The sequence below is a fragment of the Quercus robur genome, chromosome 10 (assembly GCF_932294415.1).
Source record: "Quercus robur chromosome 10, dhQueRobu3.1, whole genome shotgun sequence".
In the NCBI taxonomy this organism is placed as follows: Eukaryota; Viridiplantae; Streptophyta; class Magnoliopsida; order Fagales; family Fagaceae; genus Quercus; species Quercus robur.
This window is the reverse complement of record NC_065543.1, coordinates 13,012,364-13,156,542: the sequence shown is the minus strand read 5'-3', so window position 1 is coordinate 13,156,542 and position 144,179 is coordinate 13,012,364. Positions and strand designations below refer to the sequence as shown.

The 144,179-nt window shown below is 37.1% G+C and overlaps 3 protein-coding genes across 9 annotated transcripts; all 3 read right to left on the bottom strand.

Moving 5' to 3' along the window:
* Window positions 1–49,053: 49,053 nt before the first annotated feature.
* Window positions 49,054–106,636, bottom strand: LOC126703009 (2-isopropylmalate synthase 2, chloroplastic-like). Of its 6 annotated transcripts, XM_050401895.1 has the most exons (14): window positions 106,469–106,636; window positions 97,830–97,900; window positions 70,945–71,455; window positions 69,543–69,756; window positions 69,382–69,462; window positions 65,899–65,991; window positions 65,729–65,815; window positions 64,195–64,295; window positions 63,581–63,614; window positions 63,408–63,482; window positions 51,109–51,192; window positions 50,886–51,020; window positions 50,026–50,171; window positions 49,054–49,509 (listed from the first exon to the last, which is right to left on the bottom strand). In XM_050401895.1, the coding sequence occupies exons 1-14, from the start codon at window positions 106,597–106,599 to the stop codon at window positions 49,377–49,379; spliced, it is 1,896 nt and encodes a 631-aa protein (XP_050257852.1). In that variant the 5' UTR covers window positions 106,600–106,636; the 3' UTR covers window positions 49,054–49,376. The 6 variants fall into 6 exon arrangements, with proteins under 6 accessions (XP_050257852.1, XP_050257851.1, XP_050257850.1 ...); XM_050401894.1 differs by lacking the exon at window positions 106,469–106,636 and having other exon boundaries at window positions 97,830–98,224; XM_050401893.1 differs by lacking the exons at window positions 97,830–97,900; window positions 106,469–106,636 and adding an exon at window positions 74,129–74,314 and having other exon boundaries at window positions 70,945–71,520.
* Window positions 105,859–106,458, bottom strand: LOC126702697 (2-isopropylmalate synthase 2, chloroplastic-like; the record flags this gene model as incomplete). The annotated part of the gene is made up of 1 exon (XM_050401518.1): window positions 105,859–106,458. A coding segment is annotated over one exon (600 nt), but the record flags the coding sequence as incomplete, so codon positions are not given.
* A 2,051-nt stretch (window positions 106,637–108,687) lies between the features above and the next one.
* Window positions 108,688–112,363, bottom strand: LOC126703010 (tRNA-dihydrouridine(16/17) synthase [NAD(P)(+)]-like). Of its 2 annotated transcripts, XR_007647912.1 has the most exons (5): window positions 112,311–112,363; window positions 109,816–110,687; window positions 109,600–109,706; window positions 108,860–109,018; window positions 108,688–108,740 (listed from the first exon to the last, which is right to left on the bottom strand). XR_007647912.1 is itself a non-coding variant. In XM_050401899.1 (4 exons), the coding sequence occupies exons 2-4, from the start codon at window positions 109,978–109,980 to the stop codon at window positions 108,931–108,933; spliced, it is 360 nt and encodes a 119-aa protein (XP_050257856.1). In that variant the 5' UTR covers window positions 109,981–110,687; window positions 112,311–112,363; the 3' UTR covers window positions 108,807–108,930. The 2 variants fall into 2 exon arrangements, 1 of the variants encoding a protein (XP_050257856.1); XM_050401899.1 differs by lacking the exon at window positions 108,688–108,740 and having other exon boundaries at window positions 108,807–109,018.
* Window positions 112,364–144,179: the final 31,816 nt, after the last annotated feature.

Below are 144,179 nucleotides of genomic sequence, written 5' to 3'. Positions count from 1 at the left end.
CTTATCTGTATTGCGGATGTTATTACTGCTTCGACAGTTCATTTTTTGTATAGGCCTGCTTAAGCCCTTCCTTGTACGTTGTAATAATTTTTTATATTAATAAAAGTTACTGTTATTCTATTTCGCATGTTCTGTTTATATGTTTTAATAAATTTGCAAGCTCTGCTCGGCACAGTAGTATAGCATTGGAATCAATAACAACTAAGGCCAAAATACTCGCTAATAAAAAGACGCCATAATAACTTTAACCAAATTATTATTCGACATAACAATCCGACCAGTTAAGAACGAGACTTACCTTAAAATTAGTCAAGGTGGGGACTAAATGTTCGATAAGGTGTAAGAAGTAGTTATCCGAGGACATGTCACCTTCCCAATGAATAATTTCCTTAGGCTAACGATCATCAGTTTGTTTCGCCGTCTTCTTAACACACTGGCCTTAATTTTTTCCCGTATTTGAGCCGAGAAACTTCTCCATCCGAACAGTTGATTTCCCAAAAGGCCTGAGTCCGAGGACTTCGCAAAGCCTGGGTTTCATTTAAAACTTACGTTTTTTCTTTTATGTACTTGGCTTCCCCATAGACTTGAGTCCGAGGACCATGCAAGCCCTAGGTTCTGTCCAAAACTTTTATGTCCTTGGTTTCCCCATAGGCTTGAGTCCGAGGACCATGCAAGCCCTAGGTTCTGTCCAAGACTTTTATGTCCTTGGTTTCCCCATAGGCTTGAGTCCGAGGACCATACAAGTCCTATGTTCTGTCCAAGACTTTTATGTCCTTGGTTTCCCCATAGGCTTGAGTCCGAGGATCATACAAGTCCTATGTTCTGTCCAAGACTCTTCGAGTTCAGATTCTCCCTTTCATCAGGCATTTCGTAAGGCGCCGAGCAGGGGTTGTCCTTGGCAACGGCTATTTCTCGGCGTGGGCCGCAGTCCCTGGGCCCTCGCGCAGAGCGGGCCTGGGCCGCGAATCCCCTTAGCCCATGAATTAAGAGATATTTCTGCAACCTCTGGCCACGCGGTATTCTCTGATGTCACAATGATCGAGGTGCGCCTTTACGAGGCTTCTTTAATCTTGTGGTTGCAGTTGATGTTGGAAGTTGAGCCAGAACTGTTTTGCCTGTAGCGTACCTTGGGATGCTGCGTGAGTTGACTGCCACCACCTTACCTTTTCAAATAAACAGGAGGGAGAGAAAGTTGCCTTATATACGCACAAATCCTTCAGTTTTCTCCCATATCATAACTCCCACATCCGGAGCTCTCCTCCCTTAGCACAACATGTTTAAGGCAGGGGTTGGGAAGAAAGAACTCTCTCCGCCGCAGAAGCACCGTGTCCTCATGAGACTCAGAGTAGTAAGGTATGGGCACAGGAAGCATAAGTTCAGGAGAACACTCCATTTCGACCGAGGGGGAAGGGGATCTCTCCCTCTTTTAGTCAAAATCCGAAGCAGGTTCTGTTCATGCCAGAATTTTGGTATGTCAGAAGAAAGATTTTCCGCCATCAGCGCCTCTGCTTTGCGGCAGGCGAATATTTAGAGAAAGCCCCTCAACTTCCAACTCCCTGCACCTTTCCTTCAGCGGTGTCAGGCTCAAGTTGGGTCTCTTTTGCTGTTTGAGCTGTGGGCACGTGAAAGCATTGAGGAAGAACAAGGTCTTGGAGCTGTAGCCAACCTCTCCTCTGATCTACTTCCTCAGCTTTATTTTATTCTCTTGTATCTCCCTTTCTTTTTGGTTATGTAGTGGGCTTTGACACAAACTGATTCCAGCTTTTCATTGTATGCTGTACTATTTCTTTGTTTTAGTGAAAATAGAAATTTCTTTACTTGTTTTGGATACTGTTCCTTTGACAACATTACTTAGTGAATGGGTGTGCCCTATGTGTGTGTTTCTTCAGGAATATTTAGAGCAAAGTAGCTTGAAACATAATCTAACTAACTCCAATTTATCAATACTACCAGGCATTATATCGATAATTCATAGTAAATCAAACTTAGGAAACTAACCGGGATAACAGTTGGATATTCTGTGATACGCGCGTGAACACCGTCCAAGGCTGATAATCTCTAAATAATCCATCCGAGCAATCGACTGGGAGATAGGGAACTCCGATGATGCTTTTGTGTACTTGGTTTCCCCATAGGCTTGGGTCCGAGGACCATACAAGGCCTTGGTTCTGTCCAAAACTTGTAAGAGTTCTTTTTTGTATTTGGTTTCCCCATAGGCTTGGGTCCGAGGACCATACAAGGCCTTGGTTCTGTCCAAAACTGGTAAGATTTCTTGTTTGTACTTGGTTTCTCCATAGGCTTGGGTCCGAGGACCATACAAGGCCTTGGTTCTGTCCAAAACTTGTAAGAGTTCTTTTTTGTACTTGGTTTCCCCATAGGCTTGGGTCCGAGGACCATACAAGGCCTTGGTTCTGTCCAAAACTTGTAAGAGTTCTTTTTTGTACTTGGTTTCCCCATAGGCTTGGGTCCGAGGACCATACAAGGCCTTGGTTCTGTTCAAAACTTGTAAGATTTCTTGTTTGTACTTGGTTTCCCCATAGGCTTGGGTCCGAGGACCATACAAGGCCTTGGTTCTGTCCAAAACTTGTAAGAGTTCTTTTTTGTACTTGGTTTCCCCATAGGCTTGGGTCCGAGGACCATACAAGGCCTTGGTTTTGTCCAAAACTTGTAAGAGTTCTTTTTTGTACTTGGTTTCCCCATAGGCTTAGGTCCGAGGACCATACAAGGCCTTGGTTCTGTCCAAAACTTGTAAGAGTTCTTTTATGTCCTTGGTTTCCCCATAGGCTTGAGTCCGAGGACCATGCAAGCCCTAGGTTCTGTCCAAGACTTTTATGTCCTTGGTTTCCCCATAGGCTTGAGTCCGAGGACCATACAAGTCCTATGTTCTGTCCAAGACTTTTATGTCCTTGGTTTCCCCATAGGCTTGAGTCCGAGGATCATACAAGTCCTATGTTCTGTCCAAGACTCTTCGAGTTCAGATTCTCCCTTTCATCAGGCATTTCGTAAGGCGCCGAGCAGGGGTTGTCCTTGGCAACGGCTATTTCTCGGCGTGGGCCGCAGTCCCTGGGCCCTCGCGCAGAGCGGGCCTGGGCCGCGAATCCCCTTAGCCCATGAATTAAGAGATATTTCTGCAACCTCTGGCCACGCGGTATTCTCTGATGTCACAATGATCGAGGTGCGCCTTTACGAGGCTTCTTTAATCTTGTGGTTGCAGTTGATGTTGGAAGTTGAGCCAGAACTGTTTTGCCTGTAGCGTACCTTGGGATGCTGCGTGAGTTGACTGCCACCACCTTACCTTTTCAAATAAACAGGAGGGAGAGAAAGTTGCCTTATATACGCACAAATCCTTCAGTTTTCTCCCATATCATAACTCCCACATCCGGAGCTCTCCTCCCTTAGCACAACATGTTTAAGGCAGGGGTTGGGAAGAAAGAACTCTCTCCGCCGCAGAAGCACCGTGTCCTCATGAGACTCAGAGTAGTAAGGTATGGGCACAGGAAGCATAAGTTCAGGAGAACACTCCATTTCGACCGAGGGGGAAGGGGATCTCTCCCTCTTTTAGTCAAAATCCGAAGCAGGTTCTGTTCATGCCAGAATTTTGGTATGTCAGAAGAAAGATTTTCCGCCATCAGCGCCTCTGCTTTGCGGCAGGCGAATATTTAGAGAAAGCCCCTCAACTTCCAACTCCCTGCACCTTTCCTTCAGCGGTGTCAGGCTCAAGTTGGGTCTCTTTTGCTGTTTGAGTTGTGGGCACGTGAAAGCATTGAGGAAGAACAAGGTCTTGGAGCTGTAGCCAACCTCTCCTCTGATCTACTTCCTCAGCTTTATTTTATTCTCTTGTATCTCCCTTTCTTTTTGGTTATGTAGTGGGCTTTGACACAAACTGATTCCAGCTTTTCATTGTATGCTGTACTATTTCTTTGTTTTAGTGAAAATAGAAATTTCTTTACTTGTTTTGGATACTGTTCCTTTGACAACATTACTTAGTGAATGGGTGTGCCCTATGTGTGTGTTTCTTCAGGAATATTTAGAGCAAAGTAGCTTGAAACATAATCTAACTAACTCCAATTTATCAATACTACCAGGCATTATATCGATAATTCATAGTAAATCAAACTTAGGAAACTAACCGGGATAACAGTTGGATATTCTGTGATACGCGCGTGAACACCGTCCAAGGCTGATAATCTCTAAATAATCCATCCGAGCAATCGACTGGGAGATAGGGAACTCCGATGATGCTTTTGTGTACTTGGTTTCCCCATAGGCTTGGGTCCGAGGACCATACAAGGCCTTGGTTCTGTCCAAAACTTGTAAGAGTTCTTTTTTGTATTTGGTTTCCCCATAGGCTTGGGTCCGAGGACCATACAAGGCCTTGGTTCTGTCCAAAACTGGTAAGATTTCTTGTTTGTACTTGGTTTCTCCATAGGCTTGGGTCCGAGGACCATACAAGGCCTTGGTTCTGTCCAAAACTTGTAAGAGTTCTTTTTTGTACTTGGTTTCCCCATAGGCTTGGGTCCGAGGACCATACAAGGCCTTGGTTCTGTCCAAAACTTGTAAGAGTTCTTTTTTGTACTTGGTTTCCCCATAGGCTTGGGTCCGAGGACCATACAAGGCCTTGGTTCTGTTCAAAACTTGTAAGATTTCTTGTTTGTACTTGGTTTCCCCATAGGCTTGGGTCCGAGGACCATACAAGGCCTTGGTTCTGTCCAAAACTTGTAAGAGTTCTTTTTTGTACTTGGTTTCCCCATAGGCTTGGGTCCGAGGACCATACAAGGCCTTGGTTTTGTCCAAAACTTGTAAGAGTTCTTTTTTGTACTTGGTTTCCCCATAGGCTTAGGTCCGAGGACCATACAAGGCCTTGGTTCTGTCCAAAACTTGTAAGAGTTCTTTTATGTCCTTGGTTTCCCCATAGGCTTGAGTCCGAGGACCATGCAAGCCCTAGGTTCTGTCCAAGACTTTTATGTCCTTGGTTTCCCCATAGGCTTGAGTCCGAGGACCATACAAGTCCTATGTTCTGTCCAAGACTTTTATGTCCTTGGTTTCCCCATAGGCTTGAGTCCGAGGATCATACAAGTCCTATGTTCTGTCCAAGACTCTTCGAGTTCAGATTCTCCCTTTCATCAGGCATTTCGTAAGGCGCCGAGCAGGGGTTGTCCTTGGCAACGGCTATTTCTCGGCGTGGGCCGCAGTCCCTGGGCCCTCGCGCAGAGCGGGCCTGGGCCGCGAATCCCCTTAGCCCATGAATTAAGAGATATTTCTGCAACCTCTGGCCACGCGGTATTCTCTGATGTCACAATGATCGAGGTGCGCCTTTACGAGGCTTCTTTAATCTTGTGGTTGCAGTTGATGTTGGAAGTTGAGCCAGAACTGTTTTGCCTGTAGCGTACCTTGGGATGCTGCGTGAGTTGACTGCCACCACCTTACCTTTTCAAATAAACAGGAGGGAGAGAAAGTTGCCTTATATACGCACAAATCCTTCAGTTTTCTCCCATATCATAACTCCCACATCCGGAGCTCTCCTCCCTTAGCACAACATGTTTAAGGCAGGGGTTGGGAAGAAAGAACTCTCTCCGCCGCAGAAGCACCGTGTCCTCATGAGACTCAGAGTAGTAAGGTATGGGCACAGGAAGCATAAGTTCAGGAGAACACTCCATTTCGACCGAGGGGGAAGGGGATCTCTCCCTCTTTTAGTCAAAATCCGAAGCAGGTTCTGTTCATGCCAGAATTTTGGTATGTCAGAAGAAAGATTTTCCGCCATCAGCGCCTCTGCTTTGCGGCAGGCGAATATTTAGAGAAAGCCCCTCAACTTCCAACTCCCTGCACCTTTCCTTCAGCGGTGTCAGGCTCAAGTTGGGTCTCTTTTGCTGTTTGAGCTGTGGGCACGTGAAAGCATTGAGGAAGAACAAGGTCTTGGAGCTGTAGCCAACCTCTCCTCTGATCTACTTCCTCAGCTTTATTTTATTCTCTTGTATCTCCCTTTCTTTTTGGTTATGTAGTGGGCTTTGACACAAACTGATTCCAGCTTTTCATTGTATGCTGTACTATTTCTTTGTTTTAGTGAAAATAGAAATTTCTTTACTTGTTTTGGATACTGTTCCTTTGACAACATTACTTAGTGAATGGGTGTGCCCTATGTGTGTGTTTCTTCAGGAATATTTAGAGCAAAGTAGCTTGAAACATAATCTAACTAACTCCAATTTATCAATACTACCAGGCATTATATCGATAATTCATAGTAAATCAAACTTAGGAAACTAACCGGGATAACAGTTGGATATTCTGTGATACGCGCGTGAACACCGTCCAAGGCTGATAATCTCTAAATAATCCATCCGAGCAATCGACTGGGAGATAGGGAACTCCGATGATGCTTTTGTGTACTTGGTTTCCCCATAGGCTTGGGTCCGAGGACCATACAAGGCCTTGGTTCTGTCCAAAACTTGTAAGAGTTCTTTTTTGTATTTGGTTTCCCCATAGGCTTGGGTCCGAGGACCATACAAGGCCTTGGTTCTGTCCAAAACTGGTAAGATTTCTTGTTTGTACTTGGTTTCTCCATAGGCTTGGGTCCGAGGACCATACAAGGCCTTGGTTCTGTCCAAAACTTGTAAGAGTTCTTTTTTGTACTTGGTTTCCCCATAGGCTTGGGTCCGAGGACCATACAAGGCCTTGGTTCTGTCCAAAACTTGTAAGAGTTCTTTTTTGTACTTGGTTTCCCCATAGGCTTGGGTCCGAGGACCATACAAGGCCTTGGTTCTGTTCAAAACTTGTAAGATTTCTTGTTTGTACTTGGTTTCCCCATAGGCTTGGGTCCGAGGACCATACAAGGCCTTGGTTCTGTCCAAAACTTGTAAGAGTTCTTTTTTGTACTTGGTTTCCCCATAGGCTTGGGTCCGAGGACCATACAAGGCCTTGGTTCTGTCCAAAACTTGTAAGAGTTCTTTTTTGTACTTGGTTTCCCCATAGGCTTAGGTCCGAGGACCATACAAGGCCTTGGTTCTGTCCAAAACTTGTAAGAGTTCTTTTATGTCCTTGGTTTCCCCATAGGCTTGAGTCCGAGGACCATGCAAGCCCTAGGTTCTGTCCAAGACTTTTATGTCCTTGGTTTCCCCATAGGCTTGAGTCCGAGGACCATACAAGTCCTATGTTCTGTCCAAGACTTTTATGTCCTTGGTTTCCCCATAGGCTTGAGTCCGAGGATCATACAAGTCCTATGTTCTGTCCAAGACTCTTCGAGTTCAGATTCTCCCTTTCATCAGGCATTTCGTAAGGCGCCGAGCAGGGGTTGTCCTTGGCAACGGCTATTTCTCGGCGTGGGCCGCAGTCCCTGGGCCCTCGCGCAGAGCGGGCCTGGGCCGCGAATCCCCTTAGCCCATGAATTAAGAGATATTTCTGCAACCTCTGGCCACGCGGTATTCTCTGATGTCACAATGATCGAGGTGCGCCTTTACGAGGCTTCTTTAATCTTGTGGTTGCAGTTGATGTTGGAAGTTGAGCCAGAACTGTTTTGCCTGTAGCGTACCTTGGGATGCTGCGTGAGTTGACTGCCACCACCTTACCTTTTCAAATAAACAGGAGGGAGAGAAAGTTGCCTTATATACGCACAAATCCTTCAGTTTTCTCCCATATCATAACTCCCACATCCGGAGCTCTCCTCCCTTAGCACAACATGTTTAAGGCAGGGGTTGGGAAGAAAGAACTCTCTCCGCCGCAGAAGCACCGTGTCCTCATGAGACTCAGAGTAGTAAGGTATGGGCACAGGAAGCATAAGTTCAGGAGAACACTCCATTTCGACCGAGGGGGAAGGGGATCTCTCCCTCTTTTAGTCAAAATCCGAAGCAGGTTCTGTTCATGCCAGAATTTTGGTATGTCAGAAGAAAGATTTTCCGCCATCAGCGCCTCTGCTTTGCGGCAGGCGAATATTTAGAGAAAGCCCCTCAACTTCCAACTCCCTGCACCTTTCCTTCAGCGGTGTCAGGCTCAAGTTGGGTCTCTTTTGCTGTTTGAGCTGTGGGCACGTGAAAGCATTGAGGAAGAACAAGGTCTTGGAGCTGTAGCCAACCTCTCCTCTGATCTACTTCCTCAGCTTTATTTTATTCTCTTGTATCTCCCTTTCTTTTTGGTTATGTAGTGGGCTTTGACACAAACTGATTCCAGCTTTTCATTGTATGCTGTACTATTTCTTTGTTTTAGTGAAAATAGAAATTTCTTTACTTGTTTTGGATACTGTTCCTTTGACAACATTACTTAGTGAATGGGTGTGCCCTATGTGTGTGTTTCTTCAGGAATATTTAGAGCAAAGTAGCTTGAAACATAATCTAACTAACTCCAATTTATCAATACTACCAGGCATTATATCGATAATTCATAGTAAATCAAACTTAGGAAACTAACCGGGATAACAGTTGGATATTCTGTGATACGCGCGTGAACACCGTCCAAGGCTGATAATCTCTAAATAATCCATCCGAGCAATCGACTGGGAGATAGGGAACTCCGATGATGCTTTTGTGTACTTGGTTTCCCCATAGGCTTGGGTCCGAGGACCATACAAGGCCTTGGTTCTGTCCAAAACTTGTAAGAGTTCTTTTTTGTATTTGGTTTCCCCATAGGCTTGGGTCCGAGGACCATACAAGGCCTTGGTTCTGTCCAAAACTGGTAAGATTTCTTTTTTGTACTTGGTTTCTCCATAGGCTTGGGTCCGAGGACCATACAAGGCCTTGGTTCTGTCCAAAACTTGTAAGAGTTCTTTTTTGTACTTGGTTTCCCCATAGGCTTGGGTCCGAGGACCATACAAGGCCTTGGTTCTGTCCAAAACTTGTAAGAGTTCTTTTTTGTACTTGGTTTCCCCATAGGCTTGGGTCCGAGGACCATACAAGGCCTTGGTTCTGTTCAAAACTTGTAAGATTTCTTGTTTGTACTTGGTTTCCCCATAGGCTTGGGTCCGAGGACCATACAAGGCCTTGGTTCTGTCCAAAACTTGTAAGAGTTCTTTTTTGTACTTGGTTTCCCCATAGGCTTGGGTCCGAGGACCATACAAGGCCTTGGTTTTGTCCAAAACTTGTAAGAGTTCTTTTTTGTACTTGGTTTCCCCATAGGCTTAGGTCCGAGGACCATACAAGGCCTTGGTTCTGTCCAAAACTTGTAAGAGTTCTTTTATGTCCTTGGTTTCCCCATAGGCTTGAGTCCGAGGACCATGCAAGCCCTAGGTTCTGTCCAAGACTTTTATGTCCTTGGTTTCCCCATAGGCTTGAGTCCGAGGACCATACAAGTCCTATGTTCTGTCCAAGACTTTTATGTCCTTGGTTTCCCCATAGGCTTGAGTCCGAGGATCATACAAGTCCTATGTTCTGTCCAAGACTCTTCGAGTTCAGATTCTCCCTTTCATCAGGCATTTCGTAAGGCGCCGAGCAGGGGTTGTCCTTGGCAACGGGTATTTCTCGGCGTGGGCCGCAGTCCCTGGGCCCTCGCGCAGAGCGGGCCTGGGCCGCGAATCCCCTTAGCCCATGAATTAAGAGATATTTCTGCAACCTCTGGCCACGCGGTATTCTCTGATGTCACAATGATCGAGGTGCGCCTTTACGAGGCTTCTTTAATCTTGTGGTTGCAGTTGATGTTGGAAGTTGAGCTAGAACTGTTTTGCCTGTAGCGTACCTTGGGATGCTGCGTGAGTTGACTGCCACCACCTTACCTTTTCAAATAAACAGGAGGGAGAGAAAGTTGCCTTATATACGCACAAATCCTTCAGTTTTCTCCCATATCATAACTCCCACATCCGGAGCTCTCCTCCCTTAGCACAACATGTTTAAGGCAGGGGTTGGGAAGAAAGAACTCTCTCCGCCGCAGAAGCACCGTGTCCTCATGAGACTCAGAGTAGTAAGGTATGGGCACAGGAAGCATAAGTTCAGGAGAACACTCCATTTCGACCGAGGGGGAAGGGGATCTCTCCCTCTTTTAGTCAAAATCCGAAGCAGGTTCTGTTCATGCCAGAATTTTGGTATGTCAGAAGAAAGATTTTCCGCCATCAGCGCCTCTGCTTTGCGGCAGGCGAATATTTAGAGAAAGCCCCTCAACTTCCAACTCCCTGCACCTTTCCTTCAGCGGTGTCAGGCTCAAGTTGGGTCTCTTTTGCTGTTTGAGCTGTGGGCACGTGAAAGCATTGAGGAAGAACAAGGTCTTGGAGCTGTAGCCAACCTCTCCTCTGATCTACTTCCTCAGCTTTATTTTATTCTCTTGTATCTCCCTTTCTTTTTGGTTATGTAGTGGGCTTTGACACAAACTGATTCCAGCTTTTCATTGTATGCTGTACTATTTCTTTGTTTTAGTGAAAATAGAAATTTCTTTACTTGTTTTGGATACTGTTCCTTTGACAACATTACTTAGTGAATGGGTGTGCCCTATGTGTGTGTTTCTTCAGGAATATTTAGAGCAAAGTAGCTTGAAACATAATCTAACTAACTCCAATTTATCAATACTACCAGGCATTATATCGATAATTCATAGTAAATCAAACTTAGGAAACTAACCGGGATAACAGTTGGATATTCTGTGATACGCGCGTGAACACCGTCCAAGGCTGATAATCTCTAAATAATCCATCCGAGCAATCGACTGGGAGATAGGGAACTCCGATGATGCTTTTGTGTACTTGGTTTCCCCATAGGCTTGGGTCCGAGGACCATACAAGGCCTTGGTTCTGTCCAAAACTTGTAAGAGTTCTTTTTTGTATTTGGTTTCCCCATAGGCTTGGGTCCGAGGACCATACAAGGCCTTGGTTCTGTCCAAAACTGGTAAGATTTCTTGTTTGTACTTGGTTTCTCCATAGGCTTGGGTCCGAGGACCATACAAGGCCTTGGTTCTGTCCAAAACTTGTAAGAGTTCTTTTTTGTACTTGGTTTCCCCATAGGCTTGGGTCCGAGGACCATACAAGGCCTTGGTTCTGTCCAAAACTTGTAAGAGTTCTTTTTTGTACTTGGTTTCCCCATAGGCTTGGGTCCGAGGACCATACAAGGCCTTGGTTCTGTTCAAAACTTGTAAGATTTCTTGTTTGTACTTGGTTTCCCCATAGGCTTGGGTCCGAGGACCATACAAGGCCTTGGTTCTGTCCAAAACTTGTAAGAGTTCTTTTTTGTACTTGGTTTCCCCATAGGCTTGGGTCCGAGGACCATACAAGGCCTTGGTTTTGTCCAAAACTTGTAAGAGTTCTTTTTTGTACTTGGTTTCCCCATAGGCTTAGGTCCGAGGACCATACAAGGCCTTGGTTCTGTCCAAAACTTGTAAGAGTTCTTTTTTGTACTTGGTTTCCCCATAGGCTTGGGTCCGAGGACCATACAAGGCCTTGGTTCTATCCAAAATTGGTAAGATTTCTTGTTTGTACTTGGTTTCCCCATAGGCTTGGGTCCGAGGACCATACAAGGCCTTGGTTCTGTCCAAAACTGGTAAGATTTCTTGTTTGTACTTGGTTTCCCCATAGGCTTGAGTCCGAGGACCATACAAGGCCTTGGTTCTGTCCAAAACTTGTAAGAGTTCTTTTTTGTACTTGGTTTCCCCATAGGCTTGGGTCCGAGGACCATACAAGGCCTTGGTTCTGTCCAAAACTAGTAAGATTTCTTTTTTGTACTTTTTTCTCTATACTTATTTATTTTTCGAAGGTCAGCTTCTAGGCCAGGGAGGGGAGAGTTGGCTCGAGGGCGGAAGCCCCTAGAGCTGCCCGCGCCGTTAGTAGTGCAAGGCGTAGCCCCTAGCAGAAGCTTATGGTGGAGCAACGACTGCACGTCGCCGGAGATGGGAAAGACTCGTGAATCTCTGCTTGCTAGAGAGCTGACTCATGCGCCACCCGTGCCAACGCGTAAGCCTTCCCACAGATGGCGCCAATTGTAGGGACACGATTCTCAAACGGCCCAACAATGACGTTGAGCTCGCGCGTGATGGATCCCTCACAATAAAATTTGTAGAGAGTGGGCTTGAAAGGCTAGCGTTGGGTCACGGGGCGTTAGTATAGGCCGGACCTTAGATAAACCTAGACTAGAAAAGGCTTTAATCCGGATATCCAAGCCCAGTAACTTTATAAATTGAGGGATTGGACTCCTCGGATCATGTCCGAGGAGCACTAGTGTTTTTCTCCGGTTACCCGTCGATGGGTTTTCCATGGTAGAGCGCGTATATTATCCGGGCATTCTCATTCCTGGAGTTTTTCCCCAGGAAGTGAGATGCGGGGGCTTCTCTTTGTTACCTTACGTTTTCTTTTATACTAGCCCACGTTCGTTATCCTTCGTCCACGTGTAGGGTCGACTTTTTCCAGGACAGATATTTGTCCCGTCAGTCCCATCCCAGCATTGTTGGGCATGGTTAATAAAGCCTAAGAATCCGGTTCTGTTAGGTGCAATGTCATATCAATGAGGGGTATTAAGGACAATTTCCCCGAGATATTTTCTGATCTTTTAAGTTTGCTTGTATGCCACTTTGGGTCTGCCGAGGACTAAGCTGTCCTCGGCCATATCTTCGGGCCCCTTTGGGCTTAATATTTTTGGGCTTGGGCCCTGGCCTCCTTCAGCTTGGGGTCTGTGGACTCCCCATAAGCGAGCGGGCCGAACCCACAAACTATTGGGCCCCACAAATATAATTGCACTCTTGGCCTTATTAATAAATTATATCCCAAAACTCTAATGATATCATTTGACCCCTCCATGAAATATCCATAGTGAACAAAGTCATAATAAACTGTTACTTTGTGAACAACTATTTTATCCTTGAGTACCTAGTTTAATCTTTTAGTTATTCACATTTATTGAAATCCAATTTCAATAAATATAAGTTTTAGTAACTCCTTACTAAAATGGACGCCTTGAATAACCGGTTCCCATTAAACTTATCTCAAGGCGATATTTCGTGTCTCTATACAAAGGGATTATATCAAAGTAACCTACATTTTATGATCGGGTTCACTACCCTCTCAGGATTGAGAGTCTATGAAATTAAAAGTTGTAAGATTAATTATTCAGGTGACAGTTGTTGATTGAATAATTAATCTCACAGCAGTCCAGTTCAATATATTATAACTCTTAAGACACATCAACACATCAACTTAAAGTCTCCACTTCCATGATCAAGGCAAACCATCTTAGTTGATGTGTTATAGTCTTCACAGATGAAACACTCAATTTCATCACCGACTACGAACTATATTTTGAGTTTACAAGGAACTTTTGATTTATATCTTCTGTGACTAAATCACATAATTCACACACAATGCATCTCAAGGACTATGATAATGTCTCATTAGTTCATTTATAAATAGTTTCATATAATTAAACAAGGCATAAATGCACTTTTAGTCCCTATATTTTGCATCTTTTTCAGTTTGGTCCCTATATTTTCATTTCACCACTTTTAGTCCATAAATCAATTAACATGTTCCATTTTGGTTCTTACCGTTACTCACTTAACAAAAATTGCTGATGTGGCAGACGGAGTCCACTGTTGACACATTAAATGCTGACGTGGCCAATAAAATAATATTAAAAAATTATTTAGTATTTAAAATATGCCACGTCAGCATTTTAATTTAAAATTTTAAAAACAATAAATTTTAATTTTGCAATTCTAAATTAAATTTAAAAAAAAATGAAGAATCTTTTTTTTTTTTTTTTTAGTTTTAAAGATTAAGGAAAAAAAAAAAAAAAAACACCTTAGTAGTAACTATCTTAATTTTTATTAAATTTTCTTGTCAACCAAACACTACATCATCAATAAACACAATACTCAAACTCATTTTCATTTTCCTATCTCTCTCTCTCTCTCTCTATTGGGTCAAACACTTAAACTTTGCTCTCTCCCTCTTTGCTTTCTCTCATTTCTTTTTCTCTTTAAGTTCAGGTTGTAGTTTTTGGGATATGGTTTTGATTTGGGTTTAGAGAAAGAGAGGCTGAGATGTGGTGGTTTGGATTTGCTAGTGAGAGAGGGGTTGAGGTCAGCGGTGGTTTGGATTTGGGTTTAAAGTGCATTTACCTCCAATCTCTCACAGATCAATGGGTCTCTATTAGATCAGTGGGTCTCTCTCTTTCATCTCTCAATCTCTCAGCTCGGTGGTAGAGATTGCGCTGGAGATAGGTGGTAGAATCGAGCTCAGTGGTGCGATGGAGATAGGTGGAAGATTTGTGGCGGAAATTGCGGTGGAGATTTGTGGGTTTGTTTCTAGGTTTCTCGAATTTTTCTGGGTTTGAAATTTATTGGTTTGTTTCTTGGTTTCTTTAATTTCTGGGTTAGTTTCTCGAATTTTTCTGGGTTTAAAATTTCTGGGTTTGTTTACGGGTTTCTCGAATTTGTGGGTTAGTTTCTCGAATTTTTCTAGGTTTGGAATTTCTGGGTTTGTTTATGGGTTTCTCGAATTTGTGGGTTAGTTTCTCGAATTTTTCTGGGTTTGTTTCTGGGTTTGATGTTTGTATGGAGGGTTTGATTTTTCATGTGATGTTTTGGGTTTGCTAGAGATTGAGGGTTGGGTTTGTGTTCTTTGTGTTTTGAATCTTTGAAGGTCTTTGTATTTTGTAGATCTGTGCCCTTTGATTCTATGTGTTCCATGTTGGCATGTTCTCGATTTTTTTTAATTTCCTCGGCAACCAAACATATTATTTGAGGAAGAACATGAACATGTTCTTCTTGATGATTGGGAAGAACATAATGTAAAGAATTTTTTTTAATTTAATTTATTTTTTAAACAAACTGTTTTTAATTTTTTTATTCAGTTAAAATTAATAAATAATTTTTTTTTAATTTATAAGCTAACGTGGCATTTTTAATAGTAAAATAAAATTTTCTATTATTATTTTAATAGTTTCGTCTGCCACCTAGGATTTTACCTTTAGGGCACTGACGGAAAGGACTAAAATAGATGGCGTTTTTCTAAATAGGGACTAAATGTGGTAAAAATAAAAAGTAGGGACCAAAATAGAAATTGGGTCAAAATATAGGGACTAAAAGTGCATTTACGCCATTAAACAATTATTTATTTATGGCATGCCAATAAATTGGATTTTAGGGTATAAACCCCAATAGGGAGATTTTCAGCTTGGTGGAAACAACTCCAAGTTCAAAGAGTTAGGAGGGGTAAAAGAAAGATCCAAGATTGGTGCAAGATGAAGCAGAAAATGAGAAACCAGTTTCTGCCTTTCAATTATATGCAGTCCTTGTACAAACAACTGCATAATATGAGGCAACATGGCAGTGTGGATGAGTATATAGAGGCATTTTATCAACTGGTAGCTCGAGTAGACCTAAATAAGAGTGAAGAGCAGATGGTTGCAAGGTTCTTGTGTGGTCTTAAACCACCAATTCAAGATGCCTTATCTTTGCACCAACTATGGTCTGTTTCTGAAGCTTACAATAGGGACTTGATGTTTGAGAAGTAACTTGCAAGAAAATCTTTTGTGCAGTTCCAAGCTTATGGTGGTAGTAGAAGTACCCAAGTCAGCACTCAAGGAAGGCCAACTACTAATAGTGCACAACCTTTCAAGATTGAGAGTGTAGGTCTACCTTCAAATTTTGGTGCAGCCAAACTAGTCCCTAAAGCAGCACAAAGTTTTACATTTAAGTGCTACAAGTGTGGAGAAGCTGGGCACAAGGCCACAGATTGCAAGAAAATGGGAGTTAGTGTTTAAGGCAAGGATAAAGCTTTGATGATTAAAGGTTGTGAAGACCAGGAAGATGAAGAATTTCCAATGTATGAAAAAGAAATTGTTATAGGTGACTTAGATGAGAAAGAAGGCTTGGCTTTGGTAATGAAGAAGACCTTGTTAGCACCAAAACAAGAGGAGCAGGAGGATTGGTTGAGGAGCAACATTTTTCACACCACTTGCAATATTGGTGGTATGATTTGCAACTTAGTTATTGATGGGGGAAGCTGTGAAAATGTGGTTTCTGAAGAAGTTGTTGATAAACTTGGTTTCAAGACTGAAGATCATCCTCACCCCTACAAACTAACATGGCTTAAGACAGGTAATGATATAAGAGTTTCCAAGAGATGCATGGTCTCCTTTACAATTAGGAAGAAGTTCCAAGATTCAGTTTTTTGTGATGTAGTGAAGATGGATGCATGCCATTTGCTGTTGGGAAGGCCTGGTTGTATGATAGGCATAGCAACCATGATGGAAGGAAGAACACCTACAACCTATACAAGGATGGATAGCATTACACCCTAATGCTCATGAAAGAAAAGGTGATTCTTAAAACTCTTGCTACTGTACAACCTAATTCTTTGCTTATTGTCAAGAAATTTGCACAAGAAACTCTAGCAACTGGCGTGGTTTAACCTAGTTAATTAGCGAAATGATTACTTAGTCAAATTATCAGATCTAGGTTAACATAAAATATATCATATCATTGTAAAGTGCGGAAAATAAAAAACACAACGATATGATAACCCAGGAAAACCAAACTGGTGAAAAACCTGGGAAGGATTTAACCGAGCTATCCTCAAGGTAAAACTAAATCCACTATGAAAGAATTGAAATCTACACAATAGCGACTTAGACCACTAACATCCTATTGCTACCTCGAGTAGGAAACTTACTACCACGACCACGTGACAGCTCCGAGTCCACAGATTACTTCTTTCTTGAATTCCAAGCAAGCACAAGCACACCCGCTTGTGTATCTTTAAGCTCTTGAATGTAGCAACTGAATCGATCACCAAGTTCTTGACATAATCTTGAAACTTGGAAACCCTAAGTATGTGTGAAGGCAACTACCTCTTGATCTCACAAAATATTCACGCACAGCATAAGGAGCAACCTAAAATGTGGCTAGGGTTTTCCCTTTTATACTTAAGACAAAACATAAAAACCTACACGTCAAACGGACTTGGGCTGAGTTGGAAAATTCTGCAGAAAACGATCTGCATGAGCTTCGATCGATCGAGTCAGGCAGATTTACACAGTAAATATTGTAGAACACTCGATTCCAACTTTACATATAAACACACTTTGAGCAAGTCTAAAACAAAGACTAAAACATTTTGATCATGGTTTGCCAATATTACAAATTGAAGTTCTAATACATTTAAACCTAAAGTCTTAGAACCCAACAATTGCATTAGAGTTAGATGCTATGATAGTGCCTCAATCTATAAAGGAGTTGATCAAGTCATTTGAGGACGTTTTCCCTAATGAATTACCTACTAAATTGCCTCCTATGAAAGACATACAGCATGCCATTGACTTCATTCCAGGTTCTGCATTACCTAATAGGGCTGCTTATAGGATGACATCAATGGAAAAGGATGAACTTAATAGGCAAGTGCAAGAACTATTGGACAAGGGATATATTAGGCCAAGTATTAGTCCATGTGCTGTACCAACCCTCTTCACCCCTAAGAAGGATGGTAGTTGGAGAATGTGTGTTGACAGTAGAGCCATTAACAAAATCACAATCAAATATCATTTTTCGATACCTAGGCTAGATGATATGCTTGACTGTCTAGCTGGTTCTAAAATTTTTTCCAAGATAGATCTTAGAAGTGGCTATCATCAAATTCGAATTAAGCTAGGGGATGAGTGGAAGACTGCCTTTAAGACTCATAGTGGGGCTATATGAGTGGTTTGTCATGCCTTTTGGTCTTACTAATGCACCCGCTACTTTCATGAGGGTAATGACTCAAATGTTGCAGCCTTTGCTTGGTGTATGTGCTATAGTTTACTTTGATGATATATTGGTATATAGCAAGACTTTAAATGATCATGTGAATCATTTGCAATCTGTGTTTGAGTTACTAAGAAGGGATAAGTTCTATGCAAATACCAAGAAATGTACCTTTGTAGTAAGTAAGGTAGGTTTTCTTGGGTATGTGGTGACTGATAAGGGAATTGCAATGGATGAGGGGAAGGTTAAGACCATTCTAGATTCGCCTGTTCCAAGATCTGTGACTAAAGTAAGAAGCTTCCATGGGTGAGCTACATTTTACAAGAGATTCATCAAAAGGTTTAGTACAATTGCAGCACCACTCACTAACTGTCTCAAGCTGTCTACTTTTGCGTGGGATGAGGGTAAGCAGCAAAGTTTTGAGTCCTTGAAAGCTGCCCTTACTGCAACACCAGTATTGCAAGCTCTTGACTTTGAAAAAATCTTTGAATTGGGTTGTGATGCTTTTGGAGTGGCATAGGGGATGTTCTCAGTCAAGAGGGCAAGCCAGTGCCCTATTTTACTGAAAAACTCAATTTAGCCAAGCTCAACTACAGCACCTATGATGTGGAATTCTATGCCATAGTACAGGCAATAAAACATTGGGAGTACTATTTGGCTTGCAAAGAATTTATACTCCATACTGACCATGAAGCTCTTAAACACCTCAGCAACCAAGCAACCCTCAACAAACGGCATGCCAAATGGGCTGTTTACCTACAACAGTTCAACTTTAGCTTAAGGCACAAAGTTGGAGTCCTTAATAGAGTGGCAGATGATCTTAGTAGGAGATCTTCCTTACAAGTGCTGATGCACAACATAGTTGAGGGCTTTGAGGCATTTAGGGAGCAGTTTAAGGAAGATTCCAAGTTGTTTTAGATTATGCAGAATTTGCAACAACACAACAGAGTTGCCTATCCTGGATTTAACCTGTAAGATGGCTACTTGTTCAAAAGCTTGCTCCTTTGTATTCCAAAATGTTCTCTCAAGCACAAAATTTTGCTTAAAGTGCATAACCAAGGCCATTTTGGGAGAGAGAAGACACTACAGCCCCTACAACAAAAATTCTATTGGCCAGACATGCTTAAGGATGTGGGAAGACTAGTTCAAAGATGCATGATATGTTAGCAAAGCAAAGGGATAGCCACCAATGCTGGATTGTATCTACCCCTTCTAGTGCCTAACAAACCTTGGACCAGCATTAGCATGGACTTTGTGCTTAGATTACCCCCTACTAGTAGAAGATCATACTCTATTCTAGTGGTAGTTGACAGATTCTCCAAGATGGCCCATTTTGTGGCTTGAAAAAAGACTAATGATGCCTCAAATATTTCTGATTGATTTTTCAGGGAGATCTATAAGTTAAATGTAGTTCCAACTAGCATTGTGTCTTATAGGGACACCAAGTTTCTTGCCCATTTCTGGAGGACTTTGTGGAGGAAAATTGGTACTGACTTGCAGTACAGCACTAGCTTCCATCCTCAAACGGATGGACAGACTGAGGTGGTCAATAGGAGTTTGGGCAACCTCCTAAGGTGTTTTGTAAAGGACAAACCTAAGGAATGGGACAATGTTTTACCTATAGCAGAGTTTGCCTACAACTCATCTACTAATAGAACAACTCAACACTCTCCCTTTGAGATTGTTTATGGGATGCAACTAGCCAGTGTTCTTTACTTGTCAAGCTTACCATTACCCAAGAAGGAGCATTTGAAAGCCATTGAGTTAGCTGACTTCATACAACAGCTACATGCCAATATTAAAAAGAAAATAGAGACCAGCAATGCTAAGTACAAGGCACAAGCTGACAAGAAGAAAAGGCAAGTGATTTTCAAGGAAGGTGACCTAGTACGGGTGATCCTGACCAAGGGGAGGAACCCTGCTGGACCTAATACAAAGTTGAAGTAAAAGAAGATTGGTCATTGTCCTATACTACATAAGATCAATGACAATGCCTACCAAGTCAAGCTACCTGATCATCTACGTATTTCTAACAGTTTCAATGTACATCACTTGCTGCCCTATCATGAACCAAATCAGCTTATAACAAGCCACACTTGGGAACAAGTGTGTTCCAAAGAGGAACAATCCTAATGTAGTTCATTTTTAAATCTATCTGTTACTAGCTTTTGTTGTATAATATGTTCACATGTGATTTGAAAAGAGAAACCATTACTTCTATGTGTGTTCTTTCAGAGTGTTGATAACTTAAGAGAGGTTTTGGAGTAGAGGCTCTAATCTAGATTATTCTTGGTCTATGCATGTTTGGAAAAGCCAATTTGATTGGATGGGCTATGCACACACACACTCCAAAAGTGAAGCTAGTGAAAGCTCTTTAATATGATGAATAGTATCCCAACTCAAAATTGAAAGTTCATTTGTATGATATAATGATAAAGCAGACTAACATTTGCTACAGGAATTTTCAGGAAACCTTTGACTTTTGTGGGTAGAGTCACTGCAAACCCTCACGAGAGTAAACTCGTCCACTAGGGTGACCTAGGGGTTTAAAGACTTGTTGCACATGGGAAGTGCAGTCGTGTAGCCTACGAAAGTGGCTTGTATTTTAGTTTTAATTTTTCACTTTTAGTAGACATGGTGCTTTGTGGATTGCTAGGGACTAGCAAGATTTAAGTTGGGGGGTGTGATAACGTCTTAAAATGTATATGTAAGAACCAAGTACAAGAACTCTGGGCCTTTGATCCCTTGGGCTCACAATTTATTTGTAGTGGGTTTAAGGATTTCCTACAATGGGTCGTTCTCGGCAGAGAGGCTCAAAGCAACACTCAGTTGAAATGCTCTCTCCTTGACTATTTTCTCTCAATTTTTCTGAACCTCTTCTTCTCCCAACTTTCCTCTATTTATAGCCAAGGTTAGTGGGGAGACCATGATTATATTCATCGTTAGTGCTATTGAAGGTCCAGTATTATCTGGTTAAAGTGGTTGTTTTAGGTGAAAGGGCGGTGCAGCATTTATGATCTTGGAACTTGGCTCCATTTCCACCGATAGTGTTCGGCAACTCACTTTCCCGTGCATATCATGACCTTCCCGGGTACTGACTCATGCGCTCTACCGGGAAATGTTAACCGGTCAACCCCGGGAGCTTAATAACCAAAACTCGTTTTTGGCCCTAAGGCAGTTTTAAGAAGGGCATAAGGTAACTGGAACTATCTGCTGGGCCTGCGCCCAAGGCTGGTATGGGCTTGGGCCCGAGGCCTAGATAGGTCTGGGCCCAAGGCCTGTATGGGCTTTGGGAGCTCGGTGCCGTACAATAGCCCCCCCTTGATTCATACTCGGTCGCCGAGGAGAATCAAGGAGCTGCCTGGGCTCCTTGACCTCGGGAATCTTTTAGTCTGGGACTTCTGGCTGTCATTTCTCATTAATAGCCATCTCAAAAGATGCGCCGTTTCGCGGCGCCAGGCGCAGTCGTCATTATTGCCTGACGGTTCGTGAACCGAAGCGGTGCGCAAATCGGTTACGCTTGGCATTTGCTAGGTCGCTCGTTCGCTGCGCCCATTTATTGTTTGATCAAGCGTTTCTTCTTTCCCCATTTCTTCTGGCTCTATAAATAGTTCTTCTCCAAACGTCACTCCATTTTTCCTTTGCCTCTGATCTTTAGTGCCTACTCTCTGCCGACCACATTTCTGTGTGCTTGCTTGCTCAGCGTTCTTTTCCTCCTTAGAACCCAACGTAAGTCTCTCTTTCCCTTCCTGTTCCTTCAGTTTTGTTTCTTTGATTTTATTCTTGTAGTTTTAGGCTTTATAGATGGGTTATTCTTACCTTCTAGATACCCCGGCTGCTTTGGCCACCTTTAGGAGTAAATTTAGTATCCCCAGTGACGTGGACGTGGCTTACTGCCATGAGAGTGATATGGAACTCCACCGAGGGCATGGTACGGCCTTCTTTCCTTTGATGTCCATCTTAGAAGGTGGGGTTAGGTTCCCGGTAGATCCCCTCCTGATAAGCACACTCACCTACTATGGGCTGTGCCCCGACCAGCTTCCCCCCAATTTTTACCGGGTAGTTAGTTGTGTCGGCCAGTTGAACCATACCTTTAACTTACAACTAGATCACCATGATATTAACCAAATGTACAGCCTCTGTGGGAGCAAATCCACAAATTACTACTTAAAGACAAGGGATGCTCGGGTACGGCTGATATCGTGCCTACCCGATTCGAACAGGAACTCCGCCGGGGAGTTTGTCAGGGTGCGCGGCAATTGGTTTGCCGGGGAGATCCCTTACCCCCTCACACGGCGTGAAGTGGGTTCGTACCTTCCCCTTCTTACAGTTGTTTGAGTAAAAGAAAATCTTTTATTGTTAAAAGCTAACGTGTTATTTGTTCTTTTGCAGACGGCAAAGTGTTTACCCAGGACCTCAGAGCCGTCCACGTCAGGGACCTAAACTTCGTCCTTCGTTCCGAGATCTACGTGCACTGGGACGGGCAACTCCGGGCCTCACACCTGATCCTCGGCGTGGAACCGGTTTACTCTACTTGGCAATCATTCAAGCAGGCGTTGATAGTTGACAGCCCCCTGCTCTCGTACATAGACGTCCGGTACGTGAACTTCTTGCCGCCGAAGCTTACAACCGGGGAAGCGAGGGAATTTGGTAGGCGGTTCACTGCCGCGGACGAACTAGTTCCCCTTCGAGACGATTCCGCGGAGCAAGTATCCCGGCGCCTTAGAGAGAGAGCTCACGAAGCTATACAACAAGGGGACCAAGCCCAAGAGCCGACCAATCCCGAGGATCCACCCGCCGAGCATCAACAGCAAGTGACAGACGCGGCTAACCTGCTAGCTGAAGCGATCCAGCCCGGTGCAAGCATGGTGGCAAGGCGAGTAATGACCCTAGACAGGTTCGTGCCTGGTGCCTGGCCGACCAACCAGCCCCCGCCTACCCAGGGTCGGGGTCCAGTTTCTCAACCTCCTCCAACCTCGCAGTCCGGACGTGCCCGGAAAAAACAGAAAGTAGCCGAGCCACATTCCACGGCCCCGGTGGACGCCGCTGTCCGGACTCCTCCCCGACCAACAGGGGGGATTGTCATCCGCGAGTCGCAGACCGAAGCCGGCACGGGGGGCGCCTCCTCCTCCCAAGTGGCTCCAGCGTGGGAGCCAAAGTTCCTTCTGGATGGCAAACCATTGCCATCAACGGCCTCTGTTCGGATATGGGATAAGGGCGAGGGCGGCCGCATTGCCCAAACCTTGGCCGGAGCTCTCCAACTTCCCGAGGACGTGCACGCCTTTGAGGATGGGTCCGAGGAGTCCGTGGGGCGCCGGTTAGAGTGGCACGCCATTGCGGTAATTCTTTTGTCTATTTGCTCCATGTAGATTTCCTTTTGCCACTTTGCTAACCTTCGCGCTTGCTAGGCCGCTCAACTAGCTCACATCGTGGCTGCCCGGGCACGGGAGCTTGACGAGGAAAATGAGCGCGAGAAGATGGCGCGGGAGGCAGCAGTAAAAACGGCTAAGGAAAAGGCCAAGATTGCTGAGTCTGCCGAGAATAAGGCTGCTGCCGCGGAGAAGTTCCGAGCATCTGCCGAACAGAGGTGTACAGACCTCCTGGCCAGGCAAAATGAGACGGAACTTAAACTGGCCCAAGCCCTCAGCCTCAACACTTCTCATGCCGAGGAGATAGCTGATCTCAGGGGGGGCTTGGCGGCCGCGGAGCAGAAGTGGTACGACGTGGGCTTCGCCGACGCCGAGAACTCCGCAGAGCCGGTGGTGGCTCGGGCTCGGCATATGGGGTTCGAGGCCGGGTGCTTTGCTGCTCTTCAAGCAATGGGAGTTCCTGAAGACTCGCCGCTGAGAGACCCCGGCCAGATTCCATTTCCGAGTCCTGTACCTGCCGTCCAGAACGCCCCGGCTGCTCTAGACGAGGAGGAGACGGCTAGTATGAGGGAGTTGGTTGAGCAAATCGACTCTCATGCCAAGCCCGAGGAACTGGAGGCTACGAGCACACCGACCGTGCAGGAACTTCTTGACGAGGCCCAGCCTTTCTCCCCGATCGTCCAACAGGAAGTGCCACCACCGACTCAACCCCCTAGTTGATTTTATCTTAGCTTATTTTTATTTCGTTTTTATTTGCCTATGTCACCGGGATGTGGTGATTGAACCGTTGTTTTAATTTATTGGTTTTATTTGCCCATGTCACCGGGCTGTGGTGACCGAACAATTGCTTTTACCCGTTTAATTGGAAGTCCGTTTTCTTTTCCTGTTTCAATTTTGTTGAATGAAATTATATCCGTTTGTGCTCTGCTTGAATCACACCAATGCTATGGCCGCTTAATAGAATGTACCCCGAGAACCTGTTGTGCGGAGCCGTGAGTAGTTTTGAGAGCGCTATTTGGAAAGTTTAACCGAGAATTGAGTTTAACTGAGAATTGAGTTTCCGTCCCCTCGAGCATTTGTTTGAAAAGTTTCCGTTCGTCCGGATGTTTGATTCTAACCGAGAATCAAGTTTTTGCCCTCATAGATTTAATTGCAGGGTTTCTGCCCTTAGGGTTTTTGTTTGTAAGGTTTTCACCTGCTCGGCGATATTGATCGAGCCGAGGGTCAGGTTTCTGTCCTTAGGATTTTGTTTGTAAGGTTTTCACCTGCTCGGCGATATTGATCGAGCCGAGGGTCAGGTTTCTGTCCTTAGGATTTTGTTTGTAAGGTTTTCACCTGCTCGGCGATATTGATCGAGCCGAGGGTCAGGTTTCTGCCCTTAGGATTTTGTAAGGTTTTCACCTGCTCGGCGATATTGATCGAGCCGAGGGTCAGGTTTCTGTCCTTAGGATTTTGTTTGTAAGGTTTTCACCTGCTCGGCGATATTGATCGAGCCGAGGGTCAGGTTTCTGCCCTTAGGATTTTGTAAGGTTTTCACCTGCTCGGCGATATTGATCGAGTCGAGGGTCAGGTTTCTGTCCTTAGGATTTTGTTTGTAAGGTTTTCACCTGCTCGGCGATATTGATCGAGCCGAGGGTCAGGTTTCTGTCCTTAGGATTTGCTTGTAAGGTTTTCACCTGCTCGGCGATATTGATCGAGCCGAGGGTCAGGTTTCTGTCCTTAGGTTCTGCTGGCGATTCTCTTGGTGTACGGCTGCAGGGTCAAAAACAGCAAAGACAAAAAAGTTCATCATACTCTTAATCTTCATAAAATACAAGTTTCAGCTTACATCAGTGGTTACGCGTAGAATTTCTTCAGGTTGTTGGCGTTCCATGGTCGGGGGAGCGGCCTCTCGTCCAGGTCCTCCAAGTAGTAAGCCCCTGCCCCTGCGACGGCTGTGACTCTGTATGGTCCCTCCCAACTCTGAGCAAGCTTCCCTGCAGCCACGTCCCGCATGTTCCCCACTACCCTTCTTAACACCAATTCCCCGGCACTGAATTCCCTGGTCCTTACATTTCGGTTGTACCTTTGCGCCAGCTTCTGTTGATACTCGGCAAGACGTACGGTCGCGGCTTCCCTACATTCTTCTAGCCAATCCAACTGCTCCATCATAAGGTCGGCGTTCTGCACGGGATCAAACCCGACGACCCGCGCACTGCATAAGCTCACCTCGGTTGGTATCACTGCTTCTGCTCCGTATGCCAGAGAAAATGGGGTTTCCCCCGTGGATCTCCTGGGGGTCGTGCGGTAGGCCCACAAGACACTGGGTAGTTCTTCTGCCCACCTTCCTTTCGCTCCATCCAACCTTCTCTTGAGCCCGTTCAAAATAGTCTTGTTTACTGCTTCAGCTTGGCCGTTGCTCTGGGGGTATGCCGGGGTCGAATACTTGTTCTTGATGCCGAGCTCGCTGCAAAAGGTCCGAAAAGCGTTGCTGTCGAACTGTAGCCCGTTGTCTGTCACTAGTGAATTCGGCACCCCAAACCTTGTAACTATGTTTTTCCACACAAACTTTTTCACGTCGGTATCCCGGATATTGGCCAAGGCTTCAACTTCAGCCCACTTTGTGAAGTAATCCACGGCGACCAGTACAAAACGGCGGTTCCCCGTTGCTCGGGGGAATGGCCCGAGGATGTCGAGCCCCCATTGTGCAAATGGCCACGGGCTGCTGACAGGGTTTAGATGTCCGGCCGGCTGATGGATCATTGGGGCGTGCCTTTGACATTGTTCGCAACTTCGAACGTATTCGGCGGCGTCCTTCTGCATCTGTGGCCACCAAAACCCCTGCGTCATTGCTCTGTGTGCTAAAGATCATCCCCCGGCATGCCCGCCGCATACTCCTTCATGCAGCTCGGTTAGAAGCTCCTTAACTTTTTCAGGATGCAGGCACAAGAGGTAAGGGCCAGCGAAGGACCTTCTGTACAACTTTCGGTCCGAAGACAACCAGTACCTGGGAGCCATTCGTCGAATCTTATTGGCCTCGGCCTCGTCCTCTGGAACTTTATCTTCGGAAAGAAAGTCTATGATCGGGTTCATCCAGCATGGTCTGGGCACCGCCACCTGCGCAACCTCTACTCCAGCCCGGTCGAGGGCAGTCTTCACACAGATGCTTGGTTCCCTTACAAGTTCAATCGTGATAAGCCTTGGTGTATCCTCGGTAGCCGATGAGGCTAACGTGGCAAGAGAGTCAGCATGCTTGTTTTGCGACCGGGCTACCTGGGATATTTTTACCGTCCCAAACTGACCGATAATCTGCTTTGCCGTACTCAGATAAGCTTTCATTCGGGGATCCCGAGCCTCGAAGTCCCCAGTGATCTGATAAACAACCAGCCGAGAGTCTGAGTAGATTTCCACGTCCCTGGCGCCCAGATGCAATACTGCCCTTAGTCCGGCCAACAGGGCCTCGTATTCAGCTTCGTTGTTCGAGGCTTTGAACCCCAATCTGAGGGAATGTTCCAGTCGCATACCCTCAGGGGTGATTATGACAATACCAGCCCCGGCCCCCATAGCGTTTGATGCGCCGTCCACAAATAACCTCCACGGGCGAATCTCCGCACTACAGATTACCTGGCCTTCATTCTTAGGCGTAAATTCCGCGATGAAATCAGCGAGAATCTGCCCTTTCACCGAGCTTCTAGGTCGGTATCTTATGTCGAACGATCCCAACCGAGTCCCCCATTTAGCAATCCGTCCTGTGAAATCGGATCTCTTCAACAGTGATTGTAATGGATACTTGGTGAGGACGAACACTGTGTGTGCCTGGAAGTAGTGTGGTAACTTCCTCGTGGCGTGTACCAAGGCCAAAACCAACTTTTCAAGAGGCAGGTACCTTGTCTCGGCATCGACCAAGGTCTTGCTGACGTAATACACCGGTATTTGCACTCCCCGATCCCTTAGTAATACAGCACTTACGGCATGATTGGTGACTGCAAGGTACATAAACAGATCCTCCCCAGGCTCCGGGGCCGTCAACCTCGGCGCCTTTGCCAAATACTCCTTTAGTTCTCGAAAAGCTTCATCGCAGCTCTCGTCCCACTGAAACCCCTTCCACTTCTTCAGAAGTTGATAGAATGGTCGGCAGCGATCGGCAAACTTGGAGATGAACCGGTTCAGGGCGGCCAACATCCCGGTGAGCACCTGCACCTCCTTAGGGTTGCTCGGGGGTTTTAGGCGATTGAGTGCCTCTATTTGGTCGGGGTTAGCCTCTATTCCCCGAGTGGAGATCAGATAACCCAGGAACTTGCTAGCCCCTACTCCGAAAGTGCACTTTTCGGCATTGAGGCGCAGCCTGTGTCGTCGCAGTATCTCGAATACTCCCCGAAGGTCTTCAGTATGCAGCGACTCTTTTCTGCTCTTTACTACCATGTCGTCGATATAAACCTCAACCGTGCAATCAATTTTTTCCCGGAACATCCTTGTCATCATACGCTGGTAGGTGGCCCCGGCATTCTTCAATCCAAACGGCATGACCTCGTAGTGATAGTTCGCGTTCGGGGATATAAATGCTGTCTTCTCACGGTCCTCGGGTGCTAAGGCAATCTGGTGGTAGCCTTGAAAGGCGTCAAGGAAACTCATCCTCGGGTGCCCGTACGTGGCATCCACCAACTGATCAATCTTGGGCATCGGGAACGAATCCTTGGGACACGCTCTGTTTAAATCGGTGAAGTCCACGCAAACTCTCCATTTACCGCTCTTCTTCTTTACTACGACAGTGTTTGCTAGCCATCTCGGGAAGAATATTTCTTTTATGACCCCGGCTTCCTTCAGTCGCTGGACCTCCAGGTTTACTGCATCGACGTGCTCCTTTGATGCTCTTCTCGGCTTCTGCTTTTTCGGAGGAAATGATGGGTCCACATTGAGTTTGTGAACAATGAACTCGGGGTCTACGCCGGGCACTTCATACGGGTTCCACGCGAAGACATCTATGTTCTGCAACAGGAACAACAACATCTCTACCCTTTCCCGGTCATCCATGCTTGTACCTATCTGGAAGTATTTGTCACTATCTGGGAGAATTCTTACCTTCAGCACCTCCTCGGCAACGTCCGCCCCCTTTTCCTAGGGTATCTGTAATTGCTATGCAGTCTCTTTCTCGGCGTGCTCAGCTTGGCCGAGCTGTTCCTTTTCCCACTGGACCGCGGCTACGAGGCATTGCTTCGCCACCTGCTGACTCCCCCTTACCTCTGCAACCCCGTACTCAGTAGGAAATTTTACTTTTACGTGAAGGGTGGACGGAACAGCCCCCATGGCGTGAATCCACGGCCTCCCCAGGATTGCGGTGTAGGGTGCGAACGATTGGACTACTATGAACGTAACTACAACTTCCTTGCCCTCCATGTCCACTGGGAGTGAGATTTGCCCCTCGGGAATCACAATTCTCCCGTCAAACGAGACCAATGGCGTGTTATACTTCGCCAAATCCTGGGTTTTTAACCCGAGCCCTTCGAAGAGGTCCGGGTACATGACGTCAGCCCCGCTACCCTGATCAATCATCACCCTCTTCACCAGGAATCCGCCTATCCGGGCTGTCACCACCAAAGCGTCGTCGTGAGGTTGGATGGTTCCTTCGAAATCATCTTCTCCGAACGAGATGTCCAGCCGTCCAACTCTCTTTTGCTTCTTGGATGATTCTCCCTCCGCGCAAGCCACTGTCATCACCATCTTTGCCGCTGCTATCCCTCTCGGTGCGGCATGAATGACGTTGATTACTCCCCGGGGTGGTGGAAGGGGATTCCTTCTCTGTGGGGCGCCCTGCTCGGTCTCCCGGTCATTGAAATCTGCTACAAACTCTTTCAGGTGCCCTGCCTTCACTAACTGCCCGAGATGATCTTTCAATACCCTACACTGCTCGGTGGTGTGCCCCTTGTCTCTGTGATAAGTGCAGTATAGGCTTTGGTTCCTCCGAGATGGGTCGCCCCCCATTTTGTTCGGCCACCTGAAGAATGGCTCGTTCCTTATCCGTTCCAGTATCTTGTGCACGGGCTCTTTAAACAACACATTAACCCCTTCGATCTGCACCTCTGGTTCCTGCATTCTGAAGTCCCTTTTCGGCTTTGGCGGCAAGATGCTTTGCCGAACTCTCCCCGTAAAAGGGGCTTTCCCCCTGCTTTGCAGCCGGTCATCCTCCAGGCGTTTGTACTCCTCTATGCGTCTCATCAGTTGCCTCATGTCCTCCGGGGGTCTTCTTGTCAGCGACTCCCGTAGTTCAGAATCCTCGGGGAGCCCCATCCTGAAGGTGCTAGTTGCAATTTTCTCGTTTCCCCCACCTATCTCATTGTAGAGTTCCCAGTATCGGCTGGCATAACTCCGAAGGGTTTCCCCGACCCTCATTTTCATGGAAAGCAACGCGTCGACCGGTTGTTGCACTCGGCTGCATGTTACGAACCTGCTGCCGAACTCCTGAATCAGCTCGGCGAAGCTGTGTATAGAACCTTTCCGTAACCCATTGAACCATCTCAGTGCGGTAGAGCCGAGACTAGAGGGGAACACTTTACACATCAATGCATCGTTGTGCGCATGCAACGACATCATGTGGATGTAATGACTGACATGCTCCACGGGGTCTGTCCTCCCCTCATAGGAATTGAATGGTGGACGCGTGAATCTGCTCGGCATGGGTGCCCGTTCAATCTCATCGGAGAATGGAGACCGGGCCGCCATCCGCAAGGCCCTGCTCATGGCATCCATCGTGGCGTTGTGGTGCTGCCGCTCCTCTGGCGACTCTGACCCTTGGTTATCATATCCATGTGACCGGGAACGGTCCCGTCTACGACGAATATCCCGGGAGTGACGACGTGACTCTTGAGAATGGGATCGGTCTCGGTGTTGTTGCGTAACAGATCGGCTGGAACCTTCCTCGCCACGGTTCCTTCTGGGTTGGGGGTTGTGGTTCCTTTCGTGGCGCCGACCCCTTGCCTCCAGCTCCAAGTCCATTACCAATCTGCGCAACCGCTCCAGCTCCCGGTCTCTATCATCAGGTTGCCGATGTGCTGAGACGTTTGAAATCGTCCGGTGCGTTTGGTCCGATCCTTCTCCCAATCCGGACACTTCCTCTCCTCTTGAATGCTCCCTATCCTCCAGCCGCTTCTGCCTTCTCTCCCTCCACGTCGATCCCCGGGAAGATCCTGCGGAATTGCTCGGAATGTGCCCTCTTGAACGCTCCTCAGACATCTTCTTTGCTTGAGTCTCCCTCGAACCACAGCTTCGTAGGATGGCCCCACGGTGGGCGCCAATTGTAAGAACCAAGTACAAGAACTCTGGGCCTTTGATCCCTTGGGCTCACAATTTATTTGTAGTGGGTTTAAGGATTTCCTACAATGGGTCGTTCTCGGCAGAGAGGCTCAAAGCAACACTCAGTTGAAATGCTCTCTCCTTGACTACTTTCTCTCAATTTTTCTGAACCTCTTCTTCTCCCAACTTTCCTCTATTTATAGCCAAGGTTAGTGGGGAGACCATGATTATATTCATCGTTAGTGCTATTGAAGGTCCAGTATTATCTGGTTAAAGTGGTTGTTTTAGGTGAAAGGGCGGTGCAGCATTTATGATCTTGGAACTTGGCTCCATTTCCACCGATAGTGTTCGGCAACTCACTTTCCCGTGCATATCATGACCTTCCCGGGTACTGACTCATGTGCTCTACCGGGAAATGTTAACCGGTCAACCCCGGGAGCTTAATAACCAAAACTCGTTTTTGGCCCTAAGGCAGTTTTAAGAAGGGCATAAGGTAACTGGAACTATCTGCTGGGCCTGCGCCCAAGGCTGGTATGGGCTTGGGCCCGAGGCCTAGATGGGTCTGGGCCCAAGGCCTGTATGGGCTTTGGGAGCTCGGTGCCGTACAGTATACATGTTATATATTTATGTGGGTGTTATCTCCTTACTACTATGCTTAATTTGTATAATTAAGCCATGATTTGCATTAGTCTCTATTATTTATCTTTACATAATTTCTTGAATAAGATGCCATTCATTGTGTGTAATTTTCTACTTTCAGGAAATCATGTGAGAAAGATGAGTTTACAAGAATTTGTGAGAGAATGGAGGCCAAACTAGAATTAAAGTGGAGCTAAAGGACCATGCTTAAATGTCTAAGGAGGTGCAGCTCGAGTGCCTGGATCGTCTACCATGATTGGAAGCTTCAAATAAGGAAAGAAATCAAAGAGGCAGAATCTGAAAAGGAAAAATCTGATTTGAGCACTGATCAGTATTTTGGATGTATCTCTCTCATAATAAATCTAATTTATACAAGGCTAGATGGGTTGGAACCGTGACTTAAATATCTACAACTTTCCAGTTTTGAGTTTTCTGAAATTCTCAATTTTTAAAGGCCAAAATTAACTCACAAGTTACTGCTGTAAACCTGGGCGGAAATTAAAATAGAAAAAGTTTTATTTTCTTTGGACACTTAGACATTAGGGTTTTGAGGGGAGGTTGTGTAGAACGAATTCAGGAGAGAAAACCTTGTATTTTTCTTTCTCTAATGGCAGCCTAAACTCTTACTAGGGCTAGGGGTTATGTTTCTTCTATATGGTATGAATATTCAATGTGATTCTTTCTAGGATTTTATCTACAACATATTTGATTGTTCAATTAGATTTCTTTTGATGTATTAGTTTTTCCATGCTTCAATAAGTTCAATCATGTTTTTCTTATTGTTTAGATGAATTTCTAATAGTTTCAAATAGAAATCAGGTTTTAAAGTGAATGGGTTTTTCTGAAAACTTTTCTAACTGTATTATCAATCGAGGTTATCATGCGTTCTTGAATTGTCTCAGTTCAACCGAATCATAAGTGTTTAATTATATAAGAACAATCAATTATGAAATATATATTTTCTTAAATCACAAATAATTTTATATCGATATAGGGAAACACCCCGATGCCCTAGTATTTACATTATTGATTTGAATTAATTTTTATTATTATTCTTGTTAACAATCACCAAGCAAAAATATTTTTCTTCTTCACCCAAATTGTTATTTAATTATATTATCTTTGAATTTACCCTGCTCCTTGTGGTTTGACCTCGGTACTCCGAGAATTATATTGCTACGATCTCCTACACTTAGGAGTGAGCAAGCACTTCATGCCTTGGGAGCCGTTTCTTCCACCCTGCATTTAAAGATGAAATATTCGTTCGAGCCTTGGGACCAAATTGTAGAGCTAGTTGGGAGCCAGTCCGTGGCTAGGCAGTGCTTGATGGCTGCAATTATGCATCAACTTGGAGTTGAGTCCTCGGCCTCTGTAGAGGGGAGTTCATAGCAATCAAGGATCTCGACGCTATCTATGGATGCTAAGTCAGAAGGGGTAAAGTGTGAGAAGCTAGAGGAAATTGTTATAGATGGTGATCCAGAGAAGTTTTTTCAGGTTGGAGCTTAGCTGCCTCCTCGGGAGAAGGAAGAGCTGATCATGTTTCTTAGGAGGAATATTGATGTGTTCACATGGAATGCTTATGAAGCTCCTGGGGTTGATCCAGACTTCATTTGCCATTATCTAAACGTCAACCTGGCTATCCTCCCTAGGAAGCAACCACCTCGGCACTCATCTAAAGAACATTTTAATGCTGTTAATGAGGAGGTGAACAAGCTTAAACAGGCTGAGGCTATTAAGGAAGTGTTCTACCCTGACTGGCGAGCCAATACTGTGGTTGTGAAGAAGAAGAATGGAAAGTGGCGGGTATGTGTGGATTTCACAGATTTGAACAAGGCCTGCCCAAAAGATCATATCCCCATGCCTCGGATAGACCAGCTAGTAGATGCAACTGTAGGCCATTTTCGGATGAGATTTTTAGACGCTTTTTGAAGGGTACCACCAGATATCTTTGGCTTTGGATGATCAAGAGAAGACAATTTTTATTACTCCTATTGGGAATTACCACTACAAGGTAATGCCCTTTGGCCTAAAGAATGCGGGATCTACCCATCAGAGAATGATGACAAGAATGTTTGAGTCATAGCTAGGAAAAAACATTGAGATTTATATAGATGATATGGTGGTCAAGAGTAAGTTAGAGTCCGAGCATGTTAACGACCTCAGAAATATCTTTGAGATATTGAGGAAACACAATCTGCGCCTTAATGCTTCTAAGTGTTCTGTTGGTGTTGGTTCAGGAAAGTTTTTGGGATACATGGTCACTCACCGCGGAATTGAAGTCAATCCTAATTAAATTAGAGCAATTAACAGTTTGCAGCCACCTTGGAATCCAAAAGAGGTCCAGAAATTGACAGGGATGACTGTTGCTCTAACCGATTCATTTCTCGGTCAGTAGACAAGTGTAGGCCTTTCTTCCAGTTGTTGAACAAGTGGAAGGGATTTAAATGGACTGAGGAGTGTGTCCTGGCCTTTAAGCAGTTGAAGGAATACCTTTCTCGGCCACCCATTATGTCCAGGCCCAAGGTAGATGAGGTTTTGTTTGCTTAGATTGTCGTGGCCTCCCATGCGGTGAGCCTGGTGCTGGTGCGGGTTGATAGTGGTGTGCAAAGGCCAGTTTGTTATGTGAGCAAGTCATTGCATAAGGCCGAGGTGCGTTACTTACCACTGGAAAAGGCCATTCTGGCAGTGGTGCATGCTACGCTTAAACTCCCCCACTATTTCCAATCCCACACAATTGTTGTTTTAATCCAACTTCTACTTAAGTCATTTCTTCAAAATGCTAATTACACTGGAAGGATTTCCAAGTGTGGTACAATCCTAGGGGCTTTTGATATGAAGTACATGCCTCGCACCTCTATCAATGGTCAAGTTCTTGTAGATTTGGTGGTCGAATTTGCTGAATCCCCATTGGACGAAAAAGCTGAGAAGCAAAACATGGATGAAAAATCAGTTGGCATGGTTTCCTTGTAGGAACCTTTATCCTGGAGAGTGTACATTGATGGTGCAGCAAACCAAAGAGGATTTGGAGTGGGGCTATTTATAACTGCTCCTGAGAAGATCATTATTGAAAAATCCTTGAGGTTGGGTTTCTCGGCCACAAGTAATGAAACTAAGTATTAAGCCTTATTGGTAGGGATGACTATGGTTCAGAAAATGGGAGGAAGAGCAGTAGAGATGTTTTCGGATTCGAGATTGGTGCTAGGCCAGGTAGAGGGAGAGTTGGAAGCCAGAGATCCGAGAATGCAAGAATACTTTAATCAAGTTAGACACTTACGGTCAGGTTTTTGGTCTTTCACTTTATTGCAGATTCCTAGAAGCGGAAATACACATGCTGACTCTCTTGCCATGCTCGCTACTCCTCAGTACAAGATTTACCTCAGGTTATCCTTGTGGAAGACTTGTGTAAATCCATTGAAATGAGGAAAGTGATGGTTCCTATTCATCAAGTCAGAGTGAGACCTAGTTGGATGGATTCTATTGTACTATTCCTTAAAGAGGATATCTTGCCTAAGGGGAAGTCCAAGGCTGATAAAGTACGGAGAAAGGCTCCTCGGTTTTGGTTGTCCGAAGACCAAAAGTTGTACAAGCGCTTCTTTTCTGGACCATATTTGCTATGCATACACCCTAAGGCAATGGAATTACTCCTAGAAGAGTTACATGAAGGGATTTGTGGAAGCCACACGAGGGGGTAGATCCTTGTCCCACAGGGCCCTCACTCAGGGATATTGGTGGCTAAACATGTAGAAGGAAGCACAAGAATATGTGAAGAAATGTGATCAATACCAAAGATTTGCCCCAAACATTCATCAACCAAAAGGTGTCCTTAATCCTCTGTCCAACCCTTGTCCTTTTGCTTAATGGGGCTTGGATATTGTAGGGCATTTCCCTAAGGCAGTAGGGAATAAGAGGTGGCTGTTGGTCGGTATGAATTACTTCACCGAATGGGTTGAAACTGAACCACTGGCGAATATCATATGATATGCACTAAGGTGTTCATGATTGGATAGTAAACAGTGATGAGATGGTTATTTATTTCTTTCTCAATAAGTTCAAGTCTGACAATCAAAGGCATGTGACTTCAAGATCAAGATAAAGTGATCAAAAACTATAAATATCTTCCCACACAACATGTACTACAAGGCTTCAACTAGTAAAATGCAATAAATAAGCTCATCCAAGCTAAACAAAGTACATAAACAAGTTATGTAAAAATAATGTGGCCAACCTTGATTATAAATCCAAGAAAAATAATGCAAAACACATAAAAATATTTTTGGTTAAAAAAAATTTTATGACCAAAAAACACACATTGTGCTAAATGAACAATGCAAAGCTATGCATGATAGTGCTTAACTAAGCTATAGAGGGTACACAAACAAGAAATATCAATTTCTTAATTAACCCATGAGTACATGTACAAACTAGTACATACACAAAATTAGAAATAGCTTAGTACTTATATAACACATACTATTCAAGTTTTTCCACAATGTCATGCATGTTCTAAATCAAGAGAGAGATATCATAATTCGTGTAATCCTCAAGAAAAATAAAACTAGACACAAAATAAAATATTTTTGTCTTTTTGAAAATTTTCAATGTTTTTGGATTTTTTTTTAAAAAAAAAAAACTAAAAAAACAAAAACAAAAACAAAACATGTCCACAAACAATTGAAAGAATTAAATCAGGGACAAGTAAACAACACTCACCTTAGAGAATCTTTTCTCACCCATATAGCACGAGTCTTTGGCTTTATAGGTGAAAATCCATGAGAGGCAGAGTGTATTTGAGGGATTACACCAATCTTCTAAGAGAGACTAAAATCCTGCAAATTCCTTTCACAAGCCAACAAGCTCAAATTTTTCAAAAGCATATGAAACAATTTATATGGACTTATGGCAAGAGAAATATCATCACATATCCTAGACTGAAACACAGAATGCTTAAATTTCAATTTATGACAATTAGGACGAATGTGACCAGAGACTCCACAAAAGTGACAAATAGGAACAAATTTAGGAATATCAGTATTCCTAATAACAAATCTAGTCTCAGATTTTGGTTTTTGCCTCAACAAAGAACAATATGGTCTAATATGACCAACAGCACCACAAAGGTGACAAGTAGGCACAAAAACAGATTTATTATGCTCTCTAACAGTAGGTTTAGACATAGGTTTAGAAACTTCAGCGTCTACATCAGAACTTTTACCTTTGTCTAACCTAAGAAAATAAGCCTTTTCTTTTATTATTCCTCTTGAAATGAGGGATATAAACTTTCTCAGTTTTAGGCTTAAGAGAAATAGAAACACTTCTGTTATCAACAGCAGGCTTGGTACTATTCAAATTTTCAATTTTAGCTTTAAATTCAACTAACTCTTGTTCCAAGCTTTTCATCTTCTCATCTTGAGAGGAAATTTGATTTCTCAAAAATTCATTCTTTTTATTAGATTCATCTAATCTAACAACTAATTCCTCTTTTTCAAGATTAGCCAATTTTAACTCTTCCTTGAATTTCGTAGCAATTTTCATAGATTTCAATAATTCCTTACCGAGAGTTTCACAAGCATCAGTAAGATCAACAGAAACATGATCAGAAAGACACTTCAAATTATCCATGACAACAAGGGTCAAGGATCACCTCTTAGATCAAAAGATCTAAAACAAAAGAGCTACCCGCTCTGATACCACTTTTTTGTTTTTAGACCCCTTAAAACACAATTGGATTAACCTAGTTAATTAGCCAAGTGATTACTTAGTCCAAATTTCAGATCTAGGTTAACACAATCATATAATCATATCAATGTAAAGTGCGGAATATAAAAAACACAAAGATATGATGACCCAAGAAACCACACCGATAAAAACCTGGGGAGGATTTAACCTAGTTATCCTCAAGGTAAAAAGCAAATCCACTATGAAAGAATTGAAGTTTGTACAATAGAACTTAGACCACTAACATTCTATTGCTACCTCAAGTAGAAAACTTACTACCACGACCCCATGATAGCTCCGAGTCCACGGTTTACTTCTTTCTTTGGCCTTTGCAAAACACAAACACACACGTTTGTGACTTTGAGATCCCACTCAAAGGTTTAGTAACACAAACTCTCCTATTTGTGACTCCAGGACCACCCTTGAAGGTTTAGATCATCAACATCTTTGATGACTAGAGAAGGCAGCAACTTCTACAACATCGGATCTTGAGATTCTTCAAGTAATAACACCGGTAGAAGATATGAGAGAGCTTTTTAGGAACAAAACCCTAAATACAAAAGAGGCACCATCTTCTCTCTCTAAAAAACCTCATAAAAACGTGCTTAGGGTTTCCTTTATATACTGGGAGAAATAATCGAAAACCCTAATCCTTAATGGGCTTGAACTGCTGTTTGGGCTTAATTAAAATTCTGTAGATACGACTTTCAATCAGTCAAGTCTGTCTTTCGATCGATTGAACCAGGCAAATTATGAAATCTTCTTCTTGCAGCTTGTATGTTATTGAATCTTGACTTGAATCACTTTAAGCATTGTCTAATAATACCTATAGACTCTAAGATCTATATCTAGACAAGTTTGTGTTCATGATTTGCCAATTGTTCTAAACATTTAGAACCTAACAATTTCAATGGTAGATTTTCTAAGGTTTTGTCCATGGATGCAAGCAAATTGCCAAACCGACTTGACCCAACACACACACACACACACACATAATCTACTTTTAACAATAAATATTATAATATGTTATGGTCTTATAGTGTTATAGGACTTTTTAAATAAAATATGAATTAAGAAAATCAAGTTTCAAAGTATTCAACAAAATTGTGGACAAACATAGATATATTACAACAAAATAAGTATTACATGTAGGTCATAATATACATAAAAATAATTTCAAATAAAATTGTAAAGTAGTGCAGGACATCATCTAGTTAAGTATAAATGTATTACTTATCATTCCCATGTGTTCTAGAAAATGTACTTTTGTGCTTTGTAAAATGAGGAATAAATAATACATTTTCTCATTATGTATGTTGCTTCGGCTTCTTTGAAGAGAATATTTGTTTACAGTTTTGGCTCTTCCCTTTACTGGTCTTTATTTATTCTACTATTTAAAAAAACAAAAAATACTTTGAAAATTAGAGTATGAAGGATCAGAACTCTAGACGCCTTCGTTAAAAATTCCCAAAAATAGTAGTTAAGCTATGAGGCTCTTAGCATTATTACCCTTTCTATAAATCTGATGATGTACAAAAACCGCCAGTGAGTTGATCATCCACACATGCACCAATTAGGATACCTAAAGAATAAGAGAACAAAGAACCAACAGAGAGCACCAGTGGGATGTGGGCCAAAGACTCTCCGAAGGTTAAGTTAGTGATAGAAGAATCTCCAAGAACTTTGTAGTGCGAGAGCTAAGGATTTTCACATACCTTAAGGGAGAGGAGGCTTGGTGCTTATATAGTGGAGTAGAGCTGATCAAAATCCCTTGAATGTAAGATCTTTCCTTGTAGAGAAGATTTGAAGTTAAGGCCCCGAGATCTTAGGGTTTTTATTCTCATACTGGAAAGATACGAACATGTAGTAGGATCTTTGGACGTGGTGTGCAAGTTCTTTCCATATAGGGATACATGAGCAGCGAAGAGCACGTAAAAGTTTGTAGGACCCAGTGCATTTAACCATCGGTATGCAAATCATCCATCGGGCTTAAATGCATGCTACTCGACGGGTCTAAGGGAGGCTGATGGGACTCAAGGAGAGTGTAGTGCTTGTACTGTTGGGTTTTAAGGAGATATCTTGTCCTGACAGGTCTTCGGGTCTCATGGAGGTTAAGTGAGTCATCTTCCCCGATGGGTCTTCGGTGAAGTGTTTTGTCCTGAATGGTCAAAGAGTTAAGAAATTTGCTTAGCCAAAAATACCCCTATCAATATCACGATTGCATTCATTTCATCATGAAAAGCTGCATAAATAAAAATCACAAGGTTGTGCATTATACAGAATGTGCTATATTTGCGAAATTGGTTTCGATGTAATACATGTTTCAAATGATACTAAGCATAAATGATAATAAGCATGAATTAAACTGTCTACATTTAGTAATAAAATAACTTAGTTATGAGTTTCCCACGTGACATATAGAACTAGCCTAATCATCTTTTGCCCATGGCATTGCAATTACCATCACTGATTTACCATATTAGTGTACTCCCCAGAAACATCTACACTATAGAGTCCCCTACGTACAGGGTTAGCGCCATGGTGTCATATGTTTCACCCATTCACTTTGCTTCATCGCCATCTTCTTCACAACCACCACCAGCAAACCCAGAACCATATGCTTCTGAAATTACCTCAACCAAACCTGAGTGATACGATAACACATGCATACTCAACCAGTTTCCCACATGACCTTTGTGTAATCCGAAGTATATTCTTCTGAGATAACTTCACCAGGAGTTCTTAAAAATGTGAGGCTAGCCCCATGACTCTGTATGCTGTACCTAGCCACCATCCTCGCCTCTTCCCTATCTTCTACTCCCTATGATCACCACCAACAATCCAAAATACTCTTCTGAAATTACCTCAACTTAACCTCTACTGAAATGATTCAATCTTGCAAGTACATCCAACTTCTTGCAAATAACTTTCAGCCTCACCAACCCACTCCAAGTACCATGGAACACTCTTTAGAAATTATCTCATCCTGCTAAAAGCTCCACCACCTTCAACTACTTCACTTGAAGAGTCAAGTGTAAAAATCCATTTTTGAAACTCATTCCCACACCACACTCCAAAACTGTGTGTGTGAACGAGTCTCGAGGGGGCATTTGTAGAGAGGGAAAATTCTCAACCTATCACAAGTTGACACGTCATACTACCAAATCCACAAAATACAGCCAATTACAAAGTGCCACGTATTGCTGCTAGGTTTTGCTATCACTACTCATAAACCAACAGAAATTTGCCAAGTGTCATGCAAAAACCAATCACACATCAATGCGTGTAAGTGATGATATAAGCGGACCAATCAGGCGATGACATGTGTCACCAATCAAACTCTGCCACGTGTCGCTCACCCACCCCCAAACTCCTATAAATAGAAGCCTTCCTAAAGCATTTAAGAGGAGACCAAGCCATCTAGAGCATAAGCAGCATCAGAGAAGATTCAAAAGCACTCAAAAGTACAGAAGCTCTGCTGGAATCAAGCCTCAAAGCCTTCAAGAACTTCGAGAACTTCAACCTCAAAATCGAAGAACATTCAAAGCAGAATCATCCAAACTATCTACCTAGATCCTAAAGTTTGCTGGAATCAAGCTCAAAAGCCTTCAGAAACCTTAACAAACCACAAATCAAAGAAACTCTACGGATTCAAGCCTCTAAAGCACCGAAGAACTTCCACCACAAACCTTCAAAGAAGAAGAACGCACGAAGAACACGAAGAACGTGAAGAACAAAGAATTTCTAACAAGCTCATAGCCAGAGATTCATTGTAATTCCTTTTCAAAGATCTTCGATCCATTCCTTAGCCAAATTGAAGGATATTTTGTGTTCAAGTCAAAATCACATTACCACAATTCCAATCAATAAGTCTTGCAAGGAGATCGAATCAGAGGATCACTCTTTTGTAATTTCAGAGAACTGTACCACACAATCATCAATACAAATTCGCATTTGTGAAACTATTTTACTTGTTTAATTTATTTCAAACTAGAAATTTAGTCGACTACATACTTCATTGGTGTCATATCAATTTGTAGGACCTATGTAATAAAACTTGTAATATACTAACATAACTCTAATATTTTAGGTCTTCTTAAGATTGAAATAAAATATAAACCTAACTCATGTATGCTTTTTCTTTAATTAAAAAAAAAAAAAATAAAACACCTTACCGCCCCATATTTGGGGGCCTTTTTATGGCAGGGGACGTAGGCCATGGCCTAGGCCTAGGGCCGCCCTGGTTTGCTATATTAGCCACATAGATGGAGACTCTTTTTGTTACTTGATTTATGTGTTTGGGGAAATACTCTTTTAAGACCAAACCTTGTGCGAAAGCTGCTGTGCAAACTGCTTTCATGGCATATACATCGACTTGTTCTTTTTTGGACCTTTTGGTATTTTCTATAATAGGCCTAAAGTAATCTACTCTTTAGAATAACTTACTATCCTTACCTAATCTATCTATGCTATTGCAGATCCAAAGCCTACAAAGGAGATTGGCATACTGCTAGAGAAGATAAGACCAACAATATAGCATCTTATGTTAGGTCATAATTTTGGGGAAATGTTAATAAGCACCGTGCGGTGCTTGTTAAGATTTCCCTTAATGGGTTGTATTAATAAAAAGAACACCACCGCACACCCTTGGTGTGATGGTCACTCCACAAGTATAAGTGCTTGTGAAGTGTGGGAGGCAAGAGCCGGGGTTCAAGTCTCCAGGAGGGAGCTTCACACACATATACACTTAGATTAGGCTAGAGTAGAATTCTATCTTGTATAAAAAAAAAATAAAAAATAAAAAGAACAAAAAATTATTAAAAGGGTTGCCAAAAAAGATTAAAAAATTACTAAAAAAATATCAAAAAGAATAAAAAGCTGCAAAAAATAAAAAAGATGCTGTAAAAAGTTGTTGTTAACAGGCACCTTACGGTGCCCGTAAACATAACCCATAAATTTGTTCTTTTTTTTTTTTTTCCCTTGATTTATGTGTTTGTGGAAATACACTGTTAAGACCGGACCTTGTGCAAAACCTGCTGTGCAAAATGCTTTCATGGCACATAAATCGACCTGGTCTGTTTTGGTATTTGCTATTTTAGGCCTAAAGTAACCTACTCTTCAAAATAACTTACTCTCCTTACCTATTATCTCTATTATATTGCTGATCCAAAGCCTACAAGAAAGCAGGTCGGCAAACTTTTAGAGAAGATGAGGTCAAGATTGTAGCTACTTATGTTAGATAATTTCTCGACATCTTGTCACTTTAGCTCATAATATATAGTAATTTAATTCCTATATAGGACTAAGGGTAAACGGAAGAATAAATCCAGTGAAGTCATTGAACAGAGTATTTCCACCATTCATGTCAAATAATAATTGTCATATTGAGAAATGGACCTGCAAAGAATTTCACTCTTGAGGCGTACACTAGTATTCTTGTAAGAGTTGTTTGTTAGGTTTTGGCCAAATTAAAGGTAGCCTTTGTAACTAACTCATTAGCCAATCCGCAACTTGCTTATGTAACTATAAACAAATAAGGTGGCCCAAGTCTAATTAGCTTTTGTCAACGATAAAATAGCCACAATCTGAGAGGTATTATTTCCAAGAGTGTCTTTTGAAGAGCTAGCCCAACCTTACTTTAAGCAACTTAGCCCTTCTAAATTGATCACCATTCACCAAATATCACTCCATTAGATTTTGTTATCAGAGCTTGAGATCCTTAGGAGATCAAGCCTTGCGTTCCACAGATTCATTTATGTGCCTCACATTCTAATGGTCTCAATCCATAAGATTTCTCTAGTGTCTGTCATTGCCTCTCTACCTTATTGACACTCTCTCTCTTGATTTCTCGCAGTGTTTTATAAATTATGTGTGAAGCGATACATCTCATGTCTTTTGTAAATCATGCATGAAACAGTGCTGATTGGGATTGTTTCTGGTGGTAGTATGATGGAAACAAGGCACAAACAGTTAATTGTGTTATAAGTAGTGTTTTCGTAATAAGAGTAATGGTTTTTTGTTTTTTATTTTTATTTTTATTTTTTTTGGCTGACAGACACAATAGTTTTTTTAGTCGGTGTCTTTGGGACTAACAAATTAGGTTGGTTTGGAATTAGGGCCGACACAACCATAAAAGCAATGGCCTAAGACCCCCCAATGCAAATTAATTATGGTTCCTTCACCTAGGGTAAAAAATTTAAGGCACCACTAATAGAAATAAATTGATATGAAGAGCGGAAATTAAGGCCCTTGAAGACAGATAATTAGGCCCCTTTGTAACCAATGGTTTATCCAAAAAATAATAATAATAAAGCCCCCTTTCCCAAAACATAGAAATTGAAGAGATAATGTTCCTATTTAAAATTTGAATTAATGGCTTTATAAATAGGGTCATGCTAACGAGTGTCCTTATGGAACTTATTAATAATCCATTTTAGGAAAATTTTGATACCACTTTTATGAGAAATGAAAAAAGTTGTCAAAATATTAATTAATTTTTTTTTCATTTCCCATAAAAATTTTCTTTAAATTAATTATTAACGAATGTCCTTAGCATTTCCCTTATAAATAACTTCATTGATAAAAACTAACATTTATTACTTGAATTTAACAGAAAAAACATTTTCTCTCCTTCTTAAATCTCAAGAAATCACCATCGCACACCCTTGGTACGATGGTCACTCCACAAATATAAGTGTTTGTGGGGTGTGGAGGGCAAGGGTCAGGATTCAAGTCTCTAGGAGAAAGTTTCACATATATATACACTTAGATTATGTTAGAATAAAATTCTATCTTATAAAAAAAAAAAATCTCAAGAAATCAAATATAGTATCGATTAGAATTTTTTTTTCCTGCTCACCTTGCTTCTCTCTAGTCTGCATCTTGATTCTATTTTTTTAGCATTCTTCGTTGTTGGCTAGCTACTCTTCTTTTATCTTCATTCAGGTTTGCTTCTATTTGCTCTTCCTTTCTTTTTATTCTTCTTGCTGCTGAGTTTTTTTTTTTTTTTTTTACTTGTTGCCAAGTTTCACTGATCTGGGTTTCTTTTTTTTTTTTCTTAAGGAATTAGAACTAAACACTCTTTAGTCATAGTCACCACCACAGGTTTTTTACCAGACTTTTAAAACTTTTAATATTTTTCTCCAAAGTACAAGTTGTACACATTTATGGCTAGAAGCATTCCACTTCTTTCTATGCTATGAGTTACATGTCAATCTGCAGGAGTTATCAGAACTCATGTGAATTGCAGACTACAGTTACACGTTTCTTACAATTAAGCAATTTTTGAAAATTAATTTTTATATATTTTTTGTTTTCATTCGAGTTTCAATACAGATTTGGCCGTTCACCTATTTTTATTTTAGTGCTTTTATGAATAGTTTTAAAAACCGGTACGGTCAAAGAACCGGAATAGAGAGTGATTCTCGGTTTTATGGTCGGACCGGGGTCGGACTGATGGTCGAACCGATGATGTCATAAATAATTAATTAATAATTATAAAATATAAATAAATAAATAAATAATTTTATAACTAATATTTTAACTAAAAAATTAAATTAAATAACAGTAAAACATTAAACCTTAACTTTAATTTATAAGAAATGATATATTCACAATAATTTAACAATATTTCTACAACAAATTCTAAGTGGTTAGTTGTTACTAATTGTTATTGTTAGGAAAAAAAAAAGTAATTTTAGTATTAAGTTCAAATTTGAACCAATAACAACTAACCACTTATAATTTGTTGTAAAAATATTGTAAATATAACATCTCTTTTTATTTATATATTAGACAACCAAACTCAAGCCTACTATAAAAATTATTTTAGTTATTCTTTCATTTTTCAAATATCAAAAAGTCACCTGAGAGTGACAATATCATTGCCCATTACTTTTCCACCACATATCCCACCTTTAGTCCTTTACACGTTGATAATCCACCTACCACATATTTTGAAATCTTACATCCACACCTTACACCTTGGTTAGTTAAAAGCTTTGTACTGGTTTCTTCTTTTACTTTTCTCTCATTTCTCATCTCTTTGCCTTCAGTGCTCTCTCTCGGTCAATATATGTGCATTAGCACCTGTGCAAGTCTCCAAGAGCAGCAGCAAGATTTTTCTCATTCTTTTTATTCAGCCAAAAAAAAAAATACAAGAGCAGCAAGAAAAGCACTTAAACTGAAGCGGACATTGTACCTGCGTGGCTGCATCTCTTTGGTTTGAGTTTCCTCAATTCTTTTCAACTGTGTCAAGTCATAAATAGTAAATCTGATATTTTTGGTGTCAATGTGGGCATCTTAGGCTTCACATCTTTAGACTTAACAACATTTTCAAAGTCAAAATCTCTCTTCTTCTTAAATCTGAAACAAAATCTCTTATTTATTTATTTATTTTTTGGTCAGAAACACAGTGGCTGAAGGGTTAAAGAACAAGCTAAAAACCGGTTTAACCGTACCGGTTTCCGATTTTTCGGTTAAACCGACAGTTTTTCTGTTTTTTCCTTCATTTTCAGTTTTTAATAATAACCGGACCGGATTAAGGTCCGGTTCCCGGTTGAACCGGTTGAACCGGCCGGTCCGGTCCGGTTTTTAAAACTATGTTTTATCCTCAACCTACATCCAGGCTATCTAGTGATTATTATTATTTTTTTGTTTTTTTTTCATCCATTTAGAAAGTCATTAATTTGTTATATGTACGAGTGTTATCTTAATTTAATAAAATTATAAGTTTAGGATAATATATTTTGTATTAAAATTAATTTGTTAAGTTATGTGATAAATAATTTTTTTATTCGTGCAAGTTTAGAGTGTAAAGTGATCATATTATTTTCTAAAGTTGCAATTGTGTCTTGAAAAATAAGGTTCTATTTTTCTATACTTTAATTTTTGTTTTATTCCAAATAATTCATAATTTTTCTATTATAGATCATGTTTTATTTTAATTATAAATGTTTACTAAAAGATTAAGTGATATTAAAAGAAGACGTTAATGAAACTTAAATGTAAAAATTTAATTAGTAATTTTGTATCTCAAAGAGAATAATAAATTGATTATAAATATATAAAAAAATCAAAAATTAAATAAATATTATTTAATTCATATTTAAATATTTAATAAAAAGTCCTGTCTCAAGTTTTCGCCTAAGGCCCCTAAATTTGTTGAGCCGGCCCTGTTTGGAATTATACCAATACATCTCTTGGGATATTTTTAACATGTTAGATATGCCACTTGTCATGATGAAGAAAAATGATAAAGTTTAGATACAAAATTAGTTATAGCCTAAGGTTACAACCTTACTCAATAACATTCACATTACTACATATTTTATAAATCTAACCATTAAATTGCATATTCTTTATATTCTTAATACACATATCATATTTTGTGTCAATTAGATATTATTTATTGTATGAACTATAAGCTTACATTTTATGCATAATTTTAAACTATAAAAACTTGCAATTTAAATAATTTATTGATAACATAGTTATTGATCTTTAATTTTATAGAAATTTTGCAAGCATGGAGGATATAAGAAGAAAATGTAATTCAATAGTAGATTTGTCAAAATTCACTTCCAATAAAAAGATACTCCCTCTGTCCCAATTTGTTTGTTCTGTTTGAAAAGTCAAACTTTTTAAAGGATCATCATTTATTATCTTGTTTGCCTTATAAGAGCATTGGCATCCAAGGGTGTAAAACACCCTCAGTTGCTATTTTAGCCACTGAGAACATAAAAACATGCTCCATCCTGGTATGCAAATTCTAAAAATTTTACAACTTGTAAACAGTAGGTACTCATATTTAGAACCTACTGTTCATGAGTTTGTAAACCGAAATATATTAATTTACTCTTTTTTTTTCTCTCTCACTTTTTTCTGAACCTCTCAACTCCCTTCTCTCTGAAACTCTCCTCTCTCAACTCTTTGCTTGCTCAGTGCTTGAGGGTTTTGTGTGGATTTTCCTTTGAATTTTTTTGTGTGTGTGTGTGTGTGTGTGTGTGTGTGTGTGTGTGTGTGTGTGTGTGTGTGTGTGTGTGTGTGTGTGTGTGGGTTTCTGTTCATATGGTGTTGCCGTGGTGGTGGGGTGTTGCTGTGGTGGTGAGGTGGAGGGCGTGGGTTTGTGGATCAGTGTGGTGGAAGTATGGGTTTGTGGATCGGCGTGGTGGAGGGTGTGGGTCGGCGTGGTGGGGACTGGGGTTGTTGGGTTTTTTTTTTTTTTTTTTGTGGTGGTTGCAGGGGGTGTGCGTGGTGGTGGGTGGGTGTTAGAGGTGGTGGTGGTATGTGTATCGATGGTGGGGACTGGGGGGTTGTTGGGTTTTTTTTTGGTGGTTGTTGTAGGGTGTGTGTGGTGGTGGGGTGGTGTACTGGTGGGTGCCTGAGCACTAGTGGTTATTGGAGAGAGGAATTATATTATTTTATTAAGTTGTATGTAAAAATAAAAACTGGGATGTAGGGTGAGTTGTAAAATAGGATGGTAAAATAGATAAAATAGGTTTTTAGTGTGTAAAATAGAACTTTTTTGGCCACTTAGATGCTAATGCTCTAAAAATATATAAATTTACAAAACTACCCTTAAATAAATTTATCAGTTTTTTTTAAAAGAGTATTCTTAATGAGGCAACTAAAAAGGTGCCCCAATTAGATTGATTTTTTTAAATATTTTTTAGTTTTCTTTTTAAATAGTTTTGAAAATAAGGTAGGGGTATAATAGGAACATTAGTAAATTAATGTCTTTTATTTTTAAAAACATGACGATATTTTGGGATATCTCAAAACGGAATAGAGAACAAACAAACTAGGACAGAGGGAGTACTAAGTAAGGTGGTAGCCTTAGGCTACAACCAATTTTGTAGCAAAACTTTGTCCTTTAATAAAAATTAGTCTCTCAATTTCTGTTTTTGTATATTGTATTAAATTAAATAGATACTAGATACATTGATTTGTTAGCCAATTATCAATCACGCAAATGAAGATCCAATGGGAAAAGTTTTTGATAGAGAATGTCTTTATATACTTCATCGGAAAATCCTAAGACAACAATTTCAGGAAATCTTAGCAAAACATGTCTATCCCTAAAAATAGCAATTATATTATTTAATGCTTGAAAAATAAGAACATTAAAAGCTAGTCTAGTTTTCATCTATTTGCCTTATCTTGAATCCTCTTTCAAGTCTCCTTCCTCAAAGACTTCAACTCTTCAAGTAGTACTTTTGTTCCACAATTTGGGTCTCTTCTTTAGTCCACACTTTTTCGGTGATCCAAGTCAGATATGAGTAGAAAGTGAAGTTTTCATCCATGGTTATACTAACAATTGATGGAGACACACCCTCCAGTACAAATTGACTGAAACAATGGTCAGCATTATAGAAAAAAGTCAACCTAAGTCCAGCTAGAGAAATGTGATCCCATCCAAGTGATGGACATGCAATTCTGAGCAATCTTCAACTTTTGTATTGCGTTGGTGCATAATTTTGATCCCATTCGATCTTCACTACTCTTGGAAAAGAAAGTACACCTATGTAAAATGGGCTAAAGTTAAATTTTATGACATAGTTCATACCTGATATCAATTTATGCAATTGAATTTGAAAAAATGAGGCATGAATGAAATTTCGTGTTTTGTCACCTTGTAAATGTTTCATATAAACCAAGCCTATATATATTGAATTGTAGCCAAGATTTTTTAAGAACGTGATTAAAAAATGAGTTCTAGTCCGATGAAACCCTATTTAAGATCAGCTTGAAAAATCAATTTGTTAACTTGAAGTATATGCAATACTGTCAGGCACCTTAAAACTGGGCTTGTGCCGTTCAGGAGAACTGTTTCCCACTCGGCACTTTATTTTAAAAAGCCTTTCAAGCTTCAGGCCTATCATGACTTGTCCACATGAACTCTTAACAATTCACCCATCATTCAAGCAAGATAAAGAGAATCCCGGTTCAAATATCCAACCAATATCCAGCAGATTGCCAATCGTGCAAAACATCAATTGCTAATGTAAAAACATGATCGGTTTCTTCACCAATTTTATTCGCTTGTTTTCCAAATTCCCTAAACTAGGGATATTGGCCAGGATGTTTCAAACTATGCCCAAATTAGGGGCATTGGCTCAATGGTTCTCAAAGCATATGTCCATATTAGGGGCATTGTCCAAATGATAGTGTCTCCATTTACATGGATTATAAAAAAAAAAATTCACCTAACAAGCTAGGGGTATTCGCCCAAATGATCATCTTTGATTTACATTCTTCCTAAAAATCACTTCCCTAACAAAGAAATTGCAATAAAAGAAAAAAGATGTTATTGTTCCAGCGCACGGAAATGGGAAACGATTATTTTTATCACCTCTACCATTTTGCTTCTTGATCAACCAGATATCTCTATATAATGTTTATCAACACCCCATCCCCGCCAAACATAAAAGAATAATTTCAGAATGACTTCACAATCTTTGTAATCTACACACATTTAGCTTTAAAACAACCAATCATCTCTATTCTCAAAATTAATCGTTCCACAGATTCAAGTAAAATTTCTACAAATAACGCATTTGTATTGAAGTACAACCAAAATCCAATGACAGGCTGCTTAGGCCTATCGCTGAAACTTGTTCATAACAATGAAACAGCCACAAGTTAAAAAAGAATACTTCATCCCACCTTTGTACGATCAACAAGAAATCACAGACCCATGATCCTGGCAATTTGATTGCTAGGCATCATGCAAATATGATGACTTCCCATAGCTCCTCAAACAGACACAGTGGTTGTTTCGGCTGGAGTCTTAACTGCGGGCTTTTCCTTGAAGCCTAACATCTTATTTAATGCCCCAATAAAGGCCTTGACACTACAAACAACGATATCCATTCCTGCACCAATTCCACTGGCACAAAAACAAGGCAGATTTTATGTTCAATGAATCTGGATTTTAAAGAATCAAATATGCCAAATAAAAAGAAAAACCTATATATATGGTTGGGTTCATGTTACATTTAATGTAATTTTAAGCAATGTTATATCATTCAATATTTTTTTTGACATCTGCCGTTGGATTACGTTTTCTATTTATAATATCCATAATTGCAAAATTTCAAGATGGTCATAAATCAATAACTATCTCAACTATCAAACATTTAAATTTTAAATGTTTGTATTTTAAAATTATGCATAAATATGAGTTTATGAATCGAATAGTAAACAACATTTGATTGAAACAAAATTTGGCATTGGTATTAAAAATATAAAGAACTTGTAATCCAATGATGGAATTTTCAAAATATCAATTTAAAATTTTATTAGATGATGTAACATTGCTTAAAGTAACACTAAGAGACGTATGTGTGTATACATAGTATACATACATACATACATATATATATATATATATTATATGCCATACCTAAATGTGCGATATACTGTTTCTCCAGTATAGGCATTAGTAGATGCGTGACTATTTTCCCCACGTATTAGAACACGGGTGGTAGCAATTGCATCAATGCCTTCTGTGACTGCAGTCATGGAGTACTCAAGAAGGGTTACAGGTTCCTGGGTACAAGGGAAGAAGAATCCATAACAACACAACTCATGCTAGATTATTGAGAACAACCTCAGCAAAGATAAATTTTACAATATGAAAATTGATCAAAATCATAAGATACTCAAGTTTGTTCTGTAAAAACAGTTTTCTACGTAAGGAGAATTCCAATTTTAAGCTTTTGTGACTTGTATATCCCTTGACCATTTTTGGCTTATAAATTGCTAAAAACAAATCAGGATTCAAAATATATTCCTCAAATTGATTTCTTTTTTAGCTTACTTATCTTAACTAGCATCAATCCCATGTTTACCACAAACTTGTCAAAGCAGGAACTTGGATCTCGATGAGAGTATAATGGTCGATTTTGATGAGCTTCTTTTAATTGGTTTATTCAATTTAAAAAAAAAAAAAAAAAAATACAACTGTACCTAGATAAAAGTGAGGCTTTGAAAAAATAGTACCTAGTCAAATAAACAAAATAAGCTGAAACAGACCCCAAGACAATCAACTATTTGAATACCATGAGTACCATAAATTTAGGTTCTTCAGGAGAAAGATCATCATTGGATTCTTAATTCTTAATCCTATTTTTTCCCCCTCCCCCATAATACTGGCTAGAGAGATGTAACCCCATGTAAGTGCTGTCTATAAGTCCTCACATAATTATAAATAATTAAAATAAACTTATGGATAATATAAATTTATTAACTTTCATCTCAAACCTTCACAATGAGATTAACAGCCCTGTAAGCTGAATCTACTGGCCCTGTTCCAACAGAACAAGCAACATGCTCTGTTCCATCAGCATCAATGAGTTTAACAGTTGCTGTAGAAAGACCCAGAGTTCCGCAAGTAACCTGTGTATAATGTTCATGTCAATTGGAGGGAATGCCATCAAGCCAAATTGGACAATGAACAGAAAATTTGAAAAGTAAATTTATTTACCTGCACATCATGAAGTTTCCAAACAACTTCTGGCTGAAAAACTTCATCAGATACCAATGCTCTTAAGTCAGCATCAGTAACTCTCTGGGACATTGGCAAAAAAATAAGAGTGCGGATAAATATGGAACCAGAAACAAGGATGCCAGGTACATGTAAACATGTCTAAACAGTTATCTACCAAGAACTCAAATTATAATTCAACTTTCAACAATAAAAAGACTTAGGCTTTGTTTATTTCAGCAATGATATTTTTTAGAAAATGAGTCATTTTACAAAAAAACATTTTTATAAAATTATCTCATTTCCCTATGTTTGGTAGCAAGAGTTGAAAAACAATCTACTAACTTCCCTTATTTAGCTTGTGAGATAGAGTTTTTTCCAAAAAAAATTAGTGGAAAACAATCTCTAAAAATAAGCCATATTTTTTATGTTGACCAATGAGGTTTTCCATTGAAACAAATGGAGCGTTAATGTTTTTAAATTTATCAATTTCTAGAGAGAACAACCTGATAATTTGTCATCTAAAACCTAAGTCTATGACACACACACACACTAACAGGCACTCCAGACCTAAGCTAGTACACTAAAGAATTCATTACCTAAACATGATGCCAACTTCAAAAGGTTCAACAAAGGATCAATTTCTTCTTCTTTATTCAAAGATAGGTAGATAGATGGGGAGGGCGGATGTGGGGCTCAAATGACAAACATGACTCATGAGACACCACAGTCCATTACCACTATGCTATCAATTGAAAGCCCAAAGAATCAGGTAATATGATCCAAATTCCAAGAGTCTATGTTATTTTTATTTATCAAAATATGTATGTATGCATGTGTATAGCCTATAGCTAATTTGCTTACTGTCAAGTCCAAGATCAATGAGGCACACTTGGTATTTAGCATAGTCTAATTTACTTACTGTTGAATCTTACGTTGGATCTTTTTACTTCAATATGCTGATGGTTTTGTTTAAATTTGACTCTTCCAAAATCTCTGGCCCAAAAGGAACTCCTTGAAAATTGAAGAATAAATGGATAGTTTGGTTATTAATAAGTTATCTGGACATGGGTCTGGTGTCCTGGTTTGGTGATTAGTTATCTTATTCAGCAGTTGGCACAGTTCCACTACAAATAAAATTATCCACAAGCCTATAGCTACACGCTGTAAATTAAAAGAGAGTAATTCAAAGAATTTTCCAAGCTGCCAAGGATTTGTGGCATGAAACCTCGCATTAGCTATTATACCTAAGAAAGTGGGTTTGAGGTCTATATATCTTGTAATTCCTCTACGTTAAAGTTAATAAAGCCTTAGACAGAACTTCTAACCAATTTTTGAACTTAAAAACCTGTTTATCTATCCTTGCATTCAGTATGCCCTAAGCTTAATCTAACAACCAAAACCTTCAAAATTGTTGCAATCCAGAATTTTGCAACACACTGCACACTTCAGCAACTTTCTGCCTTGCAAATAAAACCATATCAGAATCTACTTCATTCACGAAGCCTTTTTTTTTTTTTATATAAGTAATAAGGATGTTATTGTTGGAAATAAAACAAAATACTGATGGGTCTTTTCTCACTTACTCTCACACACTACTTAGTGTATAGATGAGACTCACACTCACAAATTAAATAAAGGGAGAGAGAGTGGAGAGGGAAGAGTTAGAACTCTTTAAAGCTTTGTATTTCTCTTCAACTCTTGCATAGAAATTGACGGATGAATGGGTTTATATAGTACACCATCCAACCTTTAACTCCCACTAAATTTATTTTTCTAACTCTTACATTCATAAATCCCACACATAACTTCAATAAACTTCTCACTACATTAACTTATGAAACTCACACTAATTTATGAAAGATTAATTAAAAAAAAGTTTAACTTCTAATATCCCCCCTTAAACTTGTTTTCTTGATTACTCCAAGTAAGGCTCACAGCTTGTTGAATGTGTCATACTTGATCATGTGACTTCACGAACTCAAGATGAACTTCCTTTCTTGCAATACATTCTTGAATAAAATGATACCTTGTGTCAATGTGCTTGCTTCGGTCATGAAAGACTGGATTCTTTGCAAGAGCTAGTGCTGACTTATTGTCCACAAATATCTTTGTAACTTCTTCTTGAAACATCTATAACTCTTTCAATAAACTTCTAAGCCACATTGCATGACAAACACCAAAGGTAGCAGCAATGTACTCAGCTTCACAAGTGGAAAGCGTCACGATTGGTTGCTTTTTGGACGTCCATGTAAATGCAGTATCACCCATATAGAATACAAAACCAGTAGTACTCTTTCTATCATCCATGTCTCCGGCCCAATCACTATCACTGTAGCCAACAAGTTTAAAATCTTTAGAGGGTGAATACAACAGTCCATAATCCAATGTACCTTTTAAATAGCGAAGAATTCTCGACAGTCTTCAAATGAGTCATCATCGGTGCTTCCATGTAACAACTAACTAGTCCAATGCCAAAAAGAATGTCTGGTCTTGTGCATGTTAGATACCTCAGACTTCCGACCAAACTCTTGAAGAATGTTGGATTAACCTTCTCTTCATCGTCATGCTTTGACGACTTCACTCTACATTCTACAGGGGTGCTGCTAACTGGATTGGAATTTAACATCTCAAACTTCTCGAGAATATCCTTTGCATAACCTTCTTGGGAAATGAAAATCCCATCCTCCACCTGCTTCACTTCAATGCCCAGATAATAGGCCATAAGTCCAATATCTGTCATTTCAAACTCCTTAGTCATTGCTTTCTTGAAGTCTTCAAACTAACTTAGATTGTTGCTTGTAAAAATCAAATCATCTACATACAGACAAACAATTAAGATATCTCCATTTTTATGCATCTTACAATAAAGCGCATGTTCATTTGGGCATTTAGAAAACCCATTAACCTGGAAATTTTTGTCAATTCTACTATTCCAAGCTCTTGGTGCCTGTTTCAGGCCATATAGAGCTTTGTTCAACTTCAAAACTTTATCTTCCTACCCCTCTACAGCATAACCTATAGGCTGCTCAACATAAAGTTCTTCCTCAAGGTAGCCATTCAAAAATACAGATTTTACATCCATTTGGAAAATTCTCCTTTGATTCTAAGCTGCTAAAGAAATTAGCAATTGTATAATTTCCAAACAAGCAACTAGAGAAAATATCTCATCATAATCAATACCTTGCTGTTGACTATAGCCTTTCACCACCAATCTTGCTTTGTATCTCTCTACCTCTCCCTTTGCATTCTTCTTCAACTTGTACACTCATTTTACACCAATTGTCTTCTTTCCAGTTGGAAGAGTTGCAAGCTCCCATGTATCATTCTTCTTTATTGCCTTGATCTCTTCGTCCATAGCATTTCTCCATTTTTTGTCTCGCACTGCTTCTTCAAATCCTGTAGGTTCACAATCAGCAAACAGACAAAAAAGTGTTACATCATCTGTAATCTCTGTTGAATCATAAAGATCCTAGAGCTCATTTTTCTTGATCTTTCACTAGAACTTCCTTCTAGTAAAGATGATAATGATGGACTTTCATGAATGGAAGATGATGCTGCTGGTGATGGAGGTGGAGTGGTAGGCTCTTCGTGAACTTCATTCCCTTGATCTTCCTCTTCAAATAGAGGAAAGAAATCATACTTCTCCTCTTCTTGGGTGCTTCGATCGCATGTGCCTTCTTAGTCAAATTCCACATCTCGACTAATAATGACTTTTCCAGTGCTCGAATTATAGAGCTTATAGCCCTTAGAGTTTAGATCATAGCCAATGAACACATACTTCTTGCTTTTATCATCTAGCTTGGATCTCTCTCGATCTGGTACATGTGCATATGCAATGCTCCCAAACACACGAAGATGGGAAACTGTAGGCTTCTTCCTACTCCAAGCTTGTTGTAGGGTTTTTCCTTGTACACTTCTTGTGGGGCAACGATTGGACAAATAGATTGCACAATCTATAGCGTCAACCCAAAATTCTTTAGACATTTTCTTACCCTTCAACATGCTTCTGGCCATATTAAGAATTATACGATTCTTTCTTTCTGCTACACCATTCTATTGTGGTGACCTTGGAACTGTTAGAGGGCGGCAAATCCCATTTGCTTCACAAAATTCTTCGAATTCATTTGATGTGAATTCGCCTCCTCTATCAGATCTTAAGGCCTTAATTTCATGGCCACTCTACTTTTCTACAACTGCCTTAAATTTCTTAAAGGCACCAAATGCTTTAGATTTCTACTTCAAAAAATAAGCCCACGTTTTTCTACTAAAATCATCAATAAAGAGAAGAAAGTAGTTACTTTTACCAAATGATGATGACTTTATAGGTCCACACACATCAGTATGAACAAGTTGCAATGGCTTGATTGCTCTTGTACTAGCTTCTTTTGGAAAGCTCTTCCTTGATTGCTTACCAAGGAGACATCCTCCACAAAGCTGGTTAGGATGCTCAATTGAAGGCAATCCTCTCACCATCTTCATCTTTGTCAACAACTATAGTCCTCTAAAGTTTAAATGCCCAAATCTTAGATGCCAAAGCCAAGAAGAATCTTTAAAACAAGCCTTCAAACATCTAATAACATCAGTTTGAATATTTAACAAGAACATTCTATTTCTTGTCATAGGCACATTAGCTATCACATTATTTTGGTGATCCCTTATTAAGCAACTACGATCTTTTAACTGGATATCATAGTCTTTCTCAAGGAGTTGTCCCAAACTCAAAATATTAGTTTTCATGCTTAGCACATAAGATACATCAGAAATAAATTGATGATCTCCATTCTTTAAACGGATAAGAATTTTACCTATCCCCTTCACTGAAACTTTGGATGAGTCACCAAAGGTAACACTCCCAACCACCGATTCATCAATCTCCATAAACATCCTTTTATTCCCACACATATGGTTGCTAGCACCAGAGTCAAGATACCACGCACCATTTTCTTCTCTGTCTTCTCCTTTGTATGCCAACAACAAAGTTGGCTCCACTTCTTCATTTTTATCTTCAACATAGTTAGCTTTCTCCTCAATAGTGTTAGCGGCATTTTTACATTCAGAAGCATAATGCCCATACTTTTGACAATTATAACATTTGATATTAGACTTATCATACCTTCTTCTATATGGTCTTGAAAAACTTCCTCGTCCACGATCTCTTGTGGATTGTGAACTTTGACCCCTCTCTTCATAATTGAGAGAGTTTTGACCATTCCTACCTCCAGATCCTCTCCCTCTACCACATCCATGTCCCCGGCCTCTTTGGCTACTTTCACGCCAACCTTTCTCATTCAAGGTCAGCTTTGCTTGTAGGACTTGCTCCAAAGGCTCTTGCTTCTTCTTATTAAGCCTTTCTTCATGGGCTTGTAATGATCCCATGAGCTAGTCAATGGTCATTGACTCCAAGTCTTTTGATTCCTCAATTGCTATAACGATATGGTCAAACTTAGAAGTTAATGACCGTAGGATTTTTTCTACCACACGAACATCATCCAAGTTCTCACCATATCTCTTCAATTGATTTACAATTGCCAACACCCTTGAAAAATAATCTGAAATAGATTCAGATTCTTTCATGTGCAAACCTTCAAACTTGCCTCTCAATGTTTGAAGGCGAACTTTCTTCACTTTATCAACCCCAATTAGAGAGTTTTTAAGAATCTCCCATGCTTGCTTGGATAGATCAACATAAGAGTTTGTTGATCTTTCTTTCGAGTTTTTTGCAAGGCTTCCTTTTGGTTTGGGGTCAAAGATTCTTCATCTTGCAACTCCACATAACCTTTCTCCACAACCTCCCATGCATCTTGGGATTCGAGCAATGCCTTCATTTGGATACTCCAATTTTCGAAGTTTTGTCTGGTAAGTCAAGGAAATTGAAACGACACCATCCCATTAGCAATAGCCATTATCACCACGAATCGATTGGCTCTAATACCACTTTGTTGGAAATAAAACAAAATATTGATGGGTCTTTCCTCACTTACTCTCACACTACTTAGTGTATAGAAGAGACTCACACTCACAAATTAAATAAAGGGAGAGAGAGTGGAGAGGGAAGAGTTAGAAATCTTTAAAGCTTTGTATTTCTCTTCAACTCTTGCATAGAACTTGACGGATGAATGGGATATAGTACACCATCCAACCTTTAACTCCCACTACATTTATTTTTCTAGCCCTTACATTCATAAATCCCACACATAACTTCAATACACTTCCCACTACATTAACTTATGAAACTCACACTTATTTAGGAAAGATTAATTAAAAACAAGTTTAACTTCTAACAGTTATATTCAAAAACACTACCTTATGTAGAAAAACATAAGGCAGAGAAAAATTACAGAGAAAGAAGAGAAAAAAAATAAAGAAAGAAAAGCTACTAATTACAAAGGAGGGAGCTAAGGAACATAGGGAGAGAATCACTAGTGGTGAGACCTCAAGCCCTAGACTAGTGAAAAAGTGAGCCACTAAAAGAAGCCAATAGCTGGTTGTCAGAACTTTCCATGTCCTCACACGTCCTCCAATTTTGTTCCCTCCATAGACGCCACATTAAGCACAACGGAGCTAAATTCCAAATGCTAGACGAATGCTTTCCGGGCCAATTCCACCAACCAAAGAGAGTATCCACAACCGATCTTGGCAAGACCCATGAAATCCCAAAAGATCTAAAAACCAAACTCCACAACCGGTAAGCCTTACCACAATGAAGTAGCAAATGATCCACCATCTCCCCATTACAACGACACATAATGCACCAATCAACAAAATCCATCCCTCTACCCCTCAAATTGTCACCTGTAAGAATCTTATCCCATACAGCAATCCATACAAAGAAAGAAACTCGCCGAGGAGCCTTAACCTTCCAAACATCTTTCCAAGGAAAAATAATGAGCAAGAGGCTTCTTAACTTAGTATAAAACGATTGGATGTCAAAATTCTCATTCTTCGTCAACTTCCATCACATACGATCTCCATTCTCAGTATGAGGTAAATTAGAATCCAAAGTATGGAGAAAGTCATCCACACCACCCATTTCCCAATCATTTGATCTCCGAATGAAACGAACATCCCAACTTCTCCGTTCCTCTATCCCCAACCGTTCAAGAGAAGAAGCCACTGATGCCTCTTTGTTGGAAGCGATCCCATACACACACAAAAAGGTTAATTGAAGTGGAGAATCCCCACACCATTGATCTGTCCAAAGCTTCACTCTATCCCCCACCCCTACCTCAAACCGAATATTTTTGCTAAAAACCTCCCAACCCATTCAAATACTTCTCCACAAACCACACCCATGTACTCCTCTATCTAGCTTGGAGGTCCATCCCCCCCCCCCCCCCCATTCTTCCCCAAATTTTAAAGCTACAACTCTTCTCCAAAGCCTTGTCTCCTCAACCCAAACTGCCATAACCATTTCCCTAGTAAGGCTTTATTTAAAGTAGTTAATTTCCTTACTCCTAACCCACCATTTTCCAAAGGTGCACACACCTTGTCCCATCCAACCAAATGTGTCTTGGACTCCCCCTACAAGAAATCCCTTTACAACCTCTCAATTTTATTGGCCACATGCGTAGGGGTAATAAAAAGAGATAAAAAGTAAGTAGGAAGACTAGATAATGTAATCTTCAACAACGTCAATCTTCCTCCTTTTGACAAATACATCTCCTTCCACCCAGCTAACTTTCGCTTAATTTTCTCCAAAATAGGATTCCAAATAGTGGGAGACTTGTGGGACACCCCCAATGGCATACTAAGATAAGTCATAGGCTATAAAGCACGGGTGCGTTTCGGGACTTGGGTGCGAGTGCGGGACTCGGGTGTGGGTGTAGGACTCGGCAATTTTTGAAAAAGTAGGGTGCGGGTGTGGCGGGACTCGGTGATTAAAAAATTATTAAAAATATTTTTATTTATATTTTCTATATATTTTTACTATTAAAATATTCTTAAAAATCACATTACTATGCCTTGATTCACAAAATAAAGAAAGAAGGCAAGAAACACATTACTATGCCTTTAAGGTCAGAATTTCGGCTGTTCCGGCGAGATTCAAGGCCAATTTCGGCCGTTTCTGGCCTGTTTCGGTCTTATCAATCGCCGGCTGATACGACTCGATATGGCCGATACAGCCCGATTCTGGCCGAATCAACCCGATTCGACGCGAATCGAAGCTGATTTGGCTCGAATCGAGCCAAGTCGGCGCGAATCCGAGAAAAAAAAAACTCAAACGCAGCATCGACGCGTGGGCAACCACGTCGGACGCTGCGTCCTGCATCCAGCCACGTCGGACTCGGGTGCGGCACCCTCCCAGCCGTGTCCATGCTTTCTAGATGACCAAAGATCCAATCCGGCAACCCAAAATCTCTGCCAAGACATGGACATTAGGAACCTCCCCAATGGGAACCATCTCACTCTTCAAAGCATTAACCTTTAAACCTATCACGGCCTGGAAACAAAGAAGAAGCATCTAAAATGAAGAATCTGCTCCTCATTTGCATCGCAAAATAGAATCATATCATCCGCAAACAAAAGATGCGAGACACATACCCCTCCACCCCGTCTACCATTAGCCTTAAAACCTCGAAGTAAACCAACCCCTTCAACTCTTTTCATCATCTTAATGAAGACCTCCATCATAACCAGGAACAACATAGGAGATGGCGGGTCCCCTTGTCTCAACCCCCTCGAACTCCCAAAAAAGTTAGCTAGAGACCCATTAAACAAGATAGAGAATTGGACTGATATACATGTACGGATCCACCTACACCATCTCACCCAAAATCCCATTCTCTTCAACAAATCTAGAAAAGCCTCCCAATTCACATGATCATAGGCTTTCTTAACGTCCAGCTTATAAATAACCCCCGGAATCTTACTCTTCACCCTATTATTAATACACTCATTAACAATAAGAACTGAATCAAGTATCTGTCTACCACCCATAAAACTGTTCTGAGACTCAAACATCAGCTGATCCAAAACCTCTTTCAAGCTGTTTGCCAAAACCTTAGCCAAGATCTTGCATACACTCCCCACCAAACTAATAAGTCTGAAATCTCGAATATTGGAGACATCATTCTTCTTAGGGATTAAGGCTATGAAAGTTGCATTAAGAGATTTTTCAAACTTACTGTGTTGATAAAACTCTTCAAATATAGTTAAGACATCTCTTTCCACAACTCCCCAACAATGGTGATAGAAGGCCATTGTAAAACCATCGGGACCTGGACCTTTATCCCCTTCCAACTCTTTGACAACTAGAAGAATCTCCACCTTTTCAAACCTCCGTTCAAGCCAATCCTTCTCTATTCCCTCTATCTAATCGAACTCCAAACCTTCCACAAAAGGCCTCCACTCCTCTGTCTCCTTGTACAAGTTTTTATAAAACTGTACAACTTGGTCCGCCATCTCTAATTCATCCTCATACATAACCCCATCCACCTCCAACATACTAATATGATTATACCTTCTTCAAGAATTAGCCACCTTGTGGAAGAATTTGGTATTGTTGTCTCCTTCCTTAATGCATAGTATCCTCAATTTTTGTCTCCACGAGACTTCTTCCAAAGAGAGAAGGTTCTGTATTTGAGATCTCACCATAGCCCTCTCGCCCATCTCCACTTCAGAAAGGCCATACTTCCCTTCCTTAGCATCCAATAATTTCAAGGCCTCCAACAATTTTTTCTTTTGACGACCTACATTTCCAAACTCACTGCGGTTCCACTAAATATCTTTTTTCAAAGCCTTCAACTTCTTGGTAAGTACAAAACTAGGAGTACCTAAAAAGGAATATCGATTCCAATAAGAATGAACACTATTTGTGAACCCACCCGTCTTTAATCACATGTTCTCAAACCTAAAAGGACTCTTCCCCCTCAATATCCCTCCTGCCTCCACTAATATGGGGAAGTGGTCTAAAATAGAACGAGGTAAAACTCGCTGGATCACAACCGGATAGTAATCCTCCCAATCATGAGAAACTAGAGCCCTATCTATCCTAGACATCGAAGGCTGATCCAAACCACTAGACCAAGTATAACTCCCTCCTTCCAATGGCAAATCTATCAAATTAAGCTCCTTAATGAACTCAAAAAATTCTTCATAGCCGTAGTAAGGCGCGATCCCCCTAACCGTTCACTTCGGAAGTGAACGATATTGAAGTCCCCTATGTAACACCATGGAACTTCCCCTATGTAACACCATGGAACTTCCCAAAGTTGCTGAATTCCAATCAGCTCATCCCACATCTGCCTCCTCAAGTTATTATCATTCGGGCCATAAATCCCAAAGCATGCCCAAATAAAACCATCCCCCACCCCCTGCCACCAAACTGACATGAAAAAGTGACCCACCATTACCTCCAACTTTTCTAAAGCCCCCCTATCCCACATCATCAAAACCCCACTAGCTGTCTGATCTGCATCCAAAGCCACCCAATCTACATAAGGGCAACTCCACAAGCTACAAACCAACAGTTATCCATGCCAGCAAGCTTAGTTTCTTGAAGGAAGACTACATCGCAATTCCACTCACATAGTAGATTTCTAACTACCAAACGTTTCCGCAAATCATTCAATCCTCGAACATTCCATGACACCATTTTCAACTTCATAAAAACTGTAAAATCCTCACTACAATCTCAGTATTGCAGTCAAAGAAAACTATCTACCATCATAATTAACCGAAGAAATCAAATTCCTCAACTCCCTCTTCCCTTTATCCTTGGAGACAACTTTTTGGTGGGCTGCATCTCTCTTGTGCATCAAATTGGCAACCTCAATCTCCCCCTCAAGCCTTTACAAGAGCATAATACACATCTTCTCATGCTGACCCAAAGAAAGCCCCACCATCTTATTGAAACCGGAGATTCTATGTTTCACCCAATTAGAAATATGCAAAGTATTACCAAACCCATCACCTCATTATTACTATTCAACTCATCCGACACAACTAACCCCAGAGGATTAATAGTCATCAAAGGGGAGAAGCAATCCCCATCACCCAAGCCCATGTTTGCACTAATTGCATCTACCTCAGTCAATGCCAGCACCGATAACTGGTTAGCCTGATGGGAGGTGTCTATCCCTTGAACATCACTTGCACAATCAACCCAACCACCTTCATCTCTATCCTAAATACCCAAATTCGCAGTCCCAACTCCCGATAGACTCAGAACATAATCAGATAACACAAGACCATTTGTTGCCCTATCACCCTCTATTTCTGCCTTACCCAATAGGATCGGAGGCTCATCGGTGTGAGACCCATTGGAAACAGGAACCTCAACCTCCACCAATGTCTTCACCAAGCAACCCATGTTCTCAGTTTGAGGAACAGGCATCATCTCCGTCCTTGTAGAGTGGGTTAGAGCTGCATCGATGCTATCCAGTGTCGCCGATGAGTCCTCGACCTGAGACCCATCAAAAACAAGGCACTAGGTCACCACCGATGACTTCGCGGGTCAACCTATCTTCTCGGTGTGACCAGCCAAGGTCTCACAAACAATTGAGCTCATTGCCTTCCCCGAGGAGTGGTTTCACTCTGTATCAACCTCAGCCATCAACGCCGGTGACTCCTCAACATGAAGTCCACAACCACCTGTGATGTCGAACTCCCTCGTAGACTCAGCACGTCGACCCATTGCCTCATCTGAGCAACAGAAGCTTCGTGAGATGCATTGGGCTTCACAAAGCGTTGTAACCCATTTCAGCTTTACTTGGCCTCAACCCACAATTAAGAGTGGGGAGTATGGTCAATAAGAAGTGCAGTAAAATGACTAAAATCTAGTCCTTAAATGATAAATAGCAACAGTTTTATTTTCCTTTCATCACAAAACATGTATGCAAGTTTTTCTTACTATGCAGGAAACCAGAAATCAGACTATGTTCTTCTGTTAGAATCAGCCAATTAACCAATTAAAAGTGAGTATGTTGTACTTTTCTTATCCTTCTGCCAATGAGCTCTAACTCAAATGACACTTCACTCCCTCCTTCAAATGGGTGGACTGGAAAGGTGAGGTCATGAATTCAAAATTCATTGGCTGCATGTCTAACTCATCAATAACATAAAATAAAAGTTTTTTTCCTTTTTCTTTTATTGCTTAATTGCATGTAGGAAACTGCACCATGCAGTGCTGATTTTTCTTATCAATTACTATTATTTCTAAAATTGAATCAAATTCAGATTTCTTCTATTTTAGTCAGAGAAGTTATAAACAGAAATGCATAAAAGTCAGAGCTCAAACCATAACTCAAATATACTTTTAAAAAATAAATAAATAAACACCACCTTCTCTTACTCACCTTTTTCTGATCAGCTACTGCTTTGAAACGCCAAAATATATTCTCAAGTTGTTCATTGTCAAGCTCATAACCAAGCTGAAAAATGAGGAAGATTGAAGTGTTAATGGTTAACCGCAAAGAAAAGGAATGTCATAAACCAAAAACAAAGCACAATGATGCAAACAGCAGAGTACCTCTTCAAGTCGCTTTCCCAAGGCATGGCGTCCACTGTGCCAGCAAAATGTATGAACCAAAAATTTATATTAAAATAATGTCATTTCATATTAAAAATAAAAATTATTAATAACATTTGCTCACATACATGATACACCCATGGACATAACTATAACAACCAACATAAATAAAAGTACTTTACTACATTATGAAAAAAAAAAAAAAAAAAAAAAAAAAAAAAAAAAAAAGCAGAAAATATTAAGAATTAATGTCTATTTCTGCTAATGGAGCAAGTGATTGATAGTTGAGGATCATTTATTAATTATTTAGACAGGGTCGATAAGCTAATCCAAAAGAAGTACTAAATCAGAGGCAAATTTTTCAGATAAAAATGAGCAGTTTGGAATATTTATTTAGTTCCCCCAATCTACTTTATGCTGTTATAGAACTTTTTTTTGATAAGTTATGCTGATACAAAACTTGAAAGGAAGAAATCCACCATAGTCTCAGAATGGTAACAAAATTTGGTGGGCATAACTAAATTATCTTTCTCTTAGTGGGAACTAATGAAGTTGAAATACATGAACTATGACTGATACAAATAAAAAATTTCCATAATGAAACACAGCAATACCTAAGTTTCCCGAGGACGATACCAGCTTCATTGGATCGCTCGTAACCAATATCTTCAGGAGCTATTATTTCATATGTGCCTTTGTGCTTAAGCATTCCATCCTACAAACAAATGGCTTTATTGTAATTAAAGTTTCAATTACAACAACCCCACCCCCCCCCCCCCCCCAAAAAAAAAAAAAAGAAAGAGGAAAAATAAATTAAAATGCAGACAAACAAATATAAAAGTTTTGAGATATTTGTTTATAATGCAAACCTGATACATACACACACATTAGATTATAAAATACAAGTTCATAACCCTAGTCCATTCCTATTTTGTGCAGAACAAAACTATTAATTCTTTGATTCCAATAAAGAAATAGGGATCTTGAACTAAGGAAAAGATTCTAGATGCTAAAAAAGGCTGGTATAGCTTTTGTCAATGTTATACTCCGTAACTTTTTCTCTTTTGTTGGATGTGCTTTTGTCAAATCCACCGTTGGATTACATTGACTCCTTATATCTTTCGGCTTGCAAAATATCAAAATGATCATCATAGATTAATAACTATCTCATCTAAAATATATATATTAGATTAAATTTTAATTTTTTTGTCATTAAAATCATACACAAAACATGAGTTTATGGATTGGATAGTAAATTAGATCCAACAATAACAACAAAGCCTTAGTCCCAAAAATTTTGGGTTGTCTATGAATCCTCAACAAATTAGCTAGCATCAATTGGATGGTAAATAAGATCCAATTGACACAATATTTTGCATGCTTGTTAATCATAAACAGAACATTTAATCCAACAATTGAATTTTCAACATATAAATCCAATAAAAAGTTATTATAGCTTATTGTTAAATTTTTTAATATATTACTCTTACTTATCAACAAAGAACGTTATTATAGGGTGTAGCATTGACAAAGAGTTACATCAAGATTACTCTAATATAACCCATTTATATATATATATATATATATATAGATTCACACACTTGACTGTAAGAGTTTGACCAGGCTAACCAATTTAATAACCTGTCTTGTAGGGTTGGCAATAAAAATTCAGAAGCCTCTAAAAAACCTGATATGAGTTTACTAACTTCACATACAGCCATAACCAGTATACAGTTGTAAAATTAATTTACCTACTTACTGGTTTCCATACAGGTAGAAGAGTTTCAAATCTCTTAATTATCCAACTAAATCCATTTGTATGACTACTAACCCCCCAAAAGCTAGTCCTTCTAAAACTATATCAACCTCTAACGCCCCTCCTCTTATAAAATAAAAAAATAATAATAAAATAAAATAAAATAAAATAAAATAAAAAACAGAGAGCCATAAAGAGGCCTCCTCGTAAATTCTATTTCAGTTGTTCAATATAAAATGTAAAGTGCTTCAGATTTCTAAATCAATTTTGTTTTCCAATTATGAGCAAACCTTGATAGATAATAGATTGCTTTTCTAGGCACTTCCTACCAACTCTTCAAAATGAGCTATAACAGATAGGGTGCAGTCACAGAGATAATAAGTGATAAGTACCTGATGGATACCACTTTCATGAGCAAAAGCATTAGGACCAACAATAGCTTTGTGTGGCTGCACATGCAACCCAGTGTACTCCTCAACCTAAACAATTATGCCTTGAGTATCAAAAGTGCATTCAACCAACAATGAAAAAATAGGTGTAATTTGTACAGTGAAGAAATTACCATCTTGCTTGTCATATAAATGTGCCGTGTATTAATTCCAGTATAAAGACCTCCCAAGACATCCCCTTCATGGCATTTTAAGATCATTACAACCTGCATATTTCAAAAGTATGTAAGAGCACTTTAAACAACAAAAGGGTAATCAATGGCAAAGAGAACAATGAAACAATATAGAAGAATATGAAGAAATTAGCTATGAAAAAAATCTTTCATGAAGCCACAACCTTATAATTGAACCCTTTCTTAAATAAATAAAAATAAAAGGTGGGGGGATGGTGAGTTCCACTTCAGTTATAGCTCATTGGCTTAAACTATTTATTTTAAAAGGATGAAAGATATACAACTTAGTTTAATTTGCTAATAAAGAATGCAAGATGGCATATAGGGAGACAGAAAACATATCAAGGTCCATTCTACACTAAGATCAGAAAAGTTATCAAATTTTGTGTTTGAACTGTGGGAATGTTGGGAGGTCAGTTTCAATGCCATAGAGGAGCCAAGGAGTGGCGAGCCTTGTGCATCATGTATGTGGTTTGAAAGAAAGAGACAGGTCTTTGATGGTGTCCTGCCTATGTCATCAATGAGTTCATTTTACGGACATTGTTTGATTGGATGTATGCTCTAGGTGGCACCCCCTCAATGTCTTTGGTTAATTTTATTGATTCTCTTTCCTTTTGAGTTCTATTCTTTGAATTGAGCTAGTCTATATCCTTTGTCTTTCCTTTTCCTTTTCTAATAAAACTTTTACTTAAAAAAAAAAAAAAAAAAAAAAAAAAAAAAGAGAAAAGACCTTCTATCATCATGAAGCCAAATCTTGTCTCCTTGATTATACTTCTCATGATAATCTTCATAAATTAGTGGAGAATCCCAATCTACGGCACAAACCCCTTCAAAAGTTTCATCCTTTAATTCAAGTGCACACATTAACTGATCCTCCCATATATGGTTCTCCCTCTCGGCTCCACTTTTAAAGCAACTATTATATGGAATGGCATGCTTGAGAAAATGGAGAGACACCTGGCCAGTTGGAAAAGAATGTATGGTGGCTTCTCTTTAAAGGATAGCTTCCCAGAATTGTATAGCATTGCTTGTAACAAGGATGCTTCAGTGGCATAATTGTTGTCTCCCTCAAGAGATAGTTATCACTAGAATGTCAGTTTTGTTTGTCCAGCACAAGATTGGGAGTTGGAATCGATTGCAACGTTCTTAGATTTGATATATTCTGGTTTGATGAGAAGTAATGCAGCGAATCAGCTCTATTTGAAACCTTCTTCCAAGCAGATTTTTTATGTTTGATCCTATTTTAGGGTCCTACATTCTAATACCCAACTCTCTTTTCCTTGGAATACCATATGGAATCCAAAAAATACCAATAAAGGTTAGTTTCTTTCTTTGGTCAGCTGCTTTGGGGAGGATTTTAACAGTGGATAATTTGAGGATTTTAACTGGGGTTGTGGATCTTTTAGCTAGCTGGCCTAGTAAGTTCAACAAGCAAAGATCTGCAGCAATTTGGGCCATGATCCCTCATTCTCTCGTGGGTTATCTGGCAGGAACAGAATGCTTGTACATTTGAAGGAAATGAGAGATCAATCTATAACTTGAAGCTACTTTTCCTCCAAACTTTATTTGGGTGGACAAATGCCTCAGGGCCTTTGACTTTGTTTCTTAAGCTACTTTGCTTAATTGTTGTAATTTTCATGTTTTGTAGTTCTGTTTTTTTGCGGATCCTTAGCACACTGCCTGTGTGCTTTGGTTCTTTGTGTTACTCTCTCTTTTCCTCAATTAAGTTTTATTTATTTATTTTAAATGTTCTATGGTTCCAACATCATGAAAGGAGTTTTCATTTTCTATTATCATTCTCATCCTTGAGACTAACTTCCGGTCTGTGCAGTCGCCTTTTGGAATCTCTGTACTGGTTCCCACCGGTTCTCATTGCTAAAGAACTTGTACAACTCACGACAAATTTTCAATCGTACACCTTATCTCATCCATCTTCATCTGTTGGTCTTGATTTTTTCTAAACCCAAGACCTCTACCATGACCAACCATAGCTAAAAAGTTGCAACCTTAGACTCTAATCTAAATTATGTGGCTTAGATCTAGAATATTTCGCTCTGATACCACTTGATGATGGTAAGGAGAACCTAGATCTAGTGCAGGAGAAGGCTTCAAGGAGAAATTCCAACAACAAACAAGATTAAGGCAAAGAAAAAGATAACAAGATTGAAATTGGAACAACCAAATATCAATTTCTAGGCTCAGAGAGCTCAACAAATATTCAAATCACAGATAAGAAGAGGTTGCCTACAATGACTCAAAAGAGGCTATTTATGATAGCCTTTAGTAACCCTAGTATCCTAACCCTTTATCTTATGTATAACAAGTTAATCCTGACAATCCAACTTCATTAAAAGTCATACAACCTTTTAAAATACTAATGACATAATGATAAATAAAACATAAATTAGATAAATAAAAAACAATGAACTAATGGGCCTTCTTTTCTTTTTCGTTGATCTTAAAATCTCCTGCATCAAATTTCTAACTGACAATGGCATCCAAAATGCTTGTATACTTTAATTAGTGAGATTTTTTTGAAGAACAAGGGGGGGAGAGAGAGAGAGACTTATAAACATGGACATACAGAAATCGGGATCAGAAACAAGATGCATTTGATTTTGAATTACTTTTTGATGACATTGATCCAAGTGAATATGGATGCCCAGAAGCCTTGTAAGTCCCTATAATATCTTCAGACATATGTGAGTAGCATATGTTCTATGGCACACCATAATAATGTTGGAGGCATCTGAAGGATAGTAATTACTTAAGGCTGCAATGGGAGACGCTAATGCTCATACGCAAGGCCTTTTTAATGGGAATGAAAGTGACCTCATTTAATGACCAATTATAATTTGGTGTTAGGTTAGCGTACGACAAGAATCATGTTCTCATAAATTATTTGTAACAGCATTCACAAATAGGAAGCATAGAAACAAATTCAGGATATGGAAAGAGATTATACATATGTGGCAAGAGGACACACCAATAAATAAATACAAAGTTTCATATGCATGTCAATTTTTTGTTAAATTGTTTGATATTCTATAGTTCTATGGAATAATAATTTTATCATTCAAGTACCCCTAATTTAAAAGTTGGTCAAAATTTAGCTAATGAACTCTAACTCAAATGACACCTCCTTCCATTGTAAGAGCAAGGTTGAGGGTGAGGTCATGGCTTCAACGTCAACCATTTATTTGCAAGTGTAACTTACCAATAAAAACAAAGTATCTTGAACCCATTTTATATATTCAGTTACAGATATAATCGTAATCTCTAGTTAAATATCCACAATTCTAAAATATCATATATTTAGCTAGGAGTATTGGATAAGTTTATGGGTCTCCCTGTTACAAGTATCCATGCCACATAGAATTAGATATTCATTTTCTGCAGAACGTCACATGATTCAGTACTTACCTCCTCTAGTGAAGCATTCCCAGCTCTTTCACCAATGCCATTGATTGTCACTTCCAGCTGCCTCGCACCAGCACATGCCCCCTGAGCAGATGAAACAAAAAATGAGTGCAATTTTTTTTTTTTCCAATGAATAAACAGAGCAAAGGAAAAGATGGACATACCGATACAGTGTTAGCAGTAGAAAGCCCAAGATCATTTTGGCAGTGAGTTGAAATAATAACATTTTCGATTCCAGGGGTATTGGCCTTTATATCAGAAATCAATTTCCCAAATTCAGTTGGCACAGTAATGCCCACAGTGTCAGGTATGTTTAGAGTTGTCGCACCAGCCTTTATAACTTCACCCAATATTTCATAAAGGAACTCCTTATCAGATCTGGTAGATTCAAAGAAACAAAAGATTGTTAGGTTTTCTAATCTAATGAAGAATAAAGGCCAAAATACATTCTTAGTTCCTAAAATTTAGCTCATGAGCGATTTTAGCCCTTATGGAATGATGATGCATCTGTTACGTCATGTCATGTGAGGGACTAAAAGCAATCACTTTAAGTTTGTTAGGAACTAAATCACTCATGGGCTAACCAACCTAAAATTTAAGGACCAACATTGTATTTTAGGCACAAAAAAAGAAACAAAAACAAAAACAAAAAAAAAAGAGCCAATGACCAACTATAGAGAACAATCATCATTGAGAATAGGGTTTTTCCTTTTTCTCATATTTTTGTTTGCTAGAAGTCTATAATCTTATTGAGAATAAAGCACAACAAATAGCAACACATTAATAACTCTATCAGAGTTCGCAATAAAACAATAACAAATGAGACATCAGGAAACCTCTCATGTACAAAATGAAAACCATTCACAATGAACATTTTTTCTTAGCTACCCCATTCACAATTGCCTATCAATCACCTCTCCCAAACCATGCAAAAGTGGGAGTCTTACGCACTAGCTACAACCTTTCTTTTTATTCACAATAAACTAACATGTGGAGAAAGTGTAGAAAACAAAGTCGAGCTAAGCGATTGAACACTTAAACTGATAGGACTGTCCCAAGAAAAAACAACATAGTCATTTTTCAATTATACGGTGCTACTCTTTTTGCCCTAATACCAACCATTAATTGAAAATGGTTTCCCATTTCCATTAAAATAAGTACAAAAGTTACCAATTTGCAAATTTTATAACAATGCAGAGCAAGTTCCTACTTTATCGCATTTAAGGTCCATTTGGATACAATTTATTTTTATTGAAAACTAAAAACTTAAAATACTGTAGTAAAATAATTTTTAAATATATAAATAATGTTGTGAGATAATTTTTAATAAGAAAGTAGTTAAAAGATGAAGTTGGTGGAACTGTAAACAGTGCACAAATGCACTGTTTATGAGAAAATAATCAAAAAGTGGCGGCTTAAAAAAAAAAAAAAAAAAAAAAAAAAAACGAAACCTGACGTAAAACACAGTCGCACAAATAAGTGGATCCGAAAACTCACTTAGCTAGAGTACCAATTAGTCACAAACCCATTTCAGAAAGCTGAAAAAAAGCAAGGTGAAAAGCAAACCTCCCAGCATCTTCGGGGCTAAACTCGACGTCATCACAGCCCAAGCTCCTTGCAAAACTCACCATACTCCTTGCAATCTCAATGACCTGTTCTTTGGTCTTCCTCAACTTGAATTCCATGTGAATAGCACTGGTGGCAATGAAGGTATGAATCCTGGGTCTTTTAGCGTACTTGACAGCTTCCCAGGCTCTCCGAATATCTTTCTCATTGCACCGAGAGAGGCCACAGATGACCGGAACGTACCCATCGGCATCGACAGCATTGCCAACCTCCTTGGCAATGGCCTTCACGGCCTCGAAATCGTCGTTGGAGGCGGCGGGGAAGCCGGCCTCGATGATGTCGACGCCAAGCTTGGCGAGCTGCCTGGCAATGTCGAGTTTTTCCTTGGAGGTTAGAGAGGCGCCGGGGGATTGCTCGCCGTCGCGGAGAGTGGTGTCGAAGATGCGGACGTAGTTGGGGTCCGAGATGCGGTTGGGGATGTAATTGGGTCGGCGGCGGGAGGAAGGTGTGGGTGTGGGAGTGGAGTTTGATGGGTTTTGTTGGGGGTGGGAACAGGAGATGGCTGTTTTTTTTAAGGTGAAAAGGAATGAGTGTTTTGGAGAGAAATGAAGAGGAGAGTGGTGGTGGTGTGGAGTTATGGAGTTTAGTGGGGAAATGGAAGTTGTGGGTGTGGGGGAGAACTTGGGGGTTGAGAAAATGGCGGCCATGGGTTAGAGAGAGACAGAGAGAGAGAGAGAGAGAGAGATTGTTAGTTGTTACTGTTAAGCCCTGAGAGTGGGGGTTTAGGACATTGGGTTTGGGGGATGGGAGTGTATCAAATGAATATAAAAGTAAAATACCCTATCGGTTGCGTAGACAGTGACTAATACAATACACCTTTCACGTAGCTTCCCTTTTTTTTTTTTTTTTTTTTTTTTTCCATTGCTCACACTTATCACAATCGATTTTGTGAGTATTTGTTTTAAAATATTTAATATTTTCAAAAGAAAAAATAGTGGATTAATTTTATATTAGAAAATGAGTGTGTGTTATAAAAGTATAAAATCTGTACGGTTTATTTAAGAGTTAAGTCATTTTGGATATACACCACTATTAGTTTCTTTAAAACCTTCTCCCCTTTTTTTTTGTGTGTTAAAATACTTAATATTCTAAAAAAAAAAAAAAAAAGTGTTGTAAGGTTATAATCTTTTTTGTTTTATTCAATTACAAACATGCAAGTTATCTCAAAGTATGTGACAAAATATATGTTTTTGAGTAATTTTAGGATCCCAAATTTTTAACAATAGTGCGCGCATACTATGCTAGTTGTTTGTCACTATTAGGCAAAGAGTTATTTTAGTTTTAGAACCATAAGTAAATCTACAACTTTCCTATGTGACATATTGTGATAAGTTGTCTCTCATTTTTACATTGATCAACTATTTTTTTTCTACAATTTATAATTAATTGAAAGAAAGGATTAATTGTAGCAAAAGTTGTGAATTTGTTTTTGTTATTAGATTTTTTTTGTAACATAAATTCATCACTTGCCAACTCAGAGTTGTGGCAAAGTTGCATAAAAAAAAGGTCTAAATTTTTTATATGTTTTTTTTATATATGAAAATTTTTCTATGTTAATAGAAGAACCTTATGGATGTGTCACTGACTCAAGCCTACATGTGCCAAGGAGACAGAGTTGTGGGCCTTGTGGCGGCATTGAATTAGTGTAGGGGTTGGTGAAAGTGTAATCTTCCATTTTTATTTTAGTTGTGCGTACTGTTGGAGGATGAGACTTGAACCTGACTTTGCCCCCCTACAATGGAATCACTCTCGCACTAAGGTAGTGATTGAATTCAACTTATTCTACGTCTGCATTTAGTCATTTCACGTTTCCTTTTAACTTTTTCTTTTTTTTTTTCTTTCTCTGCACACGTCTCATCTTTAGGGTATAAAATTATTGTTCATGTACTGTTTATGATTGTTCAAAAAACCTATAACCATTTTATTTAAAAAAAAATATTAAAAATAGATCATACGGTACTATTTATATATTTAAAAATTATTTTGTTATAGTATTTTCAATTTTCAATAAAATAAATTGTATCCAAATGAACCCTAAAAGTGGGTGGCCATTTTTCATGTTTTATGTTTGTACTTTAATTTGTACTACGTTTTTAAAATGACAATGACAATGTTCTTATCTTTTCATGTATTTATTTATATATGATGCTAAAATGTAGACGAGGCTTTTGCCATTTAACGAAGGCGCAGGGGCAAAGGGCCGAAGTCTCTAACCTGTTCTTTTTAATAAAAACTAGCAAGGGTTGCACGCGTTGCCCTTGAATGAAAAAATTTTAGATAGAATTTTTATTTATAGTAGTATCAAATCATGTATTTAAATTTAGAATAGTTATTTAATATATGACTCTTTATTTATTTAGTACTAGCATGTAATTCTAAAATATATGAATTTATTTAAAATTAAACAAAGTTTTTATTATAAAAATATAAATAATTAATCAAATTATTATTTTTTTTAAAAACATGTAACACATATTAATGCATATGTATAAATACATTTAAAATTAAACATAATTTTTATCATAAAATATAGATAATTAATCAAATTATTTTTTTAAAGTTTTTTTTTTTTTTTGGAGATAAGATGATAGAATTTTATTTTTTTGCTAAACAGATGATAGAATTTTATTCAACTGAATAATGGACCGTATTACAAGTATAAATCAATCTGAACTAGCAAATTGACGTGGGGGAAGCACTAGCTACATGCAACAGTGCTCCCAAGAAAGCCAATTCCCATGCAAAATATCATGTGGGCCTATGCTGTCCCTACGTCACTTTAAAGGATTTAAAAACTCTTTAAAGAATTTAAGCACTGACTTCCCACTAAATGTTAGCTGACATTAACCTTTGGTACTCATCCAGGAATGCAATTGCTCCATCAAATATAATCTGGGGATGAACCTGAACGAGCTCAAAGTAAAATCTGTTTCTACCGTTCCATATTGCCCAAGCCGTTGTTGCTCACCTTTCCAGCTCTAGCTGGTCCAGTTTTCTCCTCATTTATTCAAATAGTAGGAAGAAGTCTATGGCTTCATTTCTGCGCTTTTGGGTTCTTCCGTTGGACAAACTCCACACATTCCTTGTTGGGAGTGGGAACAGGAGATGGCGGTTTTTTTTTAAGGTGAAAGGGAATGAGTGTTTTGGGGAGAAATGAAGAGGAGAGTGGTGGTGGTGGTGGTGGTGGTGGTGGTGTTGTGGAGTTATGGGGTTTAGTGGGGAAATGGAAGTTGTGGGTGTGGGGGAAAACTTGAGGGTTGAGAAAACGGCGGCCATGGGTTAGAGAGATAGAGAGAGAGAGAGAGAGAGAGAGGGAAGAGATGTTAATTGTTAAGCTCTGAAGGAGAGAGTGGGGGTTTAGGACATTGGGTTTGGGGGATGGGCGTGTATCAAATGAATTAATATAAAAGACCCTATTCTGTTGCGTAGATAGTGAGTAATACAGTACACCTTTCACATAGCTCCACCATTTTTTCTCCGTTGCTCACAGTTACCACAATCGAGTGTTGTGAGGTTATGATCCTTTTTTTTTTAATCCAATTGCAAATATGCAGGTTATCTCAAAGTGTACGTGACAAAATGTATGTTTTTGAGAAATTTTAGGACTCCAAATTTTTCACAATAGAACATACTATACTAGTTGTTTGTCACTATTAGGTAAAGAGTTATTTTAGTTTTAGATACACAAGTAAATCTACAACTTTGTTACGTGACATATTGTAATTAGCTATTTCTTACTTTTATATTGGCCAATCATTTTTTTTTTTACTATTTATAATTAATTGCAAGAAAAAATTGTAGTAAAAGTTGTGAATTTGTTTTTGTTATTAATTTTTTTTTTAGTTGTATAAATTCACCACTTTTTTTTTTTCCCACAACTTGCCAGTTGCCAACTCAGAGGTGTGGCAAAGTTGCATAAAAAAAGGGTCTAAATTTTTTTTTTTTATATGAAATTTTTTCTACGTTACCTTATATATGGATATGTCACTGACTCAAGCCTTGGAATGCCAAGAAGACAGAGTTGTGGATCTCGTGGCGGCTTTGAATTAGTCTAGGGATTGGTGGTGAAAGTGCAATCTTCAACTTTTTTTTTCTTTTCTTTTTTTTTTTTTCTTTTGTTTCTTGTGCATACTGTTGGAGGATAAGACTTGAACCTGCCGTTACCCTTTTACACCCTACAAGCATTGTGCGCATGAATTAATAGCTCACGAAAAAGTTAAGATTAAAGTGAAAGACCGAAAGTTATACGAGGGGACCATATTTGGAAAATTTTGGACGTTTTCACTGTTTTATATTTGTACTTTGTATAACGTTTTTAGTATGACAATGACAATGTTCCTATCTTTTCATATATTTATTTATATATAATGCTAAATCGTAGATAAGGCTTTTGTCATTTAACGAAGGCGCAGGGGCAAAGTCTCTTTCTAACCTGTTTTTTTAATAAAAAAGAAGAAGCAGTAGCCAGAGTTTACATTTAGTTCCAACTTAAAAAAATCAACTTATTTTTTACCACTGCGCAGCCTTAGTACAGTAGTCACTTCATAAATATAAATATTTGTAGGGTATGAGGAGCAAAGATCGAAATTTAAGTCTTCAGAAGAGAACTTCACACACATATACATTTAAATTAAATTAGAGTAGAAATTTTATCTTGTATCATTTAAAAAAAAAAAACCTTATTTTTGTTACTATTTATGGGTCCTACTACACTTTTTAATACTATTAATAGGTCTTACTGTACTATTTTATCTAACTTTTACCTTTATATACAATACATTCAGTAAAAAAATTTCAATTTCAGCAAAATAATGGGATTCCAAATAGACCCTTGTCTTGATATTCCTTTAAAGCTCAAAACTATTCAAAATTTTATTTAAAAAAAAAAAAAAACTAAACTAAACAATTTTCTTCTACGTGTTGTTATTTGTTAATGCTTCTTTATATATATATATATATATATATATATATGCAATGTCTGTCTACTATTAATTGACATTTACATATGCGCTATGTAAGAGTTTTTTTACATGTAGTATCAATTATATATCTATTTATCTACTAGCATCATGAAACACACTTTGGGCGTGCAATTAGACTTTTTTTTTAAATGTTTAAAACATGTGTGATGAGTTTTTTTTTTTTTTTTTTTGTTTAGTGAAATAATATTTCAAAGTGAGATAGAGATAGTATCTTGATTTTTAGGATTTGTCTCTGCATGAGAGTTGATAAAAGTTTAAAATTCTAAAACTTATAAATTTTTTTAAAAATAATAAATTACTCTTTTAACCAGTTTTTGTTTTAAAATTTAAAATTTAAAATTAGCTAACTAAAAAATATAGGTATTTTAAAGAGTTTAAGAATTTGTGTGAAAATATTTTAGTACGTAAAACGATGAAACCCAAACAGAAAATTCTTTTACTAATAGCATAGAATAGATAGATAATATATCATCACACATACATCTGCACTATGTAAGAGTCTTTTATGTGTAGTCGACATCTATCTATCAATTATCTATTTATCTATAATATGTCATCACATATACATCTGCACTACGTAAAAGTGTGTAGTCCACATCTATCTATCAATTTATCTATAAATAATATATCATCATATGTGTGTATTATATCATACATCATATATCATATCATCATATACTATATAATAAAAATTGGGCTTAGAAATCGTGGTTACATCAAGTGATTTCACCAAAATGTATAAAGTTTTTTAGATTTTTTTTTTAAATTAGATATATATTTTTTTTCTTATCTTCTTCTCCTATAGTTTTTAAGTTGATAAAAAAATTTAATTTGATTACAATCCAAATTCGTCATCTAATTCTTTTATTATTAATTTATTTTTTACTATTTTTTAACTTAAATTATATAATTACGCGATAAAATAACATTAATTTAACTACACGATAAAATAACAGCAATGTTATTTGTTCATTTTTTTTAGCATTAAAAAAATAGATATAATAGTTTGTTCTTATCTTCTTCTCCTATAATTTATTAAATTTTACATATTATTGTATTTTTTTTCTTATCGACTACTTTTAGTGTTTTGGCTACACCAAATTGCAAAACTTTTTAGATAGAAACAAAACTTAATTGTTCTTATCAACCATTCCTCTACAACTTTATAATTTCTTTAGATAGACACAGAACCTTAATTGTGGATATCAAGTTATCAACTTCTCTTTCTTTCTTATTTTTCCTCTTCAATTTATGAATTATCTACAATTTTTTAATACATAATTTTTATCAACAATTTTAAGTATTATATTAATTTATCTACTTTTAAAATCTTCAATAGATACACTTGACTAAGTTTTAAAAAATATGAAATTCTATTTCAAGTAAAACCATGATTATTGTTTCCGTATATATTTGCAGCATTAGAGTTAGCCAAATAAGCAAAAGAAATTGATAGTAATGTAATTTGGAAAAAGGAGACTTCTACATTTGTTGAACAATTAATTCCTCCAGTTTTATAATTCCACACAAATAAAATTTCTATTGTTTCACTTGAAAAAATCGTCCTTATATTCTTTCGGAAAATGCATTAGTTCTACCAGTTTTGCTGGCTTCTTTCACTTTTTATTTTTGAGAATATTTATCACATTAAATTTCTATCTGTTATATGTTCTACGTCTTATTTTGATAAACAACTTCTATGTTCTACCTCAATCTAATCACGTTATAATATTCATTTTAATTAAAATTATTTTTATATTATAGAGATTATCCTGAAGCTTTGAAGCCCAAGCTATGAAGTTTCATGATCTTGATATTTACCCTTCAACTTGTTATCTTGAGTGCAAAGTCCACACAGATGCTATTATATCATTATATCTATTCCATTGAAGATTCAAGAGAGTGGATTACTTCAAGTTTGGATGCTACTCTTATATTTTTATATGTGGATCTCAAATTTATGCCACAAGTTTTCGGTTAATTTTTTTCACTTATTTAGTTCATCATTTGTTTTATTGAGATTTCTAAATATTTAATTTTTAAAAATTATTTATGAAAGGATTATACAAAACCAAACATGATATCGCATGTTTTTAATTTCCCCCCATTTTTATGGAGTAAAAAATGTTGCTGAGACCCATTTGGCATGGCAATGATTTCTTAAAATTATAAAATGTTGGCAGGATTGTAGAGAGAGGAAGATAGAATTTAAGGTGAAGAATTATATAGATAACTTCTATATGAACATTAAAATTTTGTTAGAATGTCAAAAAAAACAATTTAATTATTAGGACTCTAAATGATGTATTGATATTAATAGTATTTAAGGTCCATTTGGTTAAGTGTTTTGTGAGTTTAAAAGAGCATTTTTATTAAAACTTAAAACTTTCTTTTACAACCACAACTCCTCATAGCTTGTACAATAGCTTATATACACAAACCCTTAATATTTTATAGTAATTGTTGTAAAATGCAGGTGGAATGTTTTTACTAAGGCATGTGAAGATCTCATATTTAATCATCTCAAGCAACTTCATGTCACACATAAGGTTATCTCTTATTCCTTTTTTGCTTACATTATGGACCAAGAATGTTAAATAGTGCTCATAAGCCTCAAATCACATGTTTTATCTCCTAAAAATGCTCATTTATTTTTCAATTTTTTCGCTTCAAAATAAAGTATTTTGTTCTAGGAGTCATTGGTATAGTTCATTTTAAGTAATTATTCAATATTCCTAAAATACAATTATAATATTAGGTCATACTACTATATGCATAAAAATAGTTTAAACTCTCATTAATTATTAAAATAGTTACAATTAATAAATCAAACTCTTTTGCCAAGAATTTACTATAAATAAATATACATTTCCTAAATTATAAGAAATTTAAATTTCTACTTCATCTAAAATTAGATTAGCAAGAGTTTCAAGTAATATAAAATAAATAAATAAAATATTTATTTTGATTGTTTTAATTATATGTCATTATTTTATGTTTTAATATTTAAAATTTATATGTTACATACCACGTTTATACAAAGTGTTAATACATAATTATTTTGATTGTTTTAATATATAAATATATATATATATATATATATATATATAAATATATTAATAATCTTCATCACGTGGCTTACTAATTATTAATATAATTTTGACTTTTTACATATATCTTTTTAATTAAGCCGTGCATCATACTAGTGTGTGTGTGTATAAAATAAAATTTGGACTTAGAAGTTGTGGTTACGTTAAGTGACTGCACTAAATTATAATAGTACTAATATTATACCCGTGCGATGTACGGCTTAATTAAGAATCATAGATAAACTAAAGAAAATAGTTTTTAATTTAATTAAAATTAAATAATAAAATAGATAATTAAAATAAAGTAAAGGGAAGTAATCTTTTATTTAAGTTATATAATGAATGCATGCGTATAAGATTAAGTTTTTTTTTTTTTTTTTTAAATCATATATAAGTCCAAAATTAACTATATAACTAATATAGAAAGAGATGGCTAAAAAAAATATAAAGGGAATTTGCAAAATAATATATTAAGCTTTAAAGCTCAAGTAATCACCACCGTGTGGGTTCCAGCTAGCTCAACTGGTAAAGTCTCTGATGGTTGAATAAGAGATCTGGGGTTCAATCCCTGCCTACACCAAAAACTGATTGGTGTCTTGATCTGATGATAAAGAGTTATCATCAGGAGCGGATGTCATAGGTTGAAATTCTCTCTAAAAAAAAAAAAAAAAAGTAATCACCACCGCATATTTAAATTTAAAAAAAAAAAATCTTGAATTCAATAATTAAAAATGATAAAAAAAAAAAAAATTGAAAGCTTATTTAAGTGGTAACCTCAATTTAATAGTTAAGAATTAAGAAAAATCTAAATTATTAAACATTAAAAAATATAAATTACTAAACATTAAAAAATAAAAATAGAGAGACTTACATGAGAATTAATTTTTTTTTCTTTGAAAGCGAGGGAGGAGGCACCGAATTTCACCCTATCAAATATATGTGTATTATGAAATTAAAAATAAATAAAAAAAGATCCTATCAAATATGTGTATAATGAAATAGAAAAAAAATATGATAGAGTTAAATAACCTTGGAGAGGAAAAGAGAACTAAAGAGAACTTGTAACTTTCAGTGTAGGCATCCTTAAAGTATTGTTTAGCTGCAAATATTTATATATATTTTTTCTAAATGATTTTACTATTAAGAGATAGTACAGTTTCAAGTTAAACTCTAATATAAAATCTCATCAAATTATTCCCTATGATCTAATCTCAAGTTGTAAATATACTTGAAGATAAATATGAAAATAAAAAATTGTTGATAACCTTATTTTTAGATAAAGGTAGGCATAACTGATATAGATTTTTGCATAAGCAAACATAATGAAATAGTGCAAAAAATTAATTTTTTTTTTTTAAGATAATGATTTAGTTTACAAAATTTATCTTTTAAAATTTCCATATGTTAGTAGGATTATAGGAATTTTCATTGAGTAAATAAATAAAGAAACAATTAAGAAAAGTAAAAAAAAAATGTTAAAAGTACTTGCAAAGAAAAATGATATGAAAAATACACATGACTAAGTTTATTACCTTCATTTGTATTTCACAACAAATTTATTATGAAATAAATGTGCACAATCGAAGTAGATGAGTTTGCAGTTTTTTTCACAACAAATTTATTATAAAATCAAACTTGCCTTCCATGAAGGAATTTGTTTACTTGTATGTTACGAAAGACATATTTCGAGGTTCTCTCTCTCTCTTAGATGTACATGTGCAAAAACAATACATCTATGTGTAATCAATATTATGGATACCCTCTTGTCAATATAGGGAAAGATCGACCACCCGTTCATAGGTTCAAGGATAAAAAATTCAGCGTAGGCTGAACTTAATCTTATTAATAGGGCTTGTTATGGAATTGATATAGGCTTGCGGAAAAAAAACAAGAAAAAAAAAATCTTAAAAAAAATATTTAATGATGCAGCTTAGGCTCACTTATTTATAATGAAAGCATTACTTTCATATATTATGATCTTTAGATAAAATTTATTTTTGTTCCCCCCTCAAAACAAATTTTTTTTTTTTAACAAAGCTTGTTTGCTGAATTATGCTTGAGATTTGTGCTTGACAAATGAAACAAGCCAACCTCTGCATGGCTTGATTACAGCATAATATATTACTTGTAGAGATGTAAAAGATCAGCCTTTATGAGCTTGAGCTAAACTTTTTTTTGATATAAGACAGAAATTTTACTCCAACTTAATTTAAATGTATATATGTGTGAAGTTTCCTCTTAAATACTTGACCTCCAATCTTTGCCCTCCACCCCTCGCAAAAACTTTGTTCTTATGGAGTAATCATCACGCTAAGAGTGCACGGTGGTAGCTCGAGCTAAACTTCAAAAATCCTATTCATCTTGCGAAGCTAATTATAAACATTTAATACTGGGCTATGCTCTGCTTGAATACGGTCAGTTATATAACTTATATTACCCACATAGATGTATACTCCTTTTGTTCTTTTTTTTTTTTCCCCTTGATTTATGTGTTTTTGGAAATACACTGGAAAGACCGGACCTTATGCAAAACCTGCTGGGCAAAATGCTTTCATGGCATATAAATCGACCTGGTCAGTTTTGGTATTTGCTATTATAGGCTCCAAGTAACCTACTCTTCAAAATAACTTACTCTCCTTACCTATTATCTCTATTATATTGCAGATCCAAAGCCTACAAGAAAACAGATCGGCAAACTTAGATGAGGTCAAGATTATAGCTACTTATGTTAGATAATTTCTCGACATCTTGTCACTTTAGCTCATAATATATAGTTATTTAATTCCTATATAGGACTAAGGGTAAACGGAAGACTAAATCCAATGAAGTCATTGAACAGAGTATTTCCACCATTCATGTCAAATAATAATTGTCATATTGAGAAATGGACTTGCAAAGAATTTCATGTTGTCCATCAGAGTGAGTGCACTCTTGAGGCGTACATTAGTATTCTTGTAAGAGTTGTTTGTTAGGCTTCGGCCAATTAAAGATAGCCTTTATAACAAACTCATTAGCCAATCCGCAACTTGCTTATGTAACTATAAATAAATAAGGTGGCCCAAGTCTAATAAGCTTTTGTCAATGAAAAAATAGCCACAATCTGAGAGGTATTGTTTCCAAGAGTGTCTTTTGAAGAGCTAGCCCAACCTTACTTTAAGCAACTTAGCCCTTCTAAATTGATCACTATTCACCAAATATCACTCCGTTAGATTTTGTTATCAAAGCTTGAGATCCTTAGGAGATCAAGCCTTGCGTTCCACATATTCATTTATGTGCCTCACATTCTAATGGTCTCAGTCCATAAGATTTCTCTAGTGTCTCTGTCTTTGCCTCTACCTTATTGACACTCTCTCTCTCTTGATTTCTCGCAGTGTTTTATAAATCATGCGCAAAGCGATACATCTCATGTCTTTAGTAAATCATACATGAAACAGTGCTGATTGGGATTGTTTCTGGTGGTAGTATGATGGAAACAAGGCACAAACAGTTAATTGTGTTAAGCAGTGTTTTCGTGTAATAAGTGTAGGAAAAATAGATGTGCGCAGCGGAAAATGAAACGGATCTACTTCATTAGGAAATGATAACATGTTCTATGTAAGTTTCAGAATTAGAGAACAAGAATGCGTACCTTGGTGCGGTGAAATTCAAAACCAAAGATCGAAGCACTTGGGAATACTTTTAATCTTCATTCCAATTCCACTAACGCCCAAGAAGTGTGGACTCTCAAATGGTTACAAAGGAAGAATTTGAGAGTGATATACACTCACATACACCATTTCACAATGATGTTTTTCATGCATAAAATTCTGTACGTTTTTTCCCTTTGTATCTAACCAATTATCTAATTGGGCTGACCTTTTAGGCCTTTCCAATTGGGCTTAAGTGTGTGGCTTAAAGTGGGACCAAAAGGGACCAATAAGACACTAGCTCCAATAGGCCTTGGACTTTTCTGTCAACTCTTGACAAGTCCAAAGTTACCATTAACTATATTTAATATCACTATATAAATATAGTTGCACTCTAGGTCTTATCTATAAATTATATCCCAAGACTTTATTGTACATGCAACCCCTTCATTAAAATATTCGTAGTAATACAAAGTTATGAATATTGACTGCCACTTTGAAGATTACTACATCTTAATCCTTGAGTACCCGGTTTAATCCTTTATGTTATTCATCATATATTTATGAAATCCAATTTCATAAATATATACTTTAGTAACACCTTACTAAAGTGGTTGGGCCCAATACTCTGAATAACCAAACTCATTAAACTTATCTCAAGGGAATATTTTATATTTCCGTTAAGAGATTATGAATTCCATCTTGAGAATATATGTTCCATCAACACTAAATGCGGCTGCCCAACATACTGAGGTTTTGACCGTATCTTATAGATCTCACTCCTGATATATCAAAGCAACCTACATCTCATGATCAGGTCCATTATTCTCTCAGGATTTAGAGTTGATGTAAATAGAAGTCGTGAGATTTATTATTCATTTGACAGTCTTTACGAGAATAATAAATCTCACAGTGGTCTAGTTCAATATGTCTTAACTCTTAAAACATATCAACATACCAACTAGAAGTCTCCACTTCCATGATCAAGACAAATTATCGTAGTTGATATGTTATAGTCTTCGCAGATGAAATGCCCAATTTCATCACCGACTACGAACTAAAATTCTGAGTTTACAAAGAACTTGTGATTTATATCTTCTGTAACTTTTCACATAAATCACATACTATGCATTTCATGGACTAAGATAATGTCTCATTAGTTCATTTATAGATAGTCTCATATAATTAAACTATTTAATTATTTATGACATGCCAATAAATTGGATTTTAGGGCATAAACCCCAACAATAAGAGCAATGGTTTTTTTTTTTTTTTGGTTGACAGACACAATAGTATTTTTAGTCGGTGTCCTTGGGACTAACAAATTACGTTGGTTTGGAATTATACCAATACATCTCTTGGGAGATTTTTAACATGTTAGATATGCCACTTGTCATGATGGGAGAAAAATTAGGAAAAATTACTCTCTCAGTTTCTGCTTCTGTATATTGTATTAAATTAAATAGATACTGGATACATTGATTTGTTAACCAATTATCAATCACACAAATGAAGATCCAATGGGAAAAGTTTTTGATAGAATGTCATTTTTTACTTTTATCGGAAAATCCTAAGACAACAATTTCAGGAAATCTTAGCAAAACAATGTCTATCCCTAAAAATAGCAATTATATTATTTAATGCTTGAAAAATAAGAACATTAAAAGCTAGTCTAGTTTTTATTTATGGGTTGTGTTAACGGGCACCTTGTGTTAACGGGCACTATAAGATATCCGTTAACATCAATTTTTTTGGCAACTTGTGGCAATAATAACAGTTTTTTTAGCAGCTTTTGACAATTTTTTTTTTTTTTTATAAACTCTTTGGCAGGTTTTTTTTGACAACTTTTAAGGAAAATCTTAACAAGCACCGCATCGGTGCTTGTTAACGTTTCCCTTCATCTATTGCCTTATCTTGAATCCTCTTTCAAGTCTCCTTCCTCAAAGACTTCGAGTAGTACTTTTGTTCCACAATTTGTGTCTCTTCTTTAGTCCACACTTTTTCAGTGATCCAAGTCAGATGAGTAAAAAGTAAGTTTTCATCCATTGTCGTACTAACAATTGATGGAGACACACCCTCCAGTACAAATTGTCTGAAACAATGATCAGCATTATAGAAAAAAGTCAACCTAAGTCCGATTAGAGAAATATGATCCCATCCAAGTGATTGAATGATTGGGACGGCACAGCTCCACCAAGTACACACCCAGCAAACTTACGTACTCTCTAATGTGCTTGCTCAAGTGTACTAGCCAATCCTTTTTAGATTAACATGCAATCTGAGCAATCTTCAACTTTAGTATTGCTTTGGTGCATAATTTTGATCCCATTCGATCTTCACTACTCTTGGAAAAGAAATTACACCTATGTAAAAGGGGCTAAAATTAAATTTTAAGACAGTTCATACCTGGTATCAATTTATGCAATTGAATTTGAAAAAATGAGGCATGAATGAAATCTTGTATTTTGTCACCTTGTAAATGTTTCATATAAACCTAGCCTATATATATTGAATTATAGCCAAGATTTTTTAATGACATGATTAGTTGATCAACCAATAAAAATGAGTTCTAGTCCGATGAAACCTTATTTAAGATCAACTTGAAAAATCAATTTGTCAATTTAAGTATATGCAATACTGTTAGGCACTTTGAAACTGGGCTTAAGTGCCGTTCAGGAGAAATTGTTTCCCACTCGGCACTTTCTTTTAAAAAGGCCTTCAAGCTTCAGGCCTATCATGACTTCTCCACATGAGCTCTAAGAATTCACCCATCATTCAAGCAAGATAAAAAGAATCCCGGTTCAAATATCCAACCAATTTCCAGCAGTTTGCCTATCGTGCAAACATCAATTGCTAATGAAAAAACATGATCGGTTTCTTCATCAATTTTAAAATTGGGGATTCGCTTGCTTTCCAAATTCCCTAAACTAGGGATATTGGCCAGGATGTTTCAAACTATGCCCAAATTAGGGGCATTGGCTCAATGCTTGTCAAGGCAAATGTCCATATTAGGGGCATTGTCCAAATGATAGTCTCCATTTACATTGATTATAAAAATAAAAATAAAATCACCTAACAAGCTAGGGGTATTCGCCCAAATGATCGTCTTTGATTTACATTGTTCCGAAAAATCACTTCCCTAACAAAGAAATTGCAATAAAAGAAAAGGATGTAATTGTTCCTGCCCACAGAAATGGGAAACAATTATTTTTATCTCCTCTACCATTTTGCTTCTTGATCAACCCAGATTTCTCTGTATAATGTTTATCAACACCCATCCCACCAAACATAAAAGAATAATTTCAGAATGACTTCACAATCTTTGTAATCTACACACATTTAGCTTTAAAACAACCAATCATCTCTATTCTCAAAATTAATCCTTCCACAGATTCAAGCAAAATTTCTACAAATAACACATTTGTACTGAAGTACAACCAAAATCCAATGACAGGCTGCTTAGGCCAAACAGCCATAAGTTAAAACAGCATACTTCATCCCACCTTTGTACAATCAACAAGAAATCACAGACCCATGATCCTGGCAATTTGATTGCTAGGCATCATGCAAATATGATGACTTCCCCCCATAGCTCCTCAAACAGACACACTGGTGGTTTTGGCTGGAGTCTTAACTGGGGGCTCTTCCTTGAAGCCTAACATCTTATTTAATGCCCCAATATAGGCCTTGACACTAGAAACAACGATATCCATTCCCGCACCAATTCCACTGGCACAAAAACAAGGCAGATTTTATGTTCTATGAATCTGGACTTAAAGAATCAAATATGCCAACTAAAAAGAAAAACAATATGTATGGTTGGGTTCATGTTTCACATAATTTTAAGCAATGTTATATTATTCAAATATTTTTTTTGACATCTGCCGTTGGATTACGTTTTCTATTTATAACATCCATAATTGCAAAATTTCAAGATGATCATAAATCAATAACTATCTCAACTAACAAATGTTTAAATGTTTAAATTTTTTGTATTTTAAAATTATGCATAAATATGAGTTTATGGATTGAATAGTTAACAACATTTTATTGAAACAAGATTTGGCATTGGTATTAAAAATATAAAGAACATGTAATCCAATGATGGGATTTTCAAAATATCAATTTAAAATTTTATTAGGTTGTGCAACATTGCTTAAAGTTACACTAAGAGTAACTTGATCCACACACGCGCATGCGCGCGCGCACACACACACACACACACACACACACACACACATATATATATATATAATATGCCATACCTAAATGTCCGATGTACTGTTTCTCCAGTATAGGCATGAGTAGATGTGTGACTGTTTTCCCCGCGTATTAGAACACGGGTGGTAGCAATTGCATCAATGCCTTCTGTGACTGCAATCATGGAGTACTCAAGAAGGGTTACAGGTTCCTGAGTACAAGCGATAAAGTAGAATCCTTAGCAACACAACTCATGCTAGATTATTGAGAACAACCTCAGCAAAGATAAAATTTACAATATGAAAATTGATCAGCGTCATAAGATACTCAAGTTTCTTCTATACAAACAGTTTACTACATAAGGAGAGAGTTCCAATTTCGAGCTTTTGTCACTTGTATATCCCTTGACCATTTTTGGTTTATAAATTGCTAACAAATCAAGATTCAAAATATATTCCTCAAAATGATTTCTCTTTTAGCTTACTTATCTTAACTAGCATCAATCCCATGTATACCACAAACTTGTCAAAGCAGGAACTTGGATCTAGATGAGAGTATAAGGGTCGATCTTGATGAGCCTCTTTTGATTGATTTATTCAATTAAAAAAAAAAAAAATACAGCTGTACCTAGATAAAAGTGAGGCTTTGAAAAAATAGTACCTAGTCAAATAAACAAAATAAGCTGAAACAGACCCCAAGACAATCAACTATTTGAATACCATAAATTTAGGTTCTTCATTGGATTCTTAATTCTTAATCCTATTGTTTCCCCCTGCCCCCATACTACAGGCTAGAGAGATGTAACCCCATGTAAGTGCTGTCTATGAGTCCTCACGTAATTATAAATAATTAAAATAAACTTATGGATAATATGAATTTATTAACTTTCATCTCAAACCTTCACAATGAGATCAACAGCCTTGTAAGCTGAATCTACTGGCCCTGTTCCAACAGAACAAGCAACATGCTCTGTTCCATCAGCATCAATGAGTTTAACGGTTGCTGTAGAAAGACCCAGAGTTCCGCAAGTAACCTGTGTATAATGTTCATGTCAATTGAAGAAAATGCCGTCAAGCCAAATTAGACAATGAACAGAAAATTTGAAAAGTAAATTCTGGATTTACCTGCAGATCATGAAGCTTCCAAACAACTTCTGGCTGAAAAACTTCATCAGATACCAATGCTCTTAGGTCAGCATCAGTAACTCTCTGGGACATTGGCAAAAAAATAAGAGTGCAGATAAATAAGGAACCAGAAACAAGGATCCTAGGTACATGTCAAAACAGTTATCTACAAAGAACTCAAATTATATTTCAAGTTTCAACAATAAAAAGACTTACCCTCTGTTTATTTCAGCAATGATATTTTCTAAAAAATGAGTCATTTTACAAAAAACATTTTTTATAAAACTATCTCATTTCCCTATGTTTGGTAGCAAGAGTTGAAAAACAATCTCCTAACTTCCCTTATTTAGCTTGTGAGATAGAGTTGTTTTCCAAAAAAATTTAGTGGAAAACAATCTCTAAAAATAAGTCATACTTTGTATGTTGACCAATGATAGTTTTTTTTTTTTTTTTTTTTTTTTTATGCTACCAAACACTAGAAAACACGGAAAACTATCTTTTCACGAGGTTTTCCGTCAAAACAAACGAAGCGTTAATGTTTTTAAATTTGTCCATTTCCAAAGAGAACGACCTGATAATTTCTCATCATCTAATACTTGATTCTATGATAGACCCACACTAACAAGCACTCCAAACCTAAGCTAGTACACTAAAGAATTCATTACCTAAACATGTTTGCCAACTTCAATTGGTTCAACAAAGGATCAATTTCTTCTTATTTTTTCCAAGATAGGTAGATAGAGGGGGAGGGAAAAGAGGTGGGGTTCAAACCACAAACATGACTCATGAGAGACCACAGTCCATAGAGGATGCCATTACCACTACGCTATCAATTGAAACCCCAAAGAATCAGGTAATATGATCCAAATTCCAAGAGTCTATGTTATTTTTATTTATCAAAATATGTATGTATGTGTGTTTATATATATATATATATATATATATATACACTCACACACATACATCCAAGATCTATGTGAGGCACACTTGGTATCTAGCATGGTCTAATTTACTTACTTTTGAATCTTACGTTGGATCTTTTTACTTCAATATGCTGATGGTTTTGTTTAAATTTGACTCTTCTAAAATCTCTGGCCCAAAAGGAACTCCTTGAAAATTGAAGAATAAATGGATAGTTTTGGTTATTAATAAGTTATCTAGACATGGGTCTTGTGTCCTGGTTTGGTGATTAGTTATCTTATTTGGCATTTGGCACAGTTCCACTACAAATAAAATTATCCACAAGCCTATACCTACACACTGTAAATTAAAATAAAGTAATTCAAAGAATTTTCCAAGCTGCCAAGGAATTGTGGCATGAAACCTCACATTAGCCATGATACCTAAGTGAGTAGGTTTGAGGCCTATGTATCTTGTAATTCCTCAGCAGTAAATTTAATAAAGCCTTAGACAGAACTTCTAACCAATTTTTGAACTTAAAACCTGCTTATCAATCCTTGCATTCAGTATGCCTTAAGCTTAATCTAACAACCAAAACCTTCAAAATTGTTGCAATCCAGAATTTTGCAACACACTGTACACTTCAGCAACTTTCTGCCTTGCAAATAAAACCATATCAGAATCTACTTCATTCACAAAGCCTTGTCACCCATTTCCACATGTTTGACCCATTTCAGCTTTACTTGGCCTCAACCCACAATTAAGAGCAGGTAGTATGGTCAATAAGAAGTGCAGTAAAATGACTAAAATCTAGTCCTTAAATGATAAGCAACAGTTTCATTTCCCTTTCATCACAAAACATGTATGCAAGTTTGTCTTACTATGCAGGAAACCAGAAATCAGACTATGTTCCTCTGTTGGAATCAGCCAATTAACCGATTAAAAGTTTAAGTATGTTTTACTTTTCTTATCCTTCTGCCAATGAGCTCAAACTCAAATGGCACTTCACTCCTTCCTTCCAATTGATGGATTGGGAAGGTGAGTTCATGAATTCAAAATTCATTGGGTGCATGTCTAACTCATCAATAACATAAAATAAAAAGTTTTTTTTTTCCTTTTTCTTTTATTGCTTAATTGCGTGTAGGAAACTGCACCATGCAGTGCTGATTTTTCTTATCAATTACTATTATTTCTAAAATTGACTCAAATTCAGATTTCTTCTACTTTAGTCAGAGAAGTTATAAACCGAAATGCGTAAAAGTCAGAGCTCAAACCATAACTCAAATATACTTTTAAAAAATAAATAAATAAAGACCACCTTCTCTTACTCACCTTTTTCTGATCAGCTACTGCTTTGAAACGCCAAAATATATTCTCAAGTTGTTCATTGTCAAGCTCATAACCAAGCTGAAACAAGAGGAAGATTGAAGTGAAATGCTTAACTGCAAAGAAAAAGAATATTATAAACCAAAAACCAAGCACAATGGTGCAAACAGCAGAGTACCTCTTCAAGTCGCTTTCTCAAGGCATGGCGTCCACTGTGCCAGCAAAATGTTTGAACCAAAAAAAATTAATATTAAAATAGTTTCATTTCATATTAAAAATAAAAATTCTCAATAACATTTATAACCATATCAACCAACATAAATAAAAGTACTTTACTACATTATGATAAATAAATAAATAAAACAAAACAAAAAAGCAGAAAATATTAAGAATTGATGTCTATTTCTGCTAATGGAGCAAGTGATTGGTAGTTGAGGATCATTTATTTATTATTTAGACAGGGTCGACGATAAGCTAATCCAAAAGCAGATACTAGATCAGAGGCAATTTTGTAAGATAAAAGATGAGCAGTTTGGAATATTTGTTTAGTTCCCCCAATCTAATTTATGCTGCTATAAAACTTTTTTTTGATAAGTTATGCTGCTACAAAACTTGAAAGGAAGAAATCCACCATAGTCTCAGAATGGTAACAAAATTTGGTGGGCATAACAAAATTATCTCTCTTAGTGGGAACTAATGAAGTTGAAATACATGAACTACGGCTGATACAAATAAAAAATTTCCATAATGAAACACAGCAATACCTAAGTTTCCCGAGGACGATACCAGCTTCATTGGATCGCTCGTAACCAATATCTTCAGGAGCTATTATTTCATATGTGCCTTTGTGCTTAAGCATTCCATCCTACAAACAAAAGGCATTATTGTAATTAAAGTTTCAATTACAATAACCACCCCCCCCCCCCAAAAAAAAAAGAGGAAAAATAAATTACGAATGACATTTGTTTATAATGCAAACCTGATACACACACACACACACACACACATCAGATTATAATATATAAGTTCATAACCCGAGTCCATTCCTGTTTTGGGCAGAACAAAACTATTAATTCTTTGATACCAATAAAGTAATAGGGATCTTGAACTAAGATAAAGATTCTAGAAAAAAAGGCCAGTATAGCTTTTGTCAATGTTATACCCCGTAACTTTTTCTCATTTATTGGATGTGCTTTTGTCAAATTCACCGTTGGATTACATTGTCTCCTTATATCTTTCGGCTTGCAAAATATCAAAATGATCATCATAGATCAATAACTATCTCATCTAAAATATATATATTAGATTAAATTTTAATTTGTTGTCATTAAAATCATACACAAAACATGAGTTTATAGATCGGATAGTAAATTAGATCCAACAATAACAACAAAGCCTTAGTCTCAAAAATTTTGGGTTGGCTATAAATCCTCAACAAATTAGCTAGCATCAATTGGATATTAAATAAGATCCAATTGACACTATATTTTGCAGATCATTTAATCCAACAATTGAATTTTCAACATATAAATCCAATAAAAAGTTATTATAGCTTATTGTTAAATTTTTTAATAAATTACTCTTACTTATCAACAAAAAAAAAGTTATTATAGGGTGGAGCATTGACAAAGAGTTACATCAAGATTAATTTAATATAACCCATTTATATATATATATATATAGACACACACACACTTGACCGAGCAAGAGTTTGACCAGGCTAACCAATTTGATAACCTGTCTTGTAGGGTTGGCAAAAAAAAAATTCAGAAGCCTCTAAAAAACCTAATATGAGTTTACTAACTTCACATACAGCTGTACCCAGTATGCAGTTGTAAAATTAATTTACCTACTTACTGGTTTCCATACAGGTAGCGGAGTTTCAAATCCCTTAATTATCCAACTAAATCCATCTGTATGACTACTAACCCCCCAAAAGCTAGTCCTCCTATAACTATATCAACCTCTAACGCCCCTCCTTTTAAAAAATAAAAAAAAATTAATAAATAAATAAATAAATAATAAAACACAGAGAGCCATAAAGAGGCCTCTTCATAAATTCTATTTCTATTGTTCAATATAAAAAGTAAAGTGCTTCAGATTTCTAAATCAATTTTTTTTTCCAATCATGTGCAAACCTTGATAGATAATAGATTGCTATTCTAGCCACTTCCTACCAACTCTTCAAAATGAGCTATAACAGATAGGGTGCAGTCACAGAGATAATAAGTGAAAAGTACCTGATGGATACCACTTTCATGAGCAAAAGCATTAGGACCAACAATAGCTTTGTGTGGCTGCACATGCAACCCAGTGTACTCCTCAACCTAAACAATTATGCCTTGAGTATCAAAAGTGCATTCAACCAACAATGAAAAAATAGGTGTAATTTGTACAGTGAAGAAATTACCATCTTGCTTGTCATATAAATGTGCCGTGTATTAATTCCAGTATAAAGACCTCCCAAGACATCCCCTTCATGGCATTTTAAGATCATTACAACCTGCATATTTCAAAAGTATGTTAGAGCACTTTAAACAACAATAGGGTAATCAATGGCAAAGAGAACAATGAAACAATATAGAAGAATATGAAGAAATTAGCTACGAAAAAAATCTTTCATGAAGCCACAACCTTATAATTGAACCCTTTCTTAAATAAATAAAAATAAAATAAAATAAAATAAAAGTTGGGGGGATGGGGAGTTCCACTTCAGTTATAGCTCATTGGCTTAAACTATTTATTTTAAAAGGATGAAAGATGCCAAAAACAAGACCTGGTTAGAAACCATAACAAGTCTACATAATCTTATACAGCTTAGTTTCATTTGCTAATAAAGAACGCAAGATGGCATACAGGGAGACAGAAAAGATATCAAGGTCCATTCTACACTAAGATCCGAAAAGTTATCAAATTTTGTGTTTGGACTGTTGGAATGTTGGGAGGTCAGTTTCAATGCCATAGAGGAGCCAAGGAGTGGCGAGCCTTGTGCATCATGTATGTGGTTTGAAAGAAAGAGACAGGTCTTTGATGGCATCAAATGTCCTGCCTATGTCGTCAATGAACTCATTTTGCAGACATTGTTTGATTGGATGTATGCTCTAGGAGGCACCCCCTCCATGTCTCTGGTTAATTTTATTGATTCTCTTTCCTTTTGAGTTCTATACTTTGAATTGGGCTAGTCTATATCCTATGTCTTTCCTTCTCCTTTTCTAATAAAATTTTGCTTAAAAAAAAGACCTTCCCAGAATTGTATAGCATTGCTTGTAACAAGGATGCTTCAGTGGCATAATTGTTGTTTCCCTCAAGGGATGGTTATCACTAGAATGTCAGTTTTGTTCGTCCAGCACAAGATTGGGAGTTGGAATTGATTGCAACCTTCTTAGATTTGATATATTCTGGTTTGATGAGAAGTAATGCAGCGAATCAGCTCTATTTGAAACCTTCTTCCAAGCATATTTTTTATGTTTGATCCTATTATAGGGTCCTACATTCTAATACCCAACTATCTTTTCCTTGGAATACCATATGGAAGCCAAAAGTACCAATAAAGGTTAGTTTCTTCCTTTGGTCAGCTGCTTTGGGGAGGATTTTAACCATGGATAATTTGAGAATTTTAACTGGGGTTGTGGATCTTTTAGCTAGCCGGCCTAGTAAGTTCAACAAGCATAGATCTGCAGCGATTTGGGCCATGATCCCTCATTGTCTCGTGGGTTATCTGGCAGGAACGGAATGCTTGTACATTTGAAGGAAATGAGAGATCAATCTATAACTTGAAGCTACTTTTCCTCCGAACTTTATTTGAGTGGACAAATGCCTCAGGGCCTTTTACTTTTGTTTCTTTAGCTAATTTGCTTGATTGTTGTAATTTTCATGTTTTGTAGTTTGTTTTTTGCTGATCCTTAGCACACTGCCTGTGTGCTTTGGTTCTTTGTGTTACTCTCTCTTTTCTTCAATGAAGTTTTATTTATTTATTTTAAATGTTCTATGGTTCCAACATCATGAAAGGAGCTTTCATTTTTTATTATCGTTCTCATCCTTGAGACTAACTTCTGGTCTGTGCAGTCACCTTTTGGAATCTCTGTACTGGTTCCCACCGGTTCTCGTTGCTAAAGAACTTGTACAACTCACGAAAAATTTTCAATCATACGCCTTATCTCATCCATCTTCGTCTGTTGGTCTTGATTTTGTCTACCCCCAAGACCTCTACCATGACCAACCATAGATTAAAGGTTGCAACCTTAGACTCTAATCTAAATTATGTGGCTTAGATCTAGAATATTTTGCTCTGATACCACTTGATGATGGTGAGGACAAACTAGATCTAGTGTAGGAAAAGGCTTCAAAGAGAAATTCCAACAACAAACAAGATTAAGGCAAAGAAAAAGATAATAAGATTGAAGTTGGAACAATCAAATATCAATTTCTAGGCTCAGAGAGGTCAACAAATATTCAAATCACAAATAAGAAGAGGTTTCCTACAATGACTCAAAGGAGGCTATTTATAATAGCCTTAGTAACCCTAGTATCCTAACCCTAGTATCCTAACCCTTTATATTACATATAACAAGTTAATCCTGACAAACCAACTTCATTAAAAGTCATATGACCTTTGAAAATACTAATGACACAGTGATAAATAAAACATAAATTAGATAAATAAAAAACAATGAACTAATGGGCCTTCTTTTCTTTTTCGTTGATCTTAAAATCTCCTGCATCAAATTTCTAACTGACAACGACATCCAAAATGCTTGTATACTTTAATTAGTGAGAATTTTTTGAAGAACAAGGGGGAGAGAGAGAGAGACTTATAAACATGGACATACAGAAATCAGGATCAGAAACAAGATGCATTTGATTTTGAATTAATTTTTGATGACATTGATCTAAGTGCATATGGATGCCCGGAAGCCTTGTAAGTCCATATAATATCTTCAGACATATGTGAGTAGCATATGTTCTATGGCACACCATAATAATATTGGAGGCATCTGAAGGATAGTAATTACTTAAGGCCGCAATGGGAGACGCTAATGGTCATACGCAAGGCCTTTTTAATGGGAATGAAAGTGACCTCATTTAATGACCAATTATAATTTGGTGTTAGGTTAGCATACGACAAGAATCATGTTCTCATAAATTATTTGTAATAGCATTCACACATAGGAAGCATAGAAACAAATTCAGGATATGGAAAGAGATTATACATATGTGGCAAGAGGACACGCCAATAAATAAATACAATGTTTCATATGCATGTCAATTTTTTGTTAACTTTTTTGATATTCTATAGTTCTTTGGAATAATAATTTTATCATTCAAGAACCCCTAATTTAAAAGTTAGTCAAAATTTAGCTAATGAACTCTAACTCAAATGACACCTACTTCCTTTGTAAGAGCAAGGTTGAGGGTGAGGTCATGGCTTCAACACCAACCATTTATTTGCAAGTGTAACTTACCAATAAAAACAAAGTATCTTGAACCCATTTTACATATTCAGTTACAGATATAATCTTAATCTCTAGTTAAATATGCACAATTCTAAAATATCATATATTTAGCTAGGAGTATTGGATAAGTTTATGTGTCTCCCTGTTACAAGTATCCATGCCACATAGAATTAGATATTCATTTTCTGCAGAACCTCATATGATTCAGTACTCACCTCCTCTAGTGAAGCATTCCCAGCTCTTTCACCAATGCCATTGATTGTCACTTCCAGCTGCCTCGCACCAGCACATGCCCCCTGAACAGATGAAACAAAAAATGAGTGCAATTTCTTTTTCCCGATGAATAAACAGAGCAAAAGAAAAGATGGACATACCGATACAGTGTTAGCAGTAGAAAGCCCAAGATCATTTTGGCAGTGAGTTGAAATAATAACATTTTCAATTCCAGGGGTATTGGCCTTTATATCAGAAATCAATTTCCCAAATTCAGTTGGCACAGTAATGCCCACAGTGTCAGGTATGTTTAGAGTTGTCGCACCAGCCTTTATAACTTCACCCAATATTTCATAAAGGAACTCCTTATCAGATCTAGTAGATTCAAAGAAACAAAAGATTGTTAGGTTTTCTAATCTAATGAAGAATAAAGGCCAAAATACATTGTTAGTTCCTAAAATTTAGCCCATGAGCGATTTTAGTCCTTGAAGTTTAAAGTAATCTCTTTTAGTCCATAACATATTTAAAGTTATCATTTTTAGTCCCTAAAAAACTTGAAGTGATTGGATTTAGTCCTTGCAAACTTAAAGTGACCACTTTTAGTCCTTATGGAATGAACGCATCAGTTATGCCACATCGTGTGAGGGACTAAAAGCAATCACTTTAAGTTTGATAGGGACTAAAATCACTCATGGGCTAAACAGCCTAAAATTTAAGGAACAACAGTGTATTTAGGCAATAAAAAAAAGAGCCAATGACCAACTATAGAGAACAATCACCATCGAGAATAGGCTTTTCCTTTTTCTCTCTTTTTGGCTTGCTAGAAGTCTATAATCTTATTGAGAATAAAGTACAACAAATAGCAACACATCAATAACTCTATCAGAGTTCTAAATAAAACAATAAAAAATGAGAAATCAGGAAACCTCTCATGAACAAAATGAAAACCATTCACAATAAACAATTTTTCTCAGATAGGCTACTCACAATTGTCTACCAATCACCTCTCCCAGACCATGCAAAAGTGGGAGTTTTGTGCACTAACACGTGGAGTAAGTGTAGAAAACAAAGTCGAGCTAAGCGATTGAACACTTAAACTTGACAGGACTGTCCCAAGAAAAAACAGCATAGTCATTTTTCAATTATACTGTTCTACTCTTTTTGCCCCAATACCAACCATTAATTGAAAATGGTTTCCCATTTCCATCAAAATAAGCACAAAAGTTACCCATTTGCAAATTTTGCAACAATGCAGAACAAGTCCCTACTTTATCACATGTAGCTAGAGTACCAATTGGTCAATATCTTATAGAATTAGTCATAAACACAAATCTTAGCATTTTAAAATTTCACTTTTTTTTCACAAACCCATTTCAGAAAACTGAAAAAGCAAGCTGAAAAGCAAACCTCCCAGCATCTTCGGGGCTAAACTCGACGTCGTCACAGCCCAAGCTCCTTGCAAAACTCACCATACTCCTTGCAATCTCAATGACCTGTTCTTTGGTCTTCCTCAACTTGAATTCCATGTGAATAGCACTGGTGGCAATGAAGGTATGAATCCTGGGTCTTTTAGCGTACTTGACAGCTTCCCAGGCTCTCCGAATATCTTTCTCATTGCACCGAGAGAGGCCACAGATGACCGGAACGTACCCATCGGCATCGACAGCATTGCCAACCTCCTTGGCAATGGCCTTCACGGCCTCGAAATCGTCGTTGGAGGCGGCGGGGAAGCCGGCCTCGATGATGTCGACGCCGAGCTTGGCGAGCTGCCTGGCAATGTCGAGTTTTTCCTTGGAGGTTAGAGAGGCGCCGGGGGATTGCTCGCCGTCGCGGAGAGTGGTGTCGAAGATGCGGACGTAGTTGGGGTCCGAGATGCGGTTGGGGATGTAATTGGGGCGGCGGCGGGGGGAAGGCGTGGGTGTGGGAGTGGAGTTTGATGGGGTTTGTTGGGGGTGGGAACAGGAGATGGCGGTCTTTTTTAAGGTGAAAGGGAATGAGTGTTTTGGAGAGAAATGAAGAGGAGAGTGGTGGTGGTGGTGTGGAGTTATGGGGTTTAGTGGGGAAATGGAAGTTGTGGGTGTGGGGGAGAACTTGAGGGTTGAGAAAACGGCGGCCATGGGTTAGAGAGAGAGAGAGAGAGAGAGAGAGAGATTGTTAGCTGTTAAGCCCTGAAGGAGGGAGTGGAGGTTTATGACATTTGGAGATGGGGGTGTATCATATGAATATACCTTGTATGAATCTTCGTCACTTTTTTTCCATCACCCACACTTTCCACAACGGAGTGTTGCGAGGTTATAATCTTATATTTTGTTGATTTTATCCGATTACAAATGTGCAAGTTAAATGTTTTTGAGTAATTGTAAGACCCAAAATTTTCACAATTGAGCATATTATGCTAGTTGTTTGTCACTGTTAGGCAAAGAGTTATTTTAGTTTTAGAATCACTAGTAAATCCACAACTTTCCCCTGTAACATATTGTGATTTAGCTGTTTCTCATTTTTACATTGATCAACCATTTTTTTTTTTTTTTTGCTATTTATAATTAATTGCGTAAAAAAAAAAATTGTAGCAAAAGTTGTGAATTTGTTTTTGTTATTAGATTTTTTTTGTTGCATAAATTCACCACTTTTTTTTCTCCACGACTTGCCAACTCAGAGTTGTGGCAAAGTTGCATAAAAAAAGATCTAAATTTTTTCTATGTTTTATATACAAATATATATATATATGAAATTTTTTCTATGTTACCTTATGGATATGTCACTGACTCAAGCCTACGAGTGCCAAGAAGACAGTGTTGTGGGCCTTGTGGCGGCTTTGAATTAGTCTAGGGTTGGTGGTGAAAGTGTAATCTTCAATTTTTATTTTACTTGTGTATATTGATCCTACCCTAAACTCTTATATCGAAAAATTATTAGGTATTTTCGGAGTATCATAAATACGTAGTCTTTCCTCTCACATGAATGGCAAGTCCCATTATAAATTTAATTAGTGTGACCTACTATTCATGTGAGAGGAGAGAATATGTATTTATGGTATTCTGGAAATACACAATAATTTTCCTCTTATACCCTACAAGCATTTATAATTGTGAAGTAATAATCGCACTAAAAATATGCGGATGAATTAATAGTTCATGAAAGCAAAAGTTAAGATCAAAGTGGAAGACCGAAAGTTATATGAGGGGACCATATTTAGAAAATTTTGGACATTTTCACTGTTTTATATTTGTACTGTTTTATAATGACAATGACAATGACAACGTTCCTATCTTATTCAGCCCAAAAAAAAAGATTGTTCCTATCTTTTCATGTATTTATTTATATACTAGTCGCTAACGCGTGCTATGCACGGGAACCTACCTATTTGTAAGGTAAACTAAAATAATTTTATAAAATTTAAAATTGATTAAGAAACTACACCATTTGCTCTTGTATGACTTCAATTTGTGTTACAATTTCAGATAATGCAAAAAGATAACTCAAAAATTCAGATATTAAAACTTCTGAAAGATCAAAAAATATTGAAGAATCAGATGATTCACTGCTTAGGAATTATTGAAAAAAAACAAAATATATATGGCTAAACAATAGAGAAATATAAGAGAAAGATGAGTTACATTCAAAAGAATAATTTCAATTATTACAAACTTTTTATCTTGTAAAAAAAGGCTAAAGAGAGTTTGGTGGTTCATATACAAAAATTACTTTTTAAAAAATATATGAAAAATAATAAAATAATTTTTTTTAATAAAATAGAGAAGAAGAAAATAACATAAGAAGAGTTCATACCTCTACTCAGCTTTTATAGTGTTAATGATTTATTCGCCATTATTCTTTTGATTGAACTACCCTTACTGCTTGGTGTCACGATCCCAATATACCCAATTCTATGTTCTGCCATTGTTTTTTCTCCTTCCTTTGAGCGTGTGAGGTTTAGAGACACTTGCTGGTCTATATATATGCCATGTAGAATATGATATGTTTGGGGATTTAGATAGACTCAATCTTTCTAACAACTTTTGAACTTCACATTTAAGATTTCAATTAGTATTGGGAAAATTTATAAATTAACAATGTTTGAGTTTAAGTTTGAGTTTGAGTTTGAGTTTAACTTGGACTTGTTAGAAAAATAGCACTACTTGTTAAGTTTGAATTAAACAAAAATAATTTTGTTTAAAAAAAAATGATAATGATGAGTTTGAGTTTAAATTGGACTTGTTAGAGAGATAGAGTTTCACTCCTTATTAAGTTTGGATTGAACAAAAATAATAATTGTAAGAGTTTTAGAGATTTCAGTTATATATATATATATATATATATAGAGAGAGAGAGAGAGAGAGAGAGAGAGAGAGAGAGAGAGAGAGAGAGAGAGAGAGAGAGAGTTAAAACTGTTATAAAAAAGTAAATAAAGTAAAACACTAACTAAAACGTATTGCTGTAAAACACAAACTGAAAAGTTTATAGTGCATTCTAAAAATTAAAAAAAAAAATTATAGTGAAATATTGAAACGTATTGATAAAGTATATTTATATATATACTGATGAGGTATTTTACTTTCAATTTCTATTTTGACATATGGGACATGCGCATGCATACAAAAGATTTACTCTCTTGCACCATATACTTATCACGTCAGAAACTGGATCATGCCAATTAACCGAAAGTATAAATTAGGATTGCTTCTTGAGACCCTTCAGGAGGAACTTCGCTTCAAATATAACTAAATCTGCTTTTCCACATTGTTTGACTTGGATATATTATTTTTGTTATAGAATTTTAGTTGAAGTAGAATTTTCGAGGTCTTAAGACATATATCTAATAGAGTTTTACTTAAACTAAACTATTGTAACACTTGATAAGATAATTACACATTAAAGAGAAATAATAAATATATAAGATATAAAATCTAAAATAAAAATAAAAATAAAATAGTGGTGACGTGGAAAATTGTGAGAGTTTCAGAGGCTTCGGTTTTAAGTAGAATTTTCGAGGTCTTAAGACATATATCTAATAGAGTTTTACTTAAACTAAACTATTGTAACACTTAATAAGATAATTACACATTAAAGAGAAATAATAAATATATAAGATATAAAATCTAAAATAAAAAGAATTTAAAATAAAAATAAAAATAAAATAGTAGTGACGTGGAAAATTGTGGGAGTTTCAAAGGCTTCGGTTATATATATATATATATATATATATATATATATAGATAATGCTAAAACGTAGATGAGGCTTTTGCCATTTAACAAAGGTGCAGGGGCAAAGGGCCAAGTCTCTTTCTAACCTGTTCTTTTTAATTAAAAAAAAATTTAAAAATTATAAAAAAAAAAAAAAAAAAAAAAAAAAAAAAGAAGCAGCAGCCAAAGTCTCTATATTTTTTTAAAGCTCAAATCTATTCAAAATTTTATTTAAAAATAAAAAAACTAAACTAAACAATTTTCTTATACGTGTTGTTAATGCTTCTTTATATAAGAGAGTGTGTGTGTATATATATATATATATATATATGCAATGTTTGTGTATTATTAATAGAGCCAGCTGAACAATAGATGCAATCGCCTAAGGCCCCCATATAAGAAAAGGCCCCCACTTGTAAAAAAAAAAAAAAATATATATATATATATATATATATATATAATATTTATCTATATATTTTAATTACAAAAAAAAATTAAATAGATTTATTGGTCAATAAAATGCATTAAAAATGTCACATTGTATCCCAAAATGCAGAATACTACACAACAACAATGCACACAACTTGATAGGACAAGACTGCACAGTGCACACTGTGCAGTCTTGTCCACAAGCCCCAACACATCACAATGCCTAAGCTAAGCTGGCCCCCACACGGTCGCACACTAATTAATAAGTTATCACATTTTTTTCAATGCAAACTCTTACTTTATCAATTATTATAAATTATCACACCAATTAATAATTTGATATATATTATATTAACTCATTTGTATTATAGTGATACTAATTTATTGAACCATGTAATAAATTAATTTTTATTTGTGCAAATTTAGACTTTAAAGTTTAAAAAAGAATCCACTTAAAATTTTCGCCTAAGGCCCCCAAAATTGTTGAGTTGGCCTTAATTATTAATTGACATTTACATATGCATGTAAGAGTTTTTTTTACGTGTAGTCAACATCTATCTATCAATTATTTATCTATTTATCTACTAGCATCATGAAACATGCTTTGCAAGTACGATGAGGTTTTTTATTTATTTTTTTTGTGTTTAAAACACGTGTGATGAGAATTTTTTTTTTTTGGTTTAGTGAAATAATATTTAAAAGTGAGATAGAGATAATATCTTGATTTTTAGGATTTTTCTTTACATGAGAGTTGATAAAAAGTTTGAAATTCTAAAACTTATAAATTTTTTAAAAAATAATAAATTACTCTTTTAAATAGTTTTTGTTCTAAAATTTAAAATTATCTAACTAAAAGATATGGGTATTTTAGAAAGTTTAAGAATTTATGTAAAGATATTTTAGTACACAAAATGATGAAACCCAAACAGAAAATTCTTTTACTAATAGTATAGAATAGATAGATGTAAGGACCAGATTTGAGTCCCTAGCCTAGACGATGGATGGTCCTAGGCCCAAAAAGCCCAAAACAATGAATTTGTAGAAAGTGGGTTAGAAAAACTGGGTTAAAATGAGTTAAATAACAAATAAAGTGAGCTCCATTGACAAGAATAGGAAAGTAGATTGAATTAATCCAAAGAAAGTCGTCCTCGGCACAGTCCGAGGAAGTCAGTTCATATATATTTCTCACAAGTTTGATAACAAAGTTGGTTCCTGATTGCTACAGTGTTTCTTTCTTGATTTCTCGATTCCCTCTCCATGGAGGGTCTCTTCTATTATATAGTTCTCCTTAGGCAATCTTGGTCCTTCACTTATTGATCATCCAAGCCACCACTTGAGTGCTTATCCCATCAGACACCCTCTCAGTCCCTCTATGCGTTGGGGTAGCCAATGCAACACTGTTCAAGGATCTTCTCCACATTAATGCAGCCAGAAAGTTAGCTGCAAAGCGTTTAATGCGATGGTAGCAGCTTTCTTCTTAGATATTTTAGGACTCCTCCTTGTCTTGTGTTCCCGTAGCACTTATCTGTATCAACATAATGTTCCTGGAACGTTCCCCTGGACAACAGACCACCCCTACAGACCTCGGCCTTAGTTAGCCGAGGAGGCATTCATCCTCGGCACAACCCCCTGAGCCGTTATGATCAAAACCGACTTCTTTATTTGCTAACATGGGCTCTCTTGACAATGTTTACCATCCTCGGACACCTTCCAATCCTCAGCTTGGGCCTTAGGCCCATTATATACATAAATAATAAGCTCTTGGGCACCATACCCCTACAATAGCCCCTCGAGATTCTTCTTTTTGGCTCCTCAGGAAGAAAGGAGGATTTCGACGTCACTGTAGTTGCCTTGTGCTCTCTGCATCCCACCTCTGCTAGTGAAGACGCCTTTTTAACTGCCCAAGGCACGCTTCTGGTGCTTTGGCATTCAAGACGTACCTTCATTAAATTCTTACAGCTTCCTGTTCCCCACGTTCTACAGCATGATGCAAATCCAACAGCTGATGTTTTTGTTGGGTACCGAGCGGGAATTTTCCCGCTTCTAACCCCCTCCTTAATATAAATACCTCTCAAATCAACTTCTCATCTCACTTTAGCATTCATTCCGTCTTAGCGCACATAAATTTGAACCTGCACACTTTTCCAACTCATTTGAGCCCTTACAAATACCAAAGGCTTGTCCAAGGACACTTTTATTCTTTCAGTAGTCTTCCTGAACTTTTACTCTTTATTTTTCTATACACTCTTCTTTTCTTTGTGTCTTTTCCACCTCGGCTCCATTTTCTTTTCTCAATCGTCTTAGTCCCTCCCCACCTTTCCAAAAATGGGTAAATTCAAAAGTTTGGTAGACTCTGAGAAGGGGATAGAAAACTTCATAGCTCAGTATAGGATCCCTTCAAGAGTAGGTATTAGATATTGTAAGGAAGGGCAATGGTTTGAAGAAAGGCGAGAGGGGGAGGTAGTGATCCCAATGATCACTTTCATAGAGGGTGGGATGAGGATTCCCATGGGCACTGTGACCAGAGATTACCTTAGGGCTCATAGGTTAGCCTCCAACCAGTGTGTCCCAAACGTATTTAGGATTTTAGGAAGCATAGATTCCTTTAATGAAAAAATGGGTTTAGGGCTTACCCACCATGATGTTAATGGGTTTACAACCTCCACCATCTGAAGGGGCAGGGGTATTACTTAAAGTCTATTGGCTGGCGTGGCGCTGATGTGGCGATTAAAATATTATTAAAAAATATTATTTGACATTTTTATATGCGACGTTAGCATTTTAATTTTTTATAAAAAGCCATGTCAGATAATTTAAAACAATAAAGAAAATAAATTAAAAAACAAAACTTGACACCAAAAAAATACTCAAAATCAAATACACAAAAAACCCATAATTTTTCTTCAGAAACAAACACACAAAAAACTCAAAATCTCTATCTCACCTCCACAGAAACCCCAAGACCCTACTACCTCCTCATCTTCTTCGACGCCACCCAGCTCCACAACAAGTCGGAGCTCCAACTCAAAACCCTCCACTGCAAATTCTCTCTCCTCGCCCAATCCGCGTCGTCACTCAGCACCAGTCCCCGAAGCAATCGTAGTAGATGGACCAGGGCAATTTCTTGCGACTCGCCAAGTCGATGGTCGATTTCGTCCAGGCCAAGACCAAGCTCAACGTTGGTCCGATTCACTGGCCTCCGTTCCTCTCCACCAGGCAATTGGGCTTCATCGTGGTTCCGACCTTGGTTTGGATCCCTTTCGCGATCAAGAAGATCGTGAAAGGCGAGACCTTGCTTCCGGATCCCAAGCTTTGGCTCGTCGGCTCGGTTTTTGTTTACTTCTTCGGCTTTCTCTTTGGATCTGGGTTTAGTGAAAGAGATGGTGGGTTCTGGGTTTGACTGGGTTTGCTTGGATTTGGGCTTTCTCTTCGGCTTTGATTGGTGATCGTTGGTGGGTTTGACTGGGCTTGATCAGATCTGGGTTTAGAGAAAGAGATGTTGGTGGTGCTGGGTTCGACTGGGTTGGTTGGTTGGTTGGGATTGCAAGGTTTGTTGTTTGTTGTTGGTCTGATCGGTGATCGTTTCTAGACATTTGGAGTTTGGGGTTTGCTGGAGATTTGGTTTTGGCGTTTGCTGGGAATTTCGCTTTTTGAAATTTCTTTTTATTTTTTAAGTTATTAACTTGTTATGGTATTCAAAATTTCTTTGATTATGGTTTGGTTTGGGAGTGGATGAGTTGGGTGCTTTACTGGGTTTCTATTCTTTGGATGGTTTGGTTTAGGTGTGGTTTCGTGTGGGTTTTCCTGTGTTTGCTCTTGTTCATGCTCTTTGATTTAGTGATGTTCATGTTCTTTGATGCTCACGTTCTTTAATTCTGGGTTTGCTCTTTGATTCTGGGTTTGATGTCATTGCTAAGTTTATTTCTTAATTTAAGAAGAACAATGAAGAACAAGTTCTTATGTTCTTAGATCTCAATTCATTTTGTTTTTAATTTTTTTTTATTTAATTAAAAGTAATTTAGATGCTGATGTGGTATTTTTTAATGTCAAAATAAAATTCTTTTTCTGTTAGTTGGATGACGGTAAAGACTTAAATATCACGTGTTAATTGGTTTAGGGACTAAATGTAGTCAAATGAAAATATAGGGACCAAAATATAAGAACTAAAAACCAAAATAGAAAAAAACCAAAATATAAGAACTAAAATGCATTTACCAAAAAAATAAAGAGCCAATGACCAACTATAGAATTAGTCAATATCTTATAGAATTAGTCATAAACACAAATCTTAGCATTTTAAAATTTCACTTTTTTTTCACAAACCCATTTCAGAAAACTGAAAAAGCAAGCTGAAAAGCAAACCTCCCAGCATCTTCGGGGCCAAACTGGACGTCATCACAGCCCAAGCTCCTTGCAAAACTCACCATACTCCTTGCAATCTCAATGACCTGTTCTTTCGTCTTCCCCAACTTGAATTCCATGTGAATAGCACTTGTGGCAATGAAGGTTTGAATCCTGGGTCTTTTAGCGTACTTGACAGCTTCCCAGGCTCTTCGAATATCTTTCTCATTGCACCGAGAGAGGCCACAGATGACCGGAACGTACCCATCGGCATCGACAGCATTGCCAACCTCCTTGGCAATGGTCTTCACGGCCTCGAAATCGCCGTTGGAGGCGGCGGGGAAGCCAGCCTCGATGATGTCGACACTGAGCTTGGCTAGCTGCCGGGCTATTTCGAGTTTTTCCTTGGAGGTTAGAGAGATGCCGGGGGATTGCTCGCCGTCGCGGAGAGTGGTGTCGAAGATGCGGACGTAGTTGGGGTCCGAGATGCGGTTGGGGATGTACTTGGGGCGGCGGCGGGGGGAAGGTGTAGGTGTCGGAGTGAAGTTTGATGGGTTTTGTTGGGGGTGGGAACAAGAGATGGCGGTTTTTTTTAAGGTGAAAGGGAATGAGTGTTTTGGAGAGAAATGAAGAGGAGAGTCGTGGTGGTGTGAAGTTATGGGATTTAGTGGGGAAATGGAAGTTGTGGGTGTGGGGGAGAACTTGAGGGTTGAGAAAACGGCGGCCATGGGTTAGAGAGAGAGATTGCTAGCTGTTAAGCCCTGAAAGAGGAGAGTGGGGTTTTATGACATGGGGGGACTGGGGTGTGTCATATGAACATTCCTTTCACTGAACCTGACCACTGCTAGCTGTTAAGCCCTGAAACAGGAGAGCGGGATTTTATGACACGGGGGGACGGGGGTGTGTCATATGAATATTTCTTTCACGGACCCGACCGCTTTTTCTCTGTCACGCACACGAGTGCTTTGAGGATATAATTTTGGAGAAATTACATGTACGTAATATTTTTACAATAAATTTTAAGTATTACATTGTTAATGGTTGTTATTATTGGTGTAAAAAAGTAATTTTAGTATTAGATTCAAATTTGAATCTAAATAACTAGCTACCTATGATTTATTCTAAAAATATTGTACACATAGAACCTCTTGTGATAAAATATATGTTTTTGAGTAATTTTAGGACCCAAAATTTTTCACAATAGAGCATACTATGTTGGTTGTTTGTCACTAGTGAAGAGGTATGTACACAATATTTTTATAACAAATCGTAAATAATTAGTTGTTACTCGTTCATATTTAAATCTACTACTGAGATTACTTTTTGTTCCCAACAATAACAATCAGTAATAACCCGCTATTTAGAGTTTGTTATAAAAATGTTGTGGATAATAGCATTGCTCTTGTGACAAGTAAATCCACAACTTTCTTATGTGACATATTGTGGTTAGTTGTTTCTCACTTTTATATTGACCGACATTTTTTTTTACTATTTATAATTAATCGCAAGGAAGAATTATAGTAAAAATTGTGAATTTGTTTTTTGTTATTAGATTTTTTTTTGTTGCATAAATTCACCAATTTTTTTTTTTCTCCAAGACTCGTCAACTCAGAGTTGTGGCAAGGTTGCATAAAAGAAGGGTCTAAATTTTTTCTATGTTAATAGAAGAACCTTATGGATATGTCACTGACTCAAGCCTACGAGTGCCAAGAAGACAGAGTTGTGGGCCTTGTAGTGGCTTTGAAATTTTGACCAACTATAGAGAACAATCATCATTGAGAATAGGGTTTTTTCCTTTTTCTCTCTTTTCTGGTTTGCTAGAAGTCTATAATCTTATTGAGAAAAAAGCACAACAAATAGCAACACATCAATAACTCTATCGGAGTTCTCAATAAAACAATAACAAATAAGAAATCAGGAAACCTCTCATGTACAAATGAAAATCATTCACAATAAACATTTTTTCTTAGCTACACCATTCACAATTACCTACGAATCGCCTCTCCCAAACCATGCAAAAGTGGGAGTTTTGTACACTAGGTACAACCTTTCTTTTTATTCACAATAAACTAACATGTGGAGAAAGTGTGTAGAAAAAAAAAATCAAGCTAAGCGATTGAACACTTAAACTTGATAGGACTGTCCCAAGAAAAAACAACAGTCATTTTTCAATTATACTGTTCTACTCTTTTTGCCCCAATACAAACCATTAATTGAAAATGTTTTCCCATTTCCATCAAATAAGTACAAAAGTTACCCATTTGCAAATTTTGCAACAATGCAGAACAAGTCCCACTACAACAAATCTGACTTTTTTCAAGGGTCAAAACCCTTGAAAAATGTATTAAAAAACCTTGAGAAAAATGTATTAAAAAACGAGTCCAATTGACCCTTGATAACCTTCGAAACCATCGAAAATGAATTTTGAAGGCCTTCATGGCCCTCAAAACAAGTGCTCTATCTTATTTTGAGGGTCAAGAGACCCTTAAATAACCTTTTACCAAGGTTTAAAAAATTTACATTTACAACCCTTGATAAATAAGGTTATTTAAGGGGTCTCTTAACCCTCAAAATAAGATTTTATTTTATTTAAAAAAAAAAACCATAATCATGCACAAAATATATATATTTATTTATTTATTTCGAAGAAACTAAATATTTATGATAATTGAGTATAACTAACAGCACAGTTATGAGTTAACCAAGGAACAAAATAGCAATAAATTATAGTCATTTAAGAAGATATAAGCTGACTTATACAGTGGAACTCAATAACATAACTAAGTAGCCAACAAGAGAAATTACTCATACAGTAATGATACCTGGTAGCATCAATATTCATGTGATCAAATGATCCATTAAATATAACCTGGGAAAGTGATAATTGTATTATAAAATAAAAATAGAAATATTCCAAAATCCAAAAACAGTGCAACTAAAAAGGAAAACAGATGGAAGACCTAAGGAAGGAAAAATGAAGAAACATACTTGAGCCATTATTTCATATGTAAGAACAAACTTTACAGGGCCACTAGTTTAATCAAACTCGCTATCGGGGCTTAAACCCGGCCTAGGAACAACCACCCGAAAAAGCAGAATCTTGAGAGACAGAAGAGTAAGTTCATGAACCATTCATCAAGCGAGAGCCTGCAGACAGGAATTGAAATATTGTCAATCACTGTGTAACATAATAAATACTAATAGAAGAGGTACGACAGTCATGCTTTATGAAATCCTAGGTGTTTTGTCATTCCAAGTCCTGTTATAGAGTTCTTACACGGCCTTCACTCACCTTCAACTTCAAGTCTTTCCAAGTGCTACAGGTTTTAAAGTCTTCTTAGTTATTAGTTACTAGTCTAATGAAATAACCCTACATGGAAGCGTAAAAATGGTTGCACATGCGAGTACTGACCCATGATTACTGAAGGTGAACTCAAGTGTAGCATAAAATAGACCAGTTCAAAATGACTTCAAATAATAAAATTCTACTCATTTTTTCATAACAATGACAAATTGGAACATAACTAAAATACTTTATTTGTCACCATCCCATAACTAAAATAGACCATAGTTTCTTGAACCATACTCAAATAAAGTTCAACAGCACTAGTTTATAATCTACTAGCCAACCATAACAAAGATAAATCTTAATGTAGCAAAAGATGTATAATTCACAACAACCTTATATAACAGCACTAATAGTGAAAAGACAAAAAAGAAATTATTACCCCAAATTGATGTCAACATAGTCACAAAAAGGTTCCACTCTCTTTGCAGCCTCTAACAAAATGTCTGGATCATTTGCACAAAATTGGACAAACAATGGCCGATCCTCCTGCAATTAATAGCAAAGTAAAAAAGAGAGAGAGAGAGAGAGAGAAAAAAAAAAAAAAAGAGAGTATAAATTTACAAAGGTAAATGCATAAAATATTAGTTTTAAATACCTTGCAAGTGGTAAATTCCTGGTCACGGTACCTTTCAGTCTCGGTAAAAATGCGAGAGTGCAACATAGGCGTATAAGCTGCCTCGGTAATGGCGAAGGACACCACTATCTTGCCTAATACCACAACTGAAAACATAACTGATATTAGGACTATTATGTATTCCATTCAAGTGGAACACCACCAAAACTTATCTTACACTGTTTGGCAAGCTTGAACCAAGACGCAGAAAATTCTGAAGCGTGATTCGTAATACAATTGACATCAAGAGGCAGAAAATTCAAACATTGTATTAAACTTCTTGTACTCATTCTCTAGTAGAGAAGGTGTGACATTCAAAGGGGGGTCTTTTTTGTAGATGGAATAACCTTTGGCTGGCCATAAAATGCAAAGTATACATATTAACTAGATTAATACACCCATACAGAGTAAACAACAACAACCATGATGCAGATCATAATTGACAACCAATACAGAGTAAATTTTAGATTTACGTTGATAAAAAGGGAAAAGGACAATTTTCCAAAATTTCTGACACAACATGCCTCCAATAGTTTTTGTTGCTTGTGCCCCAAAGGTTTGAAGGAATTGTTATTTCATCACTATGATAATACATTCTCATAATCTAATCTAGACACTCTAGAACTCCCTCAAAACTAATTTTGGTGGTGCAATCTTCCATTCCAGAAAAATATGATATAGTACATACTTAAACTCAACCAGTAAATTACCTTATCTTTAGGAGTTTTTCCAATTGCATTGCGTAGGATCTGTAGTGCAGCCATGAAATTCAACTGCCGGATCTCAAATGAGTAGCTAAAAGCCATATTTTTGTGAAAGAGAATTTCTGATTATGAATGAGCTTCAGACTCTCCCTAGAAAAATTAACAGTAAATGATAGATAAAGGAACTTCCCAGATTAATGAAAAAGCTTATTCATTTCTATTGCAAAATTATAATTTAATATCATAAGTACAATCAAATAACTTAAGAAAACATACACAATAACTTATAAAGAGAAACAGAATGCATATAAATCTACTTGCACTGAAATAGCTTACGTAACTGTATTATCTGGTTTGAATTGTCTACTTAATGAGAAATCAATATATCCACTGGGGAAACCTATATTACAGCTGATCCTTAATGAGAAATAGATTTGGTTCCAACTAAGTAGTACCTCCTCCATGTGCTTGAGGCAAGACGGTTTGTACAAGCTTGGATGCTCCCATCTGGAAACCAATGGATTGACTCAAATGAATTAAACAGGACTTCATTCAGCGCAAATCACCAGTGCAATATGGTAGAGTGAAAAACCTGAGTTGCACATTATATATTACAATAGACATGATAGCTATTGTATTTTTTTTAATTCCTAGTGCAATATGAATTCTTACTACTATAACACAAGCAGTAAGTTATTGTTCCTCTCCCAATGCCTCTTAGTCCTTTATGATCAATCAAGTGAATGGCCTTCAAGCCCCGCAGGTTCTTTTTGCATAAATGGTTTGAACCTCCACATGAAAAAGGCATTGCAAACACAATAAAAGACATTACTGCACATTGGCAATACAAAGCCCACGAATTCTCACATCAAGTCACTGATGTATAAATAACATCAATCTAATCTGAAGAATTTGGATATAAAGAACAGTACCGAAAGATCTTTTTTCATCCTTAAAAGATTCAAAATTCACAATCTAAAGCCCTGAATACTTCCATTCTGAACTATCATTAAAACCCAAAATCATCATTGAGTGAGTAGATCTGAATAATGCAATAAATCCTTAGCTATAGAAATTCAAGATCTAGATCAAATTCTAGGACTTAATCTTTCCACATAGAACCTAAAAATTCAAGCTTTACTTACTATTTTTCATCCAAAATCCAAATAGCAAAATCAACCAATAATTTAAGCTCAAATCAAACCAAAATTTACAAGACAACCGAGTTCAAAATCCAACACAAATTAACAATTTAAGCAATTGAATATATACACACACACAAAGCCAATTCAATCCCAAAATCCTCTCCAATACATCATTCTTTTCCTACAATTTTTAGACAACCAAATAGATTCTCGAATGAATCAAAGAAATTTAATAGAACTCAAATTTCAGCACAAGTTAATGGTTAGGGATTCGAGCTAGAAAACTTACCAATTGAAAACACCAACAATAAAATTATAAAAATGAAAAAAACTAAAAAACTAAAAATTTTCAACAAAAAAAAATCTCAACAAGACCAATACAATATAAACTCATTTATTTTCCTACGATTTCTCAACAACCAAACAGATTCTAAACGAGTCCAAAGAAATTTAAGCGAGCTCAAATTCCACCACAAAGCTAACGAATTGAGCTAGAATTTCAAAGCAATTGAAATAAATGTAACTTTTAAAATAAATAAAAACTCAAACAAAGCCTATTCATTGCAAACAATTTCTCCGAGTAAATCAATAGAAATGCAATGAAATGAAAAGCCATAGAAGATCGTACCTAGTAGAATCGGATATAAGTCTTTGAGTGATTGAGAGAGAAAAGCTTGTTGTCAGGGGCAGAGCTAAAAAATTTGGTTTGGGGGGGCCGAGGTTAAACTATCTCGTAGTGAGTTACAATTCAAGAAAAACTCAAAATGCTACATATATGTTTTTGTGCATTGGTTTAATCAATGTAATTCTTATTAGCACTTAAAAAAACTAAATGACCAATTAAGCATCTTAAGTTCATTTTCCCTTCTAAGTTTCTCTTAGTCATTTTCACAACCATAAGTTCAAACCATTCAAGAAATTAAATATAAATATAACAATTACATCTACAAGAAAATATACAATTTTTAGAATTAAAAATAACAAAATCCTTATAAGCCAATATGAAATTATATGTAAAAATACAAGATGACTTTGGTATTTTGAATAAAGTTTATCAATTGGTTTAATAAAAAACAAAAAGAGGAGAAGAATACTCTAGTACTTCTCAAGATCTTAAAGTCATTTTCGCTAGTTTCAAATAAGCTCAGCACACTTTTTTGAGACAAAATTATAAATTTTATGCAAAGAAAAGAAAGAATACAAAGCCAAAAGAATGGCCACAGCACAATAGAGCAGAAAAAAACAGAGCAGGAAAAACAGCAACATGTATATTCAGTAACAGAGAGCAACATTTACTAGTAAGTGGCAACAGATGCGGACAACAATCTCAGCTTACAACATAGAGCAATATAATAACAATAAAGAGCAATATCAGCTCACACCAGATCAGAAAAATATATTGAAGTTTGGGAATTGAAAAAGTAAAACTTCTAATCAAGCCAATAGTCTGACATGCGAAGGAGTTTCAACAATAAAGACTAATAATAAATGAGGGAAAATATTAAAAGATGAAAAGCAAGTTTGGAAGGAATACTAAACGTGGACATATGGGGGGGCCAAATAATTTTTCATGTGGGGGCCAGTTCTTAGAAAAATTGTTCAAGTATGCAATTTTACCTACTCTAATATATATATATATATATATATATATATATATATATATATATATATATATGTATATATTTTTTTTTAACTTTTGGGGTGGGGGGGGGGGGGGGGGGGGAATGGCCCCCCTAGTCACCAATGTAGCTCCGCCCCTGCTTGTTGTGGAAGCTGATTCAGATTCCGATATTCAAAGTACAAAAGTAGTGGAAGTTTGTGAGAGAGTGAATTTTCTGATATTTGGGCCCGTTTGGTAGAAGAGTTTGAGTAATGTTGTTTGGATATTTTTGATATACGTGTGGGTGAAAAAGTGTGCGGAAATATGTGTAATATTGTTTAAAATGTGAAAAGAGAAGTTAGAATTAACTAAAATGTGTGTTTATACCTCTCTATCTTTTTTTTTTAATGGGAATATACCTCTCTATCTATCTCAAGGGATGAAAATATTTTAGATATCTATTTTAAGGGTTGGGTTACGGTTGCATTGAAAAAAGGTAGATATTTGAAGCCAGCTCACACGGGAGAGCAAAAACTGCCCGCTCTTATTTAAAATATCGGTTGTATGGAGTAGTTTATTTCAAGGATTCTTCTAAAAATTTTGTGACCCACGAAATAAGGTTGCTTTAAATCAAGCCTGGCACATTAATTAGCATTTATTTCCACGATGTTTTTTGAACCCTTGAAAAATGTGGGTCGAAACAAATCAAGTTTCTTGTAGTGTCCCTACTTTATCACATTTAGCTAGAGTACCGATTAGTCAATATCTTATAGAATTAGTCATAAACACAAATCTTAGCATTTTAAAATCTCACTTTTTTTTTTCACAAACCCATTTCAAAAAACTGAAAAAGCAAGATGAAAAGCAAACCTCCCAGCATCTTTGGGGCTAAACTCGACGTCATCACAGCCCAAGCTCCTTGCAAAACTCACCATACTCATTGCAATCTCAATGACCTGTTCTTTAGTCTTCCTCAACTTGAATTCCATGTGAATAGCACTGGTGGCAATGAAGGTATGAATCCTGGGTCTTTTAGCGTACTTGACAGCTTCCCAGGCTCTCCGAATATCTTTCTCATTTCACTGAGAGAGGCCACAGATGACCGGAACGTACCCATTGGCATCGACAGCATTGCCAACCTCCTTAGCAATGGTCTTCACGGCCTCAAATCATTGTTGGAGGTGGCGGGGAAGCTAGCCTCGATGATGTCGACGCCGAGCTTGGCGAGCTTGATAAAACCCAAACAGTTTAAACAGTTAGAAATTCTAAAACTTATAAAATTATCTAACTAAAAGATATGGGTATTTTAGAAAGTTTAAGAATTTGTGTGAGGATATTTTAATACACAAAATGATGAAACCTAAACAGAGAATTCTTTTACTAATAGTATAGAATAGATAGATAATATATCATCACACATACATCTACACTATGTAAGAGTCTTTTATGTGTAGTCGACATCAATCTATCAGTCCATCAATTTATCTATAATATATCATCACATATACATCCACACTATGTAAGAGTGTGTAGTCCACATCTACGTATCAATTTTTCTATAAATAATATATCATCATGTGTGTGTGTATTATATCATGCATCATATCATATCGTATCATCGATACTATATAATAAAAGTTGGGCTTAAAAGCTGTGACTGCGTCAAGTAGTTTTACCAAAATGTAGAAAGTTTTTTAGATTTTTTTTTTTAATTAGATATAATTTTTTTTATTTTTGGTTCTTATCTTCTTCTCCTAAGTTTCTAAGTTGATAAAAAATTTTAATTTGATTACAATCCAAATTCTTCATCTAATCCTTTTATTATTAATTTATTTTTTTTACTATTTTTTTACTTAAATTATATAACTACGCGATAAAATAACATTAATTTAACTACACAATAAAATAACAGTAATGTTATTTGTTCATTTTTTTTTTCTTTAGATTTTAAAAAAATAGATATAATATTTTGTTCTTATCTTCTTCTCCTATAATTTATTAAATTTTACATATTATTGTTGTAAAGTTGTGCTTTACAACTATGTTTTTATGTTGGCTTTATTCCATAACAAAAAGTATTGTAATTGCATTAATTTATTTCCTTGTATTTTGTGGGATTTTATTGTATTGGGTTTAGTATTAAGTTGGTGAAGAATCAAGAATGAAATGAAGATCAGTGCAGTTTCGTGACTAGCTCACAAGAAACTTGCGAGTAAAGGTTCCTGCGAAAAGGCCACATGAGAAGCACATGTTGGAAGCTGAAAAGTCCAATGTTAGACTATATTCGTGAGTACTTCGTGAGACAGGCCATCTAGCGAGGTACCCGTGAAACTCTATGCCTGGAGGAATTTAAGTGTGACTTTCTTACCCTTCACCCATACTATATACATCCTCATTACTCACAAAAGTAAAGGAGACTATTCAGAGAGAAAACCCTAGATAGGTTTCTACAACACAACACACCCACCATTTTAGAGAGAGAGAGCTACAAATTCTTTAGTGAGAAATCATTGTAATCCCTTCTCCTTCCCTCTCCCATTGTTATACCTTGAGAGGAGATTTGTACCCAAATATAACCCACACCTATTCAGAGTGTAGAGTGTTTTGGAACTTGGGTTGCTTTGGAGATTTGCCAAAAGAAGCTGGTGAGGCTTGGCGGATGCAATTGGGCGATATTGTGGGATCCGGAAAGCTAGTGAAAACAAGACTCTGAGAAGTCTGTTGGTAGCAGGAGCTTGGAGGGCTCAAGTACATTGGGTAGACTAGACTTTGAGGGTCTTTTGTTATTTGTGTACTCCAACTTATTCACTAGTGGTTGATTTCGACTTTGAGAGTCGTGGAGAGGTTTTTCGCCGAGTTGTTCGATTTCCTCTTCAATAACATGTCTTAGTGTTATCTTGTATTTGCATCTCTCTTACTTTCTTTATATTTATTGTTGCTTGCTTGCTTATGGCTTAGAGAGTAGTTTTGATGATTGCACTTCATTTACTCTTGTTTTACGCTTAGATAAGTTAAAGTAAAAGCAAGGCGAAAATGCACTTTTCGTCCCTACATTTTGGGTCAATTCCCATTTTAGTCCCAAAATTGATTTCATTGCAAATGTCATACCTAAAAATTGAAAATTGTTTTTAAAATCGTCCTTGCCATCAACCAACCAATAGAATAATCCTACATGTCTGACAAATCTCCACGTGTCAAGCCCACTTATTAAAATAATAATATATATTCCTACGTGTCAAGCCCACCCACCCTAAAACGCACATGCCACTCATGTGAGGGACACCTCACCTATCCACCTCAGCTTCCTGCCTCCCAGACCTCTCACGTAACCGCACATGACCCCATTCTCCAACTACCTCAATCACCACACACAAAATCCCTAAATTTGACAGAAAACCCTAAAATCCCTACTTTGTCTTCCTCAGCCCAATCCCTAAAATCTCTTAATCAAATCCAAAACAACATTAATAGACCAAGGAAGAAGGAGGAAGAAGAATGGAAGCTACCTCTGCATCTACCTCTGCATCATCGGAGGGAAGCTTGAGGAGGAGAGCACCACGCATGTGCTACTACCCCTCCCCTCAAAAGCTCGTGCTAATGGTTTCCTAGACAGATAACAATCCAGGGAGAAGGTTCTATGGGTGTCCCAATTACTGGGTAAGTGAAGTGCAAGTTGGGTTTGTTCATTTTGTTGTTTGTTCATTTTGTTCATTTTATTCACTTAGGTCTGTTGTTTGTTCATTTTATTTTGAATTTGGGTTTAATTTCAAATTGGTAAGAAGTGCAAGTTCTTCCAATGGGTTAATGATGAGATTTGTGAGCATGGGAAGGTGCTTATCCCAAAGATAAGGCAGAGAATTCTCAGACTCCAAGCTGAGGTTTCAACATGCAAAAAGAGAGAGAAGTTTTTGACAGTGTGTTTGATATCGGCAGTGCTACTGTGGGATATGTCTTTGTGTGATTTTAAATTTGGTGGGTTAGATGGGTGGGGTATGGTGTAGCATGCTTTAGACAATGTGGGTGTAAGCAGGGTTAGGACAGGGTTAGGACAAGTGGTGTAGATGATGATGTTGTTATATCCTATGTATCCCATTGATTTCAGTATGAATGAAATATGGAATGACAGAGTTTAGTGTTAATTTGGTCTGTAATGTTGTCATTGTTAATTATTTTACTTGATTGCAATTAGATTAGAATTTACCAAATCTGTAATATTGGTAAGCTAACCATTGTTAATTTACCAAACCTGCAAAATTGATATACATATACTGTGGCCAATTATGTTTGTGTATTGCAATCATGTGCTACAATTAGTTTACCAAGTTTACACAAGTTTACCAATTTTGCAATACACCAGTTATGTTTACCAAATCTACAATGCACAACACAACAGAACTACCAAATCTGCAATGCACAAGACAACAGAACTACCAAATATGCAAGTTCTGTTTACCAAATCTGCAATGCACAAGAAAACAAAACTACCAAATCTGCAATACACAACACAACAGAACTACCAAATCTGCAATGCACAACACAACAAAACTACCAAATCTGCAAGTTATGTTTACCAAATCTGCAATGCACAACACAACAGGTTTACCAAACATGCAAATTCTGCAGTTCACAATTCACAATTCTGCATATACTGCAATTCATAATTCACAATTCTGCATATACTGCAATTCACAATTCTGCATATACTGCAATTCACAATTAACATATACTGCAATTCACAATTCTGCAACCACTACATATACTACAATACACAAATCTATGTTAATAAGTAAACCAAAAAATAGACCATGTCTGCCAATTACAAAAATATCAAAGTAAACCCAAAAAATAGGCCATGTCTGCCAATGGTGTGCTTTATATCAAAGTAAACCCAAAAAATAGGCCATGTCTGCCAATTACAAAAATAGGCCATGTCCACCAGCCTATCCCCTTGGATCATGCACAGATGCATGGCTCTCAGCAACCCTCAGTGCCTCCCTGTACCTTGATGCATTTCTTGATGCAGTCAGAGTTTCATTAGTGACTGCCCCCGTCCTTCTCTTCGTTGGATTGGTGCTGGTTTGATTGCTGGTTGTAGGGTGGTTGCAGGGTTACTGCTTGGTGGATGTTGGTTGCTGCCTTGCTAGTTGCTAATTGATGGTTGCTGGTTTACCTGTCTTGTGCCTTACTGGTTGCTTCTAGATTGCAACTTTGATGGCCTAGTGCCTTGCTGGTTGGTCCTGGGTTGCTGGTTTAATGGCATACTTGTAGCATTTGGTTGCTCTTGGGTTGCTCCTTGGCCATTGCCATTTGTCTTCAAGCAGTAGCAAATAGAACTAAGTTAGAACATTAATTTTCATTTCAAAACATGCAAAATTAAAAAACATTAGTTTTACCTTCTTTGGTCTATGTCTCCTCTGGTTTTGGGCACTAGGCAATGAAGAAATACCTCCAACCTCACCCTTGCAACTTCTTTTGTTGTGGCCTATCTTCCCATAGGACTTGCACCTCTTAGCAATACCATAGCCCTTGTTATGACCCCTCTTTGGTTCATTTGGTTTTAGGACTCTCTTCTTCTTGGGTCTGCTTGGTGGCCTTCTCTTTATGGGAGGCTGCACCGAAAGAAGACCAGTTGGGGTCCACATATTGGCATCATTGAGTGGATCAATGGTGTGCTCATAACATGCTTTGTATGTGTTGGCTTGGTAGCAGGCATTAGTGTATTTCTCAGCTTGCTCTTTGTTGAAGAATATGCATGAAACTGCATGGCAACATGGGATACTAGTGATATCTCATTTCCTATAGCTGCACACCCCCTTAGCCAAGTCTACAATGAAGCTCTGCAATCCATTCTTCACCTCAAACTTGGTGTCAGAAGCCCAACAAGCTAACCACCTACCACTGCCCACCTTCTCCCTATGTAGTCTTTTACATATTTTAGGGCTAAGCTCAGATTCCACCCTCATAATACTGTTTCTGTTTTGCTGGAATTTGCTCATTAGGTATAACCTTATGTCCTCAAGCTGCAAACAAGAAAAACCCATAAGTCAGTGCATGCAACAAGGTATACAACTAACCAAAATATGCAAATTCCACCTACCAAAATCCAAAATATACATGCCATGCTAATGATGGGTTTCCCCCTGAATTTCACTATCCTGCTATTGAAACTCCCACACATGTTGTTGATGATAATGTCACTCAATGCATCAATTCTGAACATGTGTCTAGCTCATACTGTTGTGGGATGTCCTTTCAACCAATTATACGCACCCTCATCAATGTCCTTCATCTCATTCATTATCCTTTCAAATTCATGTGCATATGTGGCTTTAGCTGCTTTCTAAAACAACTCCCTAATCATTATGCCAGGATGCTGCTTCCTCATATTGTTGTACAAGTGTCTACAACAACTTTTGTGCTCATATTGTAGTCAATTGTTTGCAAATGCCTGCACTAACCCCTGCCAAGAAAATCAACAGTGGTTAGCATATATACATATTTCACTACTTGTTCAATGTAGTTAAGTTAAAAAATGAGTATGTTCTATAGTGATACCTTTTGCTGGTCTGATATGAATGTCCACCTCTTCTCATCACCAATGTCTACTAACAGCAAATTTACAAACCAAATCCATGAGTCCTTGGTTTCTGCTTTCACCACTGTAACTGCTAGAGGGAAATATTCTTCATTGGGGTCTCTGGCATTTGCAACCATCAATTAGCCCCCTATCTTGGTCTTTAGGTGACAAGCATCCAATCTAACTATTGGCCTATAACCTACCCTGAACCCCTACTTACACCCAAACCAGCATATGTACAGTCTCTCAAAATAAGGTAGACCAGCCTGTAAGTCCATCTCAACTGCTAAGTCACCTTCATTGAATGTGTGTGTCTTCATTAGAACTATATTGCCAGGGCTAGACCTCCTCGGTTCTGCATAGTAATCCCACAATTGATTGTACTGCTCTACATAAGACCCATCAACAAACTCCTGGGCCTTTTCCCTAGCCTTGCTGGCTTTTCCTACACTGATATTTACAACATACTTCTCATGCATAACCTCTTGAATGTCCCTTAGCTTAATATCAGGTTGTCTCTTCACCTTCTTCATCAACTTCTTTGCAAAGAACTTGGCAGAACACCTTGGGTTTTTTGTAGCTCCTAGTGCATGTGTGCTCCATGTCCAGAGTCTTCAGCTGCCAGCTCATCTCCCTTGGCAGCTTTGCAAGGTAGGTAGTAAACTTACAAGGAGGTTGGCATTTGACTTTAACCCTAACTTTGTCATTCTTCACAAACTTCACCCCCCCATCCACCTTTCACTGCATATTTAGTAATGGCCTCCTTGAATTGCTTAGTTGAGGTAAATAACATGTGCTTCTCAAATACCAAGTGTTCAGGATTGGACACAAGTTTAAACACAAGAAACTTCTTCCTCCTTCTTCTGACATTGTTCACAACTGTTTCATTGACAGTAGCACCACCCTCACTGTCACTACCATCATCACCATCACCCTGAAACTCACCATCAGATGATGACTCACTTAGGCTCAACAGCTCCTTAGTAGTGTAGTCAGAGTTCATTACCCCATCCCCCATCTGATCACGCATGTGCATTAGCTCTTCACTGTCAGCACTTGCATTATCTTCACCCACATATCTCTGGTCAGGGTTCATTGATCTTTCCCCTTCTACATCACTGTCCTCAAAACTATCATTACTGTTAGTGTTGACAGCCCCATCCTGTTGTGGTTCCTCTACAATTGGTTCTTTCCATGGTCTCCTGCACCCAAGTATTTCCACTTCATTATCACTATCATCATTCCTATCACCTGCATTCCTTGCACCACCACTACCAAACTCATCACCAGCCCTGCCACCATCCCTACCACTAGCCCTGCCACCAGCCCTACCACTACCACTGCCACCATCCCAGTGAGCATCACCATCACCCTAGTTATCATTACCATAATCCCAGTGAGCATCACCATCACCCCAGTGATCATTACCATCATCCTAGTCATCATCATCCTCAAAATTATCACCACTACTGGCATAATAGCCTTGTCGATTATGATAACCATCAAAAGAACGTTCAAGCTCACTAGAGCTACAATTCTCAAAATTACTAACAAAACAAGGGTCATCATGATCAGGCTCTACAACAATATCTACAGGCACACCATTACCACCATTAATAAGTATAGGTTCATAAACTAGGTGCTCTACATAGACATGAATCTCTCCATGAACCCTCACTAACTTAGTCATTGCCACTGCATCATGATCATCCTTAATTAGTTGGAACACCCCATCCTTCTCATTATCCCCAGGCCTTCTGTACCACAGCCTACTCACAAGTGTATACGCAAACTCTCTACAGATGGACTCAATTTCTACATTAGACCATTTGTCAGGATCACAATCATCTACTACCCCCACCTCACCCCCCACATACTTCTAAGGATTTACATCAAAATACCCACCATGATGCACATACAAAGTAAAGAGCTTGTATATTTTGCACGCATGAGATATATCATTTAATTAATCCACTACTAATAAAATTACATCTTAATGCAAACAAAGGGAACACATGGGCCACCTTGCTCCCTTAAAGGCCAAAAACAAATCACCCATCAAAGGCATAAACAACCATTTAAACAGTGATAAGGCATAAACAACCATTTAAATAGTGGTCCCTACGCATATTGAGTGTGTGAAAAAAGTTAGAAAGAGACATATATAGTATGCAAAAGATACACAGAGAGAGAGAGAGAGAGAGAGAGAGAGAGAGAGAGAGAGTGACAGAGATACATGCACAAAGAAAGAGAGAAAGTGGACAGAGCTACCTTTTTGAGCTTCAACCCACTACTACAATCTTGAAACTGTTGCAGATTTTGGATTGAAGCTTCAACCCACGACGTTCTCCCTCGTTTTCTTTAGGTCTCAGTGTGCAGAGAAATTGGTTTTTCTAGGGATTTCGTTGTTTTAGGGGTGGTGTCTGTTCGTGTGGTACTAGGTTTGATTCAAAGATTTTAAGGATCGGGCTAAGGAAGACGATGTGAGGATTTTAGGGCTTTTTGTGAAATTTGGGGATTTTGTGTGTGGTGACTGAGGTAGTTAAAGAGTGGGGTCACGTGAGAGGTCTGGGAAGCGAGAAGCTGAGGTGGACAGGTGAGGTGTCCCTCACGTGAGTGGCATGTGCGTTTTAGGGTGGGTGGGCTTGACACGTAGGAATATATATTATTATTTTAATAAGTGGGCTTGACACAGGGAGATCCATTAGACACGTAGGATTATTCTATTGGTTGGTTGACGGTAAGTACGATTTTTAAAAACGATTTTCAATTTTTAGGGATGACATTTGCAACGAAATCAATTTTGGGACCAAAATGTAGGGACAAAAAGTGCATTTTCGCCCAAAAGCAATTAAGCTGTAATTTAAAATTGGGGGCTTGAACAAGTATTAGTGTTTCACACTAATTTAAGCTTTCAATTAGTATCAGAGCGAGTATACTTGTTTTGGTTTCATTACCTAAGTGTGATCCTTGACCCTTTGTGTTTATTGCGATGGATAGTCTTTGTATGTTTCTATGGATGCTTTGGATGATATTGATTGTAACATGTCATGTGTTTATGAAAATGCCTTTATGAGTGTTTATCCTTATACTTGTGATGACATGTTACATGAATCTTTGGGTGTTGTTAAAATTCCAAATGTCAAACTCTTGAAGAAAAAGGCTAAGAAGTTTCATGAGAATTTGAGCAAGTTCATTTGTGAAAAGGATGATTTGATTGCTAAGCTCAATGAATCCAACAAATTAGTTGAGAAGTATAAAAAACTTGCTGAAAATTCTTTTGAAAAGATGAAAGAGTTTGAATTGGATGCTAAACTTGTTTTGTCTAACAAACTTGTTGATGATCTTAAATGTGAAAATAAATCTCTTAAGATGCATGCCAAGTGTTTGATTGCTAAACCTATTGCTAAAAAAGAATAAAATCTTTGTTACAATCATGTTGTATTGCCCGATTTTGTGCCTATTGTGAGTTTTACCTCTAAAGACAAATCGGTGTACATTCCTCCACACAAAAGAAACCAAAAAGTGGAGAGAAAGGCTCTTAAGCCTAAGCCTTCGTTTAGGTCTCATCCTAGGGATTTGAATAGATGTAAGTTTGTTCCTACTTGCCACCATTGCAGTGTGATTGGTCACATAAGACCTCAATGTTCTATGTTGAAGAGAGAATAAAACCATGTTGCTAGATTCCTCCCTAAAAAGCCTAGTGAACCTAAACACATTCTTTGTCACCATTGTGGTGTTTTTGGTCATCTAAGACCTCATTGCTCTAAGCTTCAAGCTCTTAAAAGAATCAAAAGAAAAGAGAAACTTAAGCTTCTTGGAAGTTGTGCTTTGCAAGCTAAATCGGATTTGATTGAAAATGGTAAGTTGTTGAAGCATGTGGTTAATACTCTTGCCTCCTTGTCTATGTGCATCTCTAGTTCTCATTCTTCCAACCCTCGTCTCACTTCTAATGAGACACTCATTCCAAACAATCGTTCTGTTTGGATGAGGAATGGTTCCTATGATTGAGCTTATATTCTTTTGGTCCTTGATCTAATTCTTTCAATTTGTGTAGGACTCTTCATGCATTAGATACTTCATTATCATGCATTTGTGTATCATATATCTCTTTATATGTATTTTTTGTTATCTTACTTTATTGCTTTGTTTTTTAGTGTGTTAAAAAATTCAAAAACCCATAAAAAGTAAAAAATCTCAAAAAGTTTAATTGCTTGTATTGTGTATATCACATGCTGAGTTTGGCCTAGTACCTCTGTACTAATGACGTAGTACATTTATGAGCTTAGCTTGTTATGTATGCACATTTTTTAAGTATGAGCGAAATCTAGGAATCCATGTTTGATTGTTGTAAATAGATCTTCAAGCTTGTCATGAATTATTAGTCAATAGTCTTGTTTGATCTGATACATGCGTAGACTTGTTCCAATACATCTCCACACATTTATTTTTATGTCAAAAGCTCTACAATCGTCAATCTCTAAAAAGAGAAAGAGCCGAAAAAACCTTACTTCGAAAACTAGTTTGACTAGGAAAAGGTGGAGCAAAATGTATTCAAAATGTATGATGTCAAAGCCAAAGACTTATTCCTCAAAGAAATATAAAAAATTTCACGGCATCATTGCTCAAAAATTAAGTTGTATTGATCAAAAAGTATAAAAAATGAAAGCCAAATGAAAGCCAAATGAAAAGCTTTCAATCAATGTAAACACTTTGGTGGGGGATCATATATGTTTATTTCTACTAGTGAGATAGGTCACTTGACTTCGAGCTAGTTGTGTATGACTTGATTGAATTGATCATTGAACCTTCATACTAGACTATGGACTAGTTCATACTTGCTTCACACACACAACACACAAGTCTAATATTCAATGAATGCCTATTTCATTTATGTGATTGTAAATGTTCAAATTTGATATGTGTGTGCTCAATCATATATGGATCAAACCAAAAAGATTTTTGATCATTTTATTTGTATTTGGAAGTGTTTTTCATCACTCTTTGTTTCTAGGTTTTGTACCTACTTTGTTTTTCAATGTTTCAAGCTTGTTTTTGTGTTGAAAAACAGGGGTCAGAGTCTTTCGCGAGTTGTTCGCAACTTGGCTGCAAGTTGCAAAGTTGAAAAATGCATTTTTGGTCATCAAGCAATGAGTTTCGTAAGTAGCTTACTAGTAACCCTCTTTGAAAAATGCATTTTCAAACCCTCATTGCCTGAAAAATGCATTTTTGGTCCATCCTCTCCAAACCCTCTTTTAAAACCCAACTAATTTCAATTGTTTTACACTCCATAAACATCTCTAAGGTAATCTTTAACACTTTTAATTGATTTTGATCCTTAGATTATGTTCTTGGGAGTTTTATATTCATAGTTGAGATATTCTCAAATGGGGGTTAGAAAGTTTAATTTTTGTCAATCTTTTTTTATTGGGATTTGTTTCTTTTGATGATTTGCTTTGAATTTTGGCCCTTTGTGGCAAAAATAACATGTATTAAGGGTAGATTTTAACATGTTCATCATATATGTATAGTGTGTGCACGCTAGGTGTTTAATAAAATGCCTCTATGGTATTTTTCACTCTTTTGGACTCTGATAAGTACCAAACTTTGGGGTTTTTCATGTTTTCTCATTAAGAACATGTTTTGATCATTGGTTGTATATTTTACACACCTTTCCCCATATGTGCATTTCTCATGCTTAGTTCATGCATTGCATATAGCCACCTCTTGCACACACCTTTGCTACCCTTGTCATGCCTTAGTATATCTCTTGTTTCCTCATCCTGGCATGTCATGTTTACTTTATGCTTTGTAGCATTTTGTTTTTAAGGTGTTTTTGTCTTTTGCTTGAGCTTCATTTTCTCATTCATCTTGTACACTTCATGTATCTTACCCTTGTTCATATCTTCTTTTCTTTCCCTTCTTCCTCTTGATTCATTTGTCTATTTATGACAAAAAGGAGGAAAGTATACTAGAGAGTATACCGAAGTGTATTGTCATTTATATATGACTCATATGCACATTCTCAAGGGGAGAAATTCTATCTTGTACACATTCGTAGGGGGAAAAATTCCATAGGGGAGATGCATATACCAAGAGGGAGAAGACATTTCTTTTCAAGAAAACCTTGTTTTGTTTGTTTTCTTGTTTTTCTATATGATGCTTTAAGTTATGTTTAGTATCTATACTTTATTATTCTCATCGCATTATGTTTATGTGTAGGACATGCATACATCCTTCTGCTATTGTGCTTTGTTGATTGTATATTCGGATGATCATTTGCTTTGCTATCTGATCATTATGGTCATTTCCATATGACTGTTTAGTGTGTGATCAAGTTACTCATATGTTTCACATCTTGTTTACTTGATCGCTTTTTATTTGTTACAATATACTTGTCCTTTTATTACTTGCTTTACCTTGAGGGTCTAATGCGTTTTGTGCAAATGTTTCAAGATATAGGTATTGTGTTCCAAGTTCATCATAGGTTTTAGATTTAGGTGTGAGTGAGTTTTGTCATTGTTCCCAAACTCACGTTTAAATCTAGAGTCTGTTATAGGGTGTTTTTGTCACAGAATAGCCAAAGGGGGAGATTGTAAAGTTGTGATTTACAACTATATTTTATATTGGCTTTATTCCATGACAAAAAGTGTTGTAATTACACTAATTTATTTCATTGTATTTTGTGGGATTTTATTGTATTGGGTTTAGTATTAAGTTGATGAAGAATCAAGCATGAAATAAAGATCAGTATAGTTTTGCGACTAACTCGCAAGAAGCTCGTGAGTAAAGGTTCTGCAAAAAGGCCACATGAGAAGCACATGCTGGAAGCTAAAGAGTCAAGTGTCAGACTGTATTTCTCGAGTGCTTCGCGAGACAAGCCATCTCGCGAGGTACCCATGAAACTCTCTGCCTAAAGGATTTTAAGTGTGACTTTCTTACCTAGGTGGGTTTCTACAACACAACACAATACACCCACCATTTTAGAGAGAGAGCTACTCATCCTTTAGTAAGAAATCATTATAATCTCTTCTCCTTCCCTCTCTCATTATTATACCTTGAAAGGAGATTTATAACCAATACAACCCACACCTATTCAAAGTGTAGAGAGTGTTTTAGAGCTTGGAAAGTTTGAGAGATTTGCCAAAAGAAGCCGTTGAAACTTGGCAGATGCAATCGGGCGGTATTGCGAGATCCGGAAAGCTAGTGAAGACAAAACTCCGAAAAGCCTGTTGGTAGCAAGAGCTTGGTGTAGGGAATTAACCCGAAATTCTCAACCTATGATAAACAAAAAAAATAGAGAAAACACACGCTAAAGAAAAAACAATCACACGTATAAGACAATATTTACGTGGTTCGGCAATTTGCCTACGTCCACAGAGTTGCAGAGATTTCACTATTATCAGGGAAAAATATAAAGTGTGGCAATATAGTTTTTTTCTCTCTCAAAAACTACAACAACAAAACCCTAATCACTAAAGCTCCGGCTTGGGCCTATCGGCTCAAGCCTCCGCTCTATGGACTAAGCCTCAAAAAATCTCCCATTAAAAACCACGCAACATTATTCTGGTTGAGTCGGGTCGTCAACTGGATCAAACATAACTAGGCTCCACAAAGCCCAACAAATCTCCCACTTAGAGACTAGTTCAATCACCAACATCAATCGCAATCCTCCAAAAACAGTCCCTCATCCTTACAACTCATCCTCCTGTCCTCAAACTAGAAGACCAACTGAAGCTGCACACAGCTTCAGCTTCTCAATAGTGACACCCTTAGTCAACATGTCTGTCGGGTTCTTAAATCCACAAATCTTTTCAAGTATTACCAGCTTATCTTCAACAAGGTAACGGATAAAGCGGTATTTTGTCTGTATATGCTTCGACTTTGAATGAAAAACCGAATTTTTAGCAAGAAAGATTGCACTCTGACTATCACTGTTTAGAATGCCCATCTCCTACTTCTTACCCAATTCATCTAAGAAGCCATGTAGCCAAATCATCTCATTTCCAGCTTCAGTTGCTGCAACATACTCAGCTTCTGTAGTAGACAAAGTAACAATCTTTTATAGATTTGAGGCCCATGATATAGCTATACCACCCAAAGTAAATACAAACCCAGTAGTACTCTTTCTACTATCAATATCACCAGCAAAATCAGCATCTACATAACCCTACAATTTCAAACTTGCACCTGTGAAGCAAAGACATGTATCTGATGAACCCTTCAGATATCTCAGAATCCACTTAACTACCTCCGAATGCTACTATCCTGGCCTACTCATGAATCTACTTATAACTCCAACTGCATGTGCAATGTCTGGCTTTGTACACATCATAGCATACATCAAGCTGCCAATAGCTGAGGCATAGGGCACCTTACTCATATGGTCCATTTCTTTTTCTGTCTTTAGTGACTATTCTTTGCTTGGTTTGAAATGACTACCTAAGGATATGCTCACCGGTTTAGCTTCATTCATATTGAACCTGTTGAGAACTTTCTTCACATACTCTGACTGTTAAAGCTTCAATGTACCATTAGCCTTGTCTCTAATGATTCTCATACCAAGGATTTGCTTTGCAGCTCCCAAATCCTTCATTGCAAACTGTTTTGATAATTGCTTCTTTAGATCATTAATCTCCTCGATGCTAGACCTTGCAATGAGCATATAATCCACATACAACAGTAAAATGATATAAGAATTGTCAAAGAACTTAACATAGCAACAGTGATCAGCTTCACATCTCTTGAACCCAATTCTATGCATAAAACTGTCAAATTTCTTGTACCACTGTCTTGGAGCTTGTTTATGACCATACAAGCGCTTTCTCAGTTCGTAGACTAGATTCTCTTGTCCCTGAACAATGAACCTTTCTGGTTGAATCATGTAAAGGTCTTCCTCTAAGTCACCATGAAGGAATGCTGTCTTCACATCTAACTGCTCAAGATATAAGTTTTCTACAGCCACCATTCCCAGTACCAGTCTAATAGTTGACATTTTCACAACTAGAGAAAATATCTCTGAGTAGTCAATGCCTTTCTTCTGCTAAAACCCTTTGACAACTAATCTGGCCTTGTAACGCTTGCTGCCATCATGCTTATTCTTTATTTTGTATACCCACTTGTTATGCAAAGCCTTCTTTCCTACTGGCAATTTAGTCAATTCCCATGTCTAATTCCCTAACAAGGAATCCATCTCATCCTTCATGGCTAACTCCTACTTGCTTGAATTTTCATCCTGCAAGGCTTCTTCATAACACTCTGGCTCACCACCATCAGTCAACAGGAGATAATTTAGAGTTGGTGAATAACGTTGTGGAGGTCTAATGGTCTTGGAAGATCTATGGACTTCAACTACAAGTGTACTATGATCTACCTGTGAATCTACATTCTCCTTATCTTCTTCATCCCTTTTCTGGACAGTACTTTCAGTCAATTCATCTAAGTTGACAAACTCAGATTTCTTTTGATCTATCTCTGTAACATCTGACACTATAGTTGACCTATCCTTGTACATAATATGTTCATTAAATATCACATTTCTACTTCTGATGATTTTCCTGTTTTGTTCATCCCAAAACCTATAGTCAAATTTCTCATTACCATAGCCAATGAAAAACATATTTTAGACTTTGCATCAAGTTTACTACAAGCATCAAAATTAATATGAACATATGAAACAACCAAAAACTTTTAAATGTGAAAACTTTACCTCTTTACCGCTCTAAACCTCCTCAGGAAGTCTGAACTCCATGGGAACTGACGGTCCTCGGTTTATCAAGTAAGCTACAGTGCTAACAGCATCAGCCCAGAAAGTTTTTGGTAGTCCAGCATGCAACCTCATACTCCTAGCATGCTCACTGAGAGTTCTGTTCATGCACTCAACCACACCATTCTGCTGTGGTGTCCCAGAAATGGTTTTCTTCATCCTAATTCCTTGTGCAGCACAATACTCACTGAACCCTCCATCTATGTACTCTCCTCCATTATCTGACCTCAAACATTTTACTTTCAAACCTGTCATGGCCTTCCACTTCTTAAAGGTTTCAAATACATCAGATTTATTTTTCAGAAAATAAACCCATACCTTTCTGCTTGAGTTATCAATGAAAGTAATGTAGTACCTTGAACCTCCAAGGGATGCAACCAGAGAAGCCCCCACAAATCAGTGTGTACTAACTCCAATTTTTTAGCCTTCAATGTCCTGCCAATTTTCAAGAAGCTCATCTTTTTATGTTTTCCTGAGATGTAGCTTTCACACATGTCAAAATCAATGGATTTTAGTTCTGGTAGTTTTCCTCTTGACAGCAGCATCTTGACAACAGCATCTTCATCCCTTTCTTGCTCATATGACCAAGTCTGCAATGCCATAGGCTTGTATCAGCACTTGCTTCAGTAACTGCAATTGTCTCTTGGACTTGAGGTCATATATAGAGTACCAGTGTTGACACCCTATTTTGCAACCCGTATTTAACCTCACATGGAGGGTAAAAGGGTAATTTCACATTGGAAATATGCATTTTGATTCTAGTCATTAGATCCTTAATCTCATTTCACCAAAGTGATCTTGATGTTGTAACGATTAAATCGACTGGTCATGAGCTCTAATCGGACTATTAGATTGAAAGTTATCATCAAATCAAGTTTTAATGGCTGAGATGCACTATCACAAATTGAGTCCGACTATATGTGATTATGAACAATTGATTTCAATTGATTATAAGTATAATCAATTTGAGATCGATGATGTGTCATAATTTGATTGGTTAGGACTACATTTTATGGTAGGATTGCACACACCTAATTAACTAGATAGTTAAACATTAATTATTCAATGAGTAATTTGTGCAATTATCTTTTAATTAGAGTAAATTTGGAACCAATTAAGTCTGAAATGGGAGTGATTGGAGCTATTTAATGTTAATTGGGAGCTAATTTGGGACCTATTGGTGTTAATTGTGCTGAAACCATTTTCTAACAAATGACCTTTGCTCACCATTTCATCGATATCTCTCAGAATATTTTGAATCTGTGAATGAGATTAATTTTCCCAGAAACTAGACATCCGGGGCTTCAATTTGAGTACAAGAATGAGACAATTCCGATCATAATTGAGGCAGATATGATTTTTCAAAATTGGCTCTATAGGCTGTTACAGCAGCTACGGGAAAACCGAATTTTGGTTTGCTCCTCACTCCCACCAATCTTTCCATTTAATTCACCAAATTTCCCCCAAGGCTAAAATAAGGTCTAGGTTCATGATTCTTTGTCAACCCTCATTAAATGGCCTTCCATTCATATTTTCTCCACCACTACTATATAAACCCCCCATCTCCTTCATTCCAAGACACAAAAAATCCCCTTCTCTTCTCTTCTCTTGAGTTCTAGTGAAGTTGAGTAGTCTTGTCATATCTTGGTCTTCTTGAGACTCAAGGTATTGAGTGAGACTCACTCTCCCGCTCCTAGCTATTCTTTTCCTCCACCCTTAGAACCTCCATCAAGAGTCCCCTCCTCCACCATATGGATCTTGCATAAAGGTATAATCTCCTTCCCTAACTGTTTGTTTATGTTGCCATGATGAGAATTTAAGATTAAAACATGATAATTCCCTTGAATATGTTTGAATGTTCTTAAATTTTCTTATGTATTCTTCACATGTTCTTGATCGTCTATCACATGTTCATGCATAACACTAGTTTTAGTCTTAAATCCGCATAAAAAATATGAAAAACATGTTTGTTTCATAATTCTTTCAAATCATTGAATCTAGGATATCACCATCCATACACATTTACTAGAGTTTATTTTTCAATCCAAATGTCATGCTTAATAAATTGAATTAGGATTTATCACATGCACACACATTAAATTCAACATGCAAATTGATTGACATATTGGATGATATGATATGAATGTTGGCCACCATAGTCTAGAAGACCGGTTTCACCGGGCAAGGTGGGTGCCTAACACCTTCCCACCTTGTAACATAACCTCCGAGCTTAGATCAAGTGTTAGTAGATCAAATGCTTATCCATGTAATTTTCGATTTCTAGATTGTAACTAGGAAACATAACCATGTACTTTATCTTAGATTGTATCTAGGACCAAAGCCATGTAATTTTCCTATGATCAATGTAAATTCAATTTCAAATTAATAAAATGAGGAATTTTTCAATTATGGTTTTCTTATTTTTCCAACAATTAAATAAGTGGCGACTCCATTGTAAAACCCTTAATCTTAAAGGGAAAAGTATAACTAGTCGAACCTCCATTTTGAGAGGCAATAACACGACTCCACCCATTCACGTGGGTTTGGCCCAACATCCTATAAAAATGGGCCAGGGGTACGGTCTCTCACAACCAATCTTCTTTTCACGAGCATACTCTAACTCCCTTTGTAACCTTCCAAGTACCACCAATAAATAATATTGCATGCCCTTCATCATCAAGTTGTACAACAGCAATCAAATTGCTCCTCAGATCAGGAATATGTCGAACTTTCTCCGGTAACCAAACAAACCCATTGGGCAACAATATACGGACGTCTCCTATACTCATAACATCCAAGGCTGTACCATCAGCCAAATACACCTTACCAAAATCACCTGCAGCATAGTTCTGTATGATTTCTTGGTGTGGAGTGGTATGAAACGAAACTCTTGAGTCTAAAACCCAATCATCAAGTGGGCTATCTATTGCAAGAAGTAATGCATCTTGTACAAGAAGTAATGCATCTTGTACCTCTTCTGTTACAGCATTAGCAGAGTCATCTTCATTCTTCTTCTTCGGACTTTTGCATTGCCTCCTAAAGTAAACTGTTTCCCACAGTTCTAACATTGTACTTGTTGGCCTGATCTAGATTTACTTCTGTTCCAATTAGAATTTCAAGATTTTGATCTACCCCTATTTGAATTTCTGTCATTGCCTCTGCTTCTTGTCTCAAGGTTTAGGGTAGAACTAGATCCTAAGGTTTCACCTGCATCTCTTCTACGAATCTCCTCAGCCAGAATTAAATCTCGTATGTCATTGTACTTCAGCTTTTCTTTTCCTATAGAATTGCTTACTGCCATCCTCATTGCCCCCCAACTGTTTGGCAAAGAAGCCAAAATGATCAATGCACGGATCTCATCATCAAAATCAATTTCTACAGACGACAATTGATTTGTGATAGTGTTAAATTCGTTCAGATATTGTGCAACTAATGCATTCTCTACCATCTTTAGATTGAACAATTTCTTCATCAAGTGCACCTTATTGTTTACTGATGGTTTTTCATACATACCAGATAAAGCCTTCATCAGATCTGCTGTGGTCTTCTCCCTTACAACATTGTGTGCAACAAACCTAGACAAAGTTAACCTGATAACTCCCAGTACTTGTTTGTTAAGAAAAGCCCATTCCTCAACTTTCGTAGTCTCAAGTTTTGACCCTAGAAGCGGCAGATGCAACTTCTTCCCATAAAGATAATCCTCAATTTGCATCCTCCAAAATCCAAAATCTGTGCCATCAAACATTTCTATTCCAGACGCCTTTCCTACGTCCTCTGCCATTGTTCCCACTCAAACCTAACCCTAGGCTCTAATACCAATTGTAGGGAATTAACCTGAAATTCCCAATCTATGAGAAACAAAAAAAATAGAGAAAACGCACACTAAAGAAAAAACAATCACACGCACAAGACAATATTTACGTGGTTCAGCAATTTGCCTACGTCCACGGAATTGTAGGGATTTCACTATTATCAGGGAAAAATACAAAGTGCGGCGGTACAGTTTTTTTTCTCTCTCAAAAACTACAACAACAAAACCCTAATCACCAAAGCTGCGTTTTCTATATCCTGCGCACAGGATTCAAAATGGGCTATTTTCCCAAGGGCAACGCCCCCAGACCCCTAAAAGGCTTGTCCATGAGTGCTCCGACTTGGACTTATCGGCCCAAGCCTCCACTCCATGGACTAAACCTCAGAAAATCTCCCATTAAAAATCACGCAACATTATTCGGGTCGGGTCGTCAACCGGATCAAACATAACTAGGCTCCACAAAGCCCAACACTTGGAAGGCTCAAGTACATTAGGTAAACTAGGCTTAGAGGGTTTTTTGTTATTCATGTACTCCAACTTATTCACTAATGGATCGATTTCGATTCGGAGGGTCGCGGAGGGATTTTTCGCCGAGTTCTTCGGTTTCCTCTTCGATAACATGTCTTGGTGTTATCTTGTGTTTGCATCTCTCTTCCCTTACTCTTTAAGCTTTATATTTATTGTTGCTTGCTTGCTTGTGGCTTAGAGAGTAGTTCCGGTGATTGCGCTTCATTTACTCTTATTCCGCACTTAGATAAGTTAGAGTAAAAGAAATTAAGCTGTAATTTAAAATTGAGGGTTTAAATAAGCATTAGTGTTTCACACTAATTTGAGCTTACAATTGTATTTTTTTTCTTATCAACTACTTTTAGTGTTTTGGCGACACGAAATTGCAAAACTTTTTAGATAGAAACAAAACTTAATTGTTCTTATCAACTATTCCTCTACAACTTTATAATTTCTTTAGATAGACACAGAACCTTAATTGTGGATATCAAGTTATCAACTTCTCTTTCTTTCTTATTTTTCCTCTTCACTTTATGAATTATCTACAATTTTTATCAGCAATTTTAAGTATTAATTTATCTACTTTTAAAATCTTCAATAGATACAATTGTCTAAGTTTTAAAAAATATGAAATTCTATTTCGACTAAAACCATGATTATTGTTTCCGTATATTTTTGCTAAATATTTGCAGCATTAGAGTTAGCCAAATAAGCAAAAGAAATTGATACTAATGTAATTTGGATAAAGGAGACTTCTACATTTGTTGAACAATTATTTCCTCCAGTTTTATAATTCCACACAAATAAAATTTCTACTGTTTCGCTTGAAAAAATCCTACTTATATTCTTTCGGAAAACGCATTAGTTCCACCAGTTTTGGTGGCTTCTTTCACTTTCTATCGGTTATATGTTCTACGTCTTATTTTGATAAACAACTTATTTGTTCTATCTCAATCTAATCATGTTATAATATTCACTTTAATTAAAATTATTTTTATGTTACAGAGATTATCCTGAAGCTTTGAAGCCCAAGCTATGAAGTTTCATAACCTTGAAACTTACCCTTCAACTTGTTATCTTGAGTGCAAAGTCCACACAGATGCTATTATATAATTATATCTATTCCATTGAAGCTTTAAGAGAGTGGAGTACTTCAAGTTTGGATGCTACACTTGGAGCACCCACAGCAGATGTTCTAAATGCCATATTTTTTGCAACATGCTACAGTAGAGTCACAAATTTGCCATGGTACAGTAAGCTGTGGCATATGGATTTATTAATTTTTTATTCCTCTTTCTCTCTCATACCTCTTTCATCTTCTCCTCTAGCTATTCAGTATTCACCGCCTCCATCTCCACTCTCCCATACTCTTTCTTCGTCCCTCTTCCCTTTTGCTCTATTCTCTTCCCATTCATGAATATGAGCCACCATCGATTTCCTCTCTACTATCACTGATCTATAAAATCTCCTTCACCAGTTTTTTTTTTTCCCCTTTTGTTCGCTCTCTCCTCTCTCCTCTATCTCAGAGTCGCCTATCGGCGTGGGTTTGGTTGTGGGTTTGTGATTTCCGATTGTGATCGGCGTGGGCATAGGTCTCTGGGTTGTGGGTTTGTGACTTCGGATTGTGATCGGCGTGGGTCTCTGGGTTGTGGGTCTCTCCTCTCTGTTCTATCTTGAGTCGTCGATTCGCTATTCTATCTCTGAAGGTTTCATCGATTCACCGTTTCTCTAAAGGTTTCACCGATTCGCTGTTCGTTGCAGATTTTTCTTCTTGCTATTTGCCAAGCGGATATGTGGTTGTTTAGCTTTGCATTATCTTGTATTTTGGTTTGTTTGTTGCTAGGAATTTGTCCCTGACATGCGTATATGGGTAGTCAATCTTGGTTGTGTAGTTAGATACAGTTATTTGGTTGTTGGGAGTTGTTTGCTCTATTGCAGCTGTGGCTGGTTTTCCAGCTTGTTGCTTAATAAAATTCACTTGATTATCAACAAAAATAAATAAATAAATGAAATGTGATGGCAGTGTTCAAAGCTATGTCTGCTATATGTGATGTTATTTCCATGTTTCAAAATGGATGGACTCAATAATCTATTGAGTATAATTTTGAAATATGGATGATTTCCTATTACTAGTCCATTAAGTGGATCAACCTTATTCTATTTTTTTGTTCTTTCAAATATACATGCCCTTTTGTTACATTTTGTAAGATCAATCACAATTTTAATTGGGGAAGTTTTTGCCATTTCCCCTTCTTATTATGTGGTTTCTTGTATTCCATTTAACGGTCATATATCAATAACTTTATTTGTTTTTTAATACTTGAGAATCCACTCATTATCATATACTTGTGCTACTGTTACTAAAAAATTGTTTGTGAAGATTTAGATGATTTATTTATGTGGCAGTTATTTCTTGTAATCTAAAATAAATAGTTAAATATGAGTATTATGTAGTTGGAGAGCTCAATGATGTGTAAACTTGCAAATTTGATATCTTAGAGTCATGGCAATTACAAGGAGAGTCATGAAAACTTTTGGTTTTGTTTATTTGTCTCCTCTTCTTTATGGAGTTACCATTAAAACTTTTGATTTGGTTTATTTGTTTTATTTTTTTTTTTTATGAAGCTACCATTAAAACTCATTGGCTATGTTGTTTTGCTGTGTTAAGTTTAGTATTAGCCAATTGTTTTGTTGTGTTAAATTTAAGTACCATTTGTCATCAAGGAAGTGGCAAGCTCAACTATGTTTAATTCAATGGGTTCTGTGTGAGTTAATGTTATTGGATATGAGTTATTTGTGTAAGTTTTCTATGGACTACATTGGTAGTTTAGTTTAGTTGAAACAACTTCAACTTGACAGGTTGGCTTTTAGATTGCATATGTTTTTGGCTTTTGATATGAGCCTTGGTATTTGGTGCTATCTAGGTGCATGCATTACTTGCTGTTCTATATAGCCTGGTTGTGCTCAGAACTTGTTTGTGCTTGAGTTTTGTTATCTAGCCTTGTGGTTTGTTCAAACTCAGTATCTTTTTGAGTTCTTGGTTTCTGGATAGGTCTTGTTTTGATCAGTTTGAGTTCTTTGATACAGGAGACAGCTTCTTTTGCCCATTTTCTCTCACTCAGTGACAGGTTCAACGTTTTTTTTTTTTTTTTTTTTTTTTTTTTTTTTTTTAAAGGCTTAAGAAAATATTAATTTTTAAAAATATGACAGTTGAATAAAGAGGATTGTTTGAAAATGTTACCTTTAGAATTGATGAGATTTGAAAATATGACTATTGTAGGAACAAATATTACTGTTAGGAACAAATAATAAAGAAAGAATAAAATAAGAATTAAAAAGAATTAAGAAATAATATTTAAATGAAGTGGTAAAAATATAGAACATCTGATAAATGAGATATTGTAAAATGATGTGGTAAAATAATAAAGTAGGCTTTTGGTATAGCAAAATGGCATAATTTTTGCAACGGTTGCTACGGATGCTCTTATATTTTTATATGTGGATCTCAAATTTATGCCACAAGTTTTCGGTTTTTTTTTTTTTTTTTCATTTATTTAGTTCATCATTTGTTTTATTGAGATTTCTAAATATTTAATTTTTTAAAATTATTTATGAAAGGATTATACAAAACCAAACATAATGTCACATGTTCCCCCCCTCCCCCATTTTTATGGAGTAAAAACATGTTGCTGAGACCCATTCGGCATGGCAACGATTTCTTAGAATTATAAAATGCTGGTAGGATTGTAGAGAGAGGAAGATAGAATTTAAGATGAAGAATTATATAGATAACTTCTATATGAACATTAAAATTTTGTTACAATGGAAAAAAAATAATTTAATTATTAGGACTCTAAATGATGTATTGGTATTAATAGTATTTAAGGTCCATTTGGTTAAGTGTTTTGTGAGTTTAAAAGAGCATTTTTATTAAAACTCAAAAATTTATTTTGCAATCACAACTCCTCATAGCTTATATAACAGCTTAAACACACACACCTAAATGCTCAAAAATGTGTTAAAACACAAGAGCAATTTTGACCCCCAAATTAAAAATTACGGCTTGATAGATTTTACTCTAACTTATACTAAGTGCAGAATAGAGTAAATGTGAGCGAATAAACAAATAAGCTACTCTAAGCCATTATCAATATAACACAGAAGTAATACAATAGCTAAAAGAGCAGGAAAGAAGAATGTAAACACAAGATAACATGCCGATGTGTTATTTAAGAGGAAACTGAAGAACTCGGTGAAAAACCTCTCCGCCGCCCTCCAAGCGATAATCGATTCACTAGACAATCAGTTGGGATACATGGGTTAATAAAAGACTTTCCAAGCCTAATCTACCCGATGCACCTAAGCCCTCTAAGCTCCTACTCCAACAAGGCTTATCGGAACCGTGTCTTGTCTAGCTCCCCGGATCCCGCAATACTCCCGATTGCATCCGCCAAAGCCTGACTTCTTCCAATGCTTCCCATTAGCAACAAAATCTCACTGAACACTCTGAAAGGGTGTGGTAAGTGTTTGGGCTATCAACCTCTCAATGGTATGGAAATGGAGAGGTAGGAGTTGAGGAAAATCCACAAGTATTTGTGTAGAGGATTGTGGGTATAACAATCTCTAACTCTCAAGGTTTGTGGCTAGGGTTTTCTCTCAGAAGCACTCCTCAACATCTGTGGGTAATGGGGGTATATATAGTATAGGCACAGAAAGTATGTATCAGAAATGACAGTCTGGCAAAACAGAATGTTTCGTGGGTATCTCGCGGGAAGGCCTTACCTGCGAGACACTCACGAAACACAGCTGTCTCCATCCTATCTTGACTCTTCGCATTCTAGTCATGTGCAAGGCACATGCATCACTTCGCGAGATGCTTACTCGCGAGTTACCAGCGAAAACATTTCTATCTTCAATTTGCCTTGAGTCTTCACACTCTCTTTCTCTCACACACAACCCTTACAAATAAAATCCCACAAATAATACAGGGTACATAAGATTGAATATAATTACAATCAAATTTAGCACAGAATAAAAGCCAACAAAACACATAGTTGTAAATTACAACTTTACAACACCCTTAATATTTTGTAGTAATTGTTGTAAAATGCAGGTGGACTTTTTTACTAAGGCATGTGAAGATCTCATATTTAATCATCTCAAGCAACTTCACGTCACACATAAGATTATCTCTTATTCCTTTTTTGCTTACATAATGGGCCAAGAATGTTAAATAGTGCTCATAAGCCTCAAATGATGTGTTTTATCTCCTAAAAATGCTTATTTATTTTTCAATTTTTTCTCTTCAAAATAAAGTATTTTGGTCTAGGAGTCATTGGTATAGTTCATTTTAAGTAATTATTCAATATTCCTGGAATACAATTATAATATTAGGTCATACTACTATATGCATAAAAATAGTTTACACTCTCATTAATTATTAAAATAGTTACAATAAATCAAACTCTTTTGCCAAGAATTTACTATAAATAAATATATATTTCCTAAATTATAAGAAATTTAGATTTCTACTTCATCTAAAATTAGATTAGCAAGAGTTTCAAGTAATATAAAATAAATAAATAAAATATTTATTTTGATTGTTTTAATTATATATCATTATTTTATGTTTTAATTAATATTTAAAATTTATATATTACACACCATGTTTATACAAAGTGTTAATATATATATATATATATATATATATATATATTATATGACGTAATAATAATATTAATAGTCTTTATCATATGGCTTACTAATTATTAATATAGTTTTGACTTTTACATATATCTTTTTAATTAAGCCGTGCATCATACTAGTGTGTGTAGGTAAAATAAAAGTTGGACTTAGAAGCCCTGGTTACGTTAAGTGACTACACTAAATTATAGTAGTATTTTAGATAGACACATAATAATAATTATTCTCATCAACTTTTTTTTATATATTTCCAGTTGCATTGGCTATGGATCAGGCTACTTCTATTTCACTCGGGCATTACAATCTAGCTGAACCCTTCATGAGTTTAGCATTTTTATTAGCAAACTATTGATATCGTGGTACTCACTTTGTAGGTGTCAGAATTTTTCGGATTTTATCAAATCTTAAACTACAATTAGTAATTGTTGATTTGTTTTAAATTTCCTTAGCGCCTTGCAGAACTTTTTTATCCAATCGATTTGATGCAACAATAAAACAGATTGGGCCGGGTCATGGACGCCCATGCCTAACTTTGAGTTTATGTGATAATTTATATTTCCTTCTTTGCGATTCTTCATTTACGTTACTTTTTAATCTTTCAATCTCTTTTTTCTCTAAGTGCAAAATTGCATAGCTCTAATATCTTTTTTTTTTTGTAATAGGATTTGCACCCATGTTCCTGAGGTTCTTGAATTAACATTTTTTGTATATTTAACTTTCTTATTCATTGTAAGAAATTGATTTTATTGCAAGTTTTTATTTTATTTTATTTTATTTTATAAAGTCTATGGTAGCTACTTGTTTTTTTGAGGGTTTGGTATTGGTATTTCATTGGGATTAAAAACGTGTATTTTAAGGGTTTTAATTGGTAACGTATATTCTTCTATGAATATAAATAAAAAGTGAAGAATAAAAAAATTTAAAATAACATTTCTGATCACAATAATATGGAAGAACCCTTTTTTTTTTTTTTTTTTTAATTTGAATTATCAAAAGACTTTCCAAAGGTGAGGAAATTCATGAAATAGAAAATTTTGGAAAAGCTTTTTAGAAGGTGAGGGTACTCATGAAATACGCGGTCTACACCTAAAGCTTTTTTATTTTAATTTAAGTGTACTTTTTATTACTTCTTGCTGTTACGAATACTTCTTTTACAATTTTTTTTTTTTTTTGGGAGAATGTACTTCTTTTACAATTAGACATCTATGACTCTAGACCATCTCAAAGATATGTACTTCTTTTACTATTAAAAATGATGGTAGTCTTATTAAGCTATAGACAAAACAAATCAAATGTTTACAAAGTTGGTGGAATTATAGAAATGAAAAACTTCTTTTAATATTGAAATGATGGCAATCTCCTTGAAAAACATTTTTGACATTTGTAAAGTTTAGGATAAACTGCAAATTATACCCCTAAAGTTTGGGAGTGTTTCGATTTTACACCCTGAAATTTCAAAATTTGGATTTTACCCTGAAGTTTAGGGGTGTTTAGATTTTACATCATAACATTTCAGAATTTGGATTTTATCCCTTAAATTTTAGGGGTGTTTGGATTTTATTCTTCTAAAGTTTGGGAATGTTTGGATTTTACATTCTAAAATTTCAGAATTTGGAGGTGTAAAATCCAAACACTCTTAAACTTTAGGGGGATAAAATCCAAATTCTGAAATGTTAAGGTGTAAAATCTAAACACCCCCAAACTTCAGGGTGTAAAATCCAAATTCTAAAACTTCAAAGTGTAAAATCCAAACACTCTCAAATTTTAGGGGTGTAATTTGCAATTTACCCTAAAGTTTATTGCTTAAATAATTGTAACAGTAAATGGGTCTCCTTTAATTACTCCTAAAAAACACCTCTCATTTTTAATCAATAATTATTTATTTTTATATATAAAAGCAGAGACCTCATGTGGGAAAGCATGAGGTTCTGCCAAGTGGCACATTGTATGACATTCTTTTCATTTAGGCTTTCACCTCATCTAAATTTAGCATTTATGTCAAATTATTAAGTAATAGCAAATGCATTTATTTCAATGTATTAATAAAATTCAAAGAATTTGTGTATATTTATAACTTTACATACTTTGAATTGATACGAGTGGATCTAAAAAGTCATGGGAAATGTAGAAATCAGAAAAACTTTTCAATTTTTTGCATAAAACTATCTTCAATATAGAATTGCAAGAGTCAGATTCAATGAATTGGGTAAATACTATTTGTCTCCACATTTGTCCAATATAAATCTCCATTTCCATTGGACTTAAAAATTAAACTTCCATAATTTTCTCACAATATCTTTGTTTTTCTTTCTGAGAGGTATGTTAATTTTCAAAATATTACGTTCGTCTCAAATATTTTGTTTAGATTTTATGTATACCTTTTTACTTATGTAGCATTGCAATTTATTTAGGCTTATTTTTTCATATTATGTGCCAATTTATATTTTTGGTTTTCCGTATGATGCGTATACTTGGTAAGGATCTATTTTTGGTAACTTTTAGTTCAACTTAAATTTGGAGGTTAAATTGTGATATTATTGCATCACTATGGCATTATTTTTGTTGTTGTTGTATTATGAAATTTTAGAATTTTTTATAACTAATTGATATATAAAACATAAATAATACAAGAAAGACACCTAGGAAACAACAGGTTTGTAGGTTAAAAAAACAAATCAACCAATCAATATATATATATATATATATATAAAAGTAGAGACCTCATGTAATAAAGCATGAGATTCTGCTAAGTGACGCATTCTATGCAAAGATAATTGAAATATTCTCCAGTATTACATCAGAGATAAGAACAAATTAAATATTGACTTTTTTGTTTCATTTGGTTTAATGCTTCAAGATTTTTCTAATTAAAAAGTAAATATTTTTTTGTATCTTTTGGTTCAATGTTTCAAGACTTTTTATCCTTCACACATACACACAAAATTCTTTGCGTTTTAATTCACCATTTTCACCTCTTGCACTTCTACCCTTTATATATACCTACTCATAACTCTTCATGCCATCTCATGTCAAATATACACAGACAAAAAACGATGTCACTTACATTCAATCTTTCGATGAAACCTACCTAGCTCCAACATTGTTATTTCATCTAATCCTAACCCGTATGAATTGACTACAACTAAGGAAGGAGGTCTTGCATTTTATATTTAGTGACAACGGCAATTACGATTTTGATATTAAGGTCGGACTTTGTGGATTTGTGAGTTTTGTAAATGATGTAATTGACTATGGGTGTTTGGGATATGTATTTTGTTTTGGCAATAAGGAGAAAGAGAAAGACATTCTATATCAAATTTAATTCTATAATATTCCTTCAATTTTTTTTTCTCATTCCTTCAAGTGGATAATTATAATGGATATATGTATATAATTTATAATTGTTGCTTTTTATGATGAACTCATTACTAATAAAGTTCTATAATAAGTATGCTATAATACATATACAACATTCTCCAAAACAATCTTGCATATATAAAACATTACAACATTATCCGTGCATCGTACCGTAATTTACTAGTTACCTTAATTGGTTTATAACTTAATGCTTAGAAACTACACTATTTCAACCACAACAAAATAGCAATTAAATGTTGAAGTTTTTTTTTTTTTTTTAATCTTATTAAATTACTCCTAAAAAACAATGTAGAGAACAAATTTCCAATAATATTTCATTATCATTACATTAATCTGATAACCACTTCATATAATTAGATAGATATTCCAAAATTATTTACAAGATGCTAGCCAATAGATTGAAGCAAATTCTCCCTAATATTATCTCTCCAACCCAAAGTGCCTTTGTACTGGGCCACCTCATCACTGATAATGTCTTAGTGGCTTATGAGACACTACACACCATGCATGGGAGGAAAAAGGGAAAGAAGGGATCCTTGGCACTTAAACTAGATATCAGTAACGTGTATGACCAAGTTGAATGGAATTTCCTATGTGGCATTATGGAGAAGTTGGGTTTTCTAGAGACTTAGGTGGATAGAGTGATGGGTTGTGTAACTACAGCTTATTTTTCTGTTCTTATTAATGGACCACCTTATGGTAATATTTCTCCATCTAGGGGACTCCATCAAGGAGATCCTCTCTCACCTTACCTTTTTCTCTTATGTACAGAGGGTTTTACTTCACTATTACAAAAAGCAGAAATGGAGGGGCAAATTAAAGGAGTATCTGTTTGTAGAAGAGCCCCACGAATTACTAACTTATTGTTTGCAGATGACTCACTTTTGTTTTGATAAGCCAACAAGCAAGAAGTGAAGGAGATTACAGAAATCTTGAAGATGTATGCTAGTTCTTCGGGGCAATGCATCAATCTGGACAAATCATCGGTGTACTTTAGTGGCAATACTCCCATGGAACAAAAAAATTAGATAAAAGGTGTTTTGGGAGTCAAGGAAGTGGACTGATTTGACACTTACTTGGGTCTACCAACGTTGGTGGGTCGAGCAAAATATCACACATTCTCCTATACTAAAGATAGGGTTTGGAGCAAAATAT

Coding starts and splice junctions, on each gene's coding strand:
- LOC126703009 (XM_050401893.1), bottom strand. CDS start 74,280: ATGGCCGCCGTTTTCTCAACCCTCAAGTTTTCCCCCACACCCACAACT. Junction 51,193..63,407: donor CAGTAGCTGATCAGAAAAAG/GTGAGTAAGAGA, acceptor CCAATGTCCCAG/AGAGTTACTGATGCTGACTT. Junction 50,172..50,885: donor CTGTTAATCTCATTGTGAAG/GTTTGAGATGAA, acceptor CCTTGTACCCAG/GAACCTGTAACCCTTCTTGA.
- LOC126703010 (XM_050401899.1), bottom strand. CDS start 109,980: ATGGAATACATAATAGTCCTAATATCAGTTATGTTTTCAGTTGTGGTA. Junction 109,707..109,815: donor AGGAATTTACCACTTGCAAG/GTATTTAAAACT, acceptor TATTAATTGCAG/GAGGATCGGCCATTGTTTGT. Junction 109,019..109,599: donor TATGTTGACATCAATTTGGG/GTAATAATTTCT, acceptor TCCTGTCTGCAG/GCTCTCGCTTGATGAATGGT.